This window comes from Hemitrygon akajei, chromosome 13, assembly GCF_048418815.1.
Source record: "Hemitrygon akajei chromosome 13, sHemAka1.3, whole genome shotgun sequence".
NCBI classification, from domain to species: Eukaryota; Metazoa; Chordata; class Chondrichthyes; order Myliobatiformes; family Dasyatidae; genus Hemitrygon; species Hemitrygon akajei.
In genome coordinates, this window is record NC_133136.1 from 6,249,853 (window position 1) to 6,365,965 (window position 116,113).

At 40.9% G+C, this 116,113-nt stretch overlaps 1 protein-coding gene across 1 annotated transcript; it reads left to right on the forward strand.

Annotated features, from left to right (window-relative positions):
* Nucleotides 1–8,452: 8,452 nt before the first annotated feature.
* me2 (malic enzyme 2, NAD(+)-dependent, mitochondrial) lies at nt 8,453–111,082 on the forward strand. The gene is made up of 16 exons (XM_073064084.1): nt 8,453–8,569; nt 28,863–28,985; nt 31,422–31,555; nt 49,998–50,147; nt 57,833–57,908; nt 61,360–61,521; nt 62,694–62,797; nt 70,113–70,222; nt 73,429–73,526; nt 77,296–77,409; nt 87,087–87,201; nt 91,418–91,560; nt 95,134–95,236; nt 103,355–103,425; nt 106,765–106,863; nt 109,642–111,082. The coding sequence occupies exons 2-16, from the start codon at nt 28,878–28,880 to the stop codon at nt 109,801–109,803; spliced, it is 1,749 nt and encodes a 582-aa protein (XP_072920185.1). The 5' UTR covers nt 8,453–8,569; nt 28,863–28,877; the 3' UTR covers nt 109,804–111,082.
* The last annotated feature ends 5,031 nt before the right edge of the window (nt 111,083–116,113 follow it).

A 116,113-nucleotide genomic window follows, 5' to 3' on the forward strand; every position in this document is an offset into this window, starting at 1 on the left:
TCATTATGACAGTAGAGGAGGCTGTGGACCAACATGTCGGAATAGGATTGGGAAGTAGAATTAAAATGGTTAGCCCGTGGGAAATCATGCCTATTGATAAAGGTGCTCCATCTCAAAAATAACCTGACTGCGGTAGTGAATTGAGACACAGTTACAGGTGCCTCCCCCTTTACAAAGGTAGAGAATTCCTATGAAACCTTTCTTAAGCTGAAATGGCGTAAAGCGAAGAACCATTAATTTATATGGGAAAAATTTTCGTAAAAGCGAAAATCCTCTTTGTAATACGAAAACAAGTTACTAATGTAGGTCTTTTGTAAAAGGAAGTGGCATAAAGCGAACATTCGTAAAGCAGGGACGCCCGTATTCTCAATATGTACATTTGTCACCAACACGTGTGTGCACCAGCAAATGAATGAAAATTACAAGAGATTTCAGAGTGAACAATAATACTTTGTCCAGGAGTCTCATATATGTGTTTGAGGGTAAAGTCTGAACCTGAGTGACTATTCTTAGATTCTTGCAGTTAATCTTGAATTTACTCTTCCAATTCCCACATACAGCAAAGAGGCCCTTCAGCCCATCTAATCTGTGCCAAACTATTATTTTGCCTAGTCCCATTGACCTGCAACAGGACCATAGCCCTCCATAACACTCAGATCCATGTACCTGTCCAAATTTCTCTTAAATATTGAAATCAAACCCGTATCCACCTCTTCTGCTGGCAGTTGTTCCACCCTCTCACCACCCTCTGAGTAAAGAAGTTCCCCCTCAGGTTCCCCTTAAATATTTCGTCTTTCACCTCTAACCCATGACCTCTAGTCTCACTCTTAATTTATGATCTTTAGTTCTAGTCTCACCCATTCTCAGTGAAGAAAGCCTGCTTGCATTTACTCATCTATACACCTCATAATTGTGCATACCCCTATCAAATCTCCCCTCATCCTCTTACACTCCAGGGAATAAAGCTCTAACCCATTCAACCTTTCCTTATAACTCCGGTCCTCAAGATCTGGCAACATCCTTGTAAATTTTCTCTGTACACTTTCAGCTTTATTCACATCTTTCCTGTAGGTAGGTGACTGGAACTGCACCCAATATTCCAAATTAGGCCTCACCAGCATCTTAAACATCTTCGACATAACATCTTCAACTTCAATCATTATTTTAAAGATTCAAAGTATATTTATTATCAAAGTATGTATGCAGTATACAGCCCTGAGATTTGTCCTCCCACAGACAGGCACGAAACAAAGAAAACCATAGAACTTGTTCAAAGAAGCATCAAATCCCCCAATGTGCAAAAAAACCCAACAAATTGCGCAAATGGCAAAAAGCAAGTAAGATCAGAATATAAAACACCAAACCACAAAGTCATTGAAGCAGTCCAGGAATGTTCAGTTCAGTTCAATCTAGTATTGTGTCATTCGTTCAATGTGTCATTTTCAGTTCTACAAGAAATATTCATGTGGGGTCCAAGTCCAAAAGTCCTTGAAAGCAAATTGATTGGGTGACCCAAACAACAAATGTCATGTTATATATGATAATGAACGACTTTGATTCAAAATGAAGTGTATGGCTCACTTGCCTTTATTACTTGAGGCACTGAGTTCAAGAGCCAGGAAATCACGGTCTTTGCAATGCTGATGGATGCTGCCTGATTTGCTGAGTTCCTCCAGCATGTTGTAGGTGTTGCTCAAGATTTCCAACATCTGCAGAATCTCTTGTGTTTAGGAAATATGTTGCAGTTTTATAAAGTCTGGTTAGGCCATTTCTGGAATAATGGCTTTCCATCCAGGTCGCCCAATTACAGGAAGACTATGGAGGCTTTGGAGAGAGTGCAGAAGAGGTCTTCCAGAATACTGCCTGCACTAGAAAACATGCTCAGAGAGCTTAAGGTGAGGTTAGACAAATTCGAACAACACACACAAAATGCTGGAGGAACTCAGCAGGCCAGGCAGCATCTATGGAAAAAAGTACATTTGACGTTTCAGGCCTGTGTGTGTTGCTCGGATTTCCAGCATCTGCAGATTTTCTCTTGCTTGTGCTTAGACAAATTCGAGATGTTTTTTTCTCTGGAGTGATGGAGGCTGATAAAGGTTTATCTGATAAAGGCATAGATAGACAGCTACAGTACTTCCTTTATCTATAGTTGAAATGTTTAATACCAGAGGGGATGCATTTAGATTCAGATCGGATTCACTTACTTATCACACGTACGTTGAAACATACAGTAAACTGGGCCGTTTGCATTAACAACCAACACAATCAGAGGACATACTGGGGACAGCCCACGAATGTAACCATACATTCCAGCGACAACATAGCATGCCCACGATGCTCAGCAGAATAACACAGGACACAACAAGCAACAAAAAGCAAAACAGCAACAGCAGAAGAAGCCCCTTTCCTCCATCCCACCCACCCACATATACAGACAATCCACCATCCCCAGGCCAGAGAGGTTTAATATCTAAGGAGATGCACAGGGCAATTTTTTTACACAGTGGTTAATGCTTGCCTGAAATGTACTCCCTGGGTGGTGGTGGAGGCATGTGCAAAAGAGGTGATTAAGTAGTTCTTAGAATGTCTGTACACATCTTTAATACTCGGCCAGTACACTGTGTGGACTAGACGTCTTTTGTGGATTCTCCCTCATGAAGAATGCCTAGCCATTTGCCTCAAGGACAATAGACAATAGACAGCAGGTGCAGGAGTAGGCCATTTGGCCCTTCTAGCCAGCACCACCATTCACTGTGATCATGGCTGATCATACACAATCAGTACCCCGTTCCTGCCCTCTCCCCATATCCCTTGATCCTGCTATCTATAAGAGCTCTATCTGACTCTCTCTTGAATGCATCCAGAGACTTGGCCTCCACTGCCTTCTGGGGCAGAGCATTCCACATATCCACCACTCTCTGGGTGAAAAAGTTTTTCCGCATCTCTGTTCTAAATGGCCTACCCCTTATTCTTAAACTGTGGCCTCTAGTTCTGGACTCACCCATCAGCGGGATCATGCTTCCTACCTCCAGCATGTCCAATCCCTTAATAATCTTATATGTTTCAATCAGATCCCCTCTGATCCTTCTAAATTCCAGTGTATACAAGCCCAGTCGTTCCAAACTTTCAACATATGACAGTCCCACCATTCCGGGAGTTAACCTTGTGAACCTACACTGCACTCCCTCAATAGCAAGAATGTCCTTCCTCAAATTTGGAGACCAAAACTGCACACAATACTCCAGGTGGGGTCCCACCAGGGCCCTGTACAGCTGCAGAAGGACCTCTTTACTCCTATACTCAATTCCTCTTGTTATAAAGGCCAGCATGCCATTAGCTTTCTTCACTGCCTGCTGTACCTGCATGCTTGCTTTCATTGACTGATGTACAAGAACACCTAGATCTCGTTGTACTTCCCCTTTTCCTAACTTGACTCCATTTAGATATTAAACTGCCTTCCTGTTCTTGCCACCAAAGTGGATAACCTCACATTTATCCACATTAAACTGCATCTGCCATACATTTGCCCACTCACCCAACCTGTCCAAGTCACCTTGCATTCTCATAACATCCTCCTGACATTTCACACTGCCACCCAGCTTTGTGTCATCAGCAAATTTGCTAATGTTACTTTTAATCCCTTCATCTAAATCATTAATGTATATCGTAAACAGCTGCAGTCCCAGCACCGAACCTTGCGGTACCCCACTGGTCACAGCCTGCCATTCCGAAAGGGACCCGTTAATCGCTACTCTTTGTTTCCTGTCAGCCAGCCAATTTTCAATCCATGTCAGTACTCTGCCCCCAATACCATGTGCCCTAATTTTGCCCACTAATCTCCTATGTGGGACTTTATCAAAAGCTTTCTGGAAGTCCAGGTACACTACATCCACTGGCTCTCCCTTGTCCATTTTCATAGTTACTAAAATAGTTACATAGTTACATAGGACTGAGATTACAGGGTAATCTGGAGATGTGTGTCATAGTTCTCCCTATCAAAGTGTGCACAAACAGCTCATCTAGGAGTGACAGGTTATTACCTCTTATCCTGCATATTCTCACCTTGTAGGAAGTGACAGAATCAGAATCAGGTTTATTATCACTGACATATGGCACGAAATCTGTTGTTTTGTGCCAGGGGTACAGTACAAGCCATAGAAAAGTTACTCTAAATTTATTTATTTAGAGATACAGCATAGAACAGACCCTTCTGGCCCTTTGAGCCACGATTTACCGCTAGCCCAATCATGGAACTATTTACAATGACAAACTAACCTATTAATCGGTCTGTCTTTGGACTGTGGGAGGAAACCGAAACATCTGGAGGAAATGTGGGCAAATGGGAAGCAATGCACAAACTTGTTTACGGAGGATGCTGGAACTTGGACGTCCCAAGCTGTAATAGCGTCATGCTAACCACTACACTACTGTGGATAGTGTTGAGTTGCTGGAGTATTTCTGAGCTGCACTTATTCAATCAAGTTGAGAGTATTCTGGTAACTTTATGTTTTTGCATTGCACTGTTGCGGCAACAAACAAATTTCACATCATCTGACTGATTAATTGGTTGTTCATCATGTCCGACAATGACAGGAAACCTGTGCTAAGGAAGATTTAAAGTGAAAAACACATTATACTGAAGCAGTTTCATTCTTAACCTTGGATGTCCATGTACAGTGGTACAAGTAGTCATCACAACTGGGTCTTCCTTGGTTGTAGTGGATGACCATGACATCTTCATTGCCTCATCGTGCCCTTTGCTCTCCAAGGAGCTTTGCAGAACTGCCTTCCTGGGCATTGGATCTCACTATAGATCTCATCCACCCAATCGCCAGAGCTGGTTTCACATGTAAGGGCAGGTCTGTCCCTATCCCACCACGGTATGAGGCCCAGGGGCTACCCTCACTTGGTTTAGCCCACCCGTTGAAATGGTGTACCAGGATGAGCAGCTACTTGGAGCCACAGGTGAGAGCTGAGCATCTGGTAGGGCCCAAAGGTGAATAAGCTGCCTTGGAATGGACACAACAAGCCCCTTCACCAGCAGTGCTACCCCTCCCTGGACATCCCATACATGCCTCACATCTCATAAGATTTGATTCTGATTCTATAACTCATGTCGATGTTTTCCTGGTGAAAGCTACTTATATGATGCTTTGTACTTGTATTGTTGCTGCAATAATTGCATATTAAAGTGAAAGTTAAAGAAAATTTATTATCAAAGTACGTCCTGTATTTGTCACTGTATATTACCTTGACATTTGTTTTCTTGCAGACAGTTACGGGCAAATAAAAAATACAATAAAATTCATGAAAAACAATAAATAATAAAGATTTAGTAATAACCAAAAAGAAGACAAATTGCGCAAATAATTTAAAAAGTAAATAAATAATACTGAGAACAGACTAGACTAGAATATAAAAGCAATAATGTAATGTTGAGGCTTTATAAAGCACTACTGAGGTCGCATTGATGGACTGTAAGCAGTTTTGGGCCCTTCATCTTAGAAAGGATGTGCTGACACTGGAGAGGGTTCAAAGAAGGTTCACAAAAATGATTGTGGGATTGAAAGGCTTGTCATATGAAGAGTGTTTGATGGCTCTGGCCTGTACTCACTGGAATTCAGAAGAATGAGGGGGATCTCATTGAAACCTATCAAATGTTGAAAGGCCTTTTTAGAGTGGATGTGGAGATGATGTTTCCTGCAGTAGGAGAATCTAAGACCAGAGGACATAACCTCAAAATAGAGGGGCGTCCTTGTAGAATGGAGATGAGGAGGAATTTTTTTAGTCAGAGAGTGGTGAATCTGTGGAATTTATTGCCACAGGCAGCTATGGAAGCCAAGTCCCTGGATATATTTTGATTCTTGAAAGGATACGGGGCAACAGCAGGAGATTGGGGCTGAGAAGGAAATGGATCAGACATGATGAAATGGACTTGATGGGCCAAATGGCCTAATTCTCTCCTATATCTAACGGTTTTATGGTCTAACATAAGTTGTAGAGTCCTTGAAATTGAGTCTATAGATTGTAGTTGTGGTTGTTGGGCTCTTGAACCAAAGAGCATTGTTACGTACCCCGTAACTGGGTTTACAGACCAGCAAAGATAGAAGCATCCGTTGGAGTCTGGTGGTACCGAAAACTAAAAGTGTTTATTAGTAAACTACACAATACAGTATCAAAAATGCAAATATACATATAAAACAGGTTAGCAATAATAAACATAAAAGTGTAGGAATAATAATAAGCAATAATAAACAAGCTCTATCAAGGTCTAGGGTAAATGACTTGTCATAGGAGAGTATAAAGTTCAGTGCAGTTCATGCATGCTGAGGTAGTTGTGGTTATTGTATTGTAAGTTGTTGGAGAGAGAGAGATAGAGCGAGCGAGCAAGAGATTAGGCAGCTGCAGCAGGCAAATCTTCTGTTGCTTTCTTGTTCCGTTGTATCGTTGTGGTCATTCAGCTATGACCCCTCTGTTCTTCAGCCAGACCGTTCCTCTGCGGTGGACTCGTCACTCTGGTGTGAGTGGACACACACACAAGTCCCCACCGGCCCTGCCGTCACACTGAGAGCTTTATTGGCCGAACTCCTGATTCGGTCCTCAAAGCCCCCACCTTCCTGTGGGTTCACAACACTCTTTCAGTGTCCACTGGTGTGTCTGAGGGTGTCCCCCCAGACCTGTCTTTTATCCCCACTGATGGGGTATCAGCCATCCATCAATTCAAAATGACCATGTCCATCAAATCAGGCCACTCCTGCTGTCTCCTTAGGAATGTTAACGAGCAAAGTAATGTCCTTGTAGTGAAAGGTAAATAATCCAGGAAGAGTCAAAATACAATAAATCAACAGTCTCTCTCTCCCTCTTATCTGTAGCCGATGTTCCTGCCTCTGTGCTTCATCTCTCTCTCTCATTAGCAGCATAGCAACAGCAATAGTTCATAGTTCTCAAGGGAGGGGGGAATGGTTAACTCTTCACCCCATTTTCATCAGGTCTGTCCAGCACTCATAACAGCATAACTTGACTCAACTTCATTGCCCTATCCTTGAAATGTTCCCACAACCTATGGACTCACTTTCAAGGACTCTTCACTTCATGTTCTTGATACTTATTGTGTATTTATTTATTATTATTATTTTCTAATGGTATTTTCAGTTTGTAGTCTTTTGCATACTGGTTGAACATCCAGGTTGGCGCAGTCTTTCATTGATTCTATTATGGCTTTATGAGTCTCAGGGTTGTAGATGGTTACCTATATGCACTTTGATGATAAATTTACTTTGCACTTTGAACTTCAGAGTCAGTTCAATATTCTGATGAGTGAAGTTATCCAGGCTAGTTCAGGAGCTAGTTAATAATATTATTAACTTATTAACTGAGAACGTTTCATACAAACGATGTAGTTCAAAGTGTTTTACAATGGGATGAAGTTCAAACATGAAAATAAAAGACAAAAAGATGTTAGTTTAAAGCAAAGTTAAATAAATAAGTTTTGAGCTGGCATTTAAAAGTAAACAGTCTGTATCCATTATAGTTTTAGGTATTGAATTCCACAGTTTAAGAGTGTAGATCAAAAAAGCAGACCTGCCAATTATCTTTTGAAGGAGATTGTTTAAATTTTAAGTACTGGTGGACGAAGACCTGAGAGCTCGAGCAGGATTTTAAAATGGAAGCAATTTTGTGATGTAGGGTAATAACTGTCCCTGAACCTGGTGCTGTGGGACCTATGACAATAAAATTTACTTTGTCTTTATTGAGACCATAAATCCTTAAGACATAGGAGCAGAATTTGGCCTTTCATCCCATCGAATTGCTCCACATATTGAACGGTGGAACGGACAAAAAGGACCCAATTGTCTACTTCATTTTTCTGGTACGTACTTTTTTGTACACTGGATGGAAAATGGAAAGGCAAAGTTGGAAACGCTGACAGCTCCATCACGGGCACTTACCTCCCTGGCATCGAGGACACCTTCAAAAGGTGATGCCACAAAAAGGTGGCATCCATCATTAAGGACCTCATCACCAAGACATGCCCTTTTCTCATGCCTACCATCAAGGAGGAGGTACAGGAGCCTGAAGACACACACTCAACGTGTCAGGAACGGCTTCTTCCCCTCCGCCATCAGATTTCTGAATGGACAATGAATCCATGTACACTACCTTAACCATTTCCCCCTCTCTTTTTGCACTACCTATTTAATTAGACTTTTTAAAATATATTGTTTTTATTGTAATTTATAGTTTTATTATTATTATGTATTGCTACCGCAAAACACCAAATTTCACGACATATACCAGTGATAGTAAGCCTGATTCTGATTCTGAAAAAGCGAAAGTGCGAGACAATAGGACATCAACGGGTCAGCCGAAGCTCCCATTGGACCAGCCCGTCCATCAATCTCCTGCATCCGTGCTCTCTCTGAATGGCTGGGCGCCGCCGGAGTCCCGCCCCACTTCTTGCTGACGTAAGGGCAGCACGCGGTTGGAACGGAGGAGGAAGGCTGGGCTGACAGCGGGGCGCTCGATTACACATCGGGCCGGCTGTTGAGAGGAGGTGGCCGGCGGTGCGGTGAGTGCCTTGCTGGGCCCCGAGGGTAACGGGGGGGAGGCGGGGGCCGACCGAATGAACGGGGCGGGGTGAGTAGTGCGAGGCTGGTGTCTGAGGGGCAATTTGTTGCTGATGCTGAGGTGATGCCTGAAGACACTCTCTGTTGACTTTTAACATCGTACTTAAGCCACAACAGTATAGCGCAGGAACGGGCCCTTCGGCCCACAATGTAGTGCAAGGTTAAATAAAGTAATAATGGAAGGGCCAACTGAACTAATCCCTTTTGCCTACACAATGTCAAAACATTTCATTTTCCTCACGTTCAAAGTTCAAAGTAAATTTATTATCACAGTACATATACGTCGCCTTATCCAGCCTTGAGATTCCTTTCCTGTGGTCATTCACAGTAAATACAAAGAAACACAATAGAATCAAAGAAAAACCACAGAACAAGCCTGACAAACAACCGCTGTGCAAATACAAAAAAGAGGAAAAAAAGTCAGTCTAAAGGTCTCTTAGAAGTTTCTAACGTATCTGCTTTTACCACCACCCCAGGCAGTGCATTCCAGGACTCACCACTCTTGCCCCTCACATCTCCTTTGAAATTACCCCCTCACCTTAAATGCATGTCCTCTAGTATTAGACGTTTTAATACTGCTAAGCAGGTATGATGCCTCATAACCTTATCAGGTTATCTTATCAGATCTCCCCTCTGCCTTCATTGCGCCAGAGAAAACAACCTAAGTTTGTCCAACATCTCATTATAGCACATGCCCTCTAATCCAGGCGGCATCCTGGTAAACCTCTTATAAAGCTTCAACATCCTTTCTGTAATGGGGCGACTAGTATAATCCCAAAGATGGTTCTGTGCCATAAATGTCAACTGTATATACATTTCCATAGATGCTAACTGAATTGCTGAGTTCCTCCAGCATTTTGTGGACTTTCAGCATCTGTAGTCTATTATTTTAGAGGATTGCATAGTTCCCTCCCTCTCTTTGCAAGAAATGGTACATACATTATGTGAGTTGAAATAGAAACCCAACAAAGAATTACTGTTCTCAATTGTTCATCCCAGGGCAATTTTTTCTTGTTAATATTTTCAGAATTGAGTTTATTTTCATGGTATTATATGATGTGACATTGTTTTGTAGCAAAAGTTACCATAAGTTACAAAAAGTAGTAGATATAACCGAGTCCATCAAGGGTAAAATCCTCCCCACCACTGAGCAAATCCACAAGGAATGCTGTAACAGGAAGCAGCATCCACCATCAAGGACTTCTATCATTTAGGCCATGCTCTCTTCTCACTGCCACCATCAAGAAGGAGGTACAGGAGCTCCAGAACTCTCACCAGCAGGTTCAGGACCCACCTCAACCATCAGGTTCTTGAACCAGAGGGGATAACTTCAATTACCACAACTCTGAACTGATTTCACAACCTGTGGACTCACTGTTAAGGACACTATGATTCATGTTCTCAATATTATTTATTTTTTTAATTGTCTTTTTTTGTATTTGCAGTCTGTCTTTTGCACATTGGTTGTTAGTTTTTGTGTGTGATTTTTCATTAATTCAATTGTATTTCTTTGTATCTACTGTGAATGCCTACACAAAAGTGAATTAGGGTTATATATGGTACTTTGATAATAAAGTTACTTTGAACTTTGAAAGTAATGAGGTCATGTTCATAGTATTCCTTATCTTGCCTGTTCAGTATTACAACAATGGAAAGTGAGAGCACAGGTACAAAATGAGAGGGGAGAGATTTAAACGAGACTTGAGAGGTAAATTCTTTACACAAAGGCTAGTGATTATCTGGAATGAGCAGCCAGAGAGAGTGGTTGAGTTGAATACAATTATAATATAGGAGGTTGTCGTAGGTTGCAATGGGAGCTGGGCTGAGAAGTGGCAGATGCAGATCAACCCAGGAAAATGTGAAGTGATTCACTTTGGAAGGTCAAATTTGAAGGTAGAATACAGGATTAAAGGCAGGATTCTCAGCGGTGTGGAGGAACAAAGGGATTTTACGGTCCGTGTGTATAGATCCCTCAAAGTTGCCGAACAAGTTAGATTAGATTCAACTGTATTGTCATTGTGTCAAGTACAGATGCAAAGCCAATGGAAATGTAATTAGCATCTAACCAGAAGTGTAAAAGAAGTGTTATTTTCAAAATAACTGTGAATAAAAAGTAAGTGCTACAGCATACAAATATAAAAGTACTGAGACAGTACAATATGGGTGCAATATTGCATAGCGCTGTGATGTGAAGTTCAGCAGGGTCACAGCCTCAGGGCTCTTCCTGAGCCTGCTGGTGTGGGAGTGGAGGCTCCTAAAGCACCTACCAGATGGGAGGAGAGTAAAAAGTCCATGGTAGGGTGAGATGCATCCTTGATAATGCTTTTTGCCCTGCCCAGGCAGTGTTTATGATAAATATTCTCAATGGTGGGCAATTGGGTGTCGATAATCCACAGATAGTTTTCACAACCCGCTGGAGTGCTTTGCGGTCCGATGCGGGACAATTGCCATACCACACTGAGATGTAGTTGGTGAGTATGCTCTTAATGGTACAGCGGTAAAAGTCTGTCAGTATCCTGGGATAGAGGTGAGCTTGCTTGATGCACCGCAGGAAATAAAGGCACTGTTGCACCTTTTTGATCAGGATGGAGGAATTCAGGGACCAGGTGAGATCATCGGAAATGTGGACACCAAGGAATTTGAAGCTTGATACACACTTCACTTGAAAGGGTAGTTAACAAGTGTATGGTCTGTTGCCCTTCATAAATCAGGGGATTGAGTTCAAGAGCCATGAGGTAATGTTGCAGTTCTATAAAATGGGTTAAACAAACCTTGGAATATTGTGTTCAGTTCTGGTCACCTCATTATAGGAAGGATGTGGAAGTTTTAGAGAGGGTGCAGAGGAGGTTTACCAGGATGCTGACTGGATTAGAGAGGGTACAGAGGAGGTTTACCAGGATGCTGACTGGATTAGAGAGGGTGCAGAGGAGGTTTACCAGGATGTTGACTGGATTAGAGAGCATGTCTTCTGAGGATAGACTGATCAAGCTAGGGTGAAGAAGGATGAGAGGTGACTTGATAGAGCTGTACAAGATGATAAAGAGCCATGAATTAAGTGAATAAGCTAGAGACATTTTCCTAAGGCACAAGGGACATAATTTTAAGGTGATTAGAGGAAAGTATAAGTTGGATGTCAGAGGTAGTTGAGTGGTGGCTGTGTGGAATGCCCTCTGGTGGTAGAGGTACATACATTAAGAATACACACACATTGCTGGAGGAACTCAGCAGATCAGGCAGCATTTATGGAAATCAATAGACAGTCAACATTTCAGGCTGAAATGTCTTCAAGACTCAGTCGAAAAGTCGACTATTTATTCATTTCCATAGATGGTGCCTAACCTGCTGAGTTCACTCAGCATTTTGTGTGTGTTGCTTTGGATTTCCAGCATCTGCAAATTTGCTTCTGTTCATATTAGGGACATTTAAGAGACTCTTAATAGACACATGGGTGACAGAAAAATGGATCGTTATGTAGGAGAGGAGGGTTCAAAGTAAATTTATTATCAAATTGCATATATGTCACCATATGCAACCCTACGATTCATTTTCTAGTGGGCATACTCAATAGTAATACCATAACAGAATCAATGAAAGACTGCCTAGATTTGCCATTCAATCAGACTGCAAAAGACGACAAACTGCAAATACAAAAATAAATAAATAAGCAATAAATATTGAGAACATGAGATGAAGAGTCCTTGAAAGTGAGTCCATGGGTTGTGGGAATATTTCAGTAATAGGGTAAGTGAAGTTGAGTGATGTTATCCCCTTTGGTTTTAGAGCCTGATGGTTGAGAAATGCCTGTTCCTGAATCTGGTGGTGTGAGTCCTGAGGCTTCTGTACCAGCTTCCTGATGGCAGCAGTGAGAAGAGAACATGGTCTGGATAGTGGGACTCCCCGAGGATGATTGCTGCTTTCCTGCGATAGCGTTTCATGTAGATGTGTTCAGTGGTGGAGAGGGCTTTACCCGTGATGACTGGGCCATACTCATTACTTTTTGTAGGATTAGATTGTTCTTGGAGTAGGTTAAAATACTGACACAATGTCATGGCTGAAGGCCCTGTACTGTGCACTATGTTCTATCTAACATTTTAGAAGAATTTGGATCGGTACCAGAGAGGAAGGTTTTGGAAGGTTTTAGGCTGAATGCTGGTGACTAGAATAAGTAGGGAAGATTCTGTGATCAGCATGGACCAGAATCAGGTTTATTATTACTGTCATATGTCGAAAAAATTTTTGTTTTGTGTCATTAAAGTTACTATAAGTTGAAAATAAATGGGGCAAAAGAAGAATAACAAAGTAGTGTTCATGAGTTTATGGGCTATTCAGAAATCTGATGGTAGAGGGGAAGAAGCTGTTCCTGACTTACTGATTCAAGTACATTTATTGTCAAAGAATGTATAAATTGTATAGCCTTGAGATTTGCTTGCTCACAGGTAGCCACAAAGCAAGAACCCAATTTGAAAAAAATAAAAGACCAACACTCGATGCGCAAGAGAAAGAAAACCATTACAAATTATGCAAACAATTGAAGCAAACATTTAGTGTGGGTCTTTAAGCTCCTGTACCTCCTTCCCAATGGAGGTAATGAGAAGAGGGCATCTTGTGGATGGCGATGGTCCTTAATGCTGGATGCTGCTTTGTTAAGGCACTGCCTTTCTAAGATGTTCCCCTTGGTGGGGAGAGTTGTACCCCTTACGGAACTGGCAGAGTCTACATCCCTCTGTTACACCAAAGGTAACGCATTGGCAATGTCCATCCCTTTGGCAGACTAATATTGTTTTATCTGCTCAATGTTGGTAAATTGGTGATCATCAGTGTACAAAAGTAAGTCACAAAGCTAAACTCTATGTCTTATGGACTGATGGGAGTATTGTAGGAAATACAGCAGCCAACCAATACCACAAGCTTCCATAAACAGCAGTATGAAATCTACTCAAATATTCATTGGGGATAACTTCACTCAACATCACTGAACTGTTCACTCAACCTATGGACTCACTTTCAAAGACTCTTCATCATGCTCTCAATATTCATTGTTTATTTATTATCATTTTGTTTCTTTGTATTTACTGTGAATACCTACAAGAAAAGTAATCTTGGAGACATATATGTACTTTGATAATAAATTTGCCTTGAACTTTGTAGATTTGAAGAATTAGAATTTGTTAGGGTGACTGACCTTCCAGAATGTGTCATGGAAATTTCCTTTGACCTTCTGAGGCAATAAGGGGTCTTTGTATCCTGTGAAAGGTGGCATCCCTAAAAATACATTGTTACTGTGTTGATTTTACCCATAAGACAATGGAACACAGTCTAATTAGCACTCACTAATTTTACTTAGTGGATCAGCATATAGGGTAGGTTTCTATAGTTGGAGTTTTATTGCATTTAAAATAATTATAATGCACACGGAATAAGGATCTCTGATTTTTGTTGTGGTATCATTATTTCTGTGCTGTTGTAAATATGAAACTGCACCTCAGCCAGTTTTGCTTTTAAAGTTGAACTCAGAAATGCAGAAATGATCTTTGACAGTTTGCAGTGGGGCTTGGTCATCAGTTATAAAATTATGCAATTTATAAAACACCAGCAGTTCTTTCATTTTGTGACATATCGGCAGAATTGATGCAATTGAAAATACAAGCGCGTGAGCCATGTTTGGACTGAATATGTGCAAGTTTGGATTTGTTTTCATTCATTCACTATTGCACCAGATAATTAGTTTTTCCAAAATATTCATATTTCAAAGATCAAATTACATTTTGTGATCAAAGTACATGTATGTCATCATATGCAACCCAGAGATTCATTTTTTGTGGGCATACTACAGAATAACAACCATTACTGAATCAGTGAAAGACCACCCAACCAGGACGTTCAGCCAGAGTGCAGAGGACAACAAGCTGTGCAAATACAAAAAGAAGAAATATCTTTTATTAGTTAAATTGGTTTGATTTTGAAATCTGTTTTAAGTTTAATTGTCATATAACCATACAGGAATACCCATGAATACAACCAAATGAAACACTGTTGCTCTGGGGCCAAAATGCAAAAACTCAGTCTCAACACTCATACGGAACACAAGGCACATATGGTACAGATAAGTTATTAGTAAAATAGTCACACAAACAAATATACTGCAAGGCCCTGAGTCCATGAATGCTGCAGCAGTCTGCAGTTGAACACAATAGGGGTTGTCTTCTGCCAAGCACACACAGGAGGGCAAAAGCAAATCCTCTGGTACCAGAACTGAGCACAGTACTCCTTGTGGGGTCTGACCAGGGTCCTACATAGCTGCAACATTACCTCTCGGCTCCTAAATTCAGTTCCACATTTGATTAAGGCCAATACACTGATGGGCCTTCTTAACCACAAAGTCAACCTGCGCAGCTGCTTTGAGTGTCTTATGGACTCGGACCCCAAGATCCCTCTGGTCCTCCACACTGCCAAGAGTCTTACCATTAATACTATATTCTGCCATTGTATTTGACCTACCAAAATGAACCACCTTACACTTATCTGGGTTGAACGCCATCTGCCACTTCTCAGCCCAGTTTTGCATCCTATCAATGTCCCGTTGTAACTTCTGACAGTCTTCCACACAATCCACAACACCTCCAATCTTTGTGTCATCAGCAAACTTACTACCCCATCCCTCCACTTCCTCATCCAGGTCATTTATAAAAACCACGAAGAGTAAGGGACCCAGAACAGATCCCTGAGGCACACCACTGGTCACCGACCTCCATGCAGAATATGACCCATCTACAACCACTCTTTGCCTTCTGTGGGCAAGCCAGATCTGGATCCACAAAGCAATGTCCCCTTGGATCCCATGCCTCCTTACTTTCTGTAAATGTTCATAAATCCTGCCTCTCAGGATCTTTTCCATCAGCTTACCAGCCATTGAAGTAAGACTCACTGCTGAATAATTTCCTGGGCTATCTCTACTCCCTTTCTTGAATAAAGGAACAACATCCTCATCACATTCTACAGGGGTTGTATTGAGAGCATCCTGAGCAGCTGCATCACTGCCTGGTTTGGAAATTGCACCATCTCGGATTGCAAGACCCTGCAGCGGATAGTGAGGTCAGCTGAGAAGATCATCAGGGTCTCTTCCCGCCATTACGGACATTTACACTACAAACTGTATCCGCAAAGCAAACAGCGTTACGAAGGACCCCATTCACCCCTCATGCAAACTCTTCTCCCTCCTGCCATTTCGGAAAAGGCACCAAAGCATTCGAGCTCTCACGACCAGACTATGTAGCAGTTTCTTCCCCCAAGCCATCAGACTCTTCAATACCCAGAGTCTGAACTGACACCAACTTACTGCCCTCTACTGTGCCTATTGTCTTGTTTATTATTTATTGTAATGCCTGCACTGTTTTGTGCACATTATGCAGTCCTGGGTAGGTCTGTAGTCTAGTGTTTTTTTTTTGTCTGTGTTGTCTTTACATAGTTCGGTTGTATTGTTTCATGTAGCGCCATGGTTCTGAAAAACATTGTCTCGTTTTTACTGTGTACTGTAACAGCAGTTATGGTTGAAATTACAATAAAAAGTGACTTGACTTGATCTGCAACCCTCCAATCCTCCGGAACCTCTCCCGTCCCCATTGATGATGCTAAGATCATCGCCAGAGGCTCCGCAATCTCCTCCCTCACCTCTCACAGTGGCCTGGGGTACATCCCATCCGGTTCTGGCAACTTACCCAACTTGATGCTTTCCAAAAGCTCCAGCACATCCTCTTTCTTAATATCTACATGCTCAAGCTTTTCAGTCTGCTGCAAGTCATCTCTACAATCACCAAAATCCTTTTCCATAATGAATACTGAAGTAAAATGTTCATTAAATACCTCTGCTATTTCCTCCGATTCCATACACACTTTCCTACTGTCACACTTGATAGGTCCTATTCTTTCACGTCTTATCCTCTTGCTCTTCACATACTTGTAGAATGCCTTAAGGTTTTCCTTAATCCTGCCCACCAAGGCCTTCTCATGGCCCCTTCTGGCTCTCCTAATTTCCTTCTTAAGCTCCTTCCTATTAGCCTTATAATCTTCTGGATCTCTAACATTACCTAGCTCTCTGAACCTTTTGTAAGCTTTTCTTTTCTACTTGACTACATTTATTACAGCCTTTGTACACCACGGTTCCTGTACCCTACCATAACTTCCCTGTCTCATTGGAACGTACCTGTGCAGAACTCCACACAAATATCCCCTGAACATTTGCCACATTTCTTCCTACCTTTCCCTGAGGACATCTGTTCCCAATTTAAGCTTCCACTTTCCTGCCTGTTAGCCTCATAATTCCCCTTACTCCAGTAAAACGCTTTTCTAACTTGTCTGTTCCTATCTCTCTCCAACACTATCGTAAAGGAGATAGAATTATAATCACTATCTCCAAAATGCTCTCCCACTAAGAGATCTGACACCTAACCAGGTTCGTTTCCCAATACCAAATCAAGTACAGTCTCTCCTCTTGTAGGCTTATCTACATATTGTGTCAAGAAACCTTCCTGAACACACCTAACAAACTCCACCCCATCTAAACCCCTTACTTTACGGAGATGCCAATCGATATTTGGGAAATTAAAGTCTCCCATCATGACAACTCTGTTATTATTACACCTTTCCAGGATCTGTTTCCCTATCTGTACCTTGATATCCCTGGTATATTAGACGGCCTATAAAAAACACCCAGTAAAGTTATTGACCCCTTGCTTTTCCTAACCTCCATCCACAGAAACTCTGTAGACAATCCCTCCATGACGTCCACCTTTTCTGCAGCCATGACACTATTTCTGATCAACAGTGCCACGCCCCCACCTCTTTTGCCTCCCTGCCTGTCCTTTCTGAAACATCTAAAACTCGGCTCTTGAAGTAACCATACCTGTCCCTGAGCCATCCAAGTCTCTGTAATGGCCACCACATCATATCTCCAAGTACTGATCCATACTCTAAGCTCATCCGTTATGTTCACAATACTCCTTGCGTTAAAATAGATACATCTCAAACCATCCATCTGAGCGCGTCCCTTCTCTATCACTTGCCTATCCTCCCTCACACACCATCTCCTAGCTTTCTCTATTTGTGAACCAACCGCCTCTTCCACATGCTGTCTCCTAGCTTTCTCTATTTGTGAACCAACTGCCTCTTCTCCAGTCTCTTCAGTTCCGTTCTCACCCCCCAACAATTCTAGTTTAAACTCTCCCCAGTAGCCTTAGCAATCCTCCCCGCCAGGATATTGGTCCCCCTGGGATTCAAGTGCAACCAGTCCTTTTTGTGCAGGTCACACCTGCCCCAAAAGGTGTTCTCCTTTTATATTTGTGTACTAGAAACAACTTTAAACAATTTTGAGCAAATACCAATTATTAAACCACAAAATGCTGGAGGAACTCAGCAGGAATATGTGAAGGGCCTTGCATGCCATGTCAGTGGACCCTGACTCTTGTTTTTCAAGGTCTGTGGTGGTGCCTCTTGGTGTTAAACAAAGTAACACACAGACATTCTTTCTCCATTAAAGAAAGTGGAAAGATAAGGCTCATTTTATACCCTTTATTGTTATCTGCAGTTATGGCTATTAAAAGTAACATTTGTTTATTTACTTAGTTGACTAGCCATACACCCACCCACCCACCTACCACATAGGAACAGGCCCTTCCGGTCCAACGAGCTGGGCCAACAGCAACCACTGATTTAAGCCTAATAACAGGACAATTTACTATGACTAATTAACCTACTTACTGGTTTATCTTTGGACTGTGGGAGGAAACCCACGCCTCCCACGGGGAGGAAGTATAGACTCCTTACTGATGACTCTAGGATTGAACTCTGACCTCCACCCCAAGCTGTAATAGCGTCGCAGTAACCTCTGTGCTACTGTGCCCTCTTATAACATTCTTCAAGCATTAGCTATTCTCTTTTATTTTCTCTTTTCAGCAATGCTGACTGTCCAAGTAGGCTTATTTTTCCCCACTGAACTCGTGAACTCATACCTAAACCCAGTGGTTCAGTCCTTTCCCATCTACATTTGCGGCGCTTCTCATGCCCTCATCTTCACCATTGATGTTCAGTCCCTTTAAATGTCTAACCTCAAAGCTTTCCATTTCTTTCTCAAGAAAAGAACCAGCCTGTTCTCTGCCACCACCATCCTCCTCTGTCTGGCAGAAATGGTCCTCACCCTCAACAGTTTTTTTTTTCCTTTGCCTCCTCCCACTTTTTCCAGACTCTGTAGCCATGGGCACCCTCAGGAGCCCCAATTATGCCTGCCTCTTCATTGGCTGCATACTACAGTCCATGTTCCAAGCCTTTCTCGGTAATGCTGCCCAACTCTTCCTCCGCTGCATTGACAACCGCTTTGGAGCTGCTTCATGCACCCATGCAGAGCCCAATAATTTCATTAACTTTGCCCCTAACTTCTTCCCTGCCCTTAAATGCATTTGTCCATTTCTGACACCTTCCTTCTCTTTCCCAATCTCTGTGTCCATCTCTGGAGACAAACTGTCAAACGACATCTTTTATAAATATACTGATTCCCACAGTTATCTTGACTATTCTTCTTCCCAACCCATCTCCTATAAAAATATCATTCTCTTTTCTCAGTTCCTTCATCTCTGCCACATCTGTTCCCTGGATGCAACTTTCCTTTCCAGGGCGTTAGAGATATCCTCAATTTCCCTTCCTCCGCTGTTATTGCTGGCCTCACCAGAATCTCCCCCATGTCCTGAACATCTGTGCTCACCCATCTTCCTACTGTCTTTATAGTGATAAGAGTTCCTCTTGTCCTTACTTACCGATCCATGAGCTTCCACATCTAACACGTCATCATCCATTCTTGTGGACAAGTTTGTTAGAGCTGTTGGGAGTGGTTTAAACTAATATGACAGGGGGATGGGAACCAGTATGATAGAGCTGAAGATGAGCCAGCAGGTTTACAAGTAGATGATGGGTGTAACAAGAATGTAAGGAAGGACAAGCCAATGATTGGATACAAATGCAGACAGAGCAAAGAGTTAAATTGTACTACAGAGGCAAAATTCAAAAGGGCGAAGAATGCAGACTGAATGTATTTAAATTTTACATAGCATTCGGAATAAGGTGGACAAACTCGTGACTCAATTAGAGATTGGTCCGTATGACGTTGCGGGCATCACTGAGTCGTGGCTGAAAGAAGGCCATAGTTGGGTGCTTAACTTTAAAGGACAGGCAGGAATGCATAGGTGATGGTATGGCTCTATTGGTAAGCGATGGAATTACATCTTTAGAAAGAGGTGACATAGGGTCAGAGAATGTTAAATCTTTGTGGGTGGAGTTAAGAAACTGCAAGGGTAATAAAACCATTATGGGAATCATATATAGGCCTCCAAACAGTAGCCAAGATGTGGGGTGACTTGCCAAGAAATGGATCTGGAAAAGGCATGTAATAAGGGTAATGACACAATTATAATGGGGACTTCAATACTCCTCTGATGGGGGTATCCAGAACTAGAGGGCACAGCCTCAAAGTTAAGGGGTGACCTTTTAGAACGGAGGTATGGAGTAATGTTTTTGGGCAGAGAGTAGTGAATCTGTGGAATGCTGTGCCACAGACTGCAGTGGAGGCCAAGTCCATGGGTATATTTAAGGTGGAAGATGATCGGTCAGAGCATCAAAGGATACGGCGAGAAGGCAGGTGTAAGGGGTTGAGTGGGATCCGGGATCAGCCACGATGCAATGGTGGAGCAGACTTGATGGGTTGAATGGCCTACTTCTGCTCCTATGTCTTATGGTCTTATGGTGCACAACTTCCACCATCTCCTACAGGATTCTACCACTACATGTATCTTTACCTTCCCCCTCTCCGCTTTTTGCATGACTTTGAAGAATAAAAACAGGGCAGTTGGAGTGGAGATGGGTGAACGTCGTGATGGATCCCACCCAACCTATTCATGGGCTGTTTGTTCGACATCAGGACCACCAGACTCAAAAAATGGTTACTTTCCCCAAGCTGTAACAGTGATTAACACCTCCACTCACTAACCAACCCCTCCACACTCCTAACCACCACTACTTTATCATTTCTTTGTAGTCCCTTATGTACATACACTGTGCCTAGTGTCACTTTGTGAACATACAATCAATCTATGTATACAAGCTATCTTAGATATTTTTGGTACTACATGGGATCTGGAGTAACTTTCAGCATACATCCACAGTGATGAAGTGCCTTGAAACATATCAACTCGTGCCTGAGGAGTGACCTGGATCTGCTCTAATTTGCCTATCATCACAGAACGTCCACAGCAGATGTCATCTCATTCGCTCTTCACTCAATCCTGGAACATTTGGATAGCAGAGATGCATACATCAGGATACTCTTTGTTGATCAATAGCTAATCCTCTTGTTAGACATACTTTGCATATATGGGCTCAGTTTAGGAAATGCTATGGTTTCCAGGGGTTTTCCGTTTCTAGCCCTGTCGCACATAATCACCTTTTTTTACCTACTACGTACGATTCAGCATTCCATGTTTGGTATAGGAAGGGCATTAGACATTTTGAAGATCTTGTCATTGATAATCGCTTCGCTGCTTTTCAGCAGCTCTGTTAAGTTCAACCTGCCTAACACTCACTTTTTCAGATATCTCCAAATCCGACACTTTATTGCTCCTTTAATTCCTAACTTTCCTGAAATGCCTGCGAAAAATGCTATGGACCTATTTCTTTCTATTAATCCACTAGGTAAAGGTTTAATATCAATTATCCGAGATAAACGAGCAGCCTTACGACGGGCCCCTGTGGATAAAATTAAAATGGCCTGGGAGCAGGATTTAAATATCTCCTTATCCGAGGAGAGCTGGGACTCAGTTCTTAAATCGGTTAACTCAACCTCTCTTTGTGCTCGCCATTGCCTTTTACAGTTTAAGATTGTTCATAGAGCCCATATGTCTAAATCTAAACTATCTCGATTCTACCCTGGCATTAGCCCGCTCTGTGATAAATGCAAGAGGGGCGTGGCCTCTCTCATCCATATGTACTGGCTCTGTCCTAGCTTGGAGAAATTCTGGAAAGATGTCTTCACTACATTATCGAGTATTCTGAATCAGCACCTAGAACCAAACCCCTTAATTGCTCTGTTCGGTTTTTGGGGCGAGACAGATTTATGTCTGGGTCCGACCAAATGCCGAATACTATCCTTTGCCTCTCTCCTGGCTAGACACTTGATCCTCCTTAGATGGAGAGATGTTACCCCGCCCACTCATGCGCAATGGCTTAACGACATTATGGCCTGCTTGGACCTCGAAAAAATTCATTATTCAGTTCTTAATTCGGATCTAAAGTTCCATAAGGTTTGGGGACCTTTTATCGAGTACTTTCATAACCTTCCTCTTGACTAGGGTTTTTTTTCTTCTTTTCGGTCCCTTGCTTTCAGCTCCCTTTTTTTTCTGGTAGTAGGCATTATTATCCTCTGTTGCTAAGTGTATTCACAGTCTGGGAGTTTGACTGTCCTGACCTATACTCTTTATACTGTGTTGTGGTCGGTCTGGAGTTGTTGTTTTTTATCTTGTGTTGGGCTTGGGGAGGACACTAAGCTTACTTGTCTTTAATTTAGGTGCTTTTTTGTTAAATTCTCTTCCTTTGTAGCATATTGTTATTGTATGCTTAATTTTGCACTGTATTAATGCTCCTCATTGGGATTTGGGGTTTTTAATTTGTAAAATGTTTTGAAAAACTAATAAAAAAAAATGTTTAAAAAAAAGGATACTCTTTGTTAACTACAGCTCGGCATTTAATACCATCATCCCCTCAAAACTAATCAATAAGCTCCAAGACCTGGTCCTTAATATCTCCTTATGCAACTGGATCTTCGATTTCCTCACTTGCAGATCCCAGTCAGTTTGAATTGGCAGCAGCATCTCCACAGTCACCATTAGCACAGAGCTTTGTACTTAGCCCCCTGCTCTACTCACTTTATATTCATGACTTGAGGCTAAATGCAGCTCCAAAGCCATATTTGTTTGCTGATGACATCACTGTTGGTTGAGTCAAAGGTAGTGTCAAATCAGCATATAGGAGGGAGATTAAGAGTCTATCTAAATTTTGCCACAACAATCTCTCACTCAATGTCAGCAAAACCTGATTATTGATTGCAGGAGGAGGTCCATGAGCTGGCCCTCATCAGGGGATCAGAAGTGGATGGGTCATACCATTTCAGAGGATCTGTCCTGAGTCTACCACATAAGTGTCATTACAAAGAATGCACGACGGTGCCTCTACTTCCTTAGAAGTTTGTGAAGATTCAGCATGTATTCTAAAACTTAACAAATTTCTGTTACTGTGTGGTGGCTGTACAATGGAAAAGCCTACGAAAAGTAGTGGGTACAACCCAGTGCATCACAGGTAAAGACCTCTTCACCACTGAGCACATCTACAAGTAGCATTTTCACAGGAAAGCAGCATCCATCATTAGGGACTTCCACCATCCAGGCCATGCTCTCTTCTCGCTACTATCAATAGGAAGGAATTCCTTTGGTCTCACACCACCAAGTTCAGGAACAGTTAATATCCCTCAACCGTCAGGCTCCTGTACTGGAGGGAATAACTTCACTTAATTTCAGAGAAACATTGTCTCGTTTCTATATACGTTATATGGGTTATATACATGTATATAGTTAAAATAAACTTGACTTGGTTTCACTCACCCCAACACTGAACTGGTTCCACAACCTATGGCAAACAAGAGAAAATCCACAGATGTTGGAAATCCAAGCAACACAGACAAAATGCTGGAGGAACTCATCAAGCTAGGTGGCATCTATGGAAAAAAAATACAGGCGATATTTCAGACCAAAACCCTTCAGCAGGACTGGAGAATAAAAGATGAGTAGAGTTGAAAGGTGGGGGGAGGAGGGGAGGGAGAAGCACAAGCTGATAGGTGAAGCCAAGAGGAAGAGGGGTGAAGTAAAGAGCTGGGAAGTTGATTGGTGAAAGAGATATAGATCTGGAGAAGGGAATGTAATAGAGGACAGAAGACCATGGAAGAAAGAAAAGGGGGGAGGAGCACCAGAAGGACGTGATGGGTAGGCAATGAGATGAGAGAAGGAAAAGGAGGTGGGAGTGATTGGGGGGAGCATTGGTAGGAGGTAGAAGTGGGGGGTGCGGGAACTATGAGGTTGGTGGCAGTAGATGGGAGAGATCCCCAGAGCTAATGGGTGATGGTGTGAGGGACAACGGCCTGTGCTCTTTTGCACATTGGTTGTATGTCTGTCTTGATAAGTGCAGTCTTTCATTGATGTTACTGTGTTTCTGCATTTACTGTGAATGCCCACAAGAAAATCCACCCCCAGGGTTGTATACAGTGACCTGTATGTTTGTTGTTCAGTCGTTAAGTAGAGTCCAACTCTTGGTGACCTCATGGACCAAAGGGTCCATAGGGTTTCCATGGCAAGATGCGGAAGTATAGTAGATACTGCTACTGCCCAGGTTGGGACCCAGCTGGGTTTGAACTCAGGACCATATACCTTGAAGTCTAGTGCGGATACCACTACGCCACCAGCCAGCATACATGTACTTTGATAATAACTTTACTTTGAACTTTGTCATGGTAACGGAATAAATGAGGTTCAAAAAATAACAACAGGATTGTGAATAATCTGTTACAGCTCACTGGCCAAATCTGCTGGAGGCTCAAGCTTATAATGGGTTTGGAAGACTGTCTTAGGTGGGTGGTGAGGATGATGGTGGCTTGTTTTTCTGCTGTTTTGTTGCTTGCTGTGTTCTCTGTTGTTTTGCCAAGCATGGTGAGCATGCTGTGTTGGCAGTGGAATGTGTAGTGGCATTTATGGGCTGCCCCCAGCCCATCCTTGGGTTGTGCTTGTTGTCAATGCAAACATATTTCACTGTATGTTTCTAAATAAATCTAAATCAGCTTTGAACAGACTGTTAAGCAGATCGGTGATATTAGTGGTTGTGATCAGAGTTACAATAGGAGAGCTGTTATTCAGTTCCGGGGTTCAATTAGCTTAGTTTTATTTAAGTCACCCCTTCTTCAAAGCTCACATTATTCTCTTGTTTTTAGTTGTTTTCTCTTTCATTTTTTTCCACTGCACATGAACAAAACTCCAAAGATACACAAGTACAGATATCATACTCAAATGATGCATGCAGCTATTCATAACAAGAACATTTTGTTCTTTTATATTGCACAGCAGAGGTTGTGAGCACCTGATTTGTAAGTGGAGATAAGAAAATTGTCTCCCACTCATTAGACCACGAAGCAAAGATCCATAAAATGGTGTTTTTAATACTTTTGTAGTCATGGTCAAACAGTGTGAAAGTAAGACGTTCAGCCCACTAGCTCTGAGATGGCCTCAGTCTCCCATTGCTGCTTATTCTAACAGAGTGGAAAAGCAGTTGTCAATATTACATAGGAATATATCATAAATAAATAAATAAAACACCCGCTAGTGGTGGTTGTCCGACAGTAACAGGAAACCTGTGCAGGAGAGTTTTTAAAATGGAAAAGACCATAAGATATAGGAGCAGAAGCCATTCGGCCTGTCAAGTCTGCTCCACCATTCAGTCATGGACTGATCTAATTCTTCCATTCTTCCCCACTCCCCTGCCTTCACCCCATCCCCTTTAATGCCCTGGCTAATCAAGAACCTATCTATCTCTGCCTTAAATACATCCAATGACTTGACCTCCACTGCTGCTTGTGGCAACAAATTCCACAGATTAACCACCTTCGACTAAAGTAATTTCTCCGCATCTCAGTTCTAAGAGGACACCCTTCAATCCTGAAGTTGTGCCCTCTTGTCCTAGACTCCCCTACCATGGGAAATAACTTTGCCATATCTCATCTGTTCAGGCCTTTTAACATTCGGGATGTTTCAATGAGATCCCCCCCTCATTCTCCTGAACTCCAGGGAATACAGCCCAAGAGCTGTCACACATTCCTCATATGGTAACCCTTTCATTCTTGGAATCATTCTCGTGAATTTTTTCTAAACCCTTTCCAATGTGAGTACATCCTTTCTAAAACAAGGAGCCCAAAACTGCACACAATACTACAAGTGTGGTCTCATGAGTGCCTTATAGAGCCTCAACATCACATCCCTGCTCTTACATTCTATACTTGTAGAAATGAATTCCAGCATTGCATTTGCGTTCTTTCACAACCAACTCAACTTGGAGATTAACCTTTTGGGTATCTTGTTCAAGGACTCCCAAGTCCCTTTGCATCTCTGCATTTTGAATTCTCTCCCCATCTAAATAATAGTCTGCCCATTTATTTCTTCCACCTAAGTGATGATCAAACACTTTCCAACATTGTATTTCATTTGCCACTTCTTTGCTCATTCCCCTAAACTATCAAAGTCTCAATGCAGGCTCTCTGTTTCCTCAACACTACCTGCTCCTCCACCTATCTTTGTATCATCAGCAAATTTAGCCACAAATCCATTAATACTGTAGTCCAAATCATTGACATACATCGTAAAAAGCAGTGGTGAGATCATAGATTATGAGAATGTTTCAATTATGGGGACGTGAGTGTAGTTATCCTCTTTTTTTTCAAGAGCCTGATGGTTGTGGGGTTGAACCTGTTTTTGAACCTGGTAGTGTGAGTCCTGAGGCTTTTATACCTTTTTCCTGATGGTAGCAGCAAGAAGAGAGCATGACCTGGTGGTGGGGCTCTCTGATGATGGATGCTGCTTTCCTACGACAGTGTTTCATGTAGATGTGCTCAGTGGTTGGGAGAGCTTTACCCATGGTGTTCTGGGCTGAATCCACCATCTTTTGGAGATTTTCTGTTCAAATACTTTTGTGTTTCCATACCTGGCCATGATGCAGCTGTCAATACACTCCCTACTACACATATGGAAATTTTAGATGCAATGCCAAATCTCCGCAGACTCCTGAGAAAGTAGAGGCACTGCTGTGCTTTCTTTGCAACTGCACTTAGCTGCTGGTTCTAGGACAGGTCCTCTGAAATAGTGGTACCCAGGAATTTAACTTTGCTAACCCTCTCCACATCTGATCCTCCTATGAGGACTGGCTCATGGACCTCTGGTTTCCCCTTCCTGAAATTTATAATCAGTTGCTTGGTCTTGTTGACATTAAGTGAGAGGTTGTTGTTAAGACACCACACTGCCAAATTTTCAATTGAATTGAACTGACTTTATTTCTTATATCCTTTACATATTGTGAGGAGTAAACATCTTTATATTATGTCTGTGTCTGAATGTGCAAATTATAGTAATTTTTTAATAAATAATATGTACAGTAAGATATACAACAGAACAGTCAAATATAGCTTAGAAATACAATTGTGTTAGCATGAATTAATCACTCTGATGGCCTGGTGGAAGTAGCTGTTCTGGAGCCTGTTTGTCCTTGCTTTAATGCTGTGGTACAGTTTCCTGGATGGTAGCAGCTAGAACAGTTTGTCCCCAATGATCCTTCAGGCCTTTTTTACATATCTGTCACTGTAAATGTGGGAAGATCACACCTACAGATCGCACCACTCTCTGCAGAGCCCTGTGATTGAGGGAAGCACAGATCCCATACCAGGCAGTGATGCAGCCGGTCAGGATGCTCTCAGTTGTGCCCCTGTAGAAAGTCCTTCGGCTTTGGGGACTCGTGCCAAACTTCTTCAACCGTTTAAGGTGAAAGAGGTGCTGTTGTGCTTTTTTCACCACACAACTGGTATGTACAGACAATGTGAGGTGCTCGGTGATGTGTAGACCAAGGAAGCTGAAACTGTTCACCCTCTCAACCCCAGATCCATTGATGTCAATAGGGGTGAGCCTGTCTCCGTTTCTCCTGTAGTCCACAACCAGCTGCTTTGTTTTTGTGACATTGAGGGAGAGGTTTCCTTGACACCATTGTATCAGGGTGATGACTTCTCCTCTGTAAGCTGCCTCGATATTATTTGCGATAAAGTCAGTCAATGTATCATTTGCAAATTTACTTAGCAGATTGGAACTGTGAGGGGCGACACAGTCATGGGTATACAGAGAGTTAAGGAGGGGGCTTAGGACACAATGGGGGGCTCCTGTGTTGAGAGTGAAAAGGGCAGTGGTGAGGGAACCCACTCTTATCACCTGCAAGTGATCTGACAGGAAGTCCAGGAGGCAGGGTCAAGGCCGAGGTGTAGTTATATTCTCCCTTTCAAAGCAGGCATGAAGAGTTCATCGGTAGTGAAGCATCACTGACATTTATGCTATTGGGTTTCACTTTGTAAGAAGTAATGTTTTGCAAACCCTGCCAGAGTTGTTGTACGTCCAACTCATTTGAGATTGTCTCTTCACCTTGAAATAGCCCTCTGCAGGTGATACCTGGTTTTCTGGTACAGACTTCGGTACAAACCTATCGAATGATGAAAGGCCTTGACAGAGTGGATGTGGAGGGGATGTTTCGTATGGAGGGAGAGTCTAAGACCAGAAGACACAGCCTCAGAATAGAGAACTGTCCTTTGAGAACAGATGAGGAAGAATTTCTTTCACCAGAAAGTGGTGATTCTGTGGAATTCTTTGCCACAGGCAGTTGTGGAGGCCAAGTCTTTCTGTATATTTAAGGCAGAGGTTGATAGATCCTTGATTGGTCAGGGCATGAAGGGAAACAGGGAGAGAGAAGGCAGGAGATTGGGGCTCAGAGGAAAAGTTAGATCAGCCATGATGAAATGGCGTAGCAGTTGCAATGGACCAAATGGCCTAATTCGGCCCCTACATCTTGTGGACTTGTGTACTGCTGTGGCATTGATACTGCCTGACCTACTGAGTTCCCTCAGTACTTTGTGTGCTTGTGGGGGGGGGGGGGGGGGGGTTGCTCCAGATTTCCAGCATCTACAGAATTTCTTGTGCTTATAATTTCACTATATATGTCAGTGACAGTAAACCTGTTTCTGATTGGTCAGTTTGAACCAATGCCTACATCGGTTTACAGTGGCATTTACAAAAGACTGTCAGCAAAGCATTTGCTTCAAATGCATTGATGGAGAAATTGTAGGTTGTGGAAAATAGAACAATTCCAACTTCGAAAGCTTGCTAAGTATTGCATAATGACAATTATGAATATCCTCCTTAGTCTTGCTGTCAGCATATTAAAAAAATCTGTCACCATGTTATATTGAACCTTGTGTGAATAGAGTTTACTAGAAGACCCAACTCCATAAACTCTTCCAATTGTAGAATATACCATACACAAGTCACTAAAATGGTGATCACACTTTTTAAATTCCTGCAGGTTCAATCTTGAAAGATGTTGTCCCGAATTAAATTAGCTGCAAGACCATGTGCGTACTTGTACCGTTGTGTACACACGAAGGAGAAGGGAAGACCATTGATGCTCAGTCCCAGAACAAATAAGGTAATATTTGCTGCTACTTTAACATAGAATGGCATAATCTTTATTTGAAATATTTCAGGATATTATCTAATGACAGGATTTGTTGCTTGCTGCAAAGCAGGAAATGCAGACCTCATAGAGAAAAGATAAGTGCACTGCCTCAATGTACTTTATTGATGCTAAATTGAAGGTGCAGAGGTTATGAAAGAGGTCTCTCAATGAAGTGACTATTTTAACCAAGAGGGGAAAGTAGTTAAATTTGGGGTTTTAATTTATATTTGCAAAAGGAGGAAGTTTGCACAATAAATTTGGCTCATGTTTTACATTTCAAATTCAAGATACTAAATATGCAATTTGTCCCTTTGTGCATATTGCAGAGTTTAAATAGCAAGAGATTAAATTCATGAAGTGTTTCAGAGGTGTTCATTTTTCTAGATAAATTAGTGTGTTCAGTTCTGGTCACTTCACTACAGGTAGGATGTGAATACTACAGAGAAGTGCAGAGGAGATTTCCAAGGATGTTACCTGTATTGGAGGTCATACCTTTATGAGAATAGGTTGAGTGTACTTGGCCTTTTCTCCTTGGAGCGATGGAGGATGAGAGGTGACCTGATAGAATTGTGTAAGATGATGAGGGCATTTTATGTGTTGATAGCCAGAGGCCTTTTCCCAGGGGTGAAGTGGCTAACACGAGGGGGGCATAGTTTTAATATGCTTGGAAATAGGTACCAAAGGGATGTCAGAGGTAAGTTATTCGCACAGAGAGTGGTGGACGCATGGAATGCACTACCGGCAGCAGTGGTGGACGTGGATACAATAGGAGCCTCTTAGATAGGTACATGAGCTTAGAAAAATAAAGGGCTAAGTGCTAGGGAAATTTCTAGAGTAGGTTACACGGTTGGCACAACACTGTGGGCCATAGAGCCTGTAATGTGCTGTAGATTTCTATGTTCTATGTTCTAAATAAAGTAATTCTCTGTACAGGAGTGTCTGTACAGAGGTGAATTGATAGGAAATGGTAAAGTAGTGGTTGGTGTAGAGGCACGGATTAGTGGGTGGAAGTGTTGAACAGCCATGCTGCTTGGGGAAAATAACTGTCTGGTGGTCCTGGCATGCATCTGTATCTATATACATATTGGAGATGAGGATTTCTTTTGCTGAACTTCAGTATAACTAATCTGAATCTGTATAAGTTGTTTCTCAAAAAAAATTAATATTTAAGCCAAGTGGCATCAGTCTGCATAAATATCATATCTGCCATTTTAACGGATAACATTTGACAAGTGACTCAGAAAGGCAGCGTCCATTATTAAGGATCCAGCACCCAGGACATGCCCTTTTCTCACTGTTACCATCAGCTAGGAAGTACAGAAGCCTGAAGGCACACACTCAGCGATTCAGGAACAGCTTCTTCCCCTCTGCCATCCGATTCCTAAATGGACATTGAAGCTTTGTACACTTATCTCACTTTTTTTAAAATATACAGTATTTCTGTTTTTGCATGTTTTTTAATCTTTTCAATTTATGTAATTGACTTATTATTATGTTTTATTTTATATATTTTTTTCTGTCTGCTAGATATGTATTGCATTGAACTACTGATAAGTTAACAAATTTCATGTCATATGCTGGTGATAATAAACATGATTCTGATTCTGAAGTGTATCTGCCTTTGGTTGCCAATTTTTGTCTTTAGTATGTGGCAGCATCGCGATATCAATATTGAATACATGTAGAATTAAGTTGAAAAGGATTTTGATTCTGTCCAATTTTGGAGTAATGCTTGCCATCTTGTTCCAAAAATTCTAACAGGAAAATAGCTAAGAGAAGTGGCATATTCAGACTTTCAAATGGCCTTTGCTTAATAACCTCGTGTTAAGGTTGTTCATTGTCATTCTTCACCATACAAGTGCAAAGGACAAAATGATTGTTACTCCGGATCCAATACAGAACAAAAAAAACACAATGAGAATAAATAACACAATAAGTATAAATGTAGAAGCAATTCTATAAAACACAATTAACTTCAAGTGTAGTTGTATATACATAAGATTAGCTTATATGCACAGACTGATTGTGTGTACATAAAGTGATGTTGGGAATAGGAGTCTCTGTACTCAAGGTGAGTTTGACAGGATATGAGAGTAACAGTGACTCGTGGCAAAAGGAATGTGGCAGCTTATCAAAATTTACAGAACGTGGGGATTTGGAAATTGTATGGATAGAGAATTGATTAATTTCAAAACCATAAGTTGATGTATTTTGGCCAGTCATTTTATGTAAAATGTTTCTTAAAAGAAACTTACTGAAAGTGTGGATAAGTGAAGAATTGTTTTTTATTCACAGGTTTAGAGCAAGAATCATGTGTGGATGTGAATTATGTATCTATGTAGAACTGTGTTTACCTTACGGTACTTTGGTTGTCATTGTTGACCACTTGTCAATATATATTTTTAGGGCATGGCATTCACATTGGAAGAACGACAAATCCTTGGCTTGCATGGGCTTCTGCCTCCTAAAATAGAAACACAAGATATTCAAGCAATGCGCTTTAAGAGGAACTTGGAAAAAATTCGAAACCCACTGACAAAGTAAGGCTCAGTTATTCCCTCATGTATTAGTCATAGTTACAGAGTACTGTTACACAGAAACCTCATTGACTACCCACTCACCTCGTCAGGTATCTTCTGTCCTATCAGTGGTATTGTAGAACTGAGGGAGGGTCTTGGACTATGCCCATGTATACATAGTAGATAACACAGTTATTTTTGTCTACAATAGATTTATTTTACATGTATAATTCAAGACTGTGTAGTATCATTTCCAGTACACAAGTTTAAAAGAGAATAAAATAACTAGTCCCCACCTTCAACAATTTGGCCCCTCCCACTTCCTTCAAACCCAGAGTGTATCCATGGGCACTTGTATGAGTGCTAGTTATTCCTGCATTTTCCTCAGCTACACCGGCATTGTTCCCCAACTCGTCCTGTACTACAACGGTACTGTAATTCTTTCTACCAATGACAGAGGTAGAAAGAGCCAGGTGGTCTTGAAGAGTGAGTACAGAGAGCTTAGTAGGAAGTTGAAAAACAAGACCTCGAGGGTAGTAATCTCTGGATTGCTGCCTGTGCCACGTGCCAGTGAGGGTAAGAGCAGGATGCTCTGGCAGATGAACATGTGGCTGAGAAACTGGTGTAGGGGGCAGGGTTTCAGATTTCTAGATCATTGGGACCTCTTCTGGGGCAGGTGGGACCTGTACAAGAGAGACGGGTTACACCTGAACTACAAGGGACCAATATACTTGCAGGGAGGTTTGCTAGTGTTATTGGGGAGGGTTTAAACTAGATTTGCAGGGGGATGGGAACCAGAGTACTAGAGTAGATAGTGGAACAGGGGTAAAAATAAATAATGTTAGTAGTTCATGCAAAGTCACAAATAGTAAGGTTGTGTGTGGTGGTAATAATCTTCTGAGGTGTGTATATTTCAATGTGAGGAGTATTGTGGGGAAGGCAGACGAGCTGAGGGCCTGGATTGACACGTGGAAGTATGACATCATAACCATTACTGAAACTTGGCTACAGGAGGGGCAGGACTGGCAGCTCAATGTTCCAGGGTTCCGATGTTTCAGACGTGATAGAGGCAGAGGGATGAAGGGTGGGGGGGGGGGGGGGTGAGTGGCTTTGCTCGTCAGGGAAAATGTTACAGCAGTGCTTCGGCAGGACAGATTAGAGGGCTTGTCTACTGAGGCCATATGGGTGGAGCTGAGAAACAGGAAAGGTATGACCACTTTAATAGGGTTGTATTATAGTCCACCTAATAGCGAGAATTGGAGGAGCAAATCTGCAGAGAGATAACACAACTGCAGGAGACAGAAAGTTGTGATTGTAGGGGATTTTAATTTTCCACACATTGATTGGGACTCCCATACTATTAAAGGTCTAGATGGGTTAGAGTTTGTGAAATGTGTTCAGGAAAGTGTTCTAATTCAATATATAGATGTACCAACTAGGGAGGGTGCAATATTAGATCTCCTATTAGGAAATGAGTTAGGGCAGGTGACGTAAGTGTGTGTAGGGGAACACTTTGGTTCCGGTGATCATAACATCATTAGTTTCAACTTGATCATGGATAAAGATAGATCTGGTCCTCGGGTTGAAGTTCTAAACTGGAAAAAGGCCAAATTTGAAGAAATGAGAAAAAAAGCGTAGATTGGGACAGGTTGTTCTCTGGCAGGGATGTGACTGGTAAGTGGGAGGCCTTCAAAGGAGAAATTTTGAGAGTGCAGAGTTTGTATGTTCCGGTCAGGGTTAAAGGCAAAATGAAAAAGAATAAGGAACCTTGGTTCTCGAGGGATATTGGAACTCTGATGATGATGAAGAAGAAGAGAGAGATGTATAACATGTTTAGGCAGCAGGGAGGAAATAAGATGCTTGAGGAGTGTAAAAAGAGTAACAAAATACTTAAGAAGGAAATCAGGAGGGCTAAAAGAAGACATGAGGTTGCTTTGGCAGTCAGGGTGAAGGATAATCCTAAGAGCTTCTACAGGTATGTTAAGAGCAAAAGGATAGTAAGGGATAAAATTGGTCCTCTTGAAGATCAGAGTAGTCAGCTATGTATGGAACCAAAAGAAATGGGAGAAATATTAAATGGGTCTTTTGCATCTGTATTTACTGAGGAAACTGGAATGGAGTCTATGGAAACAAGGCAAACAAGTAGGAAGGTCATGGAACTTATACAGATTAAAGAGGAGGAGGTGCTTGCTGTCTCGAGGAAAATCAGAGTAGATAGTAGTGGGCAAAGTACTGGAGACTATAACATCGGTAGCAGAGCGAAGGGCGCTGAGTAGGCTACGGTCATTTATGGAAAACCCTGAACATCCTCTACATAGCACCATCCAGAGACAGAGAAGCAGTTTCAGCGACAGGTTGCTATCGATGCAATGCTCCTCTGACAGGATGAAGAGATCAATACTCCCCAATGCCATTCGGCTTTACAATTCAACCGCCAGGAGTAAGATATGTTAAAGTGCCGGGGTTAGGACTCAATGTATTTAAGTAAACTACTTAAGAACTATTTAAAAGCTATTATTAATGCTTTTTGAGAGGGTGATTTTAGATGCATATCATATTTTTACTGAGTTAAGTATTGTATGTAATTAGTTTTGCTACAATAAGTGTATGGGACATTGGAAAAAATGTTGAATTTCCCCATGGGGATGAATAAAGTATCTATCTATCTAAATTCCCAGGACCTGACAGGGTATTCCCTCAGACCTTGAAGGAGACTAGTGTTGAAATTGCAGGGGCTCTGGCAGAAATATTTAAAATGTCGATATCCATGGGTCAGGTGCCGGAGGATTGGAGGATAGCTCATGTAGTTCCGTTGTTTAAAAGAGACTCAAAAAGTAAGCCGGGAAATTATAGGCTGGTTATTTGACATCGGTAGTAGGTAAATTATTGGAAGGAATACTAATAGATAGGATCTACAAGTACTTGGATAGACAGGGAGTTATTAGAAAAAGTCAACATGGCTTTGTGCGTGGTAGGTCATGTTTAACCAATCTATTAGAGTTTTTCGAGGAAGTTACCAGGAAAGTGGATGAAGGGAAGGCAGTGGATGTTGTATACATGGACTTCAGTAAGGCCTTTGACAATGTCCCACATGGGAGGTTAGTTAGGAAGATTCAGTCGCTAGGTATACATGGAGAAGTAGTTTAGACATTGGCTCAATGGAAGAAGCCAGAGAGTGGTAGTGGAGGATTGCTACTGAGTGGAGGCCTGTGACTAGTGGTGTGCCACAGGGATCAGTGCTGGGTCCATTGTTATTTGTAATCTATATCAATGATCTGGATGATAATGTGGTAAATTGGATCAGCAAATTTGCTGATGATACAAAGATTGGAGGTGTAGTGGACAGTGAGGAAGGTTTTCAAAGCTTGCAGAGGGATTTAGACCAGTTGAAAAATGGCAGATGGAGTTTAATGCGAACAAGTATGAGGTATTGCACTTCGGAGGTCAAACCAAGGTAGAACATACAAGGTAAATGGTAGGACACTGAGGAGTGCAGTAGAACAGAGGGATCTGGGAGTACAGGTACATAATTCCCTAAAAGTGGCTTCACAAGTAGATAGGGTTATAAAGAAAGTTTTTGGTACATTGGCCTTTATAAATCAAAGTATTGAGTATAAGAGTTGGAATGTAATGGTGAGGTTGCATAAGATATTGGTGAGACCAAATTTGGAGTATTGTGTGCAGTTTTGGTCACCTAATTACAGGAAGGATATTAATAAGGTTGAAAGAGTGCAGAGAAGGTTTACAAGGATGTTGCTGGGACTTGAGAAACTGAGTTACAGAGAGAGGTTGAATAGGTTAGGACTTTATTCCCTGGAGCGTAGGAGAATGAGGGGTGATTTGATAGAGGTGTATAAAATTATGATGGGTTTAGATAGAGTGAATGCAAGCAGGCTTTTTTCCACTGAGGACAGGGGAGAAAAAAAACCCAGAGGTCATGGGTTAAGGGTGAAGGGGGAAAAGTTTAAAGGGAACTTTAGGGGGGGCTTTTTCACGCAAAGAGTGGTGGGAATGTGGAATGAGCTGCCAGATGAAGTGGTAAATGCGGGCTCACTTTTGACATTTAAGAAAAACTTGGACAGGTATATGGATGAGAGGGGTTTGGAGGGATATGGCCCAGGTGCAGGTCAGTGGGACTAGGCAAAAAAAATGGTTTGGCATAGCTAAGAAGAGCCAAAAGGCCTGTTTCTGTGATGTAATGTTCTATGGTTCTATTCTAGAGTTATTGAACATGTCGACTAATGCAGTCGCATTGCAGTTGCAACACAACATCTATTTCTATGTAGTTGAGTTGCTCGGAAACTCCACAGCTGCAAGAGCGTCGAGTCTACCAGAACACAATAAACACCGATCGCTGAAAGCTCACCTTTTACAGACTTTTGGATTATTGGAGTCTGATCACAACAAACAGTTGCTCTCCTTGCCTGGCCTCAGCGATGGTAAGCCATCAGATCTATTGGACCACATGCTGTCTCTCTTGGGAAATCGCCATCCTTGTTTCATTTTTAAAGAACTCTTCATGCCGTGAATTCCTGATCAAGTTTGCTTAGCCCTTGCTTATGCAACTGTGATGGACTATAGGGAGCTTGCTAAAATGGCTGATAGTCTACACTCAGCTAGGCAGCGGTGTATCATTCTTTCTCCTTTCTCTACCTCAATAAGCCTGGTCAGCAAGGCCCCCAACATAAGGACGATTGCAGCTGCAAAACAGATGATGCTGGGCCCGTGTTTTTACCACACTTGCTTTGGTAGGAACACTAGGAAGTGCTGACTGCCTTGCAGCTTTGACAACACCAGTGCATCAGGACATCAGAGGTCTATGAACACTGTGGGGTCCAGCTTCCAGGGTTATCTCCTTCCAGGGCAACGCTTCTTGTGTGACCTAGGTGCTCAAGTAAGAGTGCTGCTGGCATCACCTATTGATGAATAGGTAAAGATTGTTAAAACTTTGCTGAGGTTGCCATCGGCACAGTATCTTGATTTACGGGATGTGATAGGTGATGCTCTGCTTTTGTGGGCAACGTTATGCTTGGAACTTCATCCTGGCCAAAGTGGCTAGACCTCTGCTTGGTGTGGATTTCCTGTGTGCTCAAGGACTGTAAGTTGATCTTGAGATGTCAAGGACTTTGGGTCATTACCCTGCTGTCTGAGTAAGTTCCCCACAATGACACTCTCAAGCGCATGCACCACTGCATTTACTTGACTGCTGGTTGAATTCCCAAACTGCACATTCGCCATGACAGTCACGAAACATGGGATGGAGTGCCACATTTCTGCAACTGGCCTGCCAGTCCGTGCCTATGTGTGTAAACTGGATGCAGAAAAGTTGGCAATGGTGAAGGCTGAGTTTGCCATCGTGGAAAGACTTGGCATTGTACACCAGTTGAATACCCCTTGGTCTCACCCCCCCCCCCCCCCCCCCCCCAAATAGTCCCCAAGTCTGGTGGTGATTACCGATGCCATATCAAGGCCACCATACTGATCATTCCCCGGTCCCACACATCCAAGACTTTTCAGCACATTTAGCTGGAAAGTCAATTTTTTTCCCAAAGTTGATTTAGTTAGGGGCTGCTATCAGGTGCCTGTGTGTTCGGAGGACATTCCCAAAGACAGCTGTGATTACTCTATTTGGCATCTCTGAGTTTCTGTGCCTGCTGTTTTGGCTGAAAACTACAGCACAGACTTTCCAATGGCTGATGGACTCTGTATTAAAAGACTTGGATTTTCTTTTGTTTACCTGTGCATATTTATTGCCAGTGCATTCAGACCCTAAGGTTGTTGTAGCTGGGAGTGGTAGTGGGGATAAGCTCCCACTACCTACAAATGGCATGCATCTCTAACAGTCTCTGACAGCTGTCCAACTCTTGGCCTTCATGTGTGGCTTAGCTACTAGGCCTGGCGGACCTGTTTTTACAGACAAGAGACCTCTGCTGCCTTGTGGCCATGCCCACCCATGGGAAAGGCCTCGGGAGTAAACCCTGAGGAAGACAATACTGGTGCCAAGCTGTATCAATGCTTGCCCTTCCCTTGGACTACATCAGTGACGTGGAGAGGGGGATCCCATTGCATGGGCAACAACCGGTTCTTCAAATTTTCCCACCCAGGCTTGCGCCCTGGAGAGGGCACAGTCCACCAGAAGCACTAACCCCTGATCGCCTGCGATTGACGGCTGCTTACTACTGCATCCAATTCCAACACTTATCCCATCTCTGCACACTTTTCAAGTGCTTAAGCCAGCACGGGTTGAATATTAACCCTGCTAAATGCCAGTTTGTGTTGTCAACCATTGACTTTCTCAGCCATTGCATCTCCACAGAAGGTGTGAAACCCCTTCCATCAAAAGTAGCTGCTATTATGAATTTCCTACTGTCCCTACTACTAAAATACTACAGGAGACTTTAGGCATGGTTAATTTCTTTTTCTGCTTCATTCCACGAGCTGCAGAAATTGTGCTTCCCCTGTATAGTACACTTAAAGACAATACACGTAATCAAGTGCTTGACTGTTCAGTGGACGTGACCAGGGTGTTTGATGACACCAAACAAGCTCCCCATAGCCATTACCACTGACACTTCAGACTATGCTGTGGGTACTGTCTACGAACAGTTGGTCAGAGGTGTGTGGCACCCACTTACCACCTTCAGTCACCAGCTCGGTCCCCCACCCCTGAAAGGAAGTACAGCATGTTTAACCGTGAACTTCTCGGTCTCTATCTGGCTGTCTGCTAATTTCATTTTCTACTAGAGGGTTGCCATTTCACAGCATTTGTTGACCATAAACCCCTCGTGTACATGATGACCAAAATGTCAGACCCCTGGTCTGCATGGCAGCAGTGCCAACCTGCCTACATATCCGAGTTCACAACTGATGTACAGTAAGGGGAAGAATAATGCTGTGTTTGATTACCTCTCATGGACAGCCATTGAGGCTGTACACATAGGGGTTGACTATGGTAGCCAATCAAGCCAGAGATCCAGGCTTACAGAACAGCAGGCATGGGCTGTGGCTGGCTGATAGTAAGTTCGGGGAAGTTGGGGTTCCTCTTCTTTCTTTCTTTTTCAATCTTTTTATTAGTATTAAAAATATTATGAACAAAATACAGTTAATATATTAATAAAGGGATTACAAACTTACAAATTCCCATTACACATGAAGGAATACATAAGCAATGAATACAGTATAAATGAGTTTTCCCAAAACATGAACCATATAGTATATATATGAACAAGGTAAATCTAGATATTTCATAATATATAATATATAAAAAAAAGAAAAAAATATATATGCAAAATTACTAACCTACTAATCTAATATCTAAGGAAGAAAAAAAGAAAACAAAAAAAGAGAAAAAACTAAAGAAAAAGAGAAAAAAAAGGGCTGTTTATAGTATCTCACAAGAATACATAAACATCAATGTCGTCAACTCCGATCCTCTCAACATACATACAATTAAAGCTGAAAAAACCAATAAGCTTGGCACAGGGCCATATTACATCATATGAAAATATTGAATAAATGGTCTCCATATCTTTTCAAATTTAATAGAAGTATCAAATACAGCACTTCTAATTTTTTCTAAATTTAGACATATCATAGTTTGAGAAAGCCAATGAAATACCGTGGGAGGATTAATTTCCTTCCAATTCAACAAAATAGATCTTCTAGCCATCAAAGTAAGAAAAGCAATCATTCAACAGGCGGAAGGAGATAAATGGAGTGAGTCCATCATCGGTAAACCAAAAATTGCGGTAATAGGATGGGGTTGTAAATCGATGTTCAATACCGCAGAGATAATATCAAAAATATCTTTCCAATATTTTTTCAAAAGCGGACATGACCAAAACATATGAGTTAAAGACACAATTTCTAATTGACATCTGTCACAAATAGGGTTTATATAAGAATAAAAATGAGCTAATTTATCCTTGGACATATGGGCCCTATGTACAACCTTAAATTGTATTAATGAATGTTTGGCACATATAGGTGATGTATTAACTAATTGAAGAATTTTATCCCAATTCTCAATAGGAATAATAAGATTGAGCTCTCTTTCCCAATCATTTTTGGTCTTATCAAAGGGCACTGAACGTATCTTCATAATTATATTATAAAGTTTTGATATAAGCCCTTTTTGAAAAGGGTTTAATTCAAACAAACTCTCCAAAATATCTGAAGACACAAAATTTGGAAACGTAGGAAGTACCGTACTTAAAAAATACCTAACCTGTAAGTATCTAAAAAAATGATATCTAGGCAAATTATATTTATTAGATAATTGCTCAAAAGACATAAAACAATTGTCCAAAAATAAGTCGGAAAATCTTAATAAACCCTTCGTTTTCCAAGCCGAAAAAGCTTGATCTATAATTGAGGGATGGAAAAAACAATTAGCTACAATAGGACTATTTAAAACGAATTGAGTCAACCCGAAAAATTTCCAAAATTGAAACCATATACGTAAGGTATATTTAACTATCGGGTTGTCAATTCGTTTCGGCAATTTAGAAAGAGCAAAAGGGAGAGATGTCCCTAAAATAGAACCCAGAGCATAACCTGATACCGATTTAGTTTCCAGACTCATCCAATGAGGGCCAAAAGGACCATCCCATTCTTTCAACCAACATAACAAATATCTAATATTAACTGCCCAATAATAAAATCTGAAATTGGGTAATGCCAACCCACCTTCCTTCTTTGTCTTCTGTAAGTATGTTTTACCTAACCTGGGATTTTTATTCTGCCATATATATGAGGAAATTTTTGAATCAACATTAGTAAAAAAGGATTTCGGAATAAAAATTGGTACCGCTTGAAAAATATATAAAAATTTAGGTAAAATAACCATCTTAATAGCATTAATCCTACCTATCAGAGATAAAGATAATGGTGACCACTTAGTAAACAATCCTTTAATCTGATCAATTAAGGGTAGAAAATTAAACCCAAATAATTCTTTATGGTTTTTTGTGATTTTAATCCCTAAATAAGTAAAAGAATCATTAACTAATTTAAAAGGTAAAATATCATAGGTTGGGACCTGTCTATTCAAAGGAAACAATTCACTCTTATTAAGATTTAACTTATACCCAGAAAACTCACTAAATTGAGCCAACAATGATAAGACTGCTGGAATAGATTTCTCAGGGTTAGAGATGAATAATAATAAATCATCTGCGTACAAAGATACCTTATGAATATCTGTTCCACGATTAATACCCAAAATATCCTGTGATTCTCTGATGGCAATTGCCAAAGGTTCTAAAGCGATGTTAAATAGTAATGGACTAAGAGGACAACCTTGTCTAGTGCCCCGAAATAAACGAAAAAATGGAGATCTTTGATTATTAGCAAACACCGAGGCTACTGGAGTTTGATAAATCAGTTTAATCCAAGAAATAAAGGTCGGACTGAAATTAAACTTCTCCAGCACATAAAATAAGTAAGGCCATTCAACTCTATCAAATGCTTTCTCCGCATCTAATGAAATAACACATTCTGAAGTGTTATGTGAAGGAGTATAAACAATATTCAGTAATCTCCTAACATTGAAAAAAGAATAGCGATTTTTAATAAAACCGGTTTGGTCTTCCGAAATAATTTGGGGTAATACCTTCTCCAACCTGGAAGCCAGTAACTTGGAAAAGATCTTAGAATCCACATTCAATAAAGATATTGGTCTATAAGATGCACAGTCAGTAGGGTCTTTATCTTTCTTCAGTATTAAGGAAATGGAAGCTCTATAAAAAGATTGTGGCAAATTCCCCAATCTAATTGCTTCTTCAAAAACCTTGCATAGCCAAGGAGAGAGAGTAGCAGAAAAACATTTAAAAAATTCTACTGTATACCCATCTGGACCTGGTGCTTTCCCTGAATTCATTGAGGAAATAACCCCTTTAATTTCCGCATCCGTGAACGGAGTATCTAATACTGAAAGATCATCAGATGATAATTTTGGAAAATTCAATTTCCCAAGAAAATCACACATGGTATTATGATCCTGAGGGAATTCAGATTGATACAGGGAGGTATAAAAGTCTTGAAAAGACTTATTTATCTCATCATGGTTAACTGTCAAATCCCCATTCTGCTGACGAACCTTAGTGATTTGACGTTTAACCCAAACATTCTTCAGCTGACTAGCTAACAGTTTTCCCGATTTATCACTATGTATATAAAAATCAGATCTGGTTTTCATTAGTTGATTTTCAATCGGAGATGTAAGTAATAAACTATGTTCCATTTGGAGTTCAACCCTCTGTTTGTAAAGCTCCCTACTAGGAGTAGTCGAATATTTCTTGTCAATCTCCTTAATTTTATCAACCAATAAAAGAGTTTCCTTCTTAATGCATTTTCTCAGACCAACAGAGTAAGAAATAATCTGTCCACGTATATACGCTTTAAAGGTGTCCCAAAGTATTCCGCAAGAAATATCTTCCGTGGAATTAGTTAAAAAGAAGAAATCGATCTGCTCCTTCATAAATTTAATAAAGTCCGGCTCTTGTAATAAGGTAGAGTCAAATCGCCATTGTCTAGCACTTAAAGCTGTATCCGTAAAATTAATAGAAAGTTTTAATGGAGCATGGTCAGAAATAGCTATAATATCATAATTACAACCAATTACCGATGGAATAAAACAAGAGTCAATAAAAAAATAATCAATTCTCGAATAGGAGTGATAAACATGTGAGAAAAAGGAAAACTCCTTATCATTAGGATGACGAAATCTCCAGATATCAAAAACTCCATTATCAGTCAAAAAGGAATTAATACAAGTGGCCGACTTATTGGGTAAAGTCTGTATAGATGTAGATTTGTCCATCAAAGGATTTAGACAACAATTAAAGTCACCACCCATTATTAACTTATATTCATTTAAATTAGGTAAAGAAGTAAATAAGGACTTAAAAAAGTCAGGACAGTCCACATTTGGAGCATAAACATTAACCATAGCAACCTTTTTATTACAAAGTAAACCCGTAATTAACAAAAATCTACCATTCGGATCCGAAAGGATATCATGTTGAACAAATGCAATAGAGGAGTCAATAAAAATTGAAACTCCCTTAACTTTGGCATTCGAATTCGAATGGTACTGTTGACCCCGCCAAGACCTAAAAAAGCGATATTTGTCCTCCTTCCTCACATGAGTTTCTTGTACAAAAATGATATGAGCATTAAGTCTTTGGAATACTTTAAAAATCTTCTTTCGTTTAATCGGATGGTTTAAACCATTAGTATTCCAAGACACAAAGTTAATGGTTTGAGCCATGGTTCTAAAGTCATCCCTTTGGTATAGAAAGGGTTAACCATATTATAAACTCTTGCACCCGGAAGAGGAACAAAAATAAAGAGCGGACCCGGAAGTGACGACATCGTAGACATATTTGTAGTTCAAGAACAGCCCGAGTGAAAAAACTAAAACAAATTGATAAAAGAAAAATAAAAAAGGAAAACAGACCAACCCCCACCCCCACATGAAAAAGAAAAAAAGCCAAAATATGGCTAAAAAAAGGAAAAAATGAGACTAAATCTACCCCCATATCAGCGGCAGACCACTCCGTGTTTAAAGGATATATGAAAAAAAACCACCCCAACTTTAAGAATTATGATCGCAATACTAAAATCTGCGCTTCTTAATATGCTTAGTTGTAAATAAAAGTTTATAAATTGGGTTATAACCCAAACAAATCAAGAAGTACTTAAACTATGATAAGCGATGCATTATAGGAAGAAGACGAAAAAAGAAACAATAACGCCATCTTAAAGAAAACCAAGAATATTTTGCAAAAAACTACCATCTTGATAATAAAAAAAATTCCCTTCGAAAGGTTAAAAATATGCCTTCAAGGGAACAAAAATAGTAGTCAAAAATATGGTATAGTGGTTAAAGTGTATGAGACAGAGCGATTAATATAACGAAAGCACACTTTAACTTAAATATGAAGTATAGGATAACCCTACACCAATAGCCAGAGACTAACCCTGGTTTAAGGAATCGAAAACCATCTTTCACGATCAGAATCACTCATTTATTAGAGATTAGTGTCTATAGCAGTAGGGAAGTTCTCCTCCAAATACTTTTTCGCTTCAAAAGTCGAAAGAAAAACCAGACGAGGAGCGTTCGGCGGTGAAATCCTGAGCTTCGCCGGGTATAAGAGCGCAGGTTTTAGATTTTTCTCATAACATTCAGACATCAGAGGTTTAAAAAGAAGCCTTTTCTTCATAATTTCGGAACTAAAATCTTCCACCAAACGGAAATAGTAATTTTGAAATTTAATCATCCCAGCCCTCCAAGCTTCACGAATAAGTTGTTCTTTGTCGTGTACATAGTGAAACCGGACAATTACCACCGGAGGTTTGGCTGAAGTACTCGATGAACGACTCCAAATTCTATGTGCTCGGTCAAGTACCGGGGGGTTCTCTGGAAAGACCGACGGAAACGCATCTTTTAAAAATTGAGCAAAATATTTCGAAGGATCGCCTTTTTCTATGCCATCTGGGAGACCAAGTATGCGTAGGTTCTGTCTTCTGGACCGATTCTCCAAATCGACACTCTTGGCTTTAAGTGTTTCCACCAGTTTAATGGTCGAAATTAAATCCTGTTGTAATTTTTCAATTGTCAAATCTCGTTTCCGAGCTGCTTCTTGCAAAGTCGCAATAAGAAGTTGTTGCTGGTTAATTACTGAATCTGTCTTAACCATATAATCTTGAAAAGCCTTTATTTCTTGTTTAAAAACTTGATGTTGTTCCTCAAATTTTCTATCCAAAACCTCCATAAGCAGTTCATAAGTTAACTCAGTGCGTTGCGGTTGAGCTAGCTTCTTTCCATTACCGTTCGGGTTACGCCCCGGTTCTCGTCCTTTGGATCTAAGAGCCATTTCTGTTTGCATATCTTCAAGAATTCACAATAAAATCTTAACGATAAGCCCGAAAAAGTAGCAAGAATCTTTTGGTGTAGGTAACAATAAGTTGAATAAGGGTGATCAAAGGATAAAAAAAGTAAAGGTTATGGAGCGGATCTGAAACAGTACTCACTCCATGAGCGTCTCCCGCTGACTCCGGGGTTCCTCTTCTATGCGATGTCTCAACCGATCACCCTTGCTCCATCATGCCTGCAAACTGTGCTTTTGACTCCATTCATGGCCTCTTGCAACTGGGCCAGAAGGCCTCACAGAAACTGGTTGCATTGAAGTTTGAAAAGATGTATATGATTGGACTGCAGCCTGTGTGGAGTGCCAGCAGACAAAAATTAACTGTCATTGGCACCTTTTGAGGTCCCTGAATGTCAAAATGTTGGTCCTCTTCCCCCCCCCACCCCCCAACTGTGGTTTCACACACCACCTTACCATGGTGGACGGTACCACTAGGTAGCCAGAGGTTATCCCTCTAGCGTCAACTATGGCTGCAGATGTGGCTTGGGCAATCATCAGCACCCCATCTGATATTTCCTCTGACAACGGTCCTAAATTCATATCAAACCCCTGGGCTACGATGGCCCAGTACCTTGGTGTTAAGCTACATCACGCCATGGCCTATCATCCACAATCCAACAGCCTGTGCAAGTAGGTTCACTGCTCCTTAAAGGCTGCTCTGAGGGCTTTCCTGACTGATGCATGTTGCCATGATCATCTCCTGTCGGTTTTGCTTGGGCTTGAAACAGCCCCAAAAAGAGGACAGTAGTCGTCCACGGCTGAGCTGGTATATGGAAAGCCGTTAAGAGTGCCAGGTGATTTCTTTCCTGATACTGCGACCACCTGGTTGGCCCTGGACAGCATTCCATCCTCCTCAGTAAATTCAGAAATTTCCACCCTCCTCAAGAATTAAGGTTTATGGAGAAAAGGCAGTTAGGTGGAGATGAGTCCATAGTCAGGTCAGCCATGATCTTATTGAATGGTGGAGCAGGCTTGATAGGCCAGATGGCCTACTCCTGCTCCTATTTCTTATGTTCTTATCATGGCGTACAGCACTCTTGGGTTGACGTACATTCCGCCTCATTTGTTTTCATTCGCCATGATGCAAACCAACATCCTCTTAGGCCCTTTATGATGCTTGTTCCGCATTTTGGAACAGTGAGAAAAGACTTTTATTATCGATAAGAGGGGTAAACCTTCAGTAGATCACCTTAAAGATTTGGAGGATTCAATTACCATGCTCCCTGCTGTCACAACATGACAATGAGCATGCTACCACACCTGTGCCAGAGCTAGAGGCACCTGCTGTTCCTCCACCCTTGGAATGTCGGACCTGAGCTGGGCGGCTTTTCCAAGATCCGACAGGTTCATTGCTGGTTTTAGTGAATTCTGAGGGGCCTGTGTAGGATAACGTATAGGTACAAATGTACATAATTCACGACCATAAGACATAGGAGCAGAATTAGGCCATCTGGCCCATCGAGTCTGCTCCATCATTCAATCATGGCTGATCCTTTTTTTTCTATCTCTTCCTCAACCTCATTTCCCGGCCATCTCCCCATAACCTTTGATGTCCAATCAAGAACCTATCAATCTCTGCCTTGAGTACGCCCAATACCAGGGAGGTCCTGCTTCTCAGCTTTCTACTTAACTCTCTAAATTCTCTTTTCAGGACCTCATTGCTTTTCCTTCCTATGTCATTGGTACCAATATGTACCAAGACATCTGGCTGCTCCCCCTTCTTCTCCAAACTGTTGTGGACGTGGTCTGAGACATCCCTGACCCTGGCAACTGGGAGGCAACATATCATCCACAGAATCTTCTGTCTGTTCTGCTCACTATTGAATCCCCTATCACTACCGCTCCCTTCTTCTCTCTTACCCTTCTGCAGCACGGACCCATGCTCAGTGCCTGTGATCCAGGTGCTGTGGCATTCTCCCGGGAGGTCATCCCCCACAAGAGTATCCAAACTGGTGTACTTGTTTTTGAGGGGAATGGCCACAGGGGTGCTCTGCTCTAACTGCCTATTTCCATTTCTCCTGATGGTCACCCAGCTACTCGCCTCCTACAACCTCAGGGTGACTATTTCCCTGTAAGTTTGATCAGTTATATCTTCACTCTCCCGTACAAGTTGAAGGTCATCCAGTTGCTGCTCCATATCCCTAACACGGTCTTCACGGAGCTGGACCCAGATGCTCTTCACGCAGATGTAGTTCCCTGGGAGTCTCTGGGTCTTCCAGTTCTCCAACATCGGGCACGATGAGCACACCACAGCCATTTAAATGGCACAGTAAGAGCAGGGAGAAAACCAAAGAAGAAACTTTAACAGATACTTTCCACAGAGCCGACTTCTCTACCGAGCCAAAGCCTGGTTTCAGCCAAAGCCTTTATCTTCTACTCTTGCCACTAGCCTAATCCCGTACAATTGCCATTTTGCTTACCCCTTTCTGTACTTTTATTTAGTTCGTAGAGCTCTGTTGATGTTGCTGATAGGCCACGTACAATGGACAAACACTCTTGAAGCTCCCTTTTTAAATAACTGTCGCTGACCTGTGAGAAATCCGTCTTGGTAAAGCTCTGTTGATGCTGCTGATCGGCCATGTACAACCACTGACATTGAGTTGGGGTTTCACTTTCAGAGACTGGTCTGATGTGATGACATTATAATGTAAAGAGTTTTTAGCACGCTTTGTGTTAAGATTTTTTGGTGTTTAATAAATGAGTTGCTACGGCTTTTCTGAAACATAAAACACCTCCGCTGCTTTATTTGAGAAAACCTACACCACGATGACGCCACACTTGGGTTGGAGGCCCAACACTTTATATTGCATCAGGGTAGCCTTCAACCTGATGGCATAAACATTGATTGCTTGAACGTCTGGTAATTGCCCCCACTCTCCTTCACCATTCTCCATTCCTGCTTCCCTGTCACCTTATCTCCTTCCCTGCCCATCACCTCCTAGTGTTTTTTCTCCTTCCCTTTCTTCCATGGTCTTCTATCCTCTTCTATTATATTCCCCCTTTCCCAGCCCTTTATCTCTCTCACCAATCAACTTCCCAGCTCTTTTCTTCACCCCCTCCAGCTCTTCCAGTTTCACCTATCACCTGCCACCTTGTACTTCTTGCCCCTTCCTTTACAGTCCTGATGAAGGGACTCGGCTTGAAATGTTGACTGTTTATTCATTTTCATAGATGCTGTCTGACCTGCTGAGTTCCTCCAGCATTTTGTGTGTGTTGCTCCAGATTTCCAGCATCTGCAGATTTTCTCGTGTTTGAGAATAAAATAATTGTTACTCTAGATCCAAAGCAGTATTAAAAATATATAAAAACACAATAAATATAAATACGTAAGATAACTTTTATACATTGATTGTATGTCTGTAAAGTGACACTAGGCACAGAAGTGCCTGTAGATAAGATGTCTGACCGGAAATTATAAAGTAGTGGTGTTTGGGGGTGTGGAGGGGTGAGTTAATGGCTAGAGGTTTTGATCAGCTTGGAGAAGGTAATTAGTTTTGAGTTTGGTGATCCTGGAGTGGGACAAATAGTCTTTGAGCAGGTGGGTGGGTTCCTTCATGATGTTACTGGCCCGTTGCCAGCATCTTTCTGTATATATGTCCTTGATTGTGGGTTGGCTGGTGGTGGTGATGCTTTGCACACTTTGACTTCCCATTGTAGAGCCTCTGAGTACACTTGTGATATATATTTAATACCACGATTGAGTGAAACCGAACTAATTGCATTTAGAATCTTGTATGAATTTGCACTTTTGATTTTAATTTTTTTGTGGGTAACTGAGTTTTCAGCTGCTCTGTTGTGAACATATTGTTAGCCTGATTTTATCAAATTTTCTGATTGTTAATATCTGCAATAAATCTGGTCAACCACAAGCAGAATAAATATAATGTTTCTTAGCTGTCAATCTTTACAAAAATATTTAAATTTGGCCACCATTGAAAACAAGGGATAATGCAGCTTTATTTAGAACTTAGCAGCTGAAATATTTTAAAACTTTGGAGAGAAATGATAGGGATTGTGGAAAAGTATGTTTAGAGAAGCACCCCAACCAGATTTTTTTGAAGATTTCTAGAAATGGTCTTTGCGTTTGTTTAGACCTAGCAATCGGTAACTTGAGAAATACAAATGTTATGGATGGTTGGACTATATCCAGCTCTGACATTTTCTTGCCTGTGATTTATTTCTGCTTAAGAACCAATCAATTATACAAAAGTGAGTGAGTATAGATTGGCATTGTAGATTTTGTCAGAAATAATCAGTCATTTAAGATTAGTTTTCCTTTTGATTTTATTTGATGTATTAAATTATCTAACTGATGTTCTAATGCATGCATTGGTTTAATGTTTCAATTCCATCAGCCTAATGTTGAGAACTTATTTCCAAATTGCTCATTTCGGTTTCTAGAATTTCATTCTTTGCTTGTTTCAGTGGTATAGAATTTTCCAAGTACAATGCACCAACATCACCATGGGTGACTCTCAGAGCAGTTTTTAAATTTTCTGTCTTTTCTTTTGGAAAAGTATTCAGTTTCACTAAGTTTTTTAAAAATTAGTATGTATTCTGGCCTGAACATGTGGCCTTCCTTATGTAGTCTCTTGGGGTCCAGGATAACTTGCTTCCACTCCATTTTTGTGGGTTCTGAGATGGCTGAGGTCAATGCAGGAGCTGCACATTCATCCACTGAAGGGACAGAAGGTGCCTGACAAAGGAGATGGGTAGTTATTGAGGTTGTGCACTGTTTCTGCAGTGTTTCCATGTACTCTCAGTGCATGGACTTGTGGTTCTTAATACCTTCTCAATTGGCTTCATGTCTACTGTACGAACATGGCTCTTTGGCCCATAATATTGTGCTGACCTTTTAATCTACAAGATCAATCTAACTTTTCCCTCTTGCATAGCCCTCAATTTTTCTATCATCCATGTGCCATTTAAGAATTTCCTAAATGTCCCTAGTAAATTTGCCTCTACCACCACCCTCGACAGGGCGTTCTACACACCCAGCACTCTATAATAAAAAAAACTGAACTGTTTTTTCAGTTCATACTTTACTCCAATCACCTTAAAATTATTTCCCCTCAATTAGCCACTTCTGCCCTAGAAAAAGTTTCTGGGTATCCACCTGATCTAAGCCTTTTATCATCTTGTACACCTCTAGCAAGCAACCTCTCATCTGCATTGTCATATTACCCATACGGCCTGCCTGGAATGTAACACTGCCTCCTAATCCGTCTATCTTTTGCACCATACACATTCAGGCCTGCTGGTCACACCACCTACAGTCTGCTAAAATATCTGTCGCAAGAGTTTTGGTAATTGTATCATTATTTGCATCAAATGCCTGTGGACATTTAAACTCAAAGGAGTTAGTGACAGCTTTGTAGAATTGGGGGGCAACTCCAGAGCTGCTTGGTAATTTTAAGAGCCACAGGAGCTTGTGGGGGTGTGAAATTGTGAGAAACTAAAATACCCTCATGTAAACAGTCCTGCAAATGTTTCCAAGTGTTTTTGTTATAACTGTTGTTCCATTGCAGATACATTTATGTGATGGGAATCCAGGAAAGAAATGAAAAGTTATTCTATAGGGTGCTGCTGGACAACATTGAGGAGTTAATGCCAATTGTTTATACTCCAACAGTGGGCCTGGCCTGCTCACGATATGGACATATCTTTAGGAGACCAAAGTAAGTCGAAAGCACCTTTCACTCTGATTTAACAACTTCTATATTGTAGAATATTGTATATTCATTCCTGGATCTAAACTTGGTGTGAGTGTTGATGACTGGACAATGGTTTAATCTGATTTGTAATTGATTTTAATTTATATTTAATTTAAACTAATACCTTAGTCAAAAGTATCAGGAAAAAATAAGTCAAAATAGCAAAATGTGTACTGGTGCTGGCATTCCAGATTCCTCAGGTGTCTTAAGTCACACAAGACCAAGTTCAAGTTTATTGTCATCTGACTGCATATCTATGATGACCTTATTGAAACCAATCGAATAGTGAAAGACTTCGATAGAGTGGGTGTGGCGAGAATGACTGGAGGATACAGCCTAAGAATAGAGAGGTGTCCTTTTAGAATGGAGATGAAGAATTTTTTTAGCCAGAATCTTTTCAGGGTTCAGGCAGCTGTGGAGGCCAAGTCTTTATGTTTATTTAAGGCAGAGGTTGATAGATTTTTGATTAGTCAGGACATGAAGGGACATGGGGAGAAGGTAGGAGATTGGGACTAAGGAAAATTGGATCGGCCATGATGAATTGGTGGAGCAGACTCGCTGGACCAAATGGCCTAATTCTGTTCCTATATCTTATGTCCATACAACCAAATGCAACACTGTTCCTCTGAACCCTGGTACACCCATACCACGTAAAACAAAATATTACCGTAAATAAGTGAACCAAAAAATGCGTGTAGTTTGCAGCACAGGTAAACACAGTAACCAGCTCGCTGTCCTAGTGATGAGACCTCGGTGGTGGCAGGGTTTTCATTTGTCTCACAGCCTGAGGGAAGAAGCTGTTACCCAGTCTGGCAGCCCTAGTTCTGATACTTCCTTATGGTAGTGGGTTAAAAAAATTGTGGGATGTGTGGCAGGGATCCTCAACAATACTTCAGGCCCTTCACCCACAAATCGATAGGGTGGTTAATAGAGGATATGGGCTAAGAATCTGGGGCAGACAGGTTTTAATTTAGAGTTGTGGAAGATGGGATTGATCTTTAGGGTCTTGGGGAGCTGCAAGGTGTCAGGCATCGGGTTTACATTCTTCAGGATTTTAAAGCATCCAGTGAATGTCAGCACCAAATTTCTAGATTCCACTTGAGGAGGCAAATCATGAGTAGACAGCCCGACCTGTTGCTGAGGCTGTAAAGCGGGTCCCTGACTTCTCCTTCAGTTTGCTTTGGTTTCCACTTTCCGGGTAGAGGTCAGCAAGATCTCTCTTGCCCTAATCCATTTTTTGCTTGCAGCACTGGATTAGATCTTTGGCTGCAGGAACCCCAACCTTGGCCTCTTGTTCCAGAGAGAGAGAGAGAGAGAGGCGGAGGGTGACCAAACTGACATCCCGTACACTGAATGCTGTAAGGTGTTGTGGGTGACCTCTGCCCTCATCAGATGTTCACACCACTCATCAGATCTTTCCAAGGTCAGGCATCTTGGAGTACCTTCTAAATCCTGGTTGGCCCATTCTATCTGGCCATTGGATTGCAGGTGAAACCCAAAGGAAAGGCTTGCTGTTGCCCCTTTTAGTTTACAGAACACCCTCCAAAAATGTGATGTGAATTGTGGACCACAATCCAAGAAAATGTCCACCAGGAATCCATGGATCCTGAAGACCTGCTCCAGGATAATTTCAACTGACTCCACTGCTAATGGTAGCTTCTCCAAGACAATGAACTTGAAGGCTTTCGAAAAACGATTGACAATTACTGACTTCCCCTTGGATGCAGGAGACCTGTGATAAAGTCCATGGAGATTTATGCCCAAGGTTTTTCCAGAACAGGTAGGGGGGGTGGAGGGGCCCTTGAGGTGGGGTACGGGGCTCCTTGTTTAGGGTGCACATCTCGTATGGCTGCACATACTGCCAAACCTCTTTCATCATTCCAGGCCACCAGTACCTTCTTTTGATAAATCCAAGGTCCTGGCAATCCCTGGGTGTGTAGTCATTTTCAATGAGTGTCCCCATTGGAGTATCTGGGAACAGATGGAACTTGGGACGAACAGCCAACCCAGAGGATTGTCCTTAGGAGCCTCCCCTTGTACCTGAGCCGTGAACAAGAGTGTCGATTCCCCAACAAATTGGTGTTACCACCCTGGCTTGGGGCAAAATAGTGGAAAGTTGCTACCATCACAGTCTTCCTGACACTAGATGGACTTAACCAGTTCTATAGGTAGCTGCAGCTTTGGTGATCTGCTCCCTGCAGTAAAATCAGCAATCTTGACTCCGACACCGGGACCTCTCATCAGTGGAGAGGCTAGAGCAACTGACTTGCATGGGTTTGACTGAGGGCTGTGGGTAACCCTAGGTAATTTCTAAAGTAAGTACATGTTTGGCACAGCATTGTGGGCTGAAGAGCCTGTATTGTGCTATAGTTTCTCAATGTTTCTATGGTGTGTTGGCCTTCATTAATTGGGGGATTCAATTCAAGAGATACAATAATGTTGTAGCTCTATAAAACTCAGGTTAGATCACACTTGATTTGGCGGGGGGTGGGAACCCGAGCGATAGGCCTGAGGACATGGCATCTGACGTACAAGCAGAGGCAAAATGTAATGAGCATGTTGGGGGACAGTTCAAAGTACATTTATTATCTAAATGTGAATACATTATACAACCTTGAGATTCATCTTCTAACAGGCAGCCGTGAAACAAAAAAACCCAAAAACAAACCCCGTGTATATGAAAGAAGACTGTCTAACACCCAATGTTCAGAGAATTAAAAAGTACATCATGTCCATAAGAAAATAAAATAATTAAAAACCCATAAAAAGACCTTTAAACACCCAATCTGCAATGAAAAAAGGCATGCAAACAATAACTGCAAGCAAATAGTGTTTCTGAATTGAAGTCTGTAAGGGAGTCCCATAGTTCAGTGCAGAGCTGAGTAATCATTGTGGAGCAGCGATCTTAATTAGCCTGTACCCCGCCTCGGGCCCCGACATTATTGAGTCCATTATTAGAGATGAAATAGTGGTATATCTAGATAGCAGTGATGGGATTGGGCCGAGCCAGCATGGATTTACCAAGGGCAAATCATGCTTGACTAATCTATTGGAGTTTTTCGAGGATGTAACCAGGAAGTTAGACAAGGGAGATCCAGTGGATGTAGTATACCTCGATTTTCAGAAGGCATTTGATAAGGTTCCACATAGGAGATTGGTGGGTAAAATCAGAGCTCATGGCATTGGGGGGAAGATATTGACATGGATAGAAAACTGGTTGGCAGATAGAAAGCAAAGGGTAACGGTGAATGGGTGTTTCTCGGAATGGCAGGTGGTGACTAGTGGGGTGCCACAGGACTCGGTATTGGGACCACAGCTGTTTACGATTTACATCAACGATTTAGATGAAGGCATTGAGAATAACATCAGCAAGTTTGCTGATGATACTAAGCTGGGTGGCAGTGTGACATGTGATGAGGATGTTAGGAGAATTCATGGTGACTTGGATAGGCTGAGTGAGTGGGCAGATACTTGGCAGATGACGTTTAATGTGAATAAGTGTGAGGTTATCCACTTTGGGAGTAAGAACAGGAAGGCAGATTATTATCTGAACGGTGTAGAGTTGGGTAAGGGAGAAATACAAAGAGATCTAGGAGTCCTTGTTCATTGGTCACTGAAGGTGAATGAGCAAGTGCAGCAGGCAGTGAAGAAGGCTAATGGAATGTTGGCCTTTATTACAAAGGGAATTGAGTACAAGAGCAAGGAAATCCTTTTGCATTTGTACAGGGCCCTGGTGAGACCACACCTGGAGTATTGTGTACAGTTTTGGTCTCCAGGGTTAAGGAAGGACATCCTGGCTATGGAGGAAGTGCAGCGTAGATTCATGAGGTTAATTCCTGGGATGTCCGGACTGTCTTACGCAGAGAGGTTAGAGAGACTGGGCTTGTACACACTGGAATTAAGGAGATTGAGAGGGGATCTGATTGCAGCATATAAGATTATTAAGGGATTGGACAAGATAGAGGCAGGAAATATGTTCCAGATGCTGGGAGAGTCCAGTACCAGAGGGCATGGTTTGAGAATAAGGAGTAGGTCATTTAGGACAGAGTTAAGGAAAAACTTCTTCTCCCAGAGAGTTGTGGGGGTCTGGAATGCACTGCCTCGGAAGGCAGTGGAGGCCAATTCTCTGGATGCTTTCAAGAAGGAGCTAGATAGGTATCTTATGGATAGGGGAATCAAGGGATATGGGGACAAGGCAGGAACCGGGTATTGATTAGTAGATGATCAGCCATGATCTCAGAATGGCGGTGCAGGCTCGAAGGGCTGAATGGTCTACTTCTGCACCTATTGTCTATTGACATCCTGACCTTTTTAATCTGACCTGGCACTGAACACTCCATCTGAATATCAGGTTCTGCTGCTTAGAGAAGTGATTTGAACTGGCCTGTACCTTGCCTCGTGCCTTGACACCTTGACCTTTTCAATCTGGCCCAGCGCTTAACTCTCCATCCGAACAACAGATTCTGCTGCTTGGAATCACTGGATTTCACTGCTTCGATCTGTATGTACATCACGCTCAGTCGAGCCCTGTGGCTTTGATTCAGCCTGTGCCCACTCTTTCGTGCTCTTCTACACTCTTGATGATGGGCCTGCTGCCTCACTTTGCCTCAGATATGCCACATTGAATTGCCTCCAAGTCCAAAGGGGGGTTATAGACTGCCAAATGTGATGATCATTTGGCAGAAAAAATGTGGTTAATTAAGTGTTTAGTTGCTATCTTTGTTTTGTTAGCCACCAGCCATAAGTCGCAGAGGTTAACCAGCGCCGTCTTAAACCAGAAGCAGATTATAGGGCAAAATTGCAGTCAGTGGAATAAGTTACAGTGTAACAGGACAAAATCGAAAAGGATGATGAATACAAGATTGTAGATGTTGTATTTGAATACACACAGTATACACCAAAAGGTAGATGATCTTGTATTGCAGTTAGAGATTGGCAGATATGATGTTGTGGGCATCACTAGAAGAAGATTATAGTTGGGAACTTAACATCCAAAGATACAGATTGTATCGAAAGGACAGGTGGGTAGACAAGAGAGCATGGTGTGATACTGTTGGCAAAAAATGAAATCAAATCCTTAGAAAAAGGTGACATAGGATCAGGAGGTGTAGAATCCTTATGGGCAGAGGTAAGAAAATGCATGGGTAAAAAGACCTTGATAGGAGTTATATACAGGACACTGAACTGTACAAATTACAATGAGAGAGAAAAAGCATGTCAAAAGGACAATGTTGGAATAGTCATGGGGGATTTCAGCGTGCAAGTAGACAGGAAACATCAGGTTGGTGGTGGATCTCAAAAGAGAATTTGCAGAATGCCTAAAATATGTTTTTCTGGAGCCCACTAGGGGATCAGCTATTCTGGATTGGGTATTATGTAATGAACCTAATTTGATTAGGGGGCTCAAACTAAAGGAACCCTTAAGAGGTAGTGATCATAATATGATAGAATTCACCCTATAATTTGAGAGGGAGAAGCTAAAGTCAATTTTATCAGTGGAGTAAATGGCATGAGAGAGGAGCTGGTCAAAGTTGATTGGAAGGGGACACCATCAGGGAGGAGAGCAGGGAAGCAATGCCGAGAGTTTCTGGGAGCAATTTGGAAGGCGCAGGATGGATATGTCCCAAAGAAGTAGCAGTATTCTAAAGGCAAGATGACACAACCATGGCTGACAAAGCCAACATAAAAGCAAAAGAGAGCACATATAACAGACTGGAAATCAGTGGGAAGTTAGAGGTCTGGGGAGCTTTCAAAAACCAGGAGATAACTTTAGAAAAAAAGTCATAAGGAGGGGAAGAAGATGAAATATGTATGTAAGCTAGCCAGTAATATCAAAGCAGATACCAAAAGTTTTTTTCAAATATATAAAGACTAAAAGAGAGGTGACATTGAACCACTGGGGGGGGGTCCTTGATTAGTCAGGATGTGAAAGGCTATGAGGAGCAGTCAGGAGAATGGGGTTGAGAGGTCAATGGATCAGCCATGATGAAATGGCAGAGCAGAATTGATGGGCCGAGTGGCCTAATTCTACTCTTATGTCTTATGGTGTTATTGTGTTCGGTTGTAATCGCCTCATTATAGGAAGGATGTGGAAGCTTCAGAGAGGGTGCAGAGTAGATTTATCAAGATACTGTCTGGATTAGAGAGTGTGTCTTATGAGAATAGGTTGAGTGAGCTAGGGCTTTTTTCACTGGAGAGAAGAAGGATCAGAGGCAACTTGATGGAGGTGTACAAAATGACTTTTTCCCAGGGTGAAAATAGCTAAAATGAAGGGGTGTAATTTTAAGGTGATCAAAGGAAAATATAGAGGAAATGTCAGAGGTAAATTTTATACCTAGAGAGTGGTGGGTTCACGGAACACTTTGCCGGGGTGGTAGAGGCAGATACATTAGGAGTATTTGAGAAATTGTTAAATGCTGCATGTGTACATAGATGATTGAGGAATGGTGGCCTGTGGAGAAGTGAAGAGGTGGATTAATCTTGGAGTAGGTTAAAAAGCAGCACAACGTCGTGAGCCGAAGGGCCTGTACTGTGCTGAAATATTGTAAGTCACTATAATCTTGTGCAATGCAGAAGAGTTGGATTTACACTTCCTGTGTAAGTGAAGGGTCTAGTGTGGTTACTGAACTGCTGCTGAGATGGTCTGTGGATAATAAGGCTGACCCAGCAACAGAGTCTGGAAGAGATGGTTGCTAATGTAATCAAAGTGTTCTGCTTTTCTCACTGTGGATCCTATTGGTATGTTATAGGAACAGAATGGTGCAGAACCTTTTGCTTCAGCCACTACTTATAATTACACTGAGCTACTGATAGTTTTCAGAGTAGTTGGGTTTTATCAGTCTTTTGAATGTATGACTTTTGTTCTAAATTTTGTCAGTGGCTTGAGTTCTTTACTGGCTCCTTTATAAGATTACGAGAAGCATACTGTCAATAGAACAGACACATATCTTTCTCCCATGGTTGAAATGCCTAACACCAGGGAGTATACATTTAAGGTGGGAGGGGGTAATTATAAAGGAGATGTGAGAGGCAAGTGGTGGATGCCTGGAATGCACTGCCTGGGTTGGTGGTAGAGGCAGATACATTAGGGACTTTTAAGAGATGTTTAGATTGGCACATAGATGTGAGGAAAATGGAAGGATATAGATGTCGTGTAAGCATAAGGGACTAGTTTAGTTGCCCATTTGATGGGCTGAAGGGCCAGTTCTTGTGCTATACTGTTCCATGTTTAAATTGTAGTGCAAATATGTGTGAATTGGAGGAGAAATTGGGTTACTTGAGTTTCAGTTGCTTCATGGAAATAAGATTGGTTATTTCCATCTGTTATGTACAGGGATATGAGTAAACCATTCAACCTCTTGTGCTTGTTCTATTATTCAAAAAGATTGTGGCTAATCTTTCAACTTGATACCCTAATATCCTTTGATTCTTGTATTTTCCAAAACTCTCTTCACTAATGAACGACTGAAACATTTTTACAACTTTTTTTTAAGTTTGAAGAAAATTTCCAAGCAAATTATTCTGGGCACCAAAATAATTGCAAAACATGTTTTAATTAGCAGAAGACAGCCCAAAGGTTTAGTTTTCAATACTATCATGGATGTAATTTTAAGTGTTAATTTTTGTCTATTTTTCCCACTTTTCTACAGGGGTGTATTTATTTCCATCTTGGACAAAGGCCATGTTAGATCGATTCTTGACAACTGGCCAGAGACACAGATTAAGGTAAAGATCAAATGGTGCATAGTTGGTATCAGACTTGTTGGCAAAGTCTGGAAATTACATTCATCACTTTCTATCCTCAATACTCCAAGTTCATGATCTACAGTGGATTCCACTTAATTGGGGCACATTGGAACCAGTACATTTTTGTCCAATTAGCCGAAGGGAATTTACTCTTGGTCATTTCTAGCATCTCCCAGCCTGAATGCTTGAAATTGCAACGTGCAAGACATTTCGGACTTGTCTTACTGCTTTGTTCTTGCTAAATATCAATGACAAAAATCACTGCTTTTTGAACACAAAACACATGTCACTGATGCTATTTAAAAACTGTTCATTTTAAGCGTGGAGTAATGTCTAACGGCCACACAAGTACATACCACTGATGTGAGTAAATGAAGGAAATCCCTCCATTTTTGATTAGTTTTTGTTCTTTAAGAATAGTCCCAAATATGCGGCTGCCATGATTAACCTGTGGTGCAATTGTAGATCCAGTTGGTGATGTTTAGGTATTTAAATATCTTCTTTAAATTGTTCTGGAATAACATGTGAAAAGGAGAACTTTCTTTGCTGACCATGGGTTGCTCATTAGAAATGCTGAACCCACAGGGTGATGTGGTGATTGGAGACGAGGCTGTTAGAGGAAGAAAATGACTGAGTGAAGCAGGTAGTAAATAAAGGGATGCCATGATAGCGTAACATATAGAGCAATGCTATTACAGGAGCCAATTGCAACAATGTTTCCAGTAATTTGTCCTTTTAATTGAGGAGAAATGGTTGTAAAGAAAGTAAGTTTAGCCAGCTTTGGCAGGGGTGATCTCTAGGCATAGAGAGAAATTAGTTGAGGGCACATGTGTTTTTTGATGGGGGAATGCTTCATCCATTGCTGGAGGGTTAGGTGTCTGGATTTCAGTCATCCAAGAGATTAGTTTTGTGAAAGGGATCAGTTTTAGTAATTTGTTTCAGCTGATGTGGGCAAATAAGGTTTAAAGGCTTTTTGCTGTAATTCCCCTTGATTCTAGCAAGGGGAATTTACCATTCTGATTTGGAAGTGATTATAGATCAGCTTTATTTGTCATGTGTGTCAAAACCTACAGTGAAATGTATTGATTGTGTTAAAGTCAAATCAGTGTCACCACACTTCCTGTATGCCCACAACTCACTAACTCTTTGGAACGTGGGAGGAAACTGGAATGCCCAAAACATTAACACAGGAGATACTGCAGATGCTGGAAATCCAAAGCAATGCGCACAAAAGGCTGGCGGAACTCAGGAGATCAGGCAGCATCTGTGGAGAGGAATAAACAGGCAGTGTTTTGCTCTGTAACTGGAAAAGAAGGGAGAAGATGCCAGAATATGATGGTGGAGGAGGGGATGGTGTGGAAGCGATAACAGATGCATTGGTCCTGATCTTTCAAGAATCATTTAATTCTGGCATGGTCTCCGAGGACTGGTAAAGATTGCAGATACCACTCCACTCTTTAAGAAGTGTTGAAGGCAAAGAAAGGAAATTATAGGCCAGTTATCTTAACTTCAGTGGTTGGGAAAGTGTTGGAATCTATTATCATGGGTGTGTATTCGGGGTACTTGGAGACTAATGATAAAAATAAGTCAAAGTTAGCGTGGTTTCTGTAAAGGGAAATCTTGCCTGACAAGTTTGTTAGAATTCTTCAAGGAAGTAACAAGCAGGTGAACAAGGGAGAAAATCATGGATGTCACTTACTTGGATTTTCAGAAGGCATTTGATAAGGTGCCACACATGGGGCTGCTTAACAAGATGAACACCTATGGCATTACAGGAAAGATACTGGCATGGATAGGGGAATGACTGACAGGTAGGAGGCAGCGAGTGGGAATAAAGGGGGCCTTTTCTGCTTGTCTGCCAGTGACTAGTGGTGTTCCTCAGGGGTCAGTATTGAGAATGCGATTTTTCACATTGTTTGTCAGTGTTTTGGATAACAGAACTGAATGCTTTGTGGCAAAGTTTGAAGACGATCTAAAGATAGATGGAGGGGTAGGTAGTGCTGAGGAGGCAATGTGATTGCAGCAGGACTTAGACAAATTGGAAGAATGGGCAAAAAAGTGGCAGGTGGAATATAGTGTTGGGAAATGTCTGATAATGCATTTTGGTAAGAGAAACAATAGTGCAGACTAGTATCTAAATGGGGAGAGAATTCAAACACCAGGGGTGTCGATGGATTTAGGAGTCCTCGTGCAAGACTCCAAGAAGGTTAATTTAGAGGTTGGGTCTGTGGTAAAGAAGGCAAATGTAATGTTAGCACTTATTTCAAGGGGAAATAGAATATAAAGGCAAGAAGATAATGCTAGTCAGGCTGCACTTGGAGTATTAACAACAGTTTTGGGCCCCATATCTCAGAAAAGAAGTATTGTCATTGGAGAGAGTCCAGAGGAGGTTCACAAGGATGATTACAGGAATGAAGGGGTTAACATAGGAATGTTTGGCAGCTTTGGGACTGTACTCACTGAAATTTAGAAGAATGCGTGGGGATGTCATTGAAACCTACAAAATGTAAAGGTGTAGTTAAGGTGGATGTGGAGAGGATGTTTCCTATGGTGGGGTATCCAGAGCTAGAGGGCAGAGCATTAAAATTGAGGGGCGACCTTTTAGAACATAGGTAAGGAGGAGTTTTTTTAGTCAGATATAGTGAATCTGTGGAATGCTGTGCCACAGACTGTAGTGGAGGCTAAGTCTGTGGTATACTTAAGGTGGGCAGTTGCGTAGCTTGATTAGTAAGGGCGTCAAAGAATATGTCGAGAAGGCAGGTGTATGCAGTTGAGTACAATCTAGGATCAGCCATGATGGAATGGTGGAGCAGACTCGATGGGCTGAATGACATAATTCTGCTCCTGTGTCTTATAAGAAGGGACACAACTTAGAAAGTGATAGCTGAAGCCAGATGGGTGAGGGAGGGGGATTGAAGCAAAAAGCCAGGAGGAGATGTGTGGAAGTGGTAAAGGGTTGGAGAAAGAATCTGATAGGAGAGGAGAGTGGACCATGGGAGACATGGGAAGGAAGAGGGACAACGGGGAGAGTAGATAGACAGGTGAGAAGTGGAGGTAAGTGGGGAGCCAGAGTGGGAAATAGAAGAAGAGGGAGGAGGAAAAATGACTAGAAATGGGAGAAATTAGTGTTCAATGTCAAGATCATTTCTTGGCCCTTAATTTGTCTCTACCACACAAAAAAAGACTGAATGTTTTTCCAAAGATTATGGTTATTTAGTGGTTTTAAAAATAGAATTTGAGTTTGCTAATCCTTTATGTCATGATGACATTTAAATCTTTGGATTACAGCAGTTGTTATGTTCTTGGGGAATAATTAAAGTTTTTTGTTTTGCTTTGCAATGGTTAATTGGATCTTTTTTTCCAGTTGCATATTGATTTTTCTGGAGTATTTTAAGAGGAATTTGAAGGTTGTATTCTATTTTTCCTACAGGCTGTAGTTGTAACAGATGGAGAACGGATATTGGGACTTGGAGACCTGGGAGTTTATGGCATGGGAATACCAGTAGGAAAGCTGTGCCTGTACACGACATGTGCTGGAATTGATCCGCGGGGATGCCTTCCTGTCTGTATCGACGTCGGTACTGATAATGAGGTAATTCCACCCAGCACTAAAGAATGATGCATTCCAAGTATCACAAACGTCTATTTTAGCAACGAGATTAAAACGTGTATTCTATCATTGGAAAGGTGTATGCCTGCCTAGAACAGTTGGAAAATTTGGAAGTTTGATTGATCATTGAGCTTGGCAATATATTTGCAGACATTTCGGCTCTAATCGAGAAGCCATGATCGGAGCAGTAAAAAAAAAAATGTGTGATTGCAATTTGTCAGTAAAGAACCCATTGAAAGGTAAAAATTTGTTGGTGGAGACAGCATAGGAAGTTAAATTAAGAGATGGCTATTAATTTTGCAGCGCCTGTGCTAAATTCAAACTGATTTTGTTCAATTTGTTTCTTGCTTTGCATCTGCTGCTTTACTTTGAATTAATTGTATCTGCAAAATATGCCTGGTTCTGTTACTTATCCAAAAGATACTACTTAGAATCAGAGTCAAGTTTAATATCACTGGCGTATATTATAAAATGTGTTGTTTTGCAATACATAATTTAAAAAAAACTAAATTACGATAAGAAATATATGTAAAAATATGTGCAAAAAGAGAGCAAAAAAAAGAGTGAGGTATTGTGCGTGGGTTCATTATCTATTTGGAAAAAACATGATAGCAATGGGGAAAAAGTTGTTCCAAAATTGTTGAGTGTGTGTCTTCGGGCTCCTGTACCACCTCTTTGATGGTAGCAATGAGAAGAGTGCATGTCCTGGGTGAGGGGATCCTTAATGATGGATGCTGCCTTTTTGAGGCATCACCTGGATGGTGAGGAGGCTTGTGCCCATGATGGGGCTGGCTGAATTTACAACCCTCTGAGGCTTTTTGCAATCCTGTTCAGTGTTCCCTCCATAGCAGATGGTGATACAACCAGTCAGAATGCTCTTCACGGTACATCTGTAGAAATTTGTTAGAGTCTTGGTGACATACCAAGTCTCCTCAAACTCTGTGCAAATTCAGCTGCTCTCTCTGACTTTGGGAGGAAGAAATGAGAGTTAAATTCTGTTGTAGACAATGTCATCTCTAGTTGTTGACCATGTCTGCATTAAAGAGATGATAAACTAAGGTGCATCTAATTTGTGCATTTTCTGGGAAGTCCAATGGAATAAGTATCATTTGTGGTTTATATCTTTACAGACTTAAAGTTTGTTTGTTTTCCAGACTCTATTGAAAGATCCATTTTATATGGGTCTTTACCAGAGAAGAGATCGCTCGCACAATTATGATGAACTCATTGATGAGTTTATGGAAGCAATTGTGAATAAGTAAGTAATCTATAAAAAGATAAAAGATTAGCTTTATTTAACATATGTACATACAGAGAAACCTACAATGAAACATGTTGTTTGCATCAAATCAAATTAATAAAGATTATGCTAGGCAGCCCACAATTGTTGCCATGCCTCCTTCGCCAACATAGTATGCCCATAATTTATTAACCCTAACTGTATGTCTTTGGAATGTAGGAGAAAACCCATGCAGTTATAGAGAGAATATATAAACTCCTTGTATGCAGCGGCAAGTAAAGCCCTCCACCCATTGAGCATATCTACACTGAGCATCCATCATTAAGGATGGGAATCAGTATGATAGAGCTGAGGATGAGCCAGTAGGTTTACAAGCAGATGATGGATGTAACAAGAATGTAAAGAAGGACAGACCAATAATTGGATACAAATGCAGACAGAGCAAAGAGTTAAATTATACCACAGAGGCAAAATTCCAAAGAGTGAAGAACGCAGGACTAAAGGTGCTGTATTTAAATGCACATAGCATTCGGAATAAGGTGGATGAACTCATGGCACTATTAGAAATTAGTCAGTATGACGTTTTGGGCATCACTGAGTTGTGGCTGAAAGAAGGCCATAGTTGGGAGCTTAACATCAAAATATTGAAAGGACAGTCAGGAAGGCATAAGTGGTGGTGTGGCTCTGTTGGTAAGAGATAGAATTACATCTTTAGAAAGAGGTGACATAGATCAGAGAACATTGAATCTTTGCTGGTGGAGTTAAAAAATTGCAAGGGTAAAAGCACCATTATAACCCTCCAAATAGTAGCCAAGCTGTGGGGTTGAGATTGCAAAGGAAACTGGTAAAGGCATGTAATAAGGGTAATGACACAATTGTAATGGGGGACTTCAATGTGCAAGGGGATTGGAAAATTCAGGCTGGTGTCAGATTGCAAGAGAGGGAATTTGTTGAATGCCTAGGAGAAGGCTTTTTAGAGCAGCTTGTGCTTGAGCCTACTAGGGGAAAGGCTGTCTGAGACTGGGTGTTGTGTAATTACCCACATCTTATTAGGGAGCTTAACGTAAAGGAACCCTTAGGAGGCGATGATCATAATATGATTGAATTGGTACTGCAATTTGAGACGGAGTAGCATAAGTCACATGTATCAATATTGCAATGGAATAAAGGGAATTACAGGGGCATGAGAGAGGAGCTTGCCCAGGTGGATTAGAGGAGGATACTGGTGGGGATGACAACAGAGCAGAGATGGCTGAAGTTTTGGAACAGTTCACAAGGTACAGGATAGATATGTCCCACAGAGGAAGAAGTTCTCAAATGGCAGGGGTAGGCAACTGTGGCTGACAAAAGAAGCTAAGGACTGCATAAAAGCCAAGGACATAAAAGGTAGCAAAAGTGAGTGCGAAGCTGGATGATTTGCAAATCTAACAAAAGGCAAAAGAAAAAAGCTATAAGAGAAAAGATGAAAAATGAGGGCAGACTACCAATAATATAAAGCAGGATACCAAAAGTTTTTTCAGATATATAAAGAGTAAAAGGGAGGTGAGAGTCGATATTGGACCACTGGAAAATAATGCAGGTGAAGTAGTAATAGGGAGATAAAGAAATGTCAGCTGAATTTAATGGGTACTTTGATCTGTCTTCAATGTGGACGACACTAGCAGTGTGCCAGAGGTCTGACAGTGTCAAGGAGCATGTGTCAGTGCCATTGCTATCACAAAGGAAAAAGTATTCGTCAAACTCAAAGGTCTTGAGGTGGATCAGTCACCTGGACCAGATGGTCTACATCCCAGAGTCCTGAGAGAGGTTGCTGAGGAGATAGCAGATGCATTGGTCATGATCTTTCAAGAATCACTTGATTCCGGCGTGATCCCGGGAGACTGGAAGATTGCAAATATCACTCCACTCTTTAAGAAGGGAGGAAAACAAAAGAAAGGAAATTATAGGCCAGTTAACCTAACCTCAGTGGTTGGAAAAGTGTTAGAGTTTATTATTAAGGATGAGGTTTCGGGGTACTTGGAGACTAATGATAAAGTAAATCAAAGTCAACATGGTTTCTGCAAGGGGAAATCTTCCCTGACAAACCTGTTTGTTCTTCGAGGAAGTAACAAGCGGGATGCACAAAGGAGAGGTAATGGATGTCATTTACTTGGATTTTTAGAAGGCATTTGATAAGGTGCCACATATGAGAGTGCTTAACAAGATTAAAATCCTATGGCGTTACAGGAAAGATACTGGCTTGGATAGCAGAATGGCTGATGGTCAGGTGGCAGTGAGAGGGAATAAAAGGAACCTTTTCTGCCAATGAATGTTGCGTTCATCAGGGGTCAATATTGGGACTGTTACTTTTTACATTGTCAATGATTTAGATAATGGATGGCTTTGTGGCAAAGTTTGCAGATGATATGAAGATATGTGGAAGGGCTGGTCATGCTGAGGAAGCAATGTGATTGCAGCAGGACATGGACAAATTGGAAGAATGGGCAAAAAAGTGGCAGATGGAATACAATGTTGGGAAATGCATGATAATACATTTTGGTAAAAGGAACAATAGTGCAGCCTATCATCTAAATGGAGAGAAGGTTCAAACATCAGAGGTGTAGAGGGTCTTGGGAGTCCTCATGCAAGACCAGAAGGTTAATTTACAGGTTGAGTCTGTGGTAAAGAAGGCAAATGCAATATTGGCATTTATTTCGAGGAGAATAGAATATAAAAGCAAGGAGATAATGCTGAGGCTTTATAAGACACTAGACAGGCTGCGCTTGGAGTATTGTTAACAGTTTTGGGCCCCATATCTCAAAAAGGATGTATAGTCATTGGAGAGAGTCCAGAGGAGGTTTGTGAGGATGATCCCAGGAAAGAAGGGGTTAACATTTGAGGAGCATTTGGCACCTTTGGGCCTGTGCTCACTAGAATTTAGAAGAATGTGGGAGGATCTCATTGAAACCTACTGAATGTTGAATGGACTAGATAGGGTGGATGTGGAGTGGAGGTTTCCTATTGTGGGGGTATACAGAACTAGTGGACCCAGCCTCAAAATTGAGGGAGCAACCCTTTAGAACAGAGTTAAGGAGGATTTTTTTAGCTGGAGAGTAGTAAATACATAGAATGCTCTGCCACAGACTGCTAGAGGCGGTCCGTAGGTATATTTAAATTGGAAGTTGATAGTTTCCTGATTGGTCAGGGCATCAAAGGATATATGCTGAGAAGGCAGGTGTATGGGGTTGAGTGGGATCCAGGATAAGCCATGATGGAATGACAGAATAAACTCGATGGGCTGAATGGCCTAATTCTGCTCCATGTCTCGTGGTCTTCTGGTTGTAAGCACCTTCACCATCCAGGCTGTGCTCTCATCTCGCTGCTGCCATCAGGAAGAAAGTACTGTAGCCTCAGGACTCACACCACCAGGCTCAGCCATCAGGTTCCTGAACCAGAGTGGATAACTTCATTCAACTTCACTTGCCCCATCACTGAACCATACCAAAAACAAGTGGTGGCATCATATATGATGTGACGTGTGTGGTGCCGGGGAGTGTATTAGTTTCATGGCCTGGAGGAAGAAGCTGTTTCCTATCCTAACATTTCTTGTCCTAATGCAATTTTAGTCTCATGCTTGGTGGTAGGGAGTAATTGAAATAATCTTGAACTCTCTCAAGGAAACGGTTTGTTATTAACAACCTTTACTCAAATTTTCTGAAGTGAATTTTCCTTTAATTTTTTAAAATTGTGTATTGGTTATTGAATCATATAGTATCATTGTAAAGTTATTCATTTATATCAAGAAAGGAGGATAGTACGATAATTGAGAGAAAAGACAGTGAGTACACAACTTGTTATGTATCTGTCCAACTGTTACAGGGGCTGCTTTAAAAAAAATATATACTGTTAATTTTCTTAATCCTTTTGAGAATGAATTTAAGTTACACAATTTAAATTACTTGGGCAAGATTTTGTAGCATAGCAGATATGACCCCAGGAATATGAGGAGCGCTTGATGGTTCTGGGCCTGTATTCAACGGAGTTTGGAAGATTGACGAAGATCTCATTGAAAGCTATTAAATATTGAAAGGCCTAGATAGAGTGGATGTGGAGAGGATGTTTTCCTTTAGTGGGAGAGTCCAGGACCAGAGGCCACAGCCTCAGAATAGAATGTCTATTCAAAACATAGATGAGGAGGAATTTCTTTAGTCAGAGGGTAGTGAATCTGTGCAATTTGTTGCCACAAGGCTGAGGAGGTGGAATCATTGGCATATTTGATGCAGATGCTGATGGGTTCTTGATTAGTCATAGCATCAGAGGTTAGGAGAGAAAGCAGGAGAATGAGGTTGACAAAGAGAATAAATATGGAATGGTGGAGCAGACCAATGGGCTGGATGTCTTATTTATGGACCATTGCTGGGGCACTGGTGATATTTATTTATATAAGTTCCATCCTGGCTTTCATGTGTTGGATCTTATGATTCTCTTATCACCTAATGTTCAGTGTAATGAGAGCCACTGCCCTCCCCTCTTTACTTGGCTGCTTATTACCATCAAGAAATCTCCAGACTATTAAGAACTGTGCCACCAAACAGGGAGGAAGGAGTGAGAGTGAAATTCTGTTGCACATAATGGCATCCCTGGCTTTGTTGAGCTTACTTGGTTTGGTTTAAGCAGATCACAGGAGTGGTAGTATGGTAGTGTAAAATTTAGCATATCACTTTGCAGCGCCAGTAACCTGGGTTTACTTCCCGCTGCTGTCTGTCAGGAGTTTGTATATTCTCCCAGTGACATTTGGGTGCTCCGGTTTCCTTCCACATTCCTAAGACACACAGTATGGGATAGTAGGTTAATTTGTCATATGGGTGTCATTGTGTGGTGTGGGGTCATTGGGCCAGGAAGGCTTTTACCGTTCTGTATCTCTGAGTAAATAATCAATGGTTCATCTAATTTGTGCATTTCCATGGATGTCCAGCGGAAAAGCACAAACTAAATACATTTATATCGAATTTGAACTCCCTCTACATTCAGTAGGAGATGGGATGTACTGCGGGGTTCAGGTAGTCCTGGCAGTGGCCCCTACTTATCGTGTGGGTTAAGATGCTTCCCTGAGCCCATCATTACCCTGCTGACCAAAGGTGTTGCTTGTCCCTTTCTCTCAAATGCCAGCCATAAGACATACTGTAGGAGCCAAATCAGACCATTCGCCCATCGTCTGCTCCATTATTTAATTGTGTGTGTGCGTATGCGCGCGCCCGTAACTCCTGGTGGAATCATCGAGGCGCCGTCATGACGAGCTTTTTGCACCGATCTTTTTGGTGTGCTTGTCGTACGGCGTGTCTTGGGCATCTGAAACCTGGCGGAGCCCATCCCTCTCCAGGTATTTTTTTTATTGTGGCTGATTTATTATCCCTCTAACTGCATTCTTCCATAACCTTTGACACCTTTATGCTTATTGCTGTTTGGATGGAACCACGTGGCGCAACAAACTTAATGATGTTCTGGGGCAGCCTGCATATGTTGCCACACATTCCAGTGCCAAGATAGCATGCCCACAATGTATTTAATTATTTTTTAATGTTATTTAGAGATACGGTGTGGAACAGGCCCTTCCAGTCCAATCAGCCATGCTGTCAGCAACCCACCTATTTAACACAAGCCTAATCATAGGATAATTTACCATGACTGGAATATCTTTGGAATGTGGGAGGAAACTGGAGCACCCAGAGGAAACCCATACACTTGCGGAGAAGACGAACAAACACCCTACAAAGCACGCTGGGATTGAATTCTGACATCCTGAGCTGTCATAGTGTCAAGCTAACCAGCATGATACCACGGCATCTCTGGCTGAACAATGTTCAGCAAAACAACAATAAAACAATAGCAAGACAGGCACCTTTCTTTCCTCCTGCGCACCACCTCACTCACAGAGAGAGAGAAGCCGCCTCCAGTATCTTGTCTGGACTCTCAGACTGCCAGGTATCAAATCTGTCATCTTTGAGCCTCTGATTCGTAAACAGCATGGGTTTTCTCCAAATGATCAGTTTCCTTCCACATCCCAAACACTTAAACGATAAGACTGTAAGACATTGGAGCAGATTTGGGCCATTCAGCCCATTGAATTAGGCCATTCAGCTCTGCCATTCCATCATGGCTCATTTGTAATCACTTTCAACACCTTTCTCCTGTCTTCTTCCTGTAACCTTTGGTGTCCTTAAAAATCGAGAACCAATCAACCTCAATGACTTGGCCTCCACAGCTTGCCTGTGGCAATGAATTCCACAGATTCACCGCTCAGGCAGACTGTCTACACCAGCAAAGAACAAGGGTTTGTATCAGGTTTCAGCACAGCAGTTTTGGGAGTTGAGTGGGATACTAGTATAAGTCTAAACTTTACCAGCCTTTGAAATTTTCTGCTGCTTCCCTACTGGCTCTAAGTTCTTCTGTCATGTTGTACTTACTAACATATACAGTATAAGCAGGCTCTAACAATGCTACGTACTTAAATCTCTTAAGAGACTTAAACCTTTTAATTAATATGCAAAATTTTTTTTAGTTTTAATTTAGTTTTTAAATTTTTAATTTTCAAATACTTCCATGACCTCCTTCCCACAACCCTTCTAAGATATTTAGCCTCCAATCTGATGGCACGGACATCGAATTCTCTGATTTCCAATAATTTCTCCCCCCTTCCTCTTTTCTTCCATCGTCAATCTGGTTCCCCTCTTCTTCTTCTCCTGCCTATCACCTCTCTCCTTCCCTTTCTCCCATGGTCCATTCTCCTCTCCTATCTATCAACCTTTCCACCTATAATCTCCCAGCTTCTCACCTCCCTTCTATGTTGTACTCCTTCTGTCCCTCCTTACTCTGGCTTCTTCTCCCATCCTTCCCAGTCTAAATGAAAAGTCTTGGCCCAAAACTTGGCCTGTTCATTCCCCTCCATATTTGCTGCTTGACCTGCTGAGTTTCTCCAGCATTTTGTGCATTTAATTAAGGATATCTACCATGTACAGAATATCTTGTGTTCAAGATATATAGGTACCTCTTTCTAGTCACCGGCACATCTCAGTTTTGCCAACTTCTTTGAACTGCTGAAACTGAATTTTGGAATACCCCCTGTAAATCTGCCCTATCTCTCTTTGTTTCCGTATTTTAATTGTCTTCTTCAAACCTACTATTTTTAATTATATTTTGGTCATCTTACAGAACTGGATAATTTGTTGTTGAATTTTGCTTCATTACATCCCTATCAAGTTTGTTCGAACACTTTGAAATATCAAAACCATTGTAAAAATGTAAGATGGATTTTGCTGTCAAGAAACTTAATACATAATTATTTATGTTAAAACAGATATGGTCGTGATACCCTTATTCAATTTGAAGATTTTGGGAATCACAATGCCTTCAGGTTTTTGAGGAAATATAAAGATAAATATTGTACATTCAATGATGATATTCAAGGTGAGTTTCTAACAATTATGATCATACCAACAAAAAATAAATTGGATAAAATAGTTGTTATCTGCCAAATTTCAGGGCACATCTGAGTCTAATATTGTTAGAGAATGTACAAACTACATACAGACAGTGGCAGAATTAAACTCAGGTTGTTGGCGATGTAGTAATGTTACTCTAACATGCCACCCGAAAAATATCTGAGAGAGCAAGTTGCAGGCAAATAAGGAAATGGGATCACTCCCTGTGAATGAGCATGAACCCAATAGGCCAATTGGCCTCCTGTGGTATTTTAAGTATTGTTAATGATTGCCTAATTAGTGATAATTAGAACTAAAGTTAGTGAAAGGAGTGGGAGTTTGTCTCACTCCCATTAGGTGGAAGGCTGCATAGCCTTCCATGCCAGGACCACCAAACTCATAAACAGTTACTTTCCCCAGTCAGGCTGATCTACACTTGCACCCATCAGCCCACCCTTCCACACTCCAACCACCTCTCCTTTATCATTTCCTGTCAGAAAATCCTGTGTCTAGTGTCACTTTACGGACATACAATCAATCTATGTATATAAGCTATCTTGTGTATTTATTTTTATTGTGTTCTTTATCTTGGTGTTTCTTAGTGCTGCATTAGATCCAGAGTGACAATTATTTCGTTCTCTTTTACACTTGAGTACTGGAAATGATATAAAAATCTTGAATTTTGAATCAACCTAATTGAACTAAAGGTGGTCTTTTGAACTCGTTTTCTGAACCCTTAGTGTCGAGTTGTGCACATGGGGCCTCCAGGCTTTTGAACTTAATTAATTAATTGTACTCTGAAATGAGAGATCAAGTACTATGGTTATCTGAAGAACCAATATCCATGTTGGATTTCACTGGATACGTGGGCATTAAAAGCAAAAGACAAAGAAACTATAGACTAATATTTCTTAGTGAAACGAGGTCCTGAGTTAGATTATTAGGATTTTCAAAGGGCAGGTATATCTTGTTAAAACCAAAAGACTGCGGACACAGAATTAAAAACAGAAAATAGTGGAAATATTCAGCAAGTTAGGCAGCATCAAGGATCAACTTCATTCACATATACATGTATTAGGACTTAGCTATAGTGTATTGGTCAAGGCACAACAAGCAACAAAAACAACATTCAAAAATTATAAAGAATTATATAAAAAATGATGTTAGAAGTTAAAGTACGGATATGGAATAAAATGTGCAGAAATGCATAAATACCAGCATCAGTAGAAAAAAGAACAAAATCAATGTGTAGATAAATGATTTGCATCTGAACTACAAATATGACCGAAAGGGTAGGGTAAGAGTAGGGGAAGGTAAGTAGAAACACTATAAGGAGGTGCATAATGTCAAAATTCAGCAAAGATACCTTGGAAATTGATGAATACGAGGAGGGAGTCAAGAATAGGAATGTTAGAAGAGAGATGTGTAATGAGACTGATTGGCATTTCACTCATTTGGTCCCAGGGAACATCAGCACATAGGCTGGTAGGTAGATGTCGATAACTGACAAATTATTATGGGCAATAATATGGTCCAATCTCTCCACTGCTAGCGATAATATCTGAAAATAGAACACATTTGAAAGAATTTGTTTATTAAGTTCAAAGTCAAACTAAGCAACAAAACAACATTTCTGTAGACACAGTACATATAACTCAGACACAACACATAAAGTAATATTTCCACAAATAACTTAATAAATAATTAGGTGTACTTACGACACAAGTTTAAAAAGTAAACAGTATAATGCTACAGATGCTTCATACTTCATAAGAGAACAATTTTACATGGATTTTGGACAGTTGGACAGATGGGATGTCTTGCCATAGCATTACAAGGATTCTGCACTGTAATAATATCATGGAAGTGAAATAATCTCTCTTCAGAATCAGGTTTAATATCATTAGGATATGTATGATTTTTTTTGCGGCAGCAATACATTGCAATACAGAACAATGTTTTTAAAAAAATAAATTACAGTAAGAAATGTATTTTAAAAAGTTAAATTAAATAGGTCATACAAAAAGAGCAAAAAATATTGAGGTAGTGTACAGTACTATGCAAAAGTGTTAGGGATGTGACATCTGAGGATGATAAACCTGATTCTGATATGGGTTTCTATTGTGGACTGGGAGTGGGAAGGGGACAGGGAGAGGGGAATCTTGGTTGGGAGAGGGGAGGGAGCGTGGAAGCGCTGGAGAGACGTTCTGTAATCAATAAACCAATTGTTTGGAATCAAGTGACCTTGTCTAGTATCTAAATGCTAGTTGTGTCTACACCCGTGCCAGCCCACACCCTGGCACTCCTTCTCTGCCACCTGTTGCATACCCCTCCCACAGTATAGTAAGAAACTGTTCCTAAAGCCTTGAGTGTGTGTCTTCAGGCTCCTGTACCACCTCAATGGTAGCAATGAGAAGAGCGTGATCACATCCTTCATGATGAATGCTGCTTTTTTTTTTGAGGCATTACCTTTGAAGATGTCCTTGGTGCTGGGGAGGCTAGTGCCATTGATGGAGCTGACTGAGTTTGCAGCTTTTAACAGCTTTTTTCAATCCTGTGTAATCATTTCTCTTACCAGATGATGATGTAAACGGTCTGAATGCTGTCCACAGTATAACTGTAGAAAGTTGCGAGTCTATCTTTGAGTACGGTACCCGCAAGAAAATGAATCTTAGGATAGTATGAGGTTACATTTATGTACTTTGATAATCAAATTTACTTTGAATTTTCATTTAAACATTACTTTATTTTTATTATTGAATCATAGCTATGAGCCATGATTTATATTCCTCTGTATATTGTAAGATTATCAACTGTGATATAGTGAATGAATTTTAATCTTCTGAAATACATTTGGAATGGAAGAGAATATTATATTCCTGGATAGGAATAGTCATCCTGACAAGTCAGTAGAAAATGAGAACTGTTGAAAACATTCAAACAAATTAACTCAAGTTTAACAACTGTATATTTTGTAAAGATTAAGAAATTTTTAATTTGAATAAGAATCTGGAGTACTCAATATATTTTTCTCATTAATAAAATTCTAAAGTCTTGTAATTTTGGTTTTGAGTTTTAACTATTTTAACATCATAAGATGAACTTTTAAGTGTTCGAGTGTTCAATATCCACTTTAAAGTGTGCTTTTTTTCCTCTTTGATTAACACCTACTTGTGTTTTTATAATATACAGGCACGGCATCAGTAGCACTTGCAGGATTATTGTCAGCTCAGAGAGTAATTAACAAACCAATCACTGAGCACCGATATCTGTTTCTTGGAGCTGGGGAGGTGAGACATTGTAACCTATCTTTTTCAACATTTTTTTTAATATTATGGGTAAATTTTCCAGCATCTGCAGAATCTCTTGTGTTTCTCAAATACCTTTCTGAATTCCAAACACTTCATGTCCATTGGTATTCCTCACCCACTGATTTTTTTCAGGTGTAACTTGTCTAATTCTTGAACACCCTTTAATGATGCCCTATCATTTTATACAGTAATGCATTTACTCCGTAAATCACAGAAATTACTTATTTATGAAAAACTTTGGCTTAACGAAATCTAATAGTTCCTTTTTTGCATCCTTCATAAAACATTGAGCACCATCATTGACTCCAAGAAGACAAATATTCACACATTATTCAGTTTACTAAATCTGAATCATTATACTTGATTAAATTCGGCATGGCATCACCTTTATTTGTTCAGCAATTATATTTCAATAACCAACTATTTTGAACACCAGGATTTTCATTATCTTGCTGTGATGAGCTAGTATTTTCCAATTGCCAGAAAAAAAGTTATTAGAAAGCTCCTATTTGCTGCATAACAGCATTTCTTGGCAACAAAAAGGTTAATTTTTTAACATGGATTATCATTTTTCAGCTATTGTTGGAGATTTAAATAATTTTTTATTTCTATCTCTTACTGTATGTAATTTTGAATTAGACGGTTTAATTGTTACTTTCTTTGCATCTTAACAAATTACCTGTTCGTATTTTTATGATGCCACAGTATGCATATGCAGTTGTTTAGTGTGTCCCCAAGTGGTTAAATTTAGATGATTCTAGAGGCTTTCTTGTTTTGAATTATTTAAATAGGGGTTATTTGTATGACTCACTCTTAACTGCAAATTTGAATGGAATATTTCTTATCTGTGGGGTACATAAAGAGCTGATCGCAAGGCTCTGCCATCTTTTTTTGCTTCTTTTCTCCCTTCTACTACCTTCTGCTCATGTTACTGAATGTTTTCAATTTTCTTTGTTCTATTAATAAAAAATCATGAAGCAACAAGCTTTGTGCCTCTTTCCTGACTTCCAAAAGACCTTGAAACAAAAATATTGTAATCCAAAACCTCCTACACAGTCTGTAACTCTCCATTTCTCTTACATCCATATGCCTACACAAGAATCTCTTAAACTTCCCTGTTTTTCAGCCTCTACCATCACCCCTGGCAATGCATACCAGGCACTTACTACTTTGTGGAAAAAAAACTGCCTCTGATATACCCCCTATATTTTCCTCCAATCATCTTGGATCTGTAGATAATATGAATAGAGAACAGGCTGCAATTCTCACTTTCAGTTTCATATTAATGATTAATGAAAGGTTCCTTCATGATCATTTTGGTAAGTGTTAATAAAACAAAGAAAATTGAAAACGTTTAGTAACAGTAGGATTTTCCAACAGTAGTATCTGTTCTTCCAAGTGATTTCATGTTCTTCTACTAAGTTTGTTGTCCATTTCCAATTTTCCTTCTTTCTCCAAAACTCCTGCACTCTCAAGAAAATGGCTACTTCCCCCATCCATCAGGAGTGTCCCAGGGCATTCTTATTGGCCAGAATGTTAACAAGACAAATCCTATTGGCTAATGCAACAAGCCTAACTTATCAATCAACTGAATTACTTGATTGTAAATTATAATTAAAGGTACACATTGCATTTTGAGAAAGTCTATAGAAAGTAAAACACCCAACAGCATAACTGTATAATACAACAAAGCATGATCGTAAACCTGGGTATTACACTTGGAATTAAAAAAATCAGAATCCAACAATATTTCGGCTTTTTATTAACTCTTCTTAATTGTCATTTTCTGATTTGCATCCTGCAGGGCTTAAGTTTAAAAATCAGGTTAATGAGTAAGCATGTGTTCCTGACCCATGTTGCATGGAAATTGGTTTCCAGTATTAGGATATGGTACAACACACGCAAGTCTGTAGACTTGTTGAAGTCCAACAGATAAAATGAAGCCATTCCTTCAACTAATTACAAAATCCAGCTCAGTATCCCTTTGTACAGAAGAATTAATCTTAATGATGTATCTTTCAACTATTAACATTTGTTCTGACAGAATATGGGTTTACATACTTATTTCAACCAGTCATTTCACAGTTTTTGAACAGATAGAGTGGATCCTGGTTAATTGAGACACATGAGGGCTAGTACATTTTGGCCCAATTAAGCGGCTGCCCAATTATTTAAATGTAAAAAAGAACAAATCACAACACTGTCAATACTATTAAACTATTAGTTCTAAATAATTGTCGACTGAGGAAATGATCCACTGTACGTTGCCATGTTCTCTTTGTAAATGAATGAAATCAGAACTGACACGTAGTATAGATACGGTCATCACACAATCCTTTTGACAATTGCATCCTCCAAATCTTCATTTTCATTGTAACATTGTTGATACCTTCAAATTCTTCATAGTTTCTAACTTGAAGAAAATCTGTTTCTTCACCTTACAAAGAAAATCTGTAGAAAATCTGTTTCATTTTCACACTTGGCTGTTTCCCGCATTTCCAAGCCTGAATGCTTAAAATTGCAGTGAACAAAACAAATCTGAATTGTATAGCTGCTTATTTCTCTCCAACCATCAGTGACAAAAATCACTACTTTTTCAACACAAGCACACGCAACTGATGCTATTTAAAAACTGTTTACAGTAAGCATGGTGTAGTGTCTAACAACCACGCAGATCCATGAGACTGATACTGATTAGAATGATGCAGACAAGTGTGAGGTATTGCACTTCGGAAGGTCAAACCAAGGTAGTACATACAAGGTAAATGGTAGGACACTGAGGAGTGCAGTAGAACAGAGGGATCTGGGAATACAGATACAAAATTCCCTAAAAGTGGTGTCACAAGTGGATAGGGTCGTAAAGAGAGCTTTTGGTATATTGGCCTTTATAAATCAAAGTATTGAGTATAAGAGTTGGAATGTAATGGTGAGGTTGCATAAGACATTGGTGAGACTGAATTTGGAGTATTGTGTGCAGTTTTGGTCACCTAATTACAGGAAGGATATTAATAAGGTTGAAAGAGTGCAGAGAAGGTTTACAAGGAATGTTGCTAGGACTTGAGAAACTGAGTTACAGAGAAAGGTTGAATAGGTTAGGACTTTATTCTCCGGAGCGTAGGAGAATGAGGGGTGATTTGATAGAGGTGTAAAAAAGTTGAATTTCCCCATGGGGATGAATAAAGTATCTATCTATCTATCTATCTATCTAAAATTATGATGGGTATAGACAGAATGAATGCAAGCAGGCTTTTTCCATTGAGGCTAGGGGGAGAAAAAAAAAGGTCATGGGTTAAGGGTGAAGGGGGAAAAGTTTAAAGGGAACATGGTGGGGGGGGGGCTTCTTCCCACAGAGTGTGTTGGGAGTGTGGAATGAGCTGCCAGATGAAGTGGTGAATGTGGGCTCACTTTTGACATTTAAGTAAAACTTGGACAGGTATATGGGTGAGAGGGGTTTGGAGGTGCAGGTCAGTGGGAGTAGGCAGAAAAATGGTTCAGCACAGCCAAGAAGGGCCAAAAGGCCTGTTTCTGTGCTGTAATGTTCTATGGTTCTAGAAACTGTTTGGCAATAGTCTTCTGCCTCACTAAAGTCACTCTGTTTATTCCTTCAAAAGTAAAAATACTCTTTGGTCCAATTTTACTCTTCTGCATGTCTAGCTCTGTGATTTTGTCCGTTGTGATTAAATTCTCTCCAATTTATTATTTTCAAATTATTTTAATGCTGGTATCTTCTGAAACCACTATCATGCAGGCAGCATTAGGCATTGCTGAACTGATCGTGATGGCGATGAAAGAGTCAGGTGTGCCGGATGAGGAAGCACGGAAGAAGATCTGGATGTTTGACAAGTATGGTTTGCTTTGTAAGGTGAGAGCATAGTTTCGTGCTTTTTAAAAATTAACCTTTATGGATATTTGAGTTGTCTGGCTCTATATTTGTGAGGCAGATTTCTTTTATATTCCCTTTTTAGACCATTAAGACATAGAAGCAGAATTATGCCATTTGGTCCATCGAGTCTGCTCTGCCATTCTATCATGGCTGATTTATTATCCGTCTCAACCCCATTTTCCTGTCTTCTCCCCGTAACCTTTTACGCCCTTATTAATCAAGAACATATCAACCTCAGCTTTGAATATACCCAATAACTTGGCCTCCACAATTATCTATAACAATGAATTCCACAGATTTACCATCTTTTGGCTTAAGAAATTCTTCCTTGTCTTGTTTTTAAAGAGGCTTCCTTTTATTCTGAGTCTGTGTCCTCTGGTCCTAGACTTCCCCAATATAGGAAACATCCTTTCTGTATCCACTCTATCTAGGCCTTTCAATATTTGATAGGTATCAATGCAATCCCCCATTTGTGGTTGGAATGGAGTTTGAGTAGCACATACACATGTTCTGGTTGGCTGCTGGTGACTAGTGGTATTCCATGAGACCACAGGACATGGGAGCAGGATTAAACCATTCAGCCCATCAAGTCTGCTCCACCATTCCATCATGGCTGATTCCAGATCCCACTCAACCCCGTACACCTGCCTTCTTGCCATATCTTTTGATGCTCTGACCAATCAGGAAACTATCAACCTGCTTTAAATATACCCACAGACTTGGCCTCCACTGCAGTCTGGACAGAGCATTCCACAGATTCACTACTCTCTAGCTAAAAATAAAATCTTCCTTACCTCTGTTCTAGAAAGTTGACCCTCAGTTTTGAAGTTATGCCCTCTAGTTCTGGATACCACCACCATATGAAGTGTCCTCTCCACATCCAACCTATCTAGTCCTTTTCAACATTTGGTAGATTTCAATGAGATCCCCCTGCATTCTTCTAAATTCCAGTGAGAACAGGCCCAAAGCTGCCAAACACGCCTCATATATTAACCCCTTCATTCCCGGAATCATCCTCGTGAACCTCCTTTGGACTCTCCAATGACAACACATCCTTTCTGACATATGGGGCCCAAAACTGTTGACAATACACCAAGTGTGGCCTGACTAGTGTCTTATAAAGGCTCAGCATTATCCCCTTGCTTTTATATTCTATTCCCCTTGAAATAAATGCCAATATTGCATTTGCCTTCTTTACAACAGAATCAACCTGTAAATTAACCTCCTGGGAGTCTTGCATGAGGACTCCCAAGACCCTCTGCATCTCTGATGTTTGAACCTTCTCCCTATTTAGATAGTCAGCACTATTGTTCCTTTTAACAAAACGCATAATTATACATTTCCCAACACTGTATTCCACCTGCCACTTTTTTGTCCATTCTTCCAATATGTCCAAGTCTTTCTGCATTTGCATTACTTCCTCAGCACTACCTACCCTTCCATCTGTCTTCATATCATCCACAAATTTGCCACAATGCCATCAATTCCATTATCTAAATCATTGACAATGTGAAAATTAGTAGTCTCAATACTGTCCCCTGAGGAGCACCACTAGTCGCTGGCAGCCAACCAGGAAAGGTCCCCTTTATTCCTACTCACTGTCTCCTGCCTGTCAGCCATTCCTCTATCTGTGCCAATATCTTTTCTGAAAGGCCATAGGATTTTATCATGCAGCCTTATGTATCGCATCTTATCAAATGTGTTGTGAAAATCCAAGTAATTGACATCCACTGCCTCTCCTTTGTCCATCCTGCTTGTTACTTCCTTGAATAACTCTAGCAAATTTGTCTGGCAAGATTTCCCTTTACAGAAGCCATGCTGACTTTGACTTCTTTTATCATTAGTCTCCAAGTACCCTGAAACCTCATCCTTGATAATAGACTCCCAACACTTTCCCAACCACTGAGGTTAGGCTAACTGGTCTATAATTTCCTTTCTTTAGCCTCCTCCCTTTCTCAAAGAATCGGAGTGGAGTAAAATTTGGAATTTCCAGTCCTCCGAGACCATGCCATAATCAAGTGATTCTTGAAAGATCATGACCAATGCATCTGCTATTTCTTCAGCAACTTCTGTCAGGACTCTGGGATGTAGTCCATCTGGTTCAGGTGACTTATCCACCTTAAGACCTTTGAGTTTGCCTGGCACTTTTTCCCTTTGTAATTACAATGGCACAAACTCCTGCTCCCTGACACACACTGGCATCTGGCACACTACTAGTGTCTTGTACAGTGAAGACTGATGCAAGGTACTCATTAAGTTCATCTGCCATTTCTTCATCCCCCATTGCTACCTCACCAACATCATTTTCCAGTGGTCCAATGTCAACTCTCACCTCCCTTTTATTCTGTATATAATTGGGGAAAAATCTTTTGGTATCCTGCTTTATATTATTGGATGGTTTGCCCTCATATTTCATCTTTTCCTTTCTTATAAGTTGCCTTTTGTTGGATTTTAAATTTTTCCAATCATCCAATTGTCACTTATTTTGCTACCTTGTATGTCCTTTCCTTGGCTTTTATGCATTCCTTAACTTCCCTTGTGAGCCACGGTTGCCTATCCCTGCCATTTGAGAACTTAGTTCTCTGAGGGACATATCTATCCTGTGCCTTCTGAACTATTCCCAGAAACTTCAGCCATCCGTGCCAGTATCTCCTCCAATCCACCCGGGCAAGCTCCTCTCTCATGCCTCTGTAACTCCCTGTATTCTACTGTGATACTGATACATGTAGGTTATACTTCTCCCTCTCAAATTGCAGTATGAATTCAATCATATTTTCACTGTCTTGAAAGAGTTCCTTTACATTAAGCTCCCTAATAAGATCTGGGTTATTGTACAACACCCAATCTAAAGTATCCATTCCCTAAGTAGGCTCAAGTATAAGCTGCTCTCAAAAGCCATCTTGGAGGCATTCGACAAATTTTATATGACTTGTATATGAGTCCTTTATATGATTTCCATAATGTTATTTTTACCCTTATAATTTCTTAACTCCACCCACAAACATTCAACATTCTCTGCCTCTTGTTACCTCTTTCTAAAGATGTAATTCCATCTCTTAGAAACAGAGCCATACCATCACCTATGCTTTCCTGTATGTCCTTTTGATACAGAGTTTATCCTTTGATGTTAAGCTCCCAATGTCCCAAATTGTGCTCACAACGTCATACCAGCTAGTCTCTAATTGCGCCATGAGTTCATTCACCTTTTTCCGAATGCCACGCGTATTTAAATACAGCACTGTCAGTCCTGCATTCTGCACCCTTTTGAATTTTCCCTCTGAGGTACAGTTTAATTCTTCGCTCAGTCTGCATTTGTACCCAGTCATTGGCTTGTCCTTCCTTACATTCATGCTACACTCATCGTCTACATGTAAACCTGCTGGCTCATCCTCAGCTGCATCATACTGGTTCCCATCCCCCGTACTGGTTCCATAGGGGTCTGTGTTGGGACGTCTTCTTTTTATGTAATATGTCAATGACTTCGATGATAAAATTGATAAGATAAGACCATAAGGTATAGGAGCAGAAGTGGGCCATTCGGCCTGTCAAATCTGCTCTGCCATTCAATCATGGGCTGATCCAATTCTTCCAGTCATACCCACTCTCCTGCTTTCACCCCATACCCTTTGATGCCCTGGCTAATCAAGAACCTATCTATCTGCCTTAAATACACCCAATGACTTGGCCTCCACAGCCACTCGTGGCAACAAATTCCACAAATTTACCACCTTCTGACTAAATAATTTCTCCGCATCTCTGTTCTAAATGGACGTCCTTCAATACTGAAGTCATGCCCTCTTGTCCTAGACTCCCCTACCATGGGAAATAACTTTGCCATATCTAATTTGTTCAGGCTTTTTAACATTCGGAATGTTTCAATGAGACCCCCTCCCCCCCACAGTCTTCCGAACTCCAGGGAATACAGCCCAAGAGCTGCCAGACATTCCTCATATGGTAACCCTTTCATTCCTGGAATCATTCTTGTGAGTTCTCTGAACCCTCTCTGATGTCAGTATTTAAAATAAGGAGCCCAAAACTGCATACAATACTCCAAGTGTGGTCTCACAAGTGCTTTATAGAGCCTCAACATCACATCCCTGCTCTTATATTCTATACCTCTAGAAATGACATTGCATTCGCTTTCTTCACCATTGACTCAACCTGGAGGTTAACTTTTAGGGTATCCTGCACAAGGACTCCCAAGTCCCTTTAAAGCTCTGCATTTTGAATTCTCTCCCTATCTAAATAATACTCTGCCCATTTATTTCTTCCACCAAAGTGCATGACTGTACACTATCCAACATTGTATTTCATTTGCCACTTCTTTGCCCATTCTCCTAAAGTATCTAAGACATCCCATACCCTGGCACCTGGGAGGCAACACACCATGTGGGTATCTCTGTCAGGCTGACAGAACCTCCTGTCTCTTTCCCTCAATATGGAATCCCCTGTGACTACTGCATTCCTCATCATCTTCTCTCCCTTCTGCACCATGGAACCAGGCTCAAATCTGACACCCAGAGCAAAACACTCACCCTACAGAATGCTCTTTCTATTCTTCCAAAAAAAGGGGAAAAAATGAAGGCTTTGATGCAAAGTGTGCAGATGATGTGAAGATAGGTGGGGAGGTAGGTAGTTTTGAGGAAGTAGTGCGGCTATAGAAGGACTTTGACAGATTAGGAGGTTGGGCGAATGGCAGATTGTGTACATTATTGGGAAGTGTATGGTCATGCATTTTGGTAGAAGAAATAAAAGGTAGACTATTTTCTAAATGGAGAGAAAATTCAAAAATCTGAGGTGCAGAGAGGACTTGTGAGACCTTGTGCAGGATTCCCGAAAGGATAATTTTCAGGTTGAATCAATGGTGAGAAAAGTAAATGCAATGTTAGCATTTATTTCAAGAGGACTGGAATATAAAAGCAAGGACTTTATAAAGTACTGCTGAGGCCTCACTTGGAGTATTGTAAGCAGTTTTGGGCCCCTTTTCTTAGAAAGCATGAGGTGACATTAGGAAGGATTCAAAGGGGATTCACGAAAATATTTCCAGGATTGAGCAGCTTGTTAAATGAAGAGCGTTAGAGCCTGTATTCACTGGAATTCAGAACAAATAGGAGTGACCGAATTGAAACCTATCGAATGGTGAAAAGGTCTTGATAGAGTAGATATAGAGAGGGTGTTTCCTATGGTGGGAGAGTCTAGGACCAGATGGCAGAGCCTCAGAATAGAGGGATGTCCTTTTAGAATGGAGATGAGCAATTACTGTAGCCATTGGGTGGTGAATTTGGAAATCATCGGCACAGGTGGCTGTGGACGCCAAGTCTTTGGGTATATTTAAGGCAAGGGTTGATAGATTCTTGATGGTTGAGGCATGCAGGGATATTGGGAGAAGGCAGGAGATTGGGGCTCGAGGAAAATGGATCAGCCATGATGAAATAGTGGAGCAAACAGGATCGGGCAAATGGCCTAACTCTGCTCCTGTATCTTATTGTCTCATGGTCTCATTTATCGAGATTCACTAGAATGATGCCAGGAATGGAAAGGTTAAAATATGGGAAGAATTTGAGCCTGTACTCTCTGAAGTTTATAAAAATAAGAGGGCATTTCATTGAAACCTATTGAATATTCAGGAAGGGTAAGACGAAGGAACACAAACCAATCCTCATAGAGGGATCAAGTTCTCTGAGGATCTAACCTGGTCCCAACATATTGATGCAGTTATAAAGAAGGCAAGCCAGCAGCTATACTTCATTAGGAGTTTGAAGACATTTGGTGCACTCAAAAACTTCTATAGATGTACCGTGTAGAGCATTTTGACAGGCTGTATCACTGTCTGGTATGAGGGGGTTACTGCACAGGACTGAAAGAAGCTGCAGAGGGCTGTAAATTTAATTGGCTCCATCTTGGATCCTAGCCTACAAAGTACCCAGGACATCTTAAAGGAGCGGTGTCTCAGAAAGGCAGCGTCCATTATTAAGGACCTTCAGGACCCAGGGCATGCCCTTTTCTCACTGTTACCATCAGGTAGGAGGTACAGAAGCCTGAAGGCACACACTCAGTAATTCAGGAACAGCTTCTTCCCCTCTGCCATCCGATTCCTAAATGGACATTGAACCCTTGGACACTACCTCACTTGTTTTAATATACAGTATTTCTGTTTTTTGTACTTATTAAAATCTATTCAATATATGTATACTGTAATTTTTTATTTATTATTTTGTTATTTTTCTTCTATATTATGTATTGCATTGAACTGCTGCTGCTAAGTCAACAAATTTCATGACACATGCTGGTGATAATAAACCTGATCCTGCTATTGAAAGGCCTAGATAGAGTGGATGTGAAGAGGATGTTTCCTAGGACCAGAGAGCACAGTCTTAGAATAGTGAGACATCCATTTAGAACAGAGATGAGGAGAAATTTCTTTAGCCAGAGGGTTGTGAATCTGTGGAATTCATTGCCACAGACAGCTATCCAGATGAAGTCACTGAGTATATTTAAGGCGGAAGTTGATAGGTTCTTCATTAGTTCAGGTGTCAAGGGTTGAGGGAAGAAGACAGGAGAATGGGGTTGAGAGGGATGATGGATCAGGCATGATGGGATGGCGGAGCAGACTTAAAGCACCAAGTGGCTTAATTCTGCTTCTATGTCTTATAGTTCAGAAACAATACCCATGAACTCTTGGACAATTATTTCAGAATAAAATCGCACGTGGGTCAGAAATAATGCAGTCATAACTGATGATCAAACAGCTGAATTGGTGAAAATATTGCTATTTTTAATTTAGAGATACAGCATAAAATGGGCCCTTCTGGCCCTTCGTGCCATTTCACCAGCAACTCCTGATTTAATCTTAGCTTAACCAACCGGTACATCTTAGGACTGTTGGGAGGAAACTGGAACACCCTGATGAAACCCACGCATGACTTGGGGAGGATGTGCAAACTCTTTACATGAGATGCTGGGATTGAACTCCAAACTCCAATGCTCCGAGCTGTAATAGCGTTGTGCTAACTACAATGCTACCTGGTGCCCCAGTGTGTATTATTTATGATGAGATCTAGAAGCCGGTTGCCTTTGAGGCCTGTCTGGGTGTGTGAATGGGTGAGAAATGGACTTGTTTTGCATTTGCTGTCTTGTTTTATTGGTATTGCTGCTTGTGTTCTGCTGAGCATTGTGGGTGTGCTATATTAGTGCTGGAATATGTGGCAACACTTGTGGGCTACCCCAGTACGTCCCTGGTTGTTAACACAAATGATGGATTTCACTGTATGATTCCATGTATATGTGATAAATATGAAACTGAAGCAACACACAGAAAATGCTGGAGGAACTCAGCAGGTCAGGCAGCATCTATGGAGAGGAATAAAGAGTCAGCATTTTGGGCCGAGACTGGAAAGGAAGTTGCCAGAATAAGATGGTGGGGGAGGGAAATGAGCACCAGCAAGAAGGTGATAGGTGAAGCCAAGTGGATGGGAAAGATAGTGGGCAGGAGAAGGAATCTGATAGGAGAGGAGAGTGCACCATTGGAGAAAGGGAAGGAGGAAGTGATGGACAGATGAGAAGAGGGAAGAGGCCAGAGTGGCGGAATAAAAGAAGAGGGAAGGGAAATATTTACTGTAAGTTGGAGAGACCAATGTTCATGCCACCAGGTTGGAGACTACTTAACGGAATACGAGCTTTTGCTCCTCCACCCTGAGGGTGGCTTCATTGTGCTAAAAGAGGAGGCAATGGACTGACATATTGGAACAGAAATGGGGATAGGAATTAAGATGGTTAGCCTCTGGGATATTCCGCTTTTGACGTAATAAATAAATCTGAATATATGTTGCACTGTGAATATCTTCCCAGGTCAGCAAGTCTGAATCTGCATTCTCCAGAAAATGTTTGTAAAGAAGAGCCATGTGGTGACTCTCTAATTGTATGTGTTGCTGTATTTCTCTGGAAGAAATGAGCTAATTTATACATTAATGGTTTGATTAACTACATATACTTACTACTATTTAGAGCGGTAGTGTGGCAGTTAGCATAACGTTTTACAGTGCCAGTGACCTGGACTTAATTCCCGCTGCTGCCAGTAAGGAGTTTGTACCTTCTCCCCATGACCTTTTGTGTTTCCTCTGAATGCTCCAGTTTCAAAGACATGGATTAGTAGGGTTATTGGTCACCTGGGTGTAATTGGATGACACTGGTTTGTTGGGCTGGAAGGGCCTATATACATTAAATAAATATACACAAGTTAGAGTATATTTAAACAAACAAACAAGGTATGTTATTCAGATTCCCAGAGTGTCAGATGTTGATATTTATAGGAGAGTACTTGTATTAGAGAGGCGTTTGATATGAGTATGAGTAAATTTGTAATATAAAGGGAATACTGTTTGGAAATTCAGTTTTATTAGATTATGAAAATAGTAATTTATCTGCATTATTCTGATTAATATTGATTCTCAAAAATACTATGTTGTCTAGTTTTATTATTAGGTACAGCTGATAGCCTTTAAAAACTTTAACCATAGGGCTTAGGAACAGAGCTAGGCTATTCAGCCAATTGAGTTTCTCCGCCATTCAACCATGCCTGATTTATCTCCCTCACCTCCATTCTCCTGACTTTTCCCCATAACTTTTGACACTGTTACTAATCAAGAATCTATCAAGCTCTGCTTAACTATACCCAGTGAAATGACACCCACAATAGCCTGTGATAGTGAATTCCACAGATTCACTACTCTCTGGCTAAAGAAATTCCTTTTCACCTCTGTTCTCAGGATGTCCTTCAATTATGAGACTGCCCTCTGGTCCTAGATTCCCTTACTATAGGAAATATTCTCTCTAGGCTTTTCACTATTCAATAGATTTCACTGAGATCTTACCTTCATTCTCATTACATTAGCAATGGCCTAATTCTGCTCCTATGTCTTATGGTCTATGGTCTAAAGTACAGGCCCGGAGCCATCAAATGCTCCTCATTTGTTAACCTTTTCATTCCCTAGATTATTTGTGTCCAATTATAGCTTTTGGAAGTAGCTTTTTAAATAAAATTTTGTTGCAGATATGAACCTGGATATTTGGTGCAGTTCATTGTCAAAAACCAGCAAAGCTGCTTCATCCAATACATCTGAGTATCAAATTTCTAATTTATTGTCTTCTCACTTGGCAAATCCAATGGGGAAAGAATAGAGAATAACCCTTTTATTTTTAAATATTTAATCTCTCTTTATACATTGGGAATTTGAACTGAGATTAATTGACTTGTTTGTAGTTGTTAATCAGAATCAGAGTAATTAATTTGCATGTTATTAAATGTCAAGGACGTACAGGTGCATTGGAAAATGTTGATTCAGAATCAGGTTTAATATCACGGGCATATATCGAGTGTTTGTCTTCAGGCTGCTGTACCATTTCCTTGATGGTAGCAATGAGAAAAGGGCAGGCATATCTTGGGTGATGTGTATCATTAATAATAGATGTTGTCTTTTTGAGGTGTCACCATTTGAAGATGGGGAGGCTAGTGCCCATGGTGGAGCTGGCTGAGTTTACAACTTTCTGCAGTGTTTTCTTCTCCTGTGCAGTAACCACTCCATACTAGATGGTAATGCAACCAGTTAGAATGCTCTCCATAGTACGTCTGACTCTAAATATGCTGCTTCTAACTACAGGGTCGTTCAGAGTCGATAGATGGCCACCAGGAAGCATATGCCCATCCACCACCTGATCAATCAGCCAAGACATTTCTGGACGCAGTCAACATACTCAAGCCCACTGCTATTATTGGTAAGTGGTAGAAACTTCAGCAGGAATGATGAAAACTAAAAATGGGTTCACCTGTAGATTTTAGGAACTAATTTGAGTGGTATTTTGATTAAGAAGGTTTAAATACTGAATATATGCATTGGGGGATCATTTTTTGAATATTTAAAAGGAAATGCTTGGGAGTACTGAACAGCTTTACAGTGCTCTTGGGCAATGTGAGCATTATATTGCCATTTAGTATATGTTATTTATTTAGAAATGCAGTGCAAAACAGACCCTTCTGGCCCGATGAGCTTCACCATCCTACAACCCACCTATTTTAACACTAGCTTTATCCCAGGACAATTTACAATGACCAATCAACCTACTAACTTGTACATCATTGGAATGTGGAAGGAAACTGGAGCACCAAGAGAAAACTCACACAGTTCTGATGGCGGTGGAAATGAACAGTGAACTCTGGAACGCCCTAAGCTGTAATAGCATTGTGTTATTCCACAGTGATATTGAAGCAAGTTGGAAAATGCATGGGCATGCACACTGATAGAAGAAATAAGTGTGCAGACTATTTTCTAAACAGGAAGAAAATCCAAAAATCTGAGATGCAAAGTGACTTGGGAGTCCTTGTGCAGAACACCCTAAAGGTTAAGTTGCAGGTTGGGTTGGTGGTGAGAAAGGCAAATGCAATGTTAGCATTCAATTAAAAGGTCTAGAATACAAGAGCAGGACTGCTGATCCTAATGCCAATGCTTTATAAGGCACTGGTGAGGCCTCACCTTGAGTATTGTGAACAGTTTTGGTCTCCTTATCTAAGAAAAGATGTGCTGGCATTGAAGAGGGTTCAGAGGACGGTTAATAAAGATGATTCTGTGAATGAAAGAATGTTTGATGGCTTTAGGCCTGTACTCGCTGGAATTTACAAGGATGGATGTGGGGAGGATCTCATTGAAGCCTTTCAAATGGTGAAGGGCCAAGATAGGGTAGATGTGGAATAGATGTTTCCCATGGTGGGAGAGTCAAGGACAAGAGGGCACAGCCTCAGAGGGGTATTCATTTAAAACAGAGACACGGAGAAATTTCTTTAGCCAGAGGGTGGTGAATTTGTGTATTTTGCAACTATAGGTGGCTGTGGAGGCCAGTTTGCTGGGTGTTTTTAAGGCAGAGGTTGATAGGTTCTTGATTGGACATGGCATTAAATGTTACAGGGAGAAGGCTGAGGAGGGGAGAAAAGGAACAGCCATGATTGAATGACTGAGCAGACTCGATGGGCCAGATGGCCTAATTATGCTCCCATGTCGTATGGTCTTATAGTACCTTGTTCATGTATCTCCACCATGGGTGGTCCAAAGCCCGGCTTCAAAAGGAGCAGTGTCGGGCTTAGGGCCAACAACCTCATCCCGTTAAAACCCAGAGCAACAGAAGTTCCAAAGACCTCATCCCTGGGAAAGGAATGATCTTCAACCATGAAGATGTATGAAGTTGTGTGATGAAAGTGGAAGCCACAAGGCCAATTAAACTTTTCTCAGCCCAGAACAGAGGACTCTGGCCAGCTACTTTTGGCTGCCCATGCCCCAGTAGGGATGATGAGGGTGAGAAGAAAATTCTGTTCATATAGATTGCCACTACTCAAGTATCTCAAGTAGTCTTGCCTTTCAAATCCACAATGTTTTGTCTAGTCAAATATTTCCTATTAGGTTTCCTCCATCACAAAATGAACCCTCTTAGCCAAAGTTACAAATGAGATGCCCTACAACCTGATTAGAGTACATTTTGCTGACCTCTTAAGTCTTCATTTCCCTGCACACTCATTCATGTGTCACCCAGGTTTCTGCTCAGTTATTGATTTAGATGAGAGAACAGCCTGGTTCTGGTGGTTTATATAAAGCAGCTTGAGCCCCAAGTGCTTTTTTGTCTCTGGAGTCTTACATCCTATCTATCACCAAGCAGCTGCAATAGACCTCCTTCTGTTACTAATCGGCCTGTCAACATCATTTGTCGCTATGGCAGCATTCTCCACATGTGCCCTAACAATATTATCTTTCCTCTATGTAGGTCAACCCCCAGCAAAACATCTGTTTTCAGGCAATACATCCTGACATATGGGCTGCTGTTTCTTTCCTTCATTTAACCCTGGCAGAAATCCTCTGAACTTGCCACTGTCTCAGTGTACAAGTATTAGAAAACAAAATGAAATGCAGTTGTTGTAAATTTAAAATAAACACCAAAAATGTTGGCAATGCATTGAAAAGTGAAGTTGCTTTGGGTCAATGACCCTTCATCAGTTTGAAAATTTGAACCATGTTTTAATCAACTCAGGCTTTCCCATTGTTGTCGATTAGGATTTGGTCATGTTAGAAAAATGCAGGGCTTTATTAAATTGCTACTTTAGTCATCTGTACTTGTGTATTTGGTTTTTCAAATATTGAAAAATTAAATTTTAAATTTTGCAGCTACGTGATTTTAAAGGTTCTCAATTTGAATTTTATTACCAGCAGGGGATTCAGACTGATGGCCTTGTAATGACTTTACAATCAGGAAAGCGAGATTGATTTTTAGTACTAAACTGGAGCTTATTTGAAACGTTATTAAAAATTATATATGTTAGAATGTCATTCAATTCAATCCAAAGTGGAAGTCAGATTATTCGCATTTCCCAGCTCTTGGCCCTCAGCTTTGTAAATTGTAGCACAGCTGATGCTCAGCAGTATGTTTTCAGGCACTGATTTCCAGTACCCCGGGTGGAAGAGAAAATGTCTTCACCTCTGTCTAATCTTTCTACCAATTGTCATAAATATAAGTTCAAGGCCACTTTATTAGGTACACCTGTACACTTTCTTAATGCAAATATCTTAATCACCCAGTTATGTGGCAGCAGCTTAATGCATGAAAGCAAGCAGGCATGGACAAGTGGTTCAGTTGTTGTTCTGATCAAATATCAGAATGAGGAAGAATGTGATTTAAGTAACATTGACTGTGGGATGATTGTTGGTGCCAGATGGCATGATTTGATTATCTCAGAAACTGCTAATCTTCTGGGATTTTCATGTACAACAGTTTCTAGAGTTTACAGAGAATGGTTCATAAAACATCCAGTGTATGGCAGTTCTGTAGGCAAAAACTCCTTCTTAATGAGAGGGGTCAGAGGAGAACGGCCAGACTGGTTCAGGCTGACAGGAAGGTGACAATCACTCAACCACAATTGTGCGGTAATGTGCAGAAGAGCATCTGCATACACAACACATCGAAGACTTCCCTGGGTTTCACTCCTATGGCCACTTTAATAGGTACACTCCTGTACCTAATAAAGTGGCCACTGAGTATATGTCCAGAGTTTGACCTCCTAAAGGAAGCATGATATAGAACTTTGTTTTAGGTAATTCCAATAGATTTTCCTTCTCCTCCTCTTTTTCAAAGAAAATGAATATATTTATACTTTGGCAAAAGATATAACCAACTTGATCCAGGCTGTTCTCTCACTAAAATCAATAACTGAGCCCAGCCAGTCTACAAAAACCCTCACGTTGGATCCTGATACTTGTGCAATCCAAAGATCCTTCAAAAGTCAAAATGAGGCGTAAAACTTACTGCTTATTGCTGTTTTATTAAATGTTACAAGAATGAAAAATGAAGAAGAAAGAGGAGCCGAGAGAGCACAGACAAAGGAAGGAAATAGTTGTGGTCGCCTCACACTCAGAGTAGAGATGACAAAAATTCCAGTGATAACAATTATACTTTAAGCTAAGAAGATTCTAGAAAAATACATAAGCAAATGTGCTATAAATACTGGAAAGTTCACTGAACATGTTATAGGTGATTACATAAATACACAAGCATGCATAGAAAAGTTAAACTACAAGAATAATAACAATTCTTCACCGAATCCTAACACTAAACATCAACAGTCCTCACAGCATCCTGTTGTATGGGGACTTCTCCGGTCCCTCCTGTAAACTGGAAACCAAAATGAATACATTGCTCCACCTGGTGCCAAATGAATACTGTGTACTTCTGGAATTGTGTTTATGTTCTACCCAAAGCATACAGGTATTTATCAGTACTAAAGGGATTTATAGCCTCTTCGGCTTCCTACCCTTCTTCCTCATTTCAGTATAATTCATTGTTTATTTTCTTTCCTTGTTTACTCAGCTAAAAATATACCACTGCACAGCCAGCATGCTGAAGCCTGTGTGCAATGTGAAGTTTCAGCTTTGACTTTATTTAATTTGTTTTTTGACAGGGGTCGCAGGTGCTGGCAGACTGTTCACCAAAGAAGTGATTAGTGCCCTGGGAAGAATTAATGAGCGTCCTATAATTTTTGCATTGAGTAATCCAACAACTCAAGCTGAATGTACTGCAGAAGAGGCATACACTTTTACAGAGGTATTATGGGCTTTTGTCTCTCTTCTTTCACACCATCTAATGTTGGCTTGTATATCCATGTCTAGAGGTAAGTTTATTTTTATATATGCTTTCTGTAATTTAAAATTTTTGCTGAAGTGGTATTTACTACTTTCCTTCATCCTGCAATTTAATTTTTGGTTTCAAGAACCAATCTTGAGATTAGAGCATAGAATCTAATCTATGTCACGATGGCGCCTTTTACTGGCAACTTTGTGTGCAGCCCTGATGGGAATCATCATATATTCCTGTTTAAGACTACTACAGCTGAAGTCCACTGTCACAGCCATGGGTACTTCAGTAAACAGTCCCTCTCTTTTTGCACTAATTTAATATTTTTTACATGCTGATTGTCATTTATAGATTTTATTATTATATATTCCAATGCATACCAACAAATTTCACAGCACGTGCCAGTGATATTAACTCTGATTATAATCTGATGGGGAGTTCGTTTGATTTTAGAGTCATAGAACGTTACAGCACAAAAACAAGCCCTTTGGCCCATCGACCTGCACACAGACCTTCATTCCCCAAATCCTGCAGTTGTAACAAACTATTCAAAGAACCATATCACCTGCCAACCTTAAATTTTGAAGCTTGTTCTGAAATGATCCATTAACAGAGAACATGATAGTATTTATTTATTATTGAGATACAGCACAGAACAGACTCTTCTGGCCCTTTGAGCTGTGCTGTGCATCAACCCACTCATTAATTTGAGTTTACACATCGGACAATTTGCGATGACCAATTTACCTACTAACTGGTACGTCTTTGGACTGTGGGAGGAAACCCAAACATTCCACAGGAAAAGGTGGACGGTCTCCTTACAGATGATGTCAAGATTGAACTCTGAACTACAATGCCCCGAGCTGTAATAGCATTGCGCTAACAGCTACGCTTCTGTGGCGCTCATAATACAGCATGTGTTACTGGACTATTAATCCAGAGACCGTGGTCACTCATTTCGTCAGGTATGATCGGATGGCTGTGCTGCCATGTCACCTTTATACTCTGCCCGTGATGGTATTAGAGAAACATGGGACCTTGGTGAAAATGGATTTGTCACCAGTCTTGATAATCTTTAAATAGAATGATGTCAGACTGTTTGTTGTCTTTGTAGGAAGTTTGGCACACTGGAGCATGTGCTGTGTAATCTGGTCTGGATGAGTCTCTGCCAAATACAATTGTTATACTTGTGTTGACAATGAGCGGGTCCATCTGGTCAAGGTCAGACTCAAACGACACACACAAAATGCTGGTGGAACACAGCAGGCCAGGCAGCATCTATAAGGAGATGCACTGTCGACGTTTCGGGCCGAGACCCTTCGTCAGGACAGACTCAGTTGATTTTTAGGTTTGTAGGGTGGGTTTTGGGGACAGAGAGGGGAGCTGGGGGTCATGCTGAAATGCTGTTCATAGACTTCAGTTCAGCATTCAACACAATCATTCCTCAGAAACTGATTGGAAAGCTGAGCCTACTGGACCTGAACACCTCCCTCTGCAACTGGATTCTAGACTTCCTGACTGGGAGACCTCAGTCAGTCCGGATCGGGAGCAGCATCTCCAACACCATCACACTGAGCACGGGGGCTCCCCACAGCTGTGTGCTCAGTCCACTGCTGTTCACTCTGCTGACCGATGACTGTGCTGCAACACACAGCTCGAACCTCATCAGCAAGAATGACGAGTCAGCTTACAGAGAGGAGGTGCAGCGGCTAACGGACTGGTGCAGAGCCAACAACCTGTCTCTGAACGTGAACAAAACAAAAGAAATGGTTGTTGACTTCAGGAGGGCACGGAGCAACCACCCCCCGCTTAACATCGATGGCTCCTCGGTAGAGATCGTTAAGAGCAGCAAATTTCTTGGTGTTCACCTGGTGGAGAATCTCACTTGGTCCCTCAACACCCGCTCCATAGCAAAGAAAGCCCAGTAGCATCTCTACTTTCCACGAAAGCTGAGAAAAGTCCATCTCCCACCCCCATCCTCATCACATTCTACAGGGGTTGTATTGAGAGCATCCTGAGCAGCTGCATCACTGCCTGGTTTGGAAGTTGCACCATCTCGGTTCGCAAGACCCTGCAGCAGATAATGAGGTCAGCTGAGAAGATCATCGGGGTCTCTCTTCCCGCCATTACGGACATTTACACTACACGCTGCATCCACAAAGCAAACAGCATTATGAAGGACCCCATGCACCCCTCATACAAACTCTTCTCCCTCCTGCCATCTGGGAAAAGGCACCGAAGCATTTGGGCTCTCACGACCAGATTATGTAACAGGTTCTTCCCCCAAGCCATCAGACTCCTCAATACCCAGAGTCTGGACTGACACCAACTTACTGCCCTCTACTGTGCCTATTGTCTTGTTTATTATTTATTGTAATGCCTGCACTGTTTTGTGCACTTTATGCATTCCTGGGTAGGTCTGTAGTCTAGTGTCGTTTTTTTTTCCTGTGTTGTTTTTACATAGTTCAGTGTCGTTTTTGTATTGTTTCATGTAGCACCATGGTCCTGAAAAACGCTGTCTCATTTTTAGTGTGTATTGTCGAAGTGACAATAAAAAGTGACTTGACTTGATGTTCATTCAGGGATGTGGGGAATGAGGGAACAGGTTGGATTCCAAGCCTGTGCTCTGCATTCGAAGGCCAGTGACATGGACATGGTTGGATTTTGGGCCAGCAGACCAGTGAGGATGATGGTTGGTGGACCTCCAGAAAAGCAAACCATCGAGACTGGAGTTCAAAGCCTAGTGTTCAGGGTCCCATTGTTGGCTTGTCTGGAGTTCGGGCTTTCATCCAGGGATCTCATTCAGCGGAAGATCGATCCCAAAGGTGATTGGAATTCTAGAAATTGAGGCCTGATGATGGAGCCTTAAGTCTGAATCTTTGTGAGTCCAATGGGGAAGTCGAAGACCCAAAGTCTGCTAATCTGCAGGAGACCGAAGAATGCATGTTCTGGCTGTATGTATGTGGGTTAGTGAGTGGTTGATGGCGAGGAATGGGGCTTGTTTGGCTATTGTCGCTTGATATATTCTGTTTTGTTGTGTTCTGGGTTGTTCTGCTGAACATTGAGCATACTGTGTTGGCGCTGGAATATGTGGTGACACTTGCAAGCTAACCCCAGCACATCCTTGAATGTGTAGGTTGTTAATGCAACAGTATATTTCACCATATGTTTCAGTGTACATGTGATAAATAAATAAATCTGAATCAAAAACCCACAAGGCCTGGAAGAAGGTGGAAACTCCATAGAAACTACACGAAGGTTTGATCCTTCATCGTCAGGACTGTGAGGTAGTAGCACTAATTGCTGAATCTTTTGTCTTTGATCTATCTCCATTCATAAAGGGGCTGGGAAAGAGGGTTGCATTTTAATGGCTATTTTATTTTGCTTTTTGTCCTTTTTATTTTGAGAAGCTCATATATTCTTGGTTGCAATTATTTTTAAATGACATCTAAAATATTACAGCTGTTTGGAGAGCCAACTATAAGAAGCAGTAGAATTGCCAGCAGTTGAAATGTTCTTTTAGCTGTTGCTTGTTTTTCACAGGGGAGATGCCTTTTTGCCAGTGGCAGCCCGTTTGACCCAGTGACATTACCAGATGGACGTGTGTTTCGACCAGGCCAGGGAAACAATGCTTACATCTTCCCTGGTTAGTCTGTTGTCTTTGGTTCTCTTGTTGTACTTGTTAGCATCTTTCTATTTCTGGAATTAAGCTTCTCCTTTCAAAGTTATTGATTTTATTATGTAATCATGATAGCCATTCTCAACTTTCCCTATATTTTGTGTGTGTGTGTGTGTGTGTGTGTGTGTGTGTGTGTGTGTGTGTGTGTGTGTGTGTGTGTGTGTGTGTGTGTGTGTGTGTGTGTGTGTGTGTGTGTGTGTGTGTGTGTGTGTGTGTGTGTGTGTGTGTGTGTGTGTGTGTGTATGTATATATATATATATATATTACATACATACATATACATGCACACACGCATGGACACACACACGACAAGAGTCTCAGAATAGAAGGGGCATCCTTTTAGATGAGGAATTTCTTAGATGAGGAAGGCACAGAGTCGACTGTACTTCCTTAGAAGGTTGGCGTCATTCAATGTCTGTAGTGAGATGCTGAAGATGTTCTATAGGTCAGTTGTGGAGAGCGCCCTCTTCTTTGTGGTGGCGTGTTGGGGAGGAAGCATTAAGAAGAGGGACGCCTCACGTCTTAATAAGCTGGTAAGGAAGGCGGGCTCTGTCGTGGGCAAAGTACTGGAGAGTTTAACATCGGTAGCTGAGCGAAGGGCGCTGAGTAGGCTACGGTCAATTATGGATAACTCTGAACATCCTCTACATAGCACCATCCAGAGACAGAGAAGCAGTTTCAGCGACAGGTTACTATCGATGCAATGCTCCTCAGACAGGATGAAGAGGTCAATACTCCCCAATGCCATTAGGCTTTACAATTCAACCGCCAGGACTTAAGAACTTTTTAAAAGCTATTATTAATGCTTTTTGAGATAGTGATTTAGATGCATATCATATTTTTTACTGAGTTAAGTATTGTATGTAATTAGTTTTGCTACAACAAGTGTATGGGACATTGGAAAAAAAAAGTTGAATTTCCCCATGGGGATTAATAAAGTATCTATCTATCTATCTATCTATCTTTAGCTAGGGAGTGGTGAATCTGTGGAATTTGTTGCTACAGGCAACTGTAGAGCCAAGTCATTGGGTACGTAGGTTCTTGATTGGTCAGTGCATGAAGGGATATGGAGAGGAGGCAGGAGATTGGGGCTGAGAAGGAAATTGATCTCCTTCTGTTGAGATGGTGGAGCAGACCTGATGGGCCAAATGGCCTAATTCCACTCCTGTATCTTGTGGTCTTGTTTATACATATTTCAATATTTCCTGAATTACTGACTTTACATCTGGCCTTTTGAGTTATTTTTCTAAATATTTTTCACACTAGAAAAAAAAGGCATTCCAGTAGGTGACATAAAATTCTGAAATACATTGAAAAGATTTGGAATTTTCTTATTGTTACTTGGGAGGTACAGTGAAAAGCTTGTCATGCGTACCATTCATACCGATTAAGTCATTACACAGTGAATTGAGGTAGAACAATACCAGAATGAAGTGCAGAAAACAGCTTCAGAGAAAAGTGCTGGGCAGTTGACAATAAGGTGCAAGACCATAACAATTGTGGATGGTAATGGGCCTTACGATGAAATAGCAAGCAAGGTTGCATTTGAAATTTTTCATGCAAGATGTTTTTAAGAATTGCATGTTGCTTGGAAATTTAAAATTAAAACAATATAAACTATAAAGCAACTTGTAGTCACAGGCAGAGCAGTTACCGTACCAAACTGTTATACATCAAGACAAGATGCTTTCTGTGGTGCATTGATTTTAAAAAAGATGGTAAAAGGTGACAGGGACATGCCAAATTTCTTAAGCCTCCTGAGGAAGTGGAGATGTTGGTGAGCTGTCTTGGCCATGATATCAACATGGCTGGATCAAGATGGTCTATGACTGATGTTCTCTCCTGAGAACTTAAAGCTCTCAACCCTCCCACCTCAATATCGTTGATGTAGACAGGAGTGTAGGCACCACCCCCTTTCTGAAGTCAATGGCCAGCTCTTTTGTTGACAGTAGGGAAAGGTTATTGTCATGACACCATGTCACAAAGCTGCCCATCTCCTGATTCATCTTTATTTGAGATGCACCCCATTACAGTGGATTCATCTGCAAACTTGTAGATGGAGTTGGAGCAGAATCTGGCCACATAGTCATGAGTGCAAGGAGTAGAGCTAGGGGGCTGAGAATGCAACCTCGTGGAGCACCAGTGGATAGAATGTAAAAATCTCCTTTCTCCATGGTGGGAATGTCAAAGATAAGGAAGCATAGATTTAGTGAGCAGGAGGTAAAAGGTTTAGAGGGGATCTCGGAGGGTTGGAGATTGGAATGTACTATGCCCCTCATAACCTTGTTATGTCTCTGTCAGGTCACTTTTCAATTTCCTACATTCCAGGGACTACAAGTACTTGTCTACACAACTTCTCCTATTAACTCAGAAGCCAAGTCTCAGCTATAGCATGGTAAATCATCCTGCACCATTTCCAGTTTAATTACAGTGGTGCTAGAAAGTTTGTGAACCCTGTAGAATTTTCTCTGTTTCTGTATGTACCACCTAAAATGTGATCAGAAGGCTGCAGAAGGACTTAAACAGATTAGGAGAACGGGCAAGAAAGTGGCAAATGAAATACAATGTTAGAAAATGCATGGTCGTGCACTTTTGTAGAAGAAATAAATGTGTAGACTATTTTCTAAATAGCGAGAAAATCCAAAAATATGAGATGCAAAGGGACTTGGGAGTCCTTGTACACAACATTCTAAAGGTTAACTTGCAGGTTGAGTCGGTGGTGAGGAAGGCAAATACAATGTTAGCATTCGTTTCAAGACGTCTAGAATATAAAAGCAAGGATGTGATGCTGAGGCTTTATAAGGCATTGCTGAGACATCACCTTGAGTATTGTGAACAGTTCTGCTAAATTTCTTTAGCTAGAGGAAGGTGAATTTGAGGAATTGTTACCACAGACAGCTGTAGAGGCCAGGGTGTTGGATGTGTTTAAGGTGGAAATTGATTGGCCACGTCATGAAATGTTATGGGGAGTGGGGCTGAGGAGGGGGCAGAAAGGATCAGCTATGATTGAATGGCAGAGCAGACTCGAAGGGCCAAATGGCCTAATTTGCTCCCATGTCATATGGCCTTATGGTCCACTCTCCTCGCCTATCAGATTCCTTTCTCTTCAGCTCTTTTCTACTCACCTGGCTTCACCTATTACCTCCTTCCCCTTTCCCCCCATTCCCCACCCCACCTTTTTATTCTGGCATCTTTCCCCTTCCTTTCCAGTCCTGAAAAAGGGTCTCGACTGTTTATTTCCAATGATGCTGCCTGACCTGCTGAACCCTCCAGCAGCTTTATTCATCACAACATGTTGGCATTCTTCTGCAGTGACTCTCCACAGAGTCTCTGAAAGTCAAAGTACATCACAATTTTATACCCTTTAGATCATTGGTAACAGGTGATTCAATAGTTGCAATGTTCACTCCAATACTTTGGGTTGACAATGCTTCCTTTGAATTACATGAGTTCAGTGAGAGACACCTCTGATTGGCTATACTGAGCCAAACTGATTGCAAACTTACTTGAACTTGCACAACGTTCATAATGTTACAGAGGTGCAAATTTGTTAAAACCATAGTTAATGTGGGGCAATTAACACAACCCCATTGTTTAAAGTTTGACTGATGCATAAGTAATTTCTTAGACTTTGGAGCAGCCTGTTCTTTTAACTACAATTTGCTGCTTGAAGTTTACAATTAAAACTGAAGACTGGTCTTGCTTGAATTAATAGTTGATATATTCACATATGGGTGATGGGGTTGGGGGTGTACTGTAAGGCACTTCTTCTTTCTGCTAGCCTGCAAGGTTCAGTACCTGCTTAGCCCCACCCTAACCCCCACCCCGATCAGGGTCATGTGAAGCTATGGGAGGAGGTGGTACATATCACAAGTCCTGGTTATGCGACCACTGATGTTAGGTAGTCAGTCTTTGCAGAGTATTGATAGTGGCTGAGGTCACCTGTCTTGTAAAAACACTGCCCAGAAGAAGGCAATTGCAAGCTACTTTTGTAGAAAAATATGCCACAAACAATCATGGTCATAGACTGTGATCACCCACGTCGTATGACATGGCACATAGCAAACGTACGACATTTACATAACTCCAGAATACTCCCTAACAGGAAAAATGTTCTTTTTAAGTCTATAATTAATACCTATAAGACCATAATTTATGATTTGGACTATGGGATTAATGGATTTTTGGCTAAATTTGCTGGTGGTACAGAGATAGGTGGAGGAGCGAGTAGTATTGAGGTAACAGAGAGCCTGCAGAAGACTTAAATAGTTTAGGGGAATAGGCAAAGAAGAGACAAATGAAATACAATGTTGGAAATTACAAACCCCATTTCCAGAAAAGTTGGGATATTTTCCAAAATGCAATAAAAACAAAAATCTGTGATATGTTAATTCACGTGAACCTTTATTTAACTGACAGAAGTACAAAGAAAAGATTTTCAATAGTTTTGCTGACCAACTTAATTGTATTTTGTAAATATACACAAATTTAGAATTTGATGGCTGCAACAAACTCAACAAAAGTTGGGACAGAGTTAAAATAAGATTGAAAAGTGCACAGAATATTCAAGTAAAACCGGTTTCGAAGACTCCACATTAAGCAGGTTATTTGGTAGCAGGTGAGGTATCATAACTGGGTATAAAAGTAGCGTCCATCAAAGGCTCAGTCTTTGCAAGCAAGGATGGGTCGTGGCTCACCCCTTTGTGCCAAAATTCGTGAGAGAATTGTTAGTCAGTTCAAAAGGAACATTTCCCAATGCAAGATTGCAGAGAATTTAGGTCTTTCAACATCTACGGTACATAATATTGTGAAAAGATTCAGAGAATTCAGAGACATCTCAGTGCGTAAAGGGCAAGGTCGGAAACCACTGTTGAATGCGCGTGATCTTCAAGCCCTCAGGCGGCACTGCCTAAGAAACCATCATGCTACTGTGACAATTATAGCCACCTGGGCTTGGGAGTACTTCGGAAAACCATTGTCACTTAACACAGTCCGTTGCTGCATCCAGAAATGCAACTTGAAACTGTATTATGCAAGGAGGAAGCCATACATCAACTCTATGCAGAAACGCCGGCGAGTTCTCTGGGCCCGAGCTCATCTCAGATGGACCGAAAGACTGTGGAACCATGTGCTGTGGTCACATGAGTCCACATTTCAGCTAGTTTTCGGAAAAAACGGGCGTTGAGTTCTCCGTGCCAAAGATGAAAATGACCATCCTGATTGTTATCAGCGAAAGGTACAAAAGCCAGCATCTGTAATGGTATGGGGGTGCATCAGTGCCCACGGCATGGGTGAGTTGCATGTACGTGAAGGTACCATTGACTCTGAGGCGTATATTAGGGTTTTAGAGAGACATATGTTGCCATCAAGGTGACGTCTCTTCCCGGGACGTCCATGCTTATTTCAGCAGGACAATGCCTGACCACATTCTGCATGGGCTACAACAGCGTGGCTTTGTAGACACAGAGTGCATGTGCTTGACTGGCCTGCTGCCAGTCCAGATCTATCTCCTATTGAAAATGTATGGCGCATCATGAAAAGGAGAATCAGACGACGGAGACCACGGACTGTTGAGCAACTGAAGTCTTATATCAAGCAAGAATGGACAAAATTTCCAATTGCAAATCTACTACAATTAGTATCCTCAGTTCCAAAACAATTAAAAAGTGTTATTAAAAGGAAAGGTGATGTAACACAATAGTAAACATGCGTCTGTCCCAACTTTTGTTGAGTGTGTTGAAGCCATCAAATTCTAAATTTGTGTATATTTACAAAATACAATTAAGTTGGTCAGTAAAACTATCGAAAATCTTTTCTTTGTACTTTTGTCAGTTAAATAAAGGTTCACATGAATTAACATATCACAGATTTTTGTTTTTATTGCATTTTGGAAAATATCCCAACTTTTCTGGAAATGGGGTTTGTATATGGTCATGCACTTCGGTGGAAGAAATAGACGAGCAGACTATTATTTAGATGGGGAGAGAATTCAAAATGCAGAGATACAAAAGGACTTGGAAGTCCTTGTGCAGGATACCTTAAAGGTTAACCTCCAGGTTGAGTTGGTGGTGAAGAAGGCGAATGCAATGCTGGCATTCATTTCTACAAGTATAGAATATAAGAGCAAGGATGTGATGTTGAGGCTCTATAAGACACTCGTGAGACCACACTTGGAGTATTATGTGCAGGTTTGGGCTCCTTATTTTAGAAAGGATATACTGACATTGGAGAGAGTTTAGAGAAGATTCACGAGAATGATTCCAGGAATGAAAGGGTTACCGTATGAGGAACGTCTGGCAGCTCTTGGGCTGTCTTCCCTGGAGTTCAGGAGAATGAGGGGGGACCTCATTGAAACATTCTGACTGTTAAAAGGCCTAAACAGATTAGATATGGCAAAGTTACTTCCCATGTTAGGGGAGTCTAGGACAAGAGGAGTTTAGAACAGAGATGCAAAGAAATTACTTTAGTCAGAGGGTGGTAAATTGTGGAATTTGTTTCTGTGTGTGGCTGTGGAGGCCAAGTCAGTGGGTGTATTTAAGACAGAGATAGATAGGTTCTTGATTAGCCAGGGCATCAAGAAGCAGGGGAGTGGGGATGACCAGAAGAATTGGATCAGCCCATGATGGAATGGTGGAGCAGACTCGATGGGCTGAATGACCTACTTCTCCTATATTTTATGGTCTTCTAAGACATAGGAGCAGAATTAGGCTATTCAGCTCATCGAGTCTGCTCCACCATTCCATCATGGTTGATCCTGGATCCCATTCAACCCCATACACCTGCCTTCTCGCCATATCCTTTGATGCTCTGATCAATCAGGAAGTGATCAACTTCCACCTTAGATATACCCACAGACTTGGCCTCCACCACATTCTTGACAGAACATTCCACAGATTCACCACTCTCTGGCTAAAAAAATTCCTCCTTACCTCTGTTCTAAAAGGTCACCCATTCTTCTAAATTCCAGTGAGCACAGGCCCAAAGCTGCCAAATGCTCCTCATATGTTAACCCCTTCATTCCCAGAATCATTCTCATGAACCTCCTCTGGACTCTCCGCAATGACATCATTTCTGAGATAATGGGGCCCAAAACTGTTGACAATACTCCAAGAGCAGCCTGACTTGTGTCTTATAAAGCCTTAGCATTATCTTCCTGCTTTAATATTCTATTCCAGTTGAAATAAATATCAAGATTGCATTTGCCTTCTTTACCACAGACTCATCCTGTAAATTTACTTTCTGGGAGTCTTACACGAGGACTCCTAGGTCCCTCTACACCTCTGATGTTTGAACCTTCTCTCCATTTAGATAATAGTCCACACTATTGTTCCTTTTACCAAAATGCTTTATCATTGTATTCCATCTGCCACTTTTTTGTCCATTCTTCCAATTTGTCTAACTCCTGCTGCAATCACATTGCTTCCTCAGCACTACCTACCCCTCTACCTATCTTTGTATCATCTGAAAACTTTTCCACAAGGTCCTCAATTCATTATCCAAGTCATTGACAAACAATGTGAAAAGTAGCGGTTCCAATACTAACCCCTGAGGAACACCACTAGTCGCTGACAGTCAATCAGAAAAGGCTCCCTTTATACCCACTTGTACCTCCTGCCTGTCAGCCATTTTGCTATCCATGCCAGTATCTTTCCTGTAATGCGATAGGATTTTATCTTGTTAAGCAGTCTCCTGTGGCACCTTATCAAACGCCTTCTGAAAATCCGAGTAAATGACATCCACGGCTTCCCCTTTGTGTACCCTGCTTGTTACTTCCTCGAAGAACTCTAAAGGATTGGCCAGGCAAGATTTCCCTTCACAGAAACCATGCTGATTTTGACTTATTTTATCATTCGTCTCCAAGTACCCCAAAACCTCATCCTTAATATTAGACTCCAACACTTACCAACTACTGAGGTTGGGATATTTTCAAGGGATTATTGGAAATTATGGTTTGCTGATGTCTGAAGCATTGTCTAATTGCTATTTGCATAACTGATTACATGTAGAATATACTGTGAAAATTTCCTCCTATTTCTGCTCAGATCCAGTTTGACTTTGGTCATTGAAGTTATGATTGTGTTGCAGGTGTTGCACTAGCTGTTACCCTCGTAGGGGTTCGTAAAATCAGCGATGAAGTTTTCTTGGAAGCTGCAAAGGTTTGTGATAGAAACATAATTAACATTTGTGGGATACATTACTTTTTCTTGAGGGGTGATGTTTTCTCTTATAAATATGATTCCAGCTCATTTGAGGAAAAGGAGCTATAAAAGCTAAAGGAATCTCAATCAACAGTGCAGCCCCAACCTAAGACCCTTCTCCAGTTGCCATTCTTCAACTTCATTTTCCAGCATTGCTGCTGCACAGCCCAACATTGAGCACTCCTGTGTTCAGTAACTACACCAATGCTTTAGCTCCCTCTACTGTCCCTAAAGAGGGTGCTTTAGTAGCAGTAGCGATAATAACACTTAAGTGGAGTATTATGTTCTCATAAGGGATTGTTTATTAGTGGATCCTCAGATGGCTGTAGAGCAGGGGTTCCCACCCTCGGGTCCATGACCCCTCAGTTAATGGTAGGGGTCTGTGGCATAAAAAAGGTTGGGGACCCTGATCTGGGATCCACGTATTCTGGTGCAGTGTGGGTAAGAGTAAAAAAATTAGTCCCTATTTAGGATGAGTTTCAATGAATGGAGGCAATTAGTTTAAATCATTTTATAATTTGCAAAATAAAATCTTTGGCTCAATATTACATTTTCATTTCCTATTATTGAAAATGAAAATGTAACATTCATATGCCCATTCTGTCAAAGTCCATGTTCTCTATTCAGGGCCATAAGAAATCCCACTATGAATTTGACGATACATCACCCAGATACCTGGGAAGAACTTGCTTTCCATCTTCCATTGGTTTTAGCATTTAACCGCATAATTTGCTGAAATGGTCTTTTGGCTGTAATTTTTAAATTGCTAATTATATTTCTAAATTTGTGTAACAGTTAAGACTTACTGCCCATTATGCTGCTGGTGTTTAGGGCAGCATAGTAGGTCCTCTATCTCTGTCGGTGTTCATAGCTTCCTTCATCGCGTCAGTAGCTTCCTCTCAGTTTTCACTACTGTCAGTCATGCAAGGTCCAGGTGGAGATTCAGGAATACCGTTGCACACAGATGTAGAAGGATTCTTCATTGCTGTTTCTGTAACAAATTTGTTTTTCCAATTAGGGTTGTAAGTCCTGAGCTGAAAGCCCAAACATGGAGGACCGGTGGATCACTCTTAGTCTGGTCTCTGTCCTTTGACGTGTCTACCAAAAGCCAAAGCACAAAGCTCTGACTTCAGTCAACATAGCTCTCTGGGTCATTGTCGCACATGACAAGGTTGTGGTCCTCTTGAGGATAACAGTTATGAGTTGCTAAGTTAATTACGGAACCAAAAGATGTTAGCTTTGGACTTGTGTAAAAGAGTTGGTTTAATATTTAGTCAGCAATGCCGTGCACCAGTCTGAAACTGGCTTTGTTTACTTTACATGAATTAGCTAGTTTCCAGTGATATCATTGGGCCTAATTTCAAGCATTGAAGCCACTATGCATTAGTGGTATTTATGAAAAGCTATACATAAAGACTGACAAACAACCAATGTGCCAAAGAAGATAAATTATACAAATACAAAATAAATAATATTGAGAACATGAGATGTTAAAGTGAGTCTGTAGGATGTGGAATCAGTTCAGAGTGAAGTTATCCATGTTGGTTCAGCGGCCCAGTGGTTGTAGGGTAATAATGGTTCCTGAACCTGGTGGTGTTGACTTATGGCTCTTGCATCTCCTTCCTTTAGAGAGTTGTGAGAAGAGAGCATAGCCTAGATGGTGGAGGTCTTTGATGATGGATGTTGCTTGCTTGTGGCAAGTAAATTCACCCAGTGGTGGGGAGAGCTTTGCCTGTGATGGACTGGGCTGTATCCACAACTTTTGTACACTTTTCCATTGGTGTTTCTGTACCAGGCTGTGATGCAACTACTAAAGATACTCTCCAGTGTGCATCTACAGAAGTCTGTCAAAGTTTTAGATGACAAGCTGAATCTACACAAACTTCTCAGAAAGTATTAGTGTGGTTAAGTACAACTTGGAGAAACTTAAGACAGGCAAGACATATATTTCGGACCAGGCTAGCAAAAGGATCTCTCCCCTTCCTGAATGCAATACTTGTAGTCAATTGTATTCCTTTGTTCTACTTGAATGCCTGCAAGCAAATAAATCTGAAGGTTGCATATGATGACATGTATGTACTTTGGTAATAAATTTACTTTGCACTTTGAATAAGTAAAAGGCACTGTCCAGCTTCCAGTGAAGTTCTGATCACCACTATAAGCTTTTATGCCTTGCACCAAGAGGGGCTGAGGAAGAAGGAGATCACGGTAGTGAAGCAGTTAGCATAATGTTTTTTTTCAGCTTGTGGCTTTCTGGAGTTCAAAGTTCAATCCTGGTGCTGTTTTGCAAGGACTCTGTCTAAGTCCTCCCCATGGATTTTTCCCGGGTGCTCTGGTTTCCTCTCACTGTCCAATAACATACCGGATAGGTTAATTGGTCATTATAAAGCTTGCCTAGTGATTAGGTTAGGGTTAATCTGGACTGTGGGGTTGCTGGGACAGCCTGGCTCAAAGGGCTGGAAGGGCCTACTCTGCGTGTATTCATTAAAGAAAGAAATTTAGCCAGGGCTCCCATGGATTGCCAGTGATCACTTGAGTGAGGAGTCATGAAACTTTACCCATAGAATTATACCTGAGCACACCACAACAGCAAGGTTAGCAACTTCAGGAGAGGAAAGAAGATTGGAAAAGAAACAAGGAAACACAAATTTCGTTAGAGTTTCTTGATTAGTGAGGGTGTCAAAGGTTATGGGGAGAAGGCAGGAGAAAGGGTTTGAGAAGTATAATAAATCAGCCATGATTGAACAGCAGAACAGACACGATGGGATAAATGACCTAATTCTATTCCTAAGTCTTATGTGTATGATTTTCATGAATTAACACAATGTAATCGAAAGTGCAAAGTAAAATTTATTATCAGTCTATACACATGTCATCACATACCACCTTGAGATTCTTTTTCCTGCGGACATACTTAACAAATCTATAGAACAGTAACTGTAAACAGCATCAATGAACAACAAACTGTGCAAATGCAAATGTAAATAAATAGCAATAAATAACAAGAGCATGAAATGACGAGGTAGGGTCCTGAAAGTGAAACCATTGGTTCTGGGAACACTTGAAATAGAATGAGTACAGTTATCCCCTTTTGTTCAGGAGCCTGATGGTTGAGGAGTAATAACTGTTCTTGAACCTGGTGTGGATATTGTGTTATTAATCCAAACTTCATTAATTACTGGTATTTGGTTTACAGTTGAATCAGTCACATAGCTAAAAGTGTCCTTCTGCAGTTTATCAAATCCATTATAATTTTTGTGTTTTATACTTACAATTCCATATGTAAATTTTGTGCAGGCACTTGCTCAGCAGGTGACCAACGACGAACTGGCTGAAGGACGACTTTATCCACCCTTGTCTAATATCCGGGAAGTGTCTGTTAATACTGCAGTTAAAGTGAGTATCCTTATACTTGGGAGATCATATTTCTTGTAAAACTATATCAGAATTTATTGAGAATGATGAAATAATTGGTATCGTTGATGAGTTTTAAGTCTTCAGTCCTCATTGGTGGAGTGGCAGTGTGCAAAACAGAGTACATGTTGTCACATACAGCATACATAGTTATTATCCAGCACACACAGTCACAAAATAATAGCACAAGCCCTGAGTGGCATGGCCTTAAGATTGACAGGTCGACATAAAGTGCAAAGTGTGTGAAAATAGTATACTGTTACAGACACTGTTCAAATTTAATTGTCATTCAACCACCCATGGATACAGCCAAATTTAGCATATTTACTCCAGGGCCAAGGTGCAAAACATAGTACCAAGGATCATACATGGCATGGGGCTCACATAGCACATATAAGATAACAGTGAAATGTTGTCACACAAAAAATTATATAGTCCAAGTCCCTGAGTTCATGAATGTTACAGCAGTCAGCAGTCAAACACAGTACAGCTTGTCTTTTGCCAAGCAAACACTAGGGGGCAGCATTGACTCCAGCATGGATGCTGTGTCACTCCGGTGGAACGCACCAACACTGATGCCTCTCTCCTGGACGGCTGTAAACAGATGACATCGCGGCTAGAGGCCTAGTTCTTGCAATGACTGAGACCATGCAGCTCCCCTGCCATCTGCCAATAAACTAGTGAATCGGACTTGCAGCATTTCACATCAGTAATGTCTTAACAAGGTCTTGCGATCACATGAAAAGTGATTATAATAAAGCAAGCAGTATCTTAAGTATGTGAATCAGCAGCAGTAAATGTTGAAAAGTGACCAATGCAGAATGAAAGCGTGTCTGAGAGTTGGGGAGTGTTTAGTTCATGTGTTTTCCTTTTATACCTGTAGATACAATACTTTAAACAGTCGTTTCAGTTAAAATAATATCTTTAATTTGAAGTTTTCACCTTCCTGATAAATTATTTGTGCTATATTGCAATTGTATCTTTACTCATGGTAATGTGCGGGTTAGTGCAATGCTTTACAGTTCTGGTTTCCTCCCTCATTCCAAAGACGTACGGGTTACATAAGAAATAGGAGCAGGAGTAGGCCATCCGGCCCATCGAGCCTGCCCCGCCATTCAGTAAGATCATGGCTGATCTGTCCGTAAACTCAGCTCCATCTACCTGCCTTTTCCCCATAATCCTTAATTCCCCTACTATGTAAAATTCTATCTAACTGTATCTTAAATATATTTAGTGAAGAAGCTTTAACTGCTTCCTGGGCAGAGAATTCCGCAGATTCACCACTCTCTGGGAAAAACAGTTTCTCCTCATCTCCATCCTAAATCTTCTCCCCATCTCCATCCTAAATCTTCTCTCCTGAATCTTGAGGCAATGTCCCCTTGTTAGAGTTAGTGAGGTGTGGGCTTACTGTGTTAGTGCCGGAAACACGGTGACACTTGTGGGCAGCCCCCAGCACATGCTTGGATTGCGTTGGTCATTGATGGAAATGACACTTCTCACTATGTTTTCAGTGCAGACATGAAGAATAAAGCTAATCTTTAATCTTTCTTGAACAAGACAGCTGGAATTCTGTTTCCTTTACCAATAGAATCTCATTGGCTGGGAACAACATCGATCCACTTGATATTAGCTTGACATGACCTTGTATAAGTGTGACAAGGGCTGGAAGAACCGGTTGTCTACAGGGAGGAAACTGGAGCAGCCAGAGGAAACCCACTCAGTCATGGGGAGAATGTACAAACTCCTTACACAGTGACACACACAAAATGCTGGACGAACATAGCAGGCCAGGCAGCATCTATGGAGAAAAGTACAGTCAACATTTCAGGCTGAGACCCTTTGGCAGGACTCTTACAGACAGTGGCAGGAATTGAACCAGGGTTGCTGGTGCATAAAAGCCTTAATTTGGTTTAAGACCATAAGACATAAGAGCAGATTTAGAACACTTGACTCATCAAGTCTGCTGTGCATGGCAGATTTATTATCCCTCTCAGCCCCATTCTCTTGCCTTCTCTCCATGACCTTTCACACCCTGACTATTCAAGAACCTATCTACTTCCACTTTAAATACACCCAATGACTTGGACTCCACAGCAGTCCGTGGGAATGAATTCCACAGATTCACCACCCTCTGGCTAAAGAAATTCCTTCTCATCTCTGTTCTAAAGGGATATCCTTCTATTCTGAGACCGTGCCCACTGGTCGTATACTCTCCCACTATAGGAAACATCCTCTGCACGTCCACTCTATCTAGGCCTTTCAATATTTGATTGTTTTTAATGAGATTCTCTTCTTCTCCTCCCCCCCCCCCCAACACCCAGTGAGTACAGGCCCAAAGCCAAAAAAAACCTTTTTTTTTAAAGAAAATAAACTTGATTCATAATTTTAAAAATTATTTACCAAAATAAACTGTTCAATGCCTTTTCATTCTTTACATTCATAATCAATACTTTCAGTACCGTTCTATTACAATCTAACACATCAGTAGCGTTGTTGCCACTCATGTCGCTCTGGTTTCAATGAGATCCTCATTCTTCTAAACTTCATCTCCTCATATGTTAACACTTTCATTCTCAAGAACCTCCTCTGGACCCTCTCCAAATCCTGCATTTCTTTTTTAAGATAAGGGGACAAAAATTGCTTACAATACTCCAAGTGTGGTCTAACCAGTGCTTTATAAATCATCAGCATTACATCCTTGCTTTTATATTCTAGCCCTCTCGAAATCAATGCTAACCATTTGGTTTTGTTTTGTTACAGGTTGCAGAATACTTTTATGCAAATGGGATGGCATTAGAGTACCCAGAGCCGAAGGACAAAAAACAATTTTTTCTATCAAAGATGTGGAAAACTAATTACGAATCATTCCTTCCAGATGTTTATGACTGGCCAGAGTCTGCAACAAGGCTCCCTAATTTGTAACATAATTCCACCTTAACCCTTGTTATAGACACAGAATAGTTAAAATTAGTTTTTGATAAGTTGCCTTGAAACTTTGTATGAAAGGGAAATTTTGTTAGCTAACTTTTTCTGACTTTAACTGTTATTCGTTGGATTCACAGTTCTTGAAGTTAACTGTGGTGCAATGAACATGAAATGTGACTCCTTCAAAACTAGTTCTGTCTAGATCATTGCTGAAGTGTAGCTTTAAGTGTTTAGGAGGCAAGAGTTGTCCCATGATTTCACTTACAAGTTATCTTTGTTGGAATGGAATTATTATTGTTGAAAAGTTTAAGCAAAATATTAGAATCATGATGTCCTGATTCTCCTCCACCTCAAATTCAGATGCTGCATTATTTGTGATGACAAGTATATATTTTAAAAAGTATAATTTAAAATAGCCTCATTTAAAATTAAATTCTTGGAAAGTAGATGTGAAAAATTAGGAGTTACCTTGCATGTTAAACTTGTTAATGTAAATTTTAGTCATGACTGATTTTAAAGGTGTTGGTGAAAGCACTTAAATATTTTTTGTTCTAAGCTGTTGACAAAATGGTAATTTTTAAAATTTGCTAATATCAGTTGAAAAGCAGTATAACTTCAACACAAATTTCCTGTCAGGTTGTATTCAGTGCTTGATGCTAAATGCTTGAAGATAACTGTGTTAGTGTACCAAATATGAAATATGACTTGTAGTTTATAGCCTGGTTAAATATTTCATATTGCCCATAGAATGAGACTCTGAGAAGTAGTCACTTGGATTAGAAAAAGTTCTTCAGCAGGAATATCCTGCTCAAGGTATAGGATACAATTGATCTTAAACATTCCTCAAACAAAAAAAAAAGTTTTTTTACAGACTTCGTCAAATGTTATTTGCATAGCATTTCTAATGAATATGTGACTGATGCATAGGTCCATTTCTACTTTCTACTTCTTCCCAACACTCTTCAGTATTCTGTTTAAAAAATATATATCTTTCATTATAGGACAATGTCAGAAATTCAACCAATGTTCTATGACATTAACTGTAAGATTGATGTAAAGAATATTTTCCCATTCACTGAGAAAATACAGTATTTTTGTACAAAGATATATTACTTGTTTTGCTGGAGTATGGAAAGTCCAGTGTTTGTGTATGGAGGAAAGTAGTGACAACCGTATTCACACTAAATTACATTACAATGATGTTGAAAATTTGGAAGAGATCTCTCGTCAGTTGCACTTCTTGGAATAATGAAAATAAAACATTTTAAAAGCTTCAGTAGTTGTTGGTAAACTGAAATGGGTAAAATGCTGATGATCTGCTGTCAGATTATTTTAAAATTCCAATAGATATTGAGATGCCAGTTTAATATCAGGTTTATTATCTCTGACAGATTGTGAAATTCGTTGTTTTGCAGCAGGTTAGTACAATACATAAAAATACTATAAATTACAATAAAAATATTTTATAAAGTTAAATAGTGGAAAAATGGTAAGGAAGTGTTCATGGGTTCATTAGCCATTCAGAAATCTGATGGCAATGTGGAAAAAGCTGTTCCTAAAATGTTGAGTATGTGTCTTCAGGCTCCTGTACCACCACCTTGATGGAAGCAATGAGAAGAGGGCTTGGCCTGGGTGATGGGGGGGGGGGGGGGGGTTGGGGGGGCTGGCCCTTATTAATGGATGCCACTTTTTTTTTTTGAGGCATCACATTTTGATGATGTCCTGAATGCTGGGGAGGCTAGTGCCCATGATATGGATGGCTGGGTTTACAACCCTCTGCAACTTCCTGCTCTTGCTTGAAAATTTTATTAAATACTGTGTAACATCTTAAAACTTCTAAGTGTATGAATGCAATTCCAACAGTCCAGCACACAATAAGTCCCAAACATGCCAGGTTATCAGAATTTTACTATAACACATGAAGGTTGATGAATTATGCAAGAAATGTATCCAATTAAGCTTTAGGGACACACACAAAGTGCAGGGGGAACATAGCAGGTCAAGCAACATCTATGGAAATGAATAAACAGTAAACATTCCAGGTCAAGACCTTCATCCTAAGGGTTCTTTTACCTTAAGCTCCCTAATCTTATCGGGTTAAATACACAACATCCAATCCAGAATAACTTTCCCTAGTGGAAACAACCACAAGCAGCTCTTAAAAAGCCATACTGTAGGCATTCCACAAATTCTCTCCATTGGGATCGAAAATCAGCACCAACCTGATTTGACCAATCTTCCTGTATATTGAAATCCATTCCCCCCCCCCCCCCCCAGATCATGATTGTAATATTGCCCTTTTAACATGTATTTTCTATCTACTGTTGTAATTTGTAGCTCACATCCTGGCTACTGTTCGGAGGCCTGTATATAACTCTCATCAGAGTCTTTTAACCATTACAGTTTCTTATCTTTACACACAAAGATTATGCATCTTCCTATCCTGTGTTATCTAAGGATTTGATTTAATTTTTACTAATGGAGTCAAGCCATCATCTCTGCCTACCTTCCTGTCCTTTCAATACAATGTATATCCTTGGAAGTTAAACTCTCAACTATGGTCTTTCAGCCATGACTCAGTGATGCCCATAACATTATACCTACCAATCTCTAACTCTGTTACCTTATTTATACCTATGTCCTTTCAAATATAACACCTTCAGTCCTGTATTCATCACCCTCTTAGATGTTAGCCCTATGTTACACTGCAACTCATCCCACTGACTGCAGTTTTGCTCTGTCATCTGCCTATCCTTCCTGATAGTCTCACTGCACACTGCATCTAGATGTATACCATCTGCCCCGTCCTCAAGCCTTGCATTCTGGTTCCCATCTCCCTGCTAAACAGCTCTTGCAAACCTGCCAGCAAGGATATTGGTCTCCCTTGGGTTCAGGAGAAATGTACAGGTCATACCTTTCCCATTAGAGTAGGGCGCCATTGTAGTGTAGCGGTTAGCATGACTATTACAGCTCGGAGCATTCCTGAGTTTGGAGTTCAATTCTGGTGCCATTCTGAAAAGACTTAGTGCATTCTCCATGTGCAATGAATGGGTTTTCCCCGGGTGCTCCAGTTTCCTCCCACAGTCCAAAGACCTACTGGTTAGTAGGTTAATTGGTCGTTGTAAATTGTCCCGTGATTATGTTAGGGTTAATCAGGGTTGTAGGAGTTTACTGAGTGATGCGGCTCGATAGGCCAGAAGAGTCTACTCTGCACTGTATCGCTAAATAAAATAAATAGATAGAGATCCCAATGATCCCGAAATCTGAAGCCCTGTCCCCTGCACCATTTCCTCAGCCCTGTGTTCATCTGTCAAATCATCCTATTCTTAACTTAATTGGTGTGCGACACAGGCAGAAATCTAGAGATGTCTACCCTGGAGGTCCTGCTTTTCAGCTTTCTACTGAACTCCCTCAATTCTCTCTTCAGGACCTCCTCCGATTTCCTGCCTATGTCATTGGTGCTGATATGTAGCAAGATTTGTGGCATTAGAATTAAACCTAGTGTGTTTTTATGAAAGGTAAATCACATTTGACAAATTTGCCCAATTTCTTTGACCATTTAGCATTGGAGGCAGTGCATAACAGGTTGACCAGGCTAATTCTTGGGATGAGAGAGTTGCCCTACCTGGAAAGATCAAATAGTTTGGGCTGATATTCCTTGGGGCTTACATGAATAAGAGGGCAACCTTTTTCAGATAGAAGGTCCAAAGGGAACTTGACAGGGTGGATGTTTTCACATGAAACAAAGGGGCATAACTATAAGATAAGAGACAAGTCATTTAAAACTGTGGTATGTAGAAATTTCTCCTTGCTGAGGGTGGTGAATCTCTGGAGTTCTCTGCCCTGACAGGTGGGGGAAGCTTGATTATTGGAACAATTGAAAGTAGAGATAGAAAAAAATTTAATAGATTGAAGAATAAACTGACATGGAGAAATGGAGTTGTCACCAGCACATATTGACCATGATCATATTAAGTAGCAGGCCAGGCTTCAGGGGCCTTATAGTCTACTTCTGCTTCTGTTTTCTTGTGTGTTGTTTCAAATTAGTGAGTCTGCTGTAACCTCATTTGTGCAGGATCTCAGCCTGAAGCATCGACTGTTTTTTCATTTCCATAGATGCTGCCTGAACTGCTGAGTTCTTCCAGCATTTTGTGTGTGTTGCACTGGATTTCCAGCATCTGCAGAATGTCTTGGGCATATTGTATGTTTCTCCTGGAATTCTTCTTTGGAAGCTTTGGGCACTTCATTTAAGAATCTCTCCCATCCAGTTTCTGCCTCTGACACAGGATTAAAATTACCCATTGTTATAATTTATTAATGACAGCCTGTCCATCAGCCACTTTGATGAGCTACCCTTCCTTCCATGAACTGCTGACCAACTCTTGCCCACTGCCTTTCATTTAGTTTGACTATGTTTAGTTCCTCTTTTCCCAGCTGTAGTCAGAGTAACATATTGAGCAACTTTTCTGTTCTAAATGAGTCAACCAGCAATACTACATGAAAATTCTGTAACTATAAGCTTCATTCCTGAAGTAACACTGTGGCTGAACTATAATGTTCATATGTGACATCCATGATCCTTATATCTTCACTATCATTGATGCAGTATCTTTCCATTAGCCAATTCCATTTATCTTTTATGGAATCACCATGAGTATATTTATTGAATCTAGACTTAACTATTCCAACAAATGCACTTCTGGGAGATTCCATTATTCTGCTCTCCATAGTCAAGTTTGTTGAAAACTTGTATCAAAATGTGTTAACTAGTCCACAAAAGAGATTCTGCAAATGCTGGAAACCGTGAGCAAGACACACAAAATGTGTACCTCCAGAATGTTGTCTGTGTTATTTGTCTACCTTATGAAGACTGTTTGAACAATACCTTCATCTTAAAATATTAGTTTTTGCTTCAAGTTATTCTTTGGCCTTGCCCCTTGTTTTTGTAATTACCTCTAGCCCATAAATCCTTTGATATATTTTCTCTTTCACACCCCATTTTAATTACTCCTTTGCTGGTAGCTGATAAACTCCATTCTTATGTCATCATCTTTCTACCTTCTGTCTTTAAGACACTTGTTTAAAATGCTTTTCATTCAGTTCTCTCTCATAATAACTTGTCGTTTACTTTCAAGACTTTTTGTGTAACCCATTAAAATGCATATTCAGGCATTTATGAACTAAATGAGTATTTTGCAACAATCTTCACTGTGGAAGACACTAGCAGTGTGCCAGGTGTTGTAGCGTATGAAAGAAGAGAAATGAGTGCAGTTACTATTACAAGGTAAAAAGTGTTCAAAAAGCTGAAAGACATAAGTCACCTGGACCAGATGAACTGCACTCTAGGGTTCTGAAAGAGGTAGCTTTAGAGATTATGGAGGCATTATCAATGATCTTTCAAAATTCGTTTGACTCTGGTATGGTGCCAGAGGACTGGACAACTGCAAATATCACTCCACTCTTTAAGAAAGGAGGAGGGCAGCAGAAAGGAAATTATAGACCAGTTATCCTGACCTCAGTGGTTGGGAAGATATTGGAGTCAATTGTTAAGGGTGAGGTTATGGAGTACTTACTGACAGAGGACAAGATAGAACAAAGTCAGTAAACACAAAGTGCACTGCAGATGCTGTGCACAAATCAAGACGTACAAAAAAGCTGGATGAACTCAGCAGGTCGGGCAGCATCTGTTGAAAGGAGCAGTCAACGTTTCGGGTCGAAACCCTTCGTCAGGACTAAAGAAGGAGGGGGCAGGGGCCCTATAACTAAGGTGGGGAGAGGGTGGAAAACCAATCAGGGGAAAGATCAAGGGGTGGAGGAGGCAAAGCAGGGAGGTGATAGGAAAGGTGAAGAAGGAACCTAAGGGGAAAGCACTATGGGTAGTAGAAGAAGGCAGAGTCATGAGAGGTGATAGGCAGCTAGAAGAGGAGACAGAGTAGAGGTGGGATGGGGAAGGGAGAGGGAGGGAATTACCGGAAGTTGGAGAATTCGATGTTCATACCAAGGGGCTGGAGACTACCCAGATGGTATATGAGATGTTGTTCCTCCAACCGAAGTTTGGCCTCATCAAGGCAATAGAGGAGGCCATGTATGGACATATCCAAATGGGAATGAGAGGGAGAGTTGAAGTGAGTGGCAACGGGGAGGTCCTGTCTGTTGTGGCGAACGGAGTGTAGGTGCTCGACGAAGCGGTCCCCCCAATCTGCGTCGGATCTCGTTGATGTAGAGGAGGCCGCAACGGGAGCACCGGATGCAATAGATTACCCCAACAGACTCACAAATGAAGTGTTGCCTCACCTGGAAGGACTGT

What these genes read in the sequence shown, in the direction of transcription:
- me2 (XM_073064084.1), top strand. Translation starts at nt 28,878, where the DNA reads ATGTTGTCCCGAATTAAATTAGCTGCAAGACCATGTGCGTACTTGTAC. An exon ending in ATTCGAAACCCACTGACAAA is followed by an intron (nt 31,556 to 49,997) that starts GTAAGGCTCAGT and finishes GTTCCATTGCAG; the next exon opens with ATACATTTATGTGATGGGAA. An exon ending in ATTCAATGATGATATTCAAG is followed by an intron (nt 70,223 to 73,428) that starts GTGAGTTTCTAA and finishes TATAATATACAG; the next exon opens with GCACGGCATCAGTAGCACTT.